At 42.1% G+C, this 144179-nt stretch overlaps 1 protein-coding gene across 5 annotated transcripts; it reads right to left on the minus strand.

The window, feature by feature from the left end:
* Window positions 1–19841: 19841 nt before the first annotated feature.
* On the minus strand, window positions 19842–81974 carry lrrc3b (leucine rich repeat containing 3B). 5 transcript variants are annotated; one of them, XM_060825388.1, is made up of 4 exons: window positions 45699–45929; window positions 45232–45303; window positions 30959–31059; window positions 19842–23314 (listed from the first exon to the last, which is right to left on the minus strand). In XM_060825388.1, the coding sequence occupies exon 4, from the start codon at window positions 23146–23148 to the stop codon at window positions 22369–22371; it is 780 nt and encodes a 259-aa protein (XP_060681371.1). In that variant the 5' UTR covers window positions 23149–23314; window positions 30959–31059; window positions 45232–45303; window positions 45699–45929; the 3' UTR covers window positions 19842–22368. The 5 variants fall into 5 exon arrangements, with proteins under 5 accessions (XP_060681371.1, XP_060681375.1, XP_060681373.1 ...); XM_060825392.1 differs by lacking the exons at window positions 45232–45303; window positions 45699–45929 and adding an exon at window positions 81924–81974; XM_060825390.1 differs by lacking the exons at window positions 45232–45303; window positions 45699–45929 and adding an exon at window positions 71715–71750.
* Window positions 81975–144179: the final 62205 nt, after the last annotated feature.

The following is a 144179-nucleotide window of genomic DNA, read 5'->3' on the forward strand; positions in this document are numbered from 1 at the left end:
ACAAGCACTGTCAGATCTATTAGTTGAAGATAGCGTTTATTTCCACTCCCTCAATGCTTGGGATTAATTTGCTGGAAGCTTACCATTCATTTTAAACTGATTGACTTTCCAATTTTTATTACCTCTGACTGAGAAGGCAGGTGAATCTTTACAAAAGGAAGTTGTACAATTATGTAGTACCTTCTAGGGAAGCTGTCTACATCCAATTAAATATTATTTTCTGAACTGTTGCAATATAAGAATTGTGCACAGAAACCTTTCACAAGACACAGTGGGGTATGACCAAATCTATTTTTATGATGTTCATTGATTGATAAATCGTGTCAGACACTAAAGATATCTCTCCTACTCTTACTAAAAATAGTACAGTTGTTTTTTTTGTCTCTGTCTAAGTTAGTAGAAAAGACCTCAGTTTAATAGGTCACTCAGTATGCTGCACTCCCAGCAGGGTCCTGGAATTAATGTCAGCTAGCAACATTTGGACTTGGAAGGCAAAATTGCTATTATCTGAGCCACAGCTGACACCTCAGTCCCAGTAGGGAGTATGAGCACAACATAGAAACTGCTGGCTAATATTTCCTTTATCCCTGTCATGAAACTCACACGGTCTACACGTAAAACTCTCCAGCATGGCTTGGTTGGGAAGAATAACTTCCATGCAGAAAATCACAGCAGAAATTCAAATCTCAAATGTGTATCATGGTCCTGCTCCTCCATCTGCAAATGTGTTGCTGGTCAAAGCACAGCAGGTTAGGCAGCATCTCAGGAATAGAGAATTCGACGTTTCGAGCATAAGCCCTTCATACTCCTCCATCGCCATTTTTAAACACCAAAGTGCTCCAATTACATTCAGGAAAAATACAAAGACGTTAATTTCAATTGTGATGATAGAATTTACAATGTCATTCCCAAATTATGGGTTGCAATTCCCAAATCCTAAATATTAATGCATAGGATTACTCATTGAATTCTTCTGACTTAATTAGACAAACTGTTAAATCTTCTCCGTATTTTGTCTTCTATTGTCAATGCAGGGGGTCTGGCTATCAACTCACCAAGGGTGGCAATGACTGTTTCACCAGTAGGTTGGGGTCCAGTCAGAGGCCAGCACTTTAGAGGGATGACAGTAGATCATTTGGGTATGGTTGGGGACCTTGCTGATTACAGGCACAAGTGAGGTGTGCAGGGTGTGCAAGGCTTGAGTTTTGAGAGAGGAGAGCAATTCCAGGCATGGAAATAATCTTGAATAGGACCCAGAGAATCCAGTGTGGTGAGAGGAGGGAGTGGACCCCAAACCACTGAACGTCCCTGCAAGGAATCCTGCTGGGCTGCTCACTCGGTGTGGGCCTCTCCAGCAACTCAACAAATACCAGCCGTGACTTTGAGAGGCCCGAATATCTGCACTCATTTCCCAGATGGAAAAGAAACCCAGAAGGGAAGCCAGTGAAGCAGCAGTATTTCTGGGGGTATTTCAGTATATGAGAAATTCATCCTGAGGAAGAAGAAACATGCTAAGGGGAAGATGAAACAATCATGGCTGACAAGGGAAGTCGGGGCAGCATGAAAGCAAAAGGAAAAGCATACAGTGTGGTGAAAATTAGTGGGAGGCCAGAGGATTAGGAAGCCTTTAAAACCAGCAGAGGACAATTTAAAAAGCTGTTAAATGGGTAGCAAGATGAAATATGAGGGGAAGCTAGCTCATAATATGAAAGAATTTACATTATGGTCTTAACATTTACTTTGAACACAAAAAAATGCCCACATTTATGAGCAAGACAATGTTCTTTTTCTTTATTTCTGACCAAACGTTTTTTTCTGAAGTATGGTGTTATATTGAAAGGTGTTGTGTTCATAATACTTTTTGTTTAAGATATTGAAAAGGTAAGAGAAAGGCAAGAGTGGATATTGGGACTTCTAATAAACGAGTCTGGAGAAGTAGTCATGGGGAACAAATGGTAGAGGAACTGAATAAATACTTTACATCAATTTTCATAGTGGAAAACGCCAGTAACATAGCAGAACCTCAACAAGGTCAAGCAGCAGGGGTGAGTGTAGTCACTGTCACTGAGGGGAAGGAGCTGGGGAAGCTGAAAGGTCTGATAGTGGATAAATAACCCAGACCAGATGGAGTACACTCCAGGGTCTGGGGGATATGGCTGAGTAGATTGTGGAGTCGTTGCTGTGACATTTCGAGAATTACTGGAGTCAGAGAGGGCCCCAGAAGACTGGGAAATGGTTAATGTAACAGCCCCGTTTAACAAGGAAGGAAGGCAGAAGACAGGAACCTACAGGCAGTTAAACATGACCTTGATTGTTGGTAAGATATTAGCGTCCATTATTAAGGATGAGGTTACAGAGTACATGGTAAAATAGGGCAGAGTCAGGACAGTTTCATCAAGGGGAGGTCATGCCTGACAACTCTGTTTGAGTTCGTTGAAGAGGTAATGAGCAAGTTAGACAGAGGAGAGCCAGTGGATGTGATCTATTTGGATTTCCAGAAATTTATACAGGAGGTTGCTAAATAGGATAAGAGCCCATGGTATTAGGGACATGGTACAAGCAAGAATAGAGGGCTGGCTGCATGGTGAAGGCAGAGAATGGGGACAAAGGGATCTTTTTCAGAATGGTAACTGTTGACTAGTGGAGTTCTGCAGGGGTTAGTATTAGAGTCCAACTGTTAATGTTATCCATTAGTGATATGAACCAAGGAAATGAGGGCATAGTTTTTATGTTTGCAGATGATGCAAAGATAGATGAAGTGACAGGTAGCTTTGAGGAATCGGGGAGGTTGCAGAAGGATGTGGACAGGTAGGAGAGTGGGTAAAGAAGTGGAGGATGGAATATAGTGTGAGGTTATGTATTTTGGAAGGAGGAATAGAGGTACAGAATATTTTGAAAATGAAGAAAGGCTTTGGAAATGTGAAGAAGAAAGGGACTTAGAGAACTCTGTGAGTCTCTTAAGGTTAACAGGCAGGTGAGGAATTCAATAACAGCATTCATTTTCAAGATAGCTACAATGCAAGAGCAGAGATGTACTGCTGAGGTAGAAAAATACTCTGGTCAGGCTGCATTTGGAATATTGTGAGCAGTTTAGGTTCCAGTATCTAAGGAAGGGTGGGCTGGCCTTGGAGGGGTCCGAAAGAGGTTCACAAAAATGATCTCAGGGATGAAGGGCTCGTCACATGAGGAGCTGTTGAAGACTCTGGGTCTGCTGTCAATAGAGTTTTGAAGGGTGAGGGGGAAGAATCTCATTGAAACTGAAACGATTGGATAGAGGAGATCTGGAAAAGGTGTTTCCACAAGTAGGGGACACTTCATGCTGAGGGCACTGTCTCAGAGTGAAGGGGTGACCCTTTCCGACTGGCATGAGGACAAATTTCTTCAGCCAGAGGGTAGGGAATCTGTGGAACTCTGCTGCAGAAGGCCAAGTCATCGAGTATATTTAAGCCAAAAATAGATAGATTCTTGATTACTAAGGGGAGGTGTGACAGGGAGCAGGCAGGAGAATGGGGTTGCAAAACATATCAGCCATGATCAAATGGTGGGATGGGCAGAATGGTCTAACTGTGCTCCTACATCTTATGTTCTTATGGTGTCTTGGCTGCCCAGTGCCCTGAAGGTGGTGGGAAGGTGAGTGTGTATGCTGCGGGCAAGCTGTCCAATGGATTTACCAAGTCCCCTGTATTAAAGATACAGCATAAGGAAGACAAATTTATTAATATAAATGTAGAAGTCCAACTAATGGACATTTAAATTTCTTAAAACATGTCGGGCAACAATACAAATCTGGCTTATTAACTTTTCAAGGAAAAAAGAATGCTCATTTTGCATGATCATTTGCCTATCCTGTTACAATCTCAGAATATTCCAAAGTGTTGTAAAGCCAAAAGTGTTTCTTGGAGAGGTTGCAACATGCCTGCTTAAAAAGACGCAGTGTTTTTCAAATGTTCTGTCACTTAGGATATTTAAATTTACATTATGGTTTTAACATTTACTTTGAACACAAAAAAATGCCCACATTTATGAGCAAGACAATGTTCTTTTTCTTTATTTCTGACCAAACATTTTTTCTGAAGTATGGTGTTATATTGCAAGGTGTTGTGTTCACAATACTAATGTGCAAAACCCTTTCTCTGTGCTGTTCATACATAATCTTCACAGAGAGAACTTAGAACAATATAGCACAGGAACAGGCCCTTCAGCCCACCATGTCTGTGCCAACCATAATGACATTTTATTTAATCACATCTGCTTGTAAATGGTCCATAGCCCTTTATACAATTACAAGGAATATTTTTTTGTTATACTGGAGACTACAATAGGATAAGGGAAGACTTGCCTAAAATAGACTGGAAACAAAGACTTTATGGTGGGACAGTTGATGAGCAGTGGAGGACTTCCAAAGCAAGTTTTCAAAGTGCCCAGCAAACACATATCCAGTGAAAAGGAAGGACAGTAAGAAAAAGGGTAATCTGCCATGGGCCTCTCAGAAAATAAGGGAGGCTATCAAATGCATTTAAAAGGTGCTGTATAAGAAACCTTAGTAAATTGTTGCAGTGCATTTTGTAAATGATACACATTGCTGTCATTGTGCTTCATTGGTGGAGGGAGTGAAAGTGCTAACGATGGTGGGTGTAGAGCATTTTAAAAACACATTAAAAAAACATGAAGACAATGCTGGTGCACCAATGCAATCTTCTATGTAGCCTGTAGCCTTTACCCATCATTATAGAGTTGCCTAACTCATCGTCCACAGAACCCAAATTAAAATCTGAAATTCTAAGTCACTTGTCCAGAGTTTAGTTGGTGAATCAGGGAAATGTTCCAACTCTGCACTCCCAACTTGGAAGCAAAAATCAAGGCCTAATTTTAAACTGCGTTTATTGAGACTGACAGGAAAAATGGTCCTGTTACTTTGGTAACATTGTTTAAGCAGCTTTGTGTAGGAACTCAAATTACATTACTGAGTTCTAAGATAACATTATGAATAACAACCCACTGTCCTCACCAAGTAATGAATGTGGAAAATTAGTTGAAGCTTTCCTGTGTGATAGAGAAGTATATAAATGTAGGTGTTCATGTTATTATTCACACTTTGAAATTATATTAGAAAGATGATTTTTTTCTATCTCAAGTTGTATATTAAATATTATTGCACATAAACAAAGTATTTGTGAGAAAAACATTGTTTAAATTTTTATGTTAAACATGCTATATAAATGCAATTCATCATTGTAATGGAACCTTACATCCGCTGAGTCACAGCATAATTACTATTATCAGGGTATAAATATATTACTATTATCAGGTATAAATATGCCAGTTGTAAGCAAAATATCGAAACCCAAAACTTATACCCAGGATGTTAACTTGTTTATTTGGTATTTTTATCAATTCTGAGAAGGTGGTAATCCATTTAAATTCATCTGCTCAAAGGCAGACAGCAACATTTCAGATATGTCATGTGATCACTTCAGGACCTGAGTTTCATTATTCAAGAATGCGCAAACAAATAAGCTGTGATCTGTTTAATTTTTTCCACTTGCTCTCAAGCTGCAACTCTCAGATATTTGATATCTCTGAATAAATGGTCAGAATTACAAGGCACAGATAATATCGGAGTTTGCAAGTTTGATTTACGGTTACTACTGGATGAAGATATGTGGCGATGAGCCAAGACTGTGTAAGAATACAAATGACAGCAAAATAATTTCCTCCCCCCACCCCCACTCCTCCAAAAAGCTTTCCAAAACAACCGTTTGGTGTTATCCTCACTGTGTGATTATGTCAAAGTCTGCAGATGGTTCATTTATTTCTTCTTGCATTTTCCTCAAATTCATTAGGCACAAATGAATGGTTCTCCAGTCTCAATTTAGAGGAAGCAGGGCTTGCTATGCTGGCAAATATTTCACGTATGCTGTTGTTTATTTTATACAGCTACTTGCAGCAGACAGTAGAGGCAATCACAGAGCAGAGAACATACCATTTGTCTTCATATTTCACTAAAATCCAACTGCCATCGCGTATGTCAAATGTTTGAAAGAAAGCTCCATCTGCTTGTCGCTGCTTGACAAATGGTCTGATATCATGAATCAATACCCCAGAGGCAACTCCTTCTCTTGCTCTGTGTCTGTCAGGTAATTCCTGCATTAAATTAGCACAGAATAAACAATCTAATCCCCATACACAGTACTTCCAACTGATATTTTTGTCATTGCAATCTTATATTTTAAGAACGGTGATTTTAAGAACACTTGAGCAAGAGGTTGCACCAAAACAAAATCCTGAGGTGCGTAAAGTTGCTTTTTTTTAGCAATAAAATAGCATGAACACAACTTCATAATAATCACCTCTTTAAATGATAAACCTCAAAATTTCACCAAGATTCTCCTGCTCTTCTTTGACAAATTTTGCCAGAACTAACAGAATTCCCAGGAAATTAAGTGAATGATTGAAAATAATCATTTACACGGTTTCCCTGGTGTATACACCAAAACTGCAGCAGTAAATCCCATATGAAATTTCCAGACTGATTAATGTTCATTTTCTCAGCCCAGAATCTATCTCGATTGCTCTGTCTTCTACTGCATACATTTTATTTCATGTCCTTCTCCCCTCACTTCTTCATCGTATTTCCACTGTTCGTTGCTCATTTTGCTGTAAAGGAAGGATTACATTGACCCATGATTCTAACATTTGTCCACTTCATTCATCTTGTTTGAAGTTCTTACAGTTCAGCAAGGAGAAAAAGAAAATGTATCTGCGAAGAAAAATCTATCAATATTATGGGAAATCAAACTTGATCAAAGGAAGTTATATTAGTACAATGAATATTTTTGTGTCCGCTTGCTGAGGGGAAACCTTATAGAAGTTTATAAAATCATGAGGGCCATGGATAGGATAAGTCTCTTCCCTGGGGTGGGGGAGCCATAACTATAGGGTATAGGCATAGGGTGAGAGGGAAAAGACATAAAAGAGATCTAAGGGTAAACTTTTTCGCATAAAGGGTGGTGTGTGTATGGAATGAGCTGCTAGAGGAAGTGGTGGAGGCTGGTACAATTGCAACATTTAAAAGGCATCTGGATGGGTATATGAATAGGATGAGTTTAGAGGGATATGGGCTGGCTGTTGGCAAGTGGGACTAGATTGGGATTGGAATATCTGGTCAGCATGGACAAGTTGGACCAAATGGTCGGTTTCCATGCTTCACCTCTCGGTGACTCTATGACAAATATTTGAAAGATATGCTGAATTCCACAGCTTCATCATTGTCAAGTAAATAGCTCAATGGATTGTTATTGTGTTAAAAGGGGATGTGTCCTGCACCCAGGAGTTGGTGTGTCCTGCAGACAATAAACAGCAAACTGGAGCTAAAGTTTTAAAATATAGATGCCATGGTGACCCATTGAACATCAGTGGGATATTTCTTCAAACTTACTGAGGAGGCCCTGATGACAGAGCTATGGCAGTCGAACTCTGAAAAGAAAATATATCAGAAAGTGAACCCAGTTTAAATTTGAAGTCACACTCAGACAGAATGGAGCAACAGGTAAGTAGGCAACTCTTCTGTGTTGTTATAGATGCTGAGCATTATCAAAATTCCCAGCCAGTCACAGGTTAGCCATATATCCTCTATCTTCTTTAAATTTCACGTAATCTAAATCTCAGCTGCCTGCGTGATATTCTGTTTACTGCTCACACATTATTACTGACCTCAATTGGTTCCTGGTCCCCCAATATGTCAAGTTGAAAGTTGCACATATTTAAAGATTTCTACCGCTGTCTCTTCAGTTAAGAACTATGTCTTAATCTTTAGTCCTCTCAGTGTCTACGTCTTTGGCTCACTGTTGACTTTCCACTGTGTCATCGTTGGATTTCCCTTCTCTGCAAAACAATAAATTCAAATGGTACCTTTTGGAGTGGTATGGTGGCTCAGTGGTTAGCACGGCTGCCACACAGCAACAGGGACCCGTGTTCAATTCCACCCTTCGGCGACTGTGTGAAGTTTGCATGTTCTCCTTGTGTCTGCATAGATTTCCTCTGGATGCTCTGATTTCCACCCACAGTCCAAAGATGTGCAGGTTAGGCGAATTGACCTTGTTAAATTGCCCATAGTATCCATGGATGTGTAGGTTAGGTGAATTAGCCATGGGAAATGCAGGACTGTAGTGATAGGATTAGGGGAGATGGGTCTGAGTGGGATGCTCTTTGGTATGGGCTGAATGGCCTGCTTCCACATGGTAGGCATTCTGTGATTCAAATACAGGTTGCTCTTTATAGTCTTCTATGGGCTAAATCTTAATGCTTTTTTGGCTAAGTGGGAGTTGCATTGAGTTCTCTAGAGTGATTCTCACCACAAGACTGAGTGCATTTTCTTACTGTAGCAGACCAAACTCACCTCATTCATTGCCATTTGAGGCACTGCAACAAGAATCATGTCTGAGTTCTACCCCACCTTACCAGATACATTCCCGGAGCAATTCATCGCTCAGCGGAGATCTTCCTGAAGACCAGCATCCCTTGCGGCTGTTCCATCTTCCAAAGGCTGCTGCGCCCCTGGCTGAATGTTGACATGTGGAAACTGTGTTGCTTGACTGTGGAAGGAGCCAGGAAAAATGGTGGAGAAGGAGAAGCTGGCACCACGCTTCTCTAAGGGGGACCTGAGGCTCCTTGCAGACAGAATGGTGTTGAGGAGAGGAACTCTCTTCCCAGAGGACCAGAAGAGGTGACCATGCCACTATATCATGCCAGACTATCTGAGATCACCACCTGGCTCAGTGGCATCTCCAGAGTGAGGAAGACTGGGCTGCAGTGCCAGAGGAAAGTCAATGAGCTCCTCAGCTCTGCCAAGGGACGGCACGGTCGCTCAGTGGTTAGCACTGCTGCCTCACAGCATGAAGGCCCTAGGTTCAAATCCAGGCTAAGGCCACTGTCTGTGTAGAGTCTGCACATTCTCCCCGTCTCTGTGAGGGTTTCCTCCAGGTGCTCCGGTTTCCTCCCACAGTCCAAAATGTACAGGTCAGGGTGGATTGGCCATTCTAAATTGCTCATAGTGTTATAGAGCTGAAAACATGTTGCTGGAAAAGTGCAGCAGGTCAGGCAGCATCCAAGGAGCAGGAGAATCGATGTTTCGGGCATGAGTCCTTCTTCAGGAATGAGGAAAGTGTGCCAAGCAGGCTAAGATAAAAGGTAGGGAGGAAGGACTTGGGGAGGGGTGTTGGAAATGCGATAGGTGGAAGGAGGTTAAGGTGAGGGTGATAGGCAGGAGTGGGGGTGGGGGCGGAGAGGTCAGGAAGAAGATTGCAGGTTAGGAAGGTGGTGCTGAGTTCGAGGGTTGTGACTGAGACAAGGTGGGGGGAGGGGGAATGAGGAAACTGGAGAAATCTGAGTTCATCCCTTGTGGTTGGAGGGTTCCTAGGCAGAAGATGAGGTGCTCTTCCTCCAGCCGTCGTGTTGCTATGGTCTGGTGATGGAGGAGTCCAAGGACCTGCATGTCCTTGGTGGAGTGGGAGGGAGAGTTGAAGTGTTGAGCCACGGGGTGGTTGGGTTGGTTGGTCCGGGTGTCCCAGAGGTGGTCTCTGAAACGTTCCGCAAGTAGGCGGCGTGTCTCCCCAGTATAGAGGAGGCCACATCGGGTGCAGCGGATGCAGTAAATGATGTGTGTGGAGGTGCAGGTGAATTTGTGGCGAATATGGAAGGATCCCTTGGGGCCTTCGAGGGAAGTATGGGGGTGGTGTGGGCGCAAGTTTTGCATTTCTTGCGGTTGCCGGGAGTGGAGGTTGTGTTGGTGGGGGGTGTGGACCTGACAAGGGAGTCACGGAGGGAGTGGTCTTTTTGGAACGCTGATAGGGGAGGGGAGAGAAATATATCCCTGGTGGTGGGGTCCTTTTGGAGGTGGCGGAAATGACGAAGGATGATACGATGTATATGGAGGTTGGTGGGGTGGTAGGTGAGGACCAGTGGGTTTCTGTCCTGGTGGTGATTGGAGGGGCATGGCTCAAGGGCGGAGGAGCGGGAAGTGGAGGAGATGTGGTGGACAACATCATCAATCATGCCTGGGGGGTAATTGCGGTCTTTGAAGAAGGAGGCCATCTGGGTTGTTCGGTATTGTAACCGGTCCTCCTGGGAGCAGATGCGGCGGACACGAAGGATTTGGGAATATGGGATGGCGTTTTTACAGGGGGCAGGGTGGGAGGAGGTGTAGTCTAGGTATCTGTGGGAGTCGGTCAGTTTATAGTAAATGTCCGTGTTGATTCGGTCGCCCGAGATAAAAATGGAGAGGTCTAGGAAGGGGAGGGAGGAGTCTGAGACGGTCCAGGTAAATTTGAGGTCGGGTGAAAGATGTTGGTAAAGTGAATGAGCTGTTCAACCCCCTTGTGGGAGCACGAGGCAGCGCCGATACAGTCATCGATGTAGCAGAGGAAAAGTTGGGGTGTGGTGCCAGTGTAGCTGCAGAAGATGGACTGTTCCCCATATCCGACGAAGAGGCAGGCATAGCTGGGGCCCATGCGGGTGCCCATGGCTACTCCTTTGGTTTGGAGGAAGTGGGAGGATTGGAAAGAGAAGTTGTTCAGAGTGAGGACCAGTTCAGTCAGTCGAAGGAGGATGTCAGTGGAAGGGTACTAGTTGGTATGGCAGAAAAGGAAGAAGCAGAGAGCTTTGAGTCCATTGTGATGGGGGATGGAGGTGTACAGGGACTGGATGTCCATGGTGAAGATAAGGCGTTGGGGACCAGGGAATTGAAAATCATGGAAGAGGTGGAGGGCGTGGGTGGTGTCCCGAACGTAGGTGGGGAGTTCTTGGAATAAGGGGGACAGGACTGTGTCAAGGTATGCAGAGATGAGTTTGGTGGGGCAGGAGCAGGCTGAGACCATGGGTCGGCCGGGGCAGTCAGGTTTGTGGATTTTGGGCAGGAGGAAGAAATGGGCAGTGCGGGGTTGTGGGACAATGAGGTTGGAGGCGGTGAATGGGAGATCCCCTGAGGTGATGAGGTTATGGATGGTCTAGGAGATGATGGTTTGGTGGTGGGAGGTGGGGTCATGGTCAAGGGGGCAGTAGGAGGAGGTGTCCGCGAGCTGGCATTTAGCCTCAGCGGTGTCAAGGTCGGTGCGCCAAACTACTACCGTGCCTCCCTTGTCTGCCGGTTTGATGGTGAGGTTGGGGTTGGAACGTAGGGAGTGGAGGGCTGCACGTTCCGAGGGTGAGAGGTTAGAGTGGGTGAGAGGGATGGAGAGGTTGAGGCGGTTAATGTCGCGGCGGCAGTTGGCTATGAAGAGATCAAGGGCAGGTAAGAGACCAGCACGGGGCGTCCAGGTGGATGGGGTGTGTTGGAGGTGGGGAGAAAGGATTGTCAGAGGGTAGGGAGGAGTCCTGGTTGAAGAAGTAGGCGCAGAGGTGAAGGCGGCAGAAGAATTGTTCGATGTCTCGCCGCGTGTTGAAGTCATTAATCCGAGAGCGTAGGGGAACGAAGATGAGGCCTCTGCCGAGGACTGATCTTTCATCTTCAGAGCGGGGTAGCTCTGGAGGGATGGTGAAAACACAGCAGGGCTGGGAGCTAGCACATGGTGTGGGGCTGGAGCTGGGAGTGGGGGCGGAGTTAGGTATGGGTTGGGAATCGAGGTGGGGATGGAGTTCGGGGCGGGGGTGGGGTTCAGTGTGGGGACGGGGTTAGGATTGCGAACGGAGATTGGCGTGGGGGCGGGGTTAGGGTGTGGACGGAGATCGGCGTGGGGGCGGAGACGCGTGCAGGTGAGTGATGTCACTGGGGGCGGAAGTGGCTGCGGTGATGGCAACCCAGCAGGCGGAAGTGGTTGTGGCGACGGCAGAAACAGTGTTATTCCCATAGCCGTGGACCCCGCGGAGGCCGCAAATCTGTCGGCGATGGTCTTCCTGGCAATTGTGGAGGGAGTTTTCTAGGCAGTGATCGCGGAGGCTGAAAGTTTGGGGAGAGGGCGGAACCCTCCAACCACAAGGGATGAACTCAGATTTCTCCAGTTTCCTCATTTCCCCTCCCCCCACCTTGTCTCAGTCCCAACTCTCGAACTCAGCACCACCTTCCCTAACCTGCAATCTTCTTCCTGACCTCTCCGTCCCCACCCCCACCCCATCACCCTCACCTTAACCTCCTTCCACCTATCACATTTCCATACCCCTCCCCCACATCCGTCCTCCCTACCTTTTATCTTAGCCTGCTTGGCACACTTTCCTCATTCCTGAAGAAGGACTCATGCCTGAAACGTCGATTCTCCTGCTCCTTGGATGCTGCCTGACCTGCTGCACTTTTCCAGCAACATATTTTCAGCTCGGATCTCCAGCATCTGCAGTCCTCACTTTCTCATAGTGTTATAGAATCATAGAGAGTCATAGAGATGTACAGCACGGAAACAGACACTTCAGTCCAACCCGTCCATGCCGACCAGATATCCCAACTCAACCTAGTCCCACCTGCCAACACTCGGCCCATATCCCTCCAAACCCTTCCTATTCATGTACCCATCCAAGCGCGTCTTAAATGTTGCAATTGTACCAGCCTTCACCAAATCCTCTGGCAGCCCATTCCATACACGTACCACCCTCTGCATGAAAAAGTTGCCCCTTAGATCTGTTTTATATCTTTCCCCTCTCACCCTAAATCTATGCCCTCTAGTTCTGGACTCCCCGACGCCAGGGAAAAGACTTTGTCTATTTATCCTATCTATGCCCCTCATAATTTTGTAAACCTCTATGAGGTCACCCCTCAGCCTCCGATGCTCCAGGGAAAACAGCCCCAGCCTGTTCAGCCTCTCCCTGTAGCTCAGATCCTCCAATCCTGGCAACATCCTTGTAAATCTTTTCTGAACCCTCTCAAGTTTCACAACATCTTTCTGATAGGAAGGAGACCAGAATTGCATGCAATATTCCAACAGTGGCCTAACCAATGTCCTGTACAGCTGCAACACGACTTCCGAACTTCTGTACTCAATACTCTGACCAATAAAGGAAAGCATACCACAGGCCTTCTTCACTATCCTATCTACCTGCGATTCCACTTTCAAGGAGCTATGAACCTGCACTCCAAGGTCTCTTTGTTCAGCAACACTCCCTAGGACTTTCCCATTCAGTGTATAAATCCTGCTAAGATTTGCTTTCCCAAAATGCAGCACCTCGCATTTATCTAAATTAAACTCCATCTGCTACTTCTCAGCCCATTGACCCATCTGGTCCAGATCCCTTTGTAATCTGAGGTATCCCTCTTCACTGTCCACCACACCTCCAATTATAGGTGCATCAGTCAGAGGGAAATGGGTCTGGGTGGGTAATTCTTCAGAGGGTCACTGTGGACTGATTGGATTGAAAGGCCTGTTTCCACACTGTAGGGAATCTAATCTAATCTAAAAATAAAACTCTGTCCTCTGCTGCGTTATGTTCCCTCTATCCCTGCAACCGTACCCAATGCCTGCAAATGTTCATGCACTGGCAACCCCTCTGTTGCGTGCAACACTTTACCTCACTCGTTCTCCTTACCTGTCCGATCTTCCCACACCACTAATCTCCCATGCCCTCTGCACTCCCTCCTCACTCCTTCAGAACACCTCAACACCTTTCCCCTCATGCACCAGTCCCACCACCTATTCCTCCTGTCATTAAAGAGATCCCACAACAAAGTGGTGTAATATAGGGCAGGTGGTCGGGTGCTAGATATCTGTGCCACCCAAACACAAGGAGACAAGGGACTGAGGGGATGTGGAGACATTCATGTCTTTGACATCCGAGTAACATTTGTTATCCTTTCTGCAATGGTCACGTTAACCAGATGTCGGACACCACACTAACCTGTGGCCCCTGTGCCTTCTGCCTCTTGTGTCTTACAGATGGACTCATCCTCCAAAGGTCTAGCCCATCCCCTGCAGAGGCAAAGTCCTCAATTACTTCTGATGATGCAGAAATGTTACAGGGGATGCTGTAAGCATTGCCCCTGGATCGCACCCTCCCCAACTGCAGCAGCATCTCAGAGAGCACTGTTAGGGCACACAGTGAGTTTCACCTAGCATTAACTGCATAGTTGGGGGAGGGGGAAATGTCCCAGGTCAGGGGCAGGCAGACGACTGTTGAAGATCAGGCAGCGCCTCAGTGTTTGGCAGGAGAAGACCCACTACTCTCATTTTCATTCTTAGTGAACTCTAGTTGATGGGAGATATATATAATAAAAAAATTGAATTTCAGGCCATATTCAGTTTTAATTAAAAGTTTGATTTAATTTTCTGAAATCAACATTTCTGCCAATAAACTGTTTTACGTGACACAATGAATTCAAAGGAAGTAGAATTACATTGTTTAAAGGTTGTCTTTTCAATGTTGTTTGATGATGTTGGACGATTATAGTTATTATGCTCCAGTTCATTAATGTGTTTGCAGATTTAATTGCAGCAAGAATTCTGCTGAATAGAAAACATTCAAATTCCAAATTGTTACCCTCAAACTAATAAGAATTAAAACCTTGATTTGCTTAAGGAATGAGAAAAACAATTTGGTTGAAATTCAGTTTGTAATTCTTATTCTTTTCTACTCCATTGTTATTCCCATGAGGCAGAGGAGTTACCTGCCTACAAGACTCAGTCAGTGTAGCTTTTAAACCATTGCGTCACAGCAGGTCATATTGCAATACTATTTCATTTTCCTTTTGATTTCTAAATCACATGGCTGCATTAGCGCTGAGTTGAGATCACATCACAAGTTAGAATAAAAGATTATCTTCATCCGTCCAAAAATACCCTACATTTCTCCTGCTACAATTTTAAAACAAAATGTAATTGTGACTGATTCCAACATGTACCATGCAGACTAGTCAATTTCTTCCTGTGCCTGATCCCCATAGAGATCATTGCTGCCAAATAAATGGTCAATTGGACTTACTTTACTCATTTAATTCACCAGATTAAATAATGCACCCCTTCCCCAAACACCCATTCCCTCTTGTATCCCACTCCCACTCATAATCCTTGGCCAGAGAGCTGCATACTGCTTGTTCCTCTCTGGCACCAGTATGCATCTTCTGTGTCCCTGACTGATAATCACTGCTCATTAGTAGTAAGAAGATGATGTGGGTGAAAGTAACTGACATGGTTACGCCACCAGCCTCAATGTTTATGATCAAATTTCTAGATTTGTGGCTAGCAGTTTCTACCCAGCAAGGAGACTTGGTGGCCAGTGTCGACTGGTCAGAAATAGACATTCAATATTTTAGTGTCTCAATGAAGAGATAAGAAACGTACAAGTCATCAAATATTTAAAGTACACTTTGATCACAGCTATTTTTGTATTCCATTATTTTGGCTAAATAGTGCAACATGCTATTGATTCTGTTGAGAATCACTTTTTACTGTTGATGTATGTTGAGTACTGGAGCCTGGAGGCATTGTAATGGCTGCCTGGCCCCAGGTTTCCTGCAAACCTATCAGACCTAATCAGTGAGGTGTCCCCTCATTGGAATGTCAATCTTGACCAACCCCAGAGATGCTCCTCTGGGACATGCCACTATCCTTACTGACGTTGGACCGGTGGCTACTGGTAACATGCCAAGTCTCGTCATTGGCTGAAGCAGGATTGATTCCCACTTTCAATCTCAACAGCAGGATTTTACCACTGCCCACAAAATTCAGCCTCAGGCCATTGATGTGAATTTGAAAAAAATAATGATTCTGGTACTTGGGGGTAGTCAAATCAATGCTTCAGTCTTCTCTGATGTAACTCCTCGAAATGGATCCTTTATTCATTTTAAAGATTTACCTTATATTCTCTGTTTAAACTTTTGTGTAAAACATTGCTAAATACCTTTTGTAAATCTAACTGTAATACTTCCCTCCTGATTTATTCAGTTTATTGGTTGGATTGATTGTAATTGTTATCAGAACACTATAATAATTGAAATGCAACAACATTTTGGAAATACATCAATTAATGGCTTACCACCAATCAAACTGACATATTCAACAAATCCAATCAATTTTCAAACTTTTTTCTTTTTAGGATGGAAGGTGTGGCTGACATTGTTTGCCTTTATTGCTTCTTAATAAAAGGTCTAATTGACTTACACTTAGTCTGGGACAGGAATATTTACCAGACAATTTAAAGACGACAGCTTTCCTTCCACCTTTTCTATTTCAAGATTTCTTTTAAAGCTGGGTTTAAATTCCCAAAGTGCAATTATGGGATTTCGAGTCACATGTTCTAGACTACTAATCAGTGATTCTATAATTCTTTAGGAACTGCACTGTTGAAACTCCCACATACTATCATCAATTGGAAATCATTGAACTGCTATAAATACTGTTAAAGAGCCTCTTGTTAATGGAGGTGATTCTGGATTTTTAAGCACAACTACTGCTGAACAACTTCACTATCTCTGTACAATTTTATATTTTTATTTTGTATTTTAGATTCAAAATTTGATAGGTTTTAGAATTAAGAATTGCCAATGATATTTCAGTTTTAACATCATTTATTTCACTCTCTGTAAAATGTAATAAAAATAGCAGGACAATCAGCGTACTTTCCTTCTAGCTCAGTGGCTTGAGAAATTATACACTTAATGGTAAGGTCCTAGGAAGTGTTGCTGAACAAAAAGACCTTGGAGTGCAGGTTCATAGCTCCTTGAAAATAGAGTCGCAGGTAGATAGGATAGTGAAGAAGGCATTTGGTATGCTTTCCTTTATTGATCAGAGTATTGAGTACAGGAGTTGGGAGGTCATGTTGCTGCTGTACAGGACATTGGTTAGGCCACTGTTTGAACATTGCATGCAATTCTGGTCTCCTTCCTATCAGAAAGATTTTGTGAAATTTGGAAGGGTTCAGAAAAGATTTACAAGGATGTTGTCGGGGTTGGAGGGTTTGAGCTATAGGGAAAGGCTGAACAGGCTGGGGCTGTTTTCCCTGGAGTGTCAGAGGTTTACAAAATTATGAGGGGCATGGATAGGGTAAATAGGAAAAGTCCTTTCCCTGGGGTGGGGGGAGTCCAGAACTAGAGGGCATAGGTTTAGGGTGAGAGGGGAAAGATATAAAAGAGACCTAAGGGGCAACTTTTTCACGCAGAGGGTGGTACGTGTGTGGAATGAGCTGTCAGAGGAAATGGTGGAGGCCGGTACAATTGCAACATTTACCCATCCAAATTTGGATGGGTATATGAATAGGAAGGGTTTGGAGGGATAGGGGCCGGGTGCTGGCAGGTGGGACTAGATTGGGTTGGGATATCTAGTCGGCATGGGTGGGTTAGACTGAAGCGTCTGTTTCTATGCTGTACATCTCTATGATTCTATGAGAATGACTTCTTGACCTGGTAGGTGTTATGATCGGTGTTACTGGACCCTTGGAGGTTACTTTCACTTGGTGCTAATTCAAACTGACATCAGGAATGGGGAAGTCGGTTGATTTTCATTGAGATCCTTTCTCCAAGGTTAGGTACAAGGGCTGTTATAAAGTCATGGAATCATACAACAGGGAAAAAGACCCTTCAGCCCAACTCGTCCTTGCCGATCAGTTTTCCCAAACTAAATTATTCCCACTTGCCTGTGAATATCCCTTTAAACCTTTTCTATTTTTGTCCAAATGTCATTTCAATGTTGTAATTATACCTGCATCTACCACTTCCTCTGACATTACATTCCACATATTACGAATCACCTTCTGTGTGAAATATTTGTCCCTTAGATCACTTTAAATCTTATTTCTTTGACCTTAAAATTATGCCTTCTAGATTTTAAATCCCCCTCCCTTAGGGAGAAAGACTTTTGCTGTTCACCTTATCTATGCCCCTCATGATTTTATAGACCTCGGTAAGGTCACCCTTTAACCTCCTACATCCCAGTGAAAAAAAAAGTCCCAGCCTATCTAGCTTGTCTTTACAACTCAAACCCTCCCTTCCCAGTAACAGCCTTGTAAATCTTTTCTGCAACCTCACCAATTTAATAATATCCTTCCTTTGGCAGGGTGACCAGAACTGCACACAGTATCCCAAAGGTGGCCTCACCAATGTCCTATACAACCTCAACCTGATATCCCAACTCTTAGACTCAACGTTCCAACCAATGAAAGCAAGCATGCCAAACACCTTCTTTACCACCCTGTCTACCTGTGACACAACTTTCAAAAGAACTAATTACCTGAACCCTAGGTCTCTCCCTGTTCAACGACACTCCCCAGGGCCCTACCATTTACTGTGTAAACCCTGCCCTTGTTTGCTTTACCAAAATGTAACACCTCATATTTATCCAAATTAAAGCCCATCTGCTATTCCTCGGCCAGTTGATCAAGATTCCTTTGTAATCTTAAACAATCTTCTTCGCTGTCCACTATATCACCAATTTTGGTATCATCCACAAATTTACTATCCATGCTTCCTAAATTCTCATCCAAATCATTTATATAAAATGACAAACAATAGCAGACTCAGCACCAATAGGCTTCCAGTCTGAAAAACACCTCTCCACCATCACTCTTGTTTCTTACAATCAGGCCAGTGCATCAACACTGACTACAAAATCAGAGCCATTATTTCTTTTAAGAATATGATGTTTTTTTAAAATCACTCGCGGGATGTGGGCTTTGCTGGCTTGCCAACATTCATTGCCCATCCCTAGTTGTCCTTGAGAATGTGGTGAGCTGCCTTCTTGAACCACAACAGTCCACAAGGTGTAAGTTGACCCACAACGTGGATAGATGCATCTGCAGAAGGCAGATTGTTAAGGATGAGGTCAAGTCTGTTTTTCTCTCTTGTTGGTTCCCTCACCACTTACCACAGACCCAGTCATGCAGCTATATCCTTTAGGAGAAACCAGCTTAGTTAGTAGTACTGCTGCCAAGTCACTCTTAGTAATGGACACTCAAATTCTCCCACCCAGTATCCGTTTTGTGCCCTTGTCATCCTCAGTGCTTGCTCCAAGTGTTGTTCTACATGAAGGAATACTGATAGTACTGACTCATTGGCCAAGAGAGGACAGTATGTCAGCATGAGCAGGTTTATTCGCCAATGTTTAACTTCATATCATGAAACTTCAAGGGGCACAGAGTCAATGTTGAGGACTCCTAGGGCAACTTCCCCGATTGTATACCACTGCGCCACCACCTCTGCTGGGTCAATGCAGGACATATTTAGGGGTGGTGATGGTAGTGTCTGCAGCATTGTAAGGCATAATTTTGGGTGGCTCAGTGCTTAAGTACTGTTGTTTCACAGTGCCAGGGTCCCGGGTCCAATTCCAGCCTTGGGCGATTGTCTGTGTGGAGTTTGCACATTCTCCCCATGTCTACATGGGTTTTCTTCAGGTGCTCCGGTTTCCTCCCACAGCCCAAAAGATGTGAATTGGCCGTGCTAAATTTCCCATAGTGTTAGGTATATTAATCAACGATAAATGTAGGGAAATGGGTCTTGATGAATTACTCTTCAGAGGGTCGGTGTGGACTTGTTGGGCAGAAGGGCCTATTTCCACACTGTAGGGAAGCTAATCTGAATCTATAACTCCACAAAAGATCACTTCTTCCTTAATTCCTTCAAGGTTGGTCGTCTTGAGGAAAGTCACCCGAAATAACAATGTCGGCAACTGTGTTTTAAAAAAATGCTAATGTTGGATTGATTTTACCACTCCAACTGATCACAGAGAATCTGCAGGTTCTTGTTTTGTGCAAGGAGGATTAAATAATTAATTAATCCAAAACATGAAAATGGGAAGAAAGAAACAACAAAGATCAATTGTCTGGCATTTATTTTCTTCTGAAACTGAAATGTGCATATGACAAATATAGTTATGTTAGCTAGGTAACATTCATAGTAGTTGTATTTGGAAATACACTGTTAATGTTAGTTAGATGGATAAGAAAAGGTATTTTCTCGCAGAAATCATGTAAGACTTAATGCATAAACAAGCAACACAGATTTCAGGCACTTATTAGGAGATCAGAAGCATTCTGTGCTAGATTGTGCTTATTCTTAAAGTTAATCACTTCGATTTTGAGAGCCACGATGGCCAGAATGCCCAATCTGTGGAGATCCGTCAACTATTTCTCTCCTAATCAGCTCAATAACTCCTTTCACTATTAATTATCTATTTGAGAGGCCAAGGTATCACTTTTTTACACTTGCACTTTACAATGGGTCCGACTTAGGCGAGATTTCTATTAGTTTTCTCACCAATTTCTGTTAGCAACTTTACCTTCTGAATGTGCTGACATCTGCTGTGTGTTCTGTGGTACCTTGTTAAAGTTTAACTTCCTGTGTGTTAACTATGACAAGGAGTTTCAACAGGTTAATGTTGCATCAGACACATCCCAGAAGCCAGAACAAGGGAATCACCTGAAAATTAAAACCAGGCCATTTAGGACTGAAATCTAGTCGCAGCTTTTCGTGTAAAGAATAGTTACAACCTGGAACTCTTTTCCCAAACATTTAGATAGATCAATTGAAATTTTACAGAATGGGATCAATGGATATGCGTTAAGGGTATCAAATGATTTAGAGGATATATTAGTAAATGGAATGTAGTTACACATTAGCCATGATCAAATGTAATGTTGAATCAGGCCAAAGGGCTGAGTGACCTATATGTTATTCCTACATCTCTGTATTCAGTTGTGGACACTTTGCCAGACACATCAGTAAAGAGTGGACCATACTTGACATTGTTACCTAAGTAAAACATGGACTACCTTATCTAATCCTGGCTTCACTGCTATCAACATTCCCTCATCTTAAACTTGTACAAACAGGTATTACTGGAGAATTGAAATTGTCTACTTGCACAAATGACTGGCAAGCATAGGTATGAGGGATTCTGACACTGAAAATACCAAGCCCAGACCAACTAAGAGATTCATATTTTCACAATGTATGGCAGGCTGTTGATTTTATCATCAATCAGTTAGGTTCAGAATCTCTTTTGATAGATACTTAACATTCCCTTCCAATTCTGCCTAAATAGTCAACCAACGTTTATTATAGGTTACAGAACTGGCAGTTTTCTAGATTACCAGAACTTTACCTCTTGCATGAGGTGTGGTGACCCTCATGTTAAACCACCACCAGCTGCATCTCTCTTAATAAGAGAGTAGCCCTATCTGGGTACATCCCCTAGGACGATGGCCATTACTTTGTATTAATTAATACGGGTGATGGTACTGAGACCAATTGGAAATCTTGTTGTTGTGACTATGTACAGTTACCAGAAGGAGAACTACAATCAGACCCATAATTAATCGCTGTCTGCGTAAAAGTGAGGAATTGGGATCGAGCACCTTTCTCAGCTGCAGTACCTGACCCCAACAGTTTTCAATTTGTTATAGTTATTCAGTACGTGAAGAAAGAAAAATTTCCAATGAATAGTTTCCTCGACTTCTCCTTCTCATCGATCTTTCTTTCCCTTCGGTCTTTATTCCCATTCCAAGTGATCCTCATCTGGCCATATTGGTTGACTGAACTACTGGAGGCACCAATCTCCAGCCCACGGTCTGATCAGCTGCCACACTGAGTTCTACACCCTATCCTAATTAACAAAACGGTCGGAAGCTACCGACAATCAGACATACCTTCAACAAGTAGAGGATGACTTCCGCAAAGTACATCAGCTTGTTCTGTCATTTTCAGATTTTATTTTTGTCCTATTGCCTGTGTGGATCTAACATAATATGACCTCCATGTCATCCTGCAGAATACGTACTGTGCTTTGGACATACTCCTGTGAGTACTCAGGTTGAGGGTAATTTACCAGTTACATTAGAGAATTACTTGAACAGTTTTTTTTAATATTTAAATTATTTTCCTAATTAATCTGTTCAGAGATATTATTACACACCCCTGCAGCAGGTGGGACTTGAACCTAAACCTCCTGGTCCAGGATAAGGGGCACTACCACTATGCCACAAGAGGGCCCTTTTACTTGAATAGTTTTCAATTTAATTGTTTATTTTCAGGTCTGCAGCACAATCTCAAAACATATGGGACGATGATTAACCAAAGTCTGTAAAAAGAAAACTCTCACTTTATTCGATTATGAACTGTTCATACATTTTAAATGACTATCAATGATATTGACAGCTCTTCATTATCATTTGTGCATCGTTCCTTTACTAGGCACAGGAATGCTATAAAGCATTCTGAAGCTGAAAACATCCTCAATTGTTTTATACCAGACTCCTGATATTCCTCTTAGCAATATCTCCTACTAATAACATTGTAGAAATGCTAGAAGTTTTCATACATTTTTCACATACACCATGGATTTCTGTCCACCTTGTAGCAGTCGAATTTCACTGCCTTCAGTTTCATTGCAGTTAAATGCTGCAAAGTAGATCCAGTGAAATAAACACACAAGAAACTCTATTTCAAAACCTTTTCTTCAATAGAACAAATTACAGCACAGTACTAATATCATCAGATTCCTCTGGCTTCCTTTGCTTGCTAGGAAGCGATTTTAAATATTCAAGATGCCTTCTTGCATCTTCCTGGTTCTGACGTACATAATATACCACATATGAGATCACCATGGTGAACCAGCCAAACATCGTGACCAGCATAGCCACATCAGTTGTTTTTTTGGACAGATTACAGAGGTCAGCTTCATTTGCAGCACTGATCAAAGATTTCCCAGTATGTTCCTTCAAAGCTGCAGTCTCACAGATGATATTGTTGGCTATTTCATGGTTCGAGGGCATACCATGCAGTGCCTGTTGGAGGGTGCAGTCACAGTGCCATGGGTTGTCAGAAAACTGGGCCCTGCCTTTGAGTTTGCTGAATGTGTCTTTATGTACACTTTTAATCTTGTTGTTTGAAAGATCAAGAGTCTGCAAGGTATCAGCCACACCTTTGAATGCTTGTTCTTCTATGGACTCGATAACATTTTTGGACAAATTAAGCACTTTAAGTTGGTGCAAGTCTTTAAAGATCTCATTGGGAACGGACCTTATTTGATTTGAGTCTAAGTAAAGCAAAGCAGTTTCTGGAGGAAGGTCTTTGGGAATCTCTTTGAGATTTGCATTGCTGCAGCTTACATTTAAGCTACTGACATGAGAACACATACAGCCTTTGGGACACATGCTGGCTGAGTGAAAGCACAGAACCAGGATCAGTAAACTCTGCAGCAGAAAATGCATGGAGGATGGGCGGGCAAGGAATAGGTCCATCAGCTTCATGCTGGGATGTCTGCATAATCACACGGCCTCGTGCTTCATCCAACAACGTACATACGGCATTTGGCAATAATTCTTTTCCTCTTCAGTAAGCAACTTAAACAACGTAGTGAAGTTGTGCATCTTGTCTACATTTATACGTTGCTAATGATGTTCAAAAGTATTATACCTGAAAGAGAAATAAATATGCACATTTTATGTACAAATTACTTGAGGAGAAATTTAAAGGAGCAAACTCATGCATACATAAGACTGTAACTTTGAATAAATATAAATCACAACTGGTCTGTTTCCGTGCTCTTTGACTCTTATGTTCCAATCGTCTGCTGAGATGTGCTGTGTCATTGGGAAAACAACATAATAGTGTGATGCCTAGAAAACATAATTGCTTCTCTTGTATTCAGTGCATTCTGCCAAATTATTTTATGATTGTAATTTTAAGATATTATTTTTCATTGAAATGTAAATTTGAAAGACTACATAGCTGTATATTAAAAACGTGACTACTTAATTTTCATAAACTTTTGTTACTTCAGAAATCTTATTGGTTTTGTTATCCATTTTAAAGTGGATTTTCTCAAATACTACATTTTAATCTTTCTCTTGTTGATTTGAATCTTCATTGATTTTATGTTTACAAGGTTTTTATCATAAGTGCAAGGTATATTTCAATTTTTTTGCTCGTCTTGCATTTTTGTAAGGAGGCTGGATTAGGAAGATTGGATTTCAATCCCATTTATCTTTAATACTGACCCACTTTAAGAAAAGATTACTGGAAAACAGATACAATAAAAAGATGTAATTAAATCCCAGAAAAATGGTGAAAACTAAATTTCAAAGAATGAAGATGAATTTCAAATGGGTTCTTTACTGTAAATTTCACTAGCCAGTAATGACAGAGGGTTCCAAAACTATTTCCAGAATGAGCAATGCTCCGGTTTGCTACGTTTGCTACAGTTGAACCACCACTTCCAGCACACTGCTTTCAACATTCAAACTTACAAATATTTCCAAGGCCCAGCTTTATTTATCCCCACAACCTTTTGGAGTTCCCTCTCCCAGCTGCAGAGTCAGCTCCTCTGGCGTGTGTCACTGCCCATCTCACCCTCCCTCCTCTTTACATTCATGGCACATCCTGCAGGCAGCATGCCTCTGTTCTCTCAGGGATTTTCTTTCTAAACTCAGAGTCATAGAGATGTAGAGCATAGAAACCCTTCGGTCCAACCCAACCATGCCGACCAGATATCCTGATGAAGGGCTTGTGCCCAAAACGTCGAATTTCCTGTTCCTTGGATGCTGCCTGACCTGCTGCGCTTTAACCATTTACACATTTTCAGCTCAGATATCCCAACCCAATCTAGTCCCACCTGCCAGCACCCGGCCCATATCCCTCTATTCATATACCCATCAAAATGCCTTTTCAATGTTGCAATTGTACCAGCCTCCACCACTTCTTCTGGCAGCTCATTCCATACACGTACCACCCTCTGAAAAAGTTGCCCCTTAGGTCTCTTATGTGTTTCCCCTCTCACCTTAAACCTATGCCCTCTAGTTCTGGACTCCCCGACCCCAGGGAAAAGACGGTGTCTATTTATCCTATCCATGCCCCTCATAATTTTGTAAAGCTCTATAAAGTCATCCCTCAGCCTCAGATGCTCCAGGGAAAACAGCCCCAGCCTGTTCAGCCTCTCCCTATAGCTCAAATCCTCCAATCCTGGCAACATCCCTGTAAATCTTTTCTGAACCCTTTCAAGGTTCACATCTTTCTGATAGGAAGGAGACCAAAATTGCACCCAATATTCCAACAGTGGTCTAACCAATACCCTGTACAGCCGCAACATGACCTCCCAACCCCTGTACTCAATACTCTGGCCAATAAAGGAAAGCATACCAAACGTCTTCTTCACTATCCTATCTACCTGCGACTCCACTTTCAAGGAGCTATGAACCTGCACGCCAGTACTATCAACTTTAAAAGCTTCCTCAAACCTTACCCTTCAGCCACACACCTCTGATTGCCTCCCCTTGATCTTTTAAATCTTACCCTGGTAGTGATTTCCTGCAGTGAAGCATGTTGAGAGACTTAGCTGTGTTAAATGTGTGACACAATGCACTTTACATTAGGAGAAAGGATTTTCAGTCCCCCGAACTTCTGATGAAGATCTCTCTTTTGATAAATACTATGGAGCAACTGGAGTTGGACTAACCTAGCCCGAGTGAAACAATCCCAGTTATCCAAAATTAACTGTGTAGTGACCATTCACTTCTGGAGGATGATCTCCTCTGGAAAGTTTAGGTCTATCTTTATGGAGAAATGAGAAGGTAGTGGAGAAAGGGAAAGCCAGGGAAACAAGAAATACAGAAAGACCATATATTAGTCACTACTACTCCCTTCCAGCCTGTACACTATTTAAAACCCATGTCATATATGTGACATATCAAAGAGGGATTAGGTTATCAAGCAAGGACAGACTTACGTTAACTACATGGGTAAAAATACCAAGTATTCTGGACAAAGCTGGTGATTGAGAAGCACGTTTCATATGATAACAGAATTAACACGGATGCAGCTAAGGCCAAGATGGGTTGAGAGCTGAACATTTCTGGCTACAAAATTTTCAGGAGGAATAGAATAAAAAAGGAAGTAGATGGATTGTGAAGAATGATTGGCAGTATTTATCAGACCTTTTACAACAGCTTTTAAACATAAAGATGATATAAGACAACATGGAACGTTGAGATATATGCACTTAAAGTTAAGGAACAATTATCTAACTTTCTTTAGATTTATGAGTAATGGAAAGGAAACAGAGGAAGACAGTGGAAGATAAATGTAAAAAGGATTACCTGAAAATAAAAAAAGGGACAAATAACGGTTTGAGTTCAATCATTAAAATAAAGTTAAAGCAATGTAGTTTCTAAGGAAAAGGGAGGATTTTACAACGTGTCCAAAGTCACCATTCTGTCCACATTGACTCTTTGCTAGGTTAATGCAAAGCCATTATCAACTTCCTTGTTCTTTCTCAAAAGTCCCACATCTTCTCCGGTTTCAAATTCCCTTTGTCTCTGTCTCAACACTCATTTTGGCAAAGAACATCATGCTACAATCAGGAGTGAAATAGAACTTTCTGGACAATAATAATCCGGTAAATAGCAGTCAATACAACAATAATTCTGCTATTCTGTCAAACTTACAACTTTCCCATACTTCAAAAAAAAGTCACTTTTTTCTTAGAAAACAGAATGCAACACACTACATGCTGCAACAACCCTCAGTGTAAAGAAATTATGTTCACTTCCACTTTCAAATTGTTAATGATTACTTTACAAATACACTTATTTCCCAACCAGAGGGGCTCTGCTAGAGACAGAAATGTTGGCCTGGGAACACAGTGATGTTTTGAAGTGGCAGGCAACTGGAAATTCAGAATCATTTTCACAGACAGAGTATAGATGCTCTGCAAAGCAGTCACCAGGTCAGAGTTTTGTCAACCCCTCAACGTAAAACAGACTACATTGTGAACAGTGAATACAGTCAATTAAGTTGAGTCAAGTACAGGTAAATTTTTAAACTTCGAACAACTGAGTCCCACAATTACCTGGACTATCATCCTCACACCATGCTTCCTGAAAGGACTCTAGCCCATTTTCCCGTTTTCTCTGTGTCTGTTATAATTGTTCTGACGATGCCACCTTCCACTGGGCGGACTCCGAAATGTCCATCTTTTTCCTCAACTGAGGATTCCCCACCACAGTGCTGACAGGGCCCTTAGCTGTGTCTGACCTATCTCCCGCACTTCTACCCTCTCTTCCTTCCCACATCAATGATATGGTCCCTCTGGTCCTCACTTCCTACCCCATCACCTCCCCATATCCAAAGGATCATTAGCTGCTATTTCCATCACCTTCAATGGGATGCCACCAACAAACACATATTCCCTCCCTCATTTCTTAACATTCTGCAGGGACCATTCCCTCCAGGTCACTCAGGCCTACACCTCCTCCATTCCCAACATCTCCACGCATCCTCACAGCACCTTTCCATGAGATTGCAGAAGGTGGAACACTTGGCTGTTTACTTCCTCCCTCTTCACTACCGAGTCCCCAGACATGCCTTCCAGGTGAAGCAGTGATCTACCTGTAATTCAGTCAATCTATTCTCCTGTTATTGCTGCTCACAATGTGGTCTCCTCTACAACGGGGAGACAAAACGCAGATTGGATGACCACTTGCAGGACACCAATACTCTGCCCACAAAAATGACCCAGAGCTCCCAGCTGCCTGTCACTTCAACATACCACCCTGTTCCCACTCTAACATTCCTGTCTCAGGCCAGCTCCAGTATTCATGAGCCTCAGCACAAGGTGGAAGAACAACATCTAATTTCCACTTGGGGACCAGGTAGCCTCTAGGACTCAACATCAAGTTCAATATCTTTAGATCCTGATTCCATCCTTCCATGTTTTTATCTGCCCCCACATTCAGGCCTGTTATGACATGGGTTGCATTAAGAACAGTCATCCATTTTTCTCACTCTTAGCTCTTATTATCACTTAGTCAGCATTCTTTTGCGCTGGGAGAAAGTGAGGACTGCAGATGCTGGAAAAGCACAGGTCAGGCAGCATCCAAGGAGCAGGAGAATCGACGTTTCAGGCATGAGCCCTTCTTCTTTCATTCCTGAAGAAGGGCTCATGCCTGAAACGTCGATTCTCCTCCAAATTCTTTTGCGCTTGCCTGCTATCCACAATCTACTGTTTACCTAACCTTTTCAGGATTCTTTCTGGGTTCTGTCTCCATCTTTTCACTCACCTCTCTTCACCCTCATCCCCTGCCACTTTGGTTTCAGCATAAGTACCAATTTTTCCTAATTACTAACAGTTCTGATGAATCACTGGACTCTAAACATTAATGCTGCTTTCTTCTACAGATGCTGCCAGACCTGCTGAGTTTCTCCAGCAATTTGTTTTCATTTAATATCTGTGGAACTTGCTGACTGAGAGCTCAGTAGAGGCAGATATAGTCATGGCTTTAACAAGGGAATTTAATGTTTGTCAAAAGAGAAAACGGTTCACAGGACTACAGGGAAAAGGAGCAAATTACTGCAGATGCTGGAATCTGTACTGAAAACAGAAGTGCTGGAGATCACAACGGGTCAGGCAGCATCCATGGAGAGACAGCAAGCTAACATTTAGAGTCTAGATAACTCTCATTGGGGCAGACATGAAGTGTGGAGGGGACAGCATTAATGTAACAGTGGGGGCTGGGGCTAGAGGTAGGGGTGTACCAGTGGAGAAAGGGTGTTGATAGTTCAGATTAAGTGATAATAATGTGAGAATGGCAGAACAATGGTGTGTCTAATTGCCAAACTGGAAAGAACAGACAGTCCCACTGGAGATGGGGCAGGGGAGAGAGGACACGGTGACAGAGTATATAACAAGTATAGTAAAGCTAAAAGAAAGGGAAGGAATGAGTGGGTTCGCAATCTGAAGGCGGTAAACTCAATATTAAGTCCAGAAGATTGTAAAGTGCCTAGTCTGAAGATGACATATTGTCCCTCCAGTTTGTGCTGTGAATCGCTAGAAAACTTCAGCATGCCAAGGACAGACATGTGGGCATGTGAGCAGGATGCTGTGTTAAAATGAGCAGCTACAGGAAGGTCGGGGGTCCTGCTTGCTCACAGACTGGAGGTGTTCCGCAAAGTGATCACCCAGTCTGCGTTTGGTTTCTCCAATGTAGAATAGACCACATTGGGTGCAGCAAATACAATACACAAGATTGGAGGAGTTATAGATAAAGTTCTGCTTCACCTGGAAAGACTGTTTCGGCCCTTAGATGGTGAGCAGGGAGGTGGTGAAGGGACAGGTGTTATACCTTCTGCAGATACATGGGAAGGTGCCACGGGGAGGGAGTTGGTATTGGTGGTCGAGGAATGGACTAGGATGTCCTGAAGGAAACGGTCCCTGCAAAATGCAGACAAAGAGTGTGAAGGGAAGATGTGTTTGGTGGTGGCATTCTGCTTGAGTTGTCTGAAATGGAGGAGAATGATCTTCAAATGCAGAGGCTGGTGGGATGAAAAGTGAGGACAAGGGGAACCTGATCACACTGTTGTGAGTGATGGGAAGAGACAAGGGCGGAAGCATGGATGATAGATCGGATGCGGTTGAGGGCCCTATCAATCACAGTGGGAAGCAAAGCATGTCAGTAGCGCTGTTTTACAAGGTGGCAGCACCCAAATAGATAAGAAGGTGAAGGCACTGAGAGAATGAGATGGGGTCCCTGCAGGACATGGGGTGTGACTAGTTGTATGAAAGTAGAAATGGGAGTCAGTGGCTTTGTAGTGGATGGCAGTGGACAGTTTATACCCCGAAATGGAGACGGAGAGGTCAAGGAAAGGAAGGGGCATGTCAGAAATGGATGATATGTAAGTTATAGAGGAACGGAAATGGGAGGCAAAATGAACACATTTTTCAAGGTCCAGACAGGGTTGTGAAGTGGCATCGAAACAGTCATTGATGTACTGAAGGAAGAGTTGTGGGAGAGGGCCAGTGCAGGACGGGAACAAGGATTGTTCCACAAAGAGACAAGCATAACTGGGACCCATACGGGTGCCCAAAGCCACTCCTTTGACTTGGCAGAAGTGAAATGTTTTAAAGTACAAATTGCTGAGAGAGAGAGAAGTTCAGCCAAGCAGAGGAAAGTAGTGGTGGATGGGGATTATTCAGGTCTCTGGTCAAGAAAGAAGCCGAGAGCTCTCAGGTTGAGCGTTGGGCGTTGCTGGCTGACCAGCATTGATAGACCATCCCTATTTGCCCTTAAGAAGATGGTGGTGAGCTGCCTTCTTGAATTGCTGCAGTTCACTTGCATGTGGGTTGACCCACAATGTCGGCAGGGACGGAATTCCAGGATTTTGACCCAAGAGCTCTCAACCTGAGCAGGTAGAGGGTTCTCTCCAGTCTGACAGTTAGACACAGCATAGTTCTGACATTCCGATCACTTAATCTGAACCATCAACACCCTTTCTCCCCGTACGCCACCCTCCCCAATCCCCTAACTATTGAAGATGCTGCCCCCTCCACATGTCACATCACCTCTGATGAAGAGCCAGCTAGCCTCAAAACGTTACCTTGCTCTCTCTCCATGGATGCTGCCTGACTCACTGTCATCTCCAGGATTTTTGTTTTCACTACAGGGAAAAGCCATGGGAATGGAACGGAGTTGATCTTACAGAGAGTCAAGTCAGCACAACAGGTCAAATAACATTCTTCACTTCCATAACTATCAGATAAGTCTATCTATTCTGTAGTTCCATGAAACAATTTGTATATTTAAACAATGCAACCCACATGCAAGTGAACTGCAGCAATTCAAGAAGGCAGCTCACCACCATCTTCTTAAGGGCAAATAGGGATGGTCTATCAATGCTGGTCAGCCAGCAACGCCCAACGCTCAACCTGAGAGCCCTCGGCTTCTTTCGTGACCAGAGACCTGAATAATCCCCATCCACCACTACTTTCCTCTGCTTGGCTGAACTTCTCTCTCTCTCAGCAATTTGTACTTTAAAACATTTCACTTCTGCCAAGTCAAAGGAGTGGCTTTGGGCACCCGTATGGGTCCCGGTTATGCACGTCTCTTTGTGGAACAATCCTTGTTCCCGTCCTGCACTGGCCCTCTCCCACAACTCTTCCTTCAGTACATCAATGACTGTTTCGATGCCACTTCACAACCCTGTCTGGACCTTGAAAAATGTGTTCATTTTGCCTCCCATTTCCATTCCTCTATAACTTAGGAAGAATACAACCAGAATTTTACTAACCTTCTACCTGAATTCATTCACCTTCCAAGGCTGCATACCATTAGGCTCTGATGACTTTTCATTCAAAATTCTTCTGCTTCTTATCAGAAGCATTGCAACACCTGTTCAAAAAGGAAAGATACAAGCTATGTAACTACAAATCAGTCAGTCTAAAATTAGTGGTAAGCCAGTTTTTAGATGTCTTAGTACAGATTAAATTGAATATTCCCTTAGAAAGACAGGTTTTATTAAGGATAACAACATGGACTTGTAAAAGGAAGATCATGCCTCTCAAACTTAAGAATCCTTTGAAGGAATGAGACAATAAATAAAGTGCAGTGGATGTTGGATTTCTTTCAAAACGTATTTATAAAGTGGCATACAAGGGTTTACTGATTAAATTGAGGTACATATTAAAGGGAGAATAGGATTATAGCTGAAGGACACAAAATGGGCAGTAGTGATTACTGAATCTTTTTACGAACTGGAAGGATTTTAAGGCTAGTATTCCCTTCGGGTTAGGATCATTATTATAATTTGATAACTACACATCAGTGCAGAACATGGATTTCTTTATGTAGCTTCGGGAGAATAAAGACAGGGAGCAGATGGGATAGATGGACATCAGCTGAATGTTTTGAGGTGATATGTTATGAGAGGAAATATAAAGGTGAAGAAATGAAGATAAATCCTGAAAAAATGGTGAACAGAGAAGTCAAATTCTCCCCCATGCTAATCGCTTTGTCCTTGGCCTCTTGGAATGTTCCAGTGCAACCACCATCTTGACTTTCAGTTAGGGACTTAATAGCATTTCAGATGCAACACTGAATTGACAATTTCAAATAGTACTTTCTACCACTTTGTTTCCTTTCACTTTCCTGTTTATTTTTCTTTCAATGGCAAGGATACACATCCTCTTGAGACTCATCTTCTACTTCTCTACCTGCCTCATCACTACTCTCTTTTGCCTTCTGGCATCAACCTTGATGGCATTCATTTGCATCGAGTTGCAACTAAGGTCTGGAAGAATTGGAGGACTAAGGTTTAGAGAGAGTCTTAATCTAAACAGTAGGAAGAAGGGCCTATGTTAGGGGAAGGGGAATACAGCGATCATACAGAGAAGGATTATGGGGAATGGTAACTACAGAATATTAGCAAATAGGGTCAGAAAAGAAATAATACAGATTTAAAGAATGAAAGACTCCATATTGAAATCAATGACAAATGGAAATATATGATTATGATATGAAAGCCATTACAGAAATATATTTGCAAAGTGAAGCAGAGTTGGGACTTGGAGATGCAAGGTATTTGACATTTTGAAAAGGAAATGAAGGAAGGAAAAGGAGAAAGAATAGTTTTCTTGTTTAAAAGAATAAGATCGGTACAGGAACAAGAAATGCTATCGTCTTGGAAGATCAAGATGTAGGGCTAAATATTATCATTTCATTTTTATTGAATTTCATGGAGGATTTCTCTTCACAAGGCCATAGTTAACAGGCCTTTGTGGACTGAAATAAGTCATTGCGGTGCTGCCTTGCAAGGTTCATAACATTAGTCCTGGATATTGCTGATAAAAGGGAGATGAAGGTCCTGGTGAATGGAATGGATGGTGCCGAGGAGAGATGGCCCCTATTCCCAGGACTGGCATAAAAGACCATGACTTCAGATCCCGCCAGCCTGGTCCAAAGTTGCCACCTGAGTCAACAGAGTGTCAAACGTCTGGAAGAAGAAGGTCAATGACTATCTCTGCTTTGCCAAAATAATTCACTGTTTCTTGGCCTCTCCAGCCAACTCCCACTAAGGCTCATGCTTTATCACTCTTAGTCTGTCATCCACCCCAATTCCTAAAATTTACCAACCCTGCATGCCTTCGGTGTTGCCTATTCATTCATTCGGGGGACCTCCCCACTTTTCCCTGACTTGCACCAGCTCTCAGAACCGTGCCACCCACTTTCATTTCCTTCAATCCCTCTCCTTCTCTTACAGCAGGAGAAGTTGACCCAGAATAGGGCCAAGATTAGAGTGGCGCTGGAAAAACACAGCAGGTCAGACAGCATCCAAGGAGTAGGAAAATCGATGTTTCGGGCAAAAGCCCATCAGGAAGGGCTTTCTGTTGAAGGGCTTTTGCCTGAAACATCGATTTTCCTGTTCCTCGGATGCTGCCTGACCTGCTATGCCTTTCCAGCACCACTCTAATCTTGACTCTGATTTCCAGCATCTGCAGTCCTCACTTTCACCATAATAGGGCCAGACAGACCAGGACTGATGGCAGAGTACCTGACATTCAGCTCCTCACCCTTGGTGATGAGGGGATCTCGACCCTCACTGATGAGGTCTGGAACTGGTCCTGTGAAGACACAGGAACATCCATACTCAGCGACCAAGTGAGAAGCAATGTCCATTGCTGTGTTCCTTTCTGAGTATCCTGTGGCTATATTTAACATAGTAGAACAACTACCCCTTGTCCATGACGCATTCACTCTTTTGTCTCTTGCATTAGTAGGGTCACTACAGTCAACAGGGTGGCCCCACAAGATATACCCTTCACCACATCGGAGGACAGCACAGATTATTCAGAGGAAGCACTAACAAGGCTGTGTCCTGCACCCTCTACCTGCTCATATCCTGATACCTCGGTGGGTATTTTGGCTAAATCAGAGGCGGAACTACGTGCAGCTGTCCTAGGCCACTGGCACTGGGAGCACTGGCAGAGAACAGGACCAGGCTTTGAGGTATGGTTGAAGCACGTGCAGTGTGTTTGTCACATATGCTGCTGGCACAATGTGTAGCTGTGAGATTGATGTTATCAATCATGCTGCTAAGCTGCAACATGTAACCCTTTGACTGATGACTGCTGACAACTGTGACAAGCTGCGTGCCTGCCTTTGTGTCTGCATGTAACAGCAAGGCAAGACAGAACTACTGTGAGCCTTAAGCTCTGGTTGAGGGAGAAAAGCTGAAGCAGGCAGAGATGCCGTGAGCAATTAAATAGGCATCTACTGAGTGTGACCTAAGGGAATAAGTAAGGATCTGCGGGAGAAAGTGAGGACTGCAGATGCTGGAGATCAGAGCTTAAAAATGTGTTGCTGGAAAAGCGCAGCAGGCCAGACAGCAAAGAAACAGGAGAATCGACGTATCGGGCATCCCTTGTGGTTGGGATGAATGCAGATTTCTCCAGCTTTCTCATTTGCCCTCCCCCCACCTTTTCTCAGTCCCAACCCTCAGACTCAGCACCGCCTTCTTGACCTGAAATCTTCTTCCCAACCTCTCCGCCCCCACCCCCTGTCCGGCCTATCACCCTCACCTTAACCTCCTTCCACCTATCGTATTCCCAACGCCCCTCCCCCAAGTCCCTCCTCCCTACCTTTTATGTTAGCCTGCTTGGCACACCCTCCTCATTCCTGAAGAAGGGCTTATGCCCGAAATGTTGATTCTCCTGCTCCTTTGATGCTGCCTGACCAGCTGCGCTTTTCCAGCAACGCATTTTTAAGTTAAGGATCTGTGGGATCTAAACTGGTCCAAACTTTGAGCTAGGTCCCTGTGCCTGAGTGCAATGTGTCCTTGCAGCAGTAATCTGAGCCTTTATTCAATATACTGCTGGGTAAGTGTGTGTGTTTGGTGGAGAAGTACCCGATGCTTAATGCAGATTCATGGAGAGCACGTGGACACCAGAATGACACTGTTGTTGACAAATCAATATTACACACTGAATGAGGGCATGATGTGCCTCTTCTAAATACCCATCCAACAGATTTTAGCGGCATCCCTTCAGCAAAGGTGGTGTGAGAGTGTGCACGTGCGCGCACAAAGACACTGACACCATTAGGTCCCACATATAACTACTTTAACTGCGTCATAGCACACGTTGTTTTTCTGCACTGCTTCTTCTGCCACCTTCTCCTCTAACCACAGCATAAATTGAATCTTTCAAGATATGGCTGTACAGTTAGACCTTCCACTTTTAGATGATTCACAATCTTCCTGTTAATAATTACATATTTATGCAATCTTCAGAACTGACATAACCACAGAGAAACGAATAGATACAGATATACACATATACTGTGCACAGACACACATGCATACATACAAACACACAGATACCTGTACCCACACAGACAAATGCATTAATATAACAGTAGATAAACTCCATTCACATCGTACATATGCACTGAAATATATACAACCTACACAAGGTTGGTACTTCCAATACTTTCTCTCATAATGATCCTTAACAGTCGATTGCTCCGATATTTTGTAATTAGGCCTTTTTTTGACATGTTTCCTGGTTGCATAGAAAAAGTTCTACTTTTTTTAAAACATAGGGTATATGTTATTTCAAAGAAAGCAATTTTAATTTTTTTAACTAATGCAGCAAATCAAATACCAAACATACTTGTGTGTCGAGTTTCTGCAACAAAACCTTTAGCCAAAAAACAGTGTTGATATATCCATGAGTAACATTTGAGGGGTGAAATCCACCTTATCCCATCATGTTGCTATCTCACTACTTCTCTGATACATCAGCAGAGTTGCATGTCAGAAATTACTTCTACTGTGTCCCAAAACCAGGACAAAAAGGAGTCAATAAGTGTTTTAATTATTGTTCATTTTTAAAAATAATCCCTTTCTGGTACAGATAGCGTACACCACCTTCATCCAATGGTTGAAAATGGCTGGTTGGATCACAGGGAAGCATTGTATTATTACATTTTGCAATCTACCTCAAGCAACATCATCAACGAAATAGGATTTGGACAGATTAGATTAGATTAGATTAGATTACTTACAGTGTGGAAACAGGCCCTTCGGCCAACAAGTCCACACCGACCCGCCGAAGCGACAACCCACCCATACCCCTACATATACCCTTTACCTGACACTACGGACAATTTAGCATGGCCAATTCACCTGACCCGCACATCTTTGGACTGTGGGAGGAAACCGGAGCACCCGGAGGAAACCCACGCAGACACGGGGAGAACGTGCAAACTCCACACAGTCAGTCGCCTGAGTCGGGAATTGAACCCAGGTCCCTGGCGCTGTGAGGCAGCAGTGCTAACCACTATGCCACCAGGAAAACGTTACATAATTCCCCTAATTGGAAACTCCAAACTTTACTTGGCTATTACTTGTCTCAGTCGGTTCCCTCAACTCAGCACCGCCCTCCTAACCTGCAATCTCCTTACTGACCTCTCCGCCCCCACCCCACTCCAGCCTATCACCCTCACCTTGACCTCCTTCCACCTATCCCACCTCCATCGCCCCTCCCCCAAGTCCCTCCTCCCTACCTTTTATCTTAGCCTGCTTGGCTACTCTCTCTCATTCCTGATGAAGGGCTTATGCTCGAAACGTCGAATTCCCTATTCTTGAGATGCTGCCTGACCTGCTGTGCTTTAACCAGCAACACATTTGCAGCTGTGATCTCCAGCATCTGCAGACCTCATTTTTTACTATTACTTTAAAATCACCTTCATCCAACCGTTCCTTTTGGGAATTACTTTTGTCAGAGAATATCACCACTGGCTCAGACTTTGTTCTGCCAGACAAACAAAACTCTATTTCCATGGCCAGTTTTCTTCATAAACGTTGTCTTCTCTCCAGCCTTGCTCATTGACTGGCTGGCATGGCAAAGTTTATAGGGGTCTCATCCATATTCCCAACACAAGTCAATCTGTGTCAATTCTTCTTTCAGTTTTATAAAGGACTTCTGAAATATCGTCAAGTTCTGCCTGGACTGTGTGAAATCTTGGAGAACTCACGGTGCTGACATCACTGGGGCAGTCAGAAGTTTTCAAACCAACAAAGAATCGACTGCTCTTCAATCAGCTGCTCATCAAGCTCCCTTCGGAACTTTTAACAGACCAGAGAGTCAGCACTACAAATCTTAAAATAGCAACTTCTGTAAAACAGAGAAATCTGGCGAGAGCTATTGTCCCCACTAGAGGCATTTGGCGCTATTCTGTGCTCAAACATTTGTCTGTACTTATTCGCATATGATCTGCATTCCAAAGTGTTCATTCGACTGAAGTGATCTAACGGTGATCAATTGAAGTGAATTACCCTGAAACGAAACCAAACAGTGCACGCACCATAATAACTGCAAACATTTATTTACCTTGAAGTGCTCTGCAGCATTCAAGTGAAATCATCTGAAATCAGCTGTCAAGGAATGAAGCTGAAAACAAAAGCACTATAAGGGATTCCTCAGTCTAGAAGTGATTAAGTAGTCCCTTAAGTCAGAGATCACAAAGTTCCAGAGTGTTGCTAAGTCCCAGCTGCACTGGCATAAAGAGTGTGATTGTTTCCCATAAACAAACTACAACTGTGATCATGATGGTGTTATTAGTATTACTTATTGTAATGACTGTAAGGAACAATTGTTTTTTAGCTAAGTCGCAGCTTTGACGGTTTTTATGGGGGGGGGGGGGGGGCGCGCTTCTCTCTCCAAGGCCTAGCAAGATTTCTGCCTACCTATCATACCCCACAGAGCCTCTCTCGTCCAGTTCCAGACCATCTAACTACCCTAGAACAACTCACATTTATTTGCCTTTTTAATTAAATAGCATATATTCTGATAAAATTGAACTACAGGAGCTACACGTGTTAAAGTGAGGGTAGAGGAGAGGGCTGGAATCTCGAGGAAACGATAAATGAAGATGAGAGCATGAAACATTAGCACAGCTAACAGCTCCTAAGGCTTCATTCCCAAAAGCAGGAAGGAAAAGAAATGGATACATGAGAAGGGGTTAACCTGTGAAAGTAGAGTGTTAATCTAATCTTTATTGGTTCCTTTGGTTGTCATGCAGTGTTTAATTACATTGGCAGTTTTTGCTTCAATGAGACTTTACATTCTGTGGACACATATTTGTCATTTCACAGATTGTTAGCAGGAGTTTTGAATTGTTTTCCAGGTAGTACATATACAAAGAATATTCAAAAAGACTGACGTTCTAGTCAAAATATGGAGTCCACAAATTTTAGCCAAATGACACTCATGAACTTGGTATTGCAGGTTTTATTTCAAATTCAGAATAACATCTGTACCACACATGGAGTGGACTGCACTGGATGTGGTTTTTGCTAAGTCAACGGCATGCGTAGGGTCAGTCATCGCACAGTGATGTTAATCAGCACCTAACCTTTGGGCACTCGCAGAGCCATTTCTATTTTAATATTCTGGCTATTGCCCTCTCAACCTCTCACAGCTGAACAAGCATTTATCTGCAGGAAATAACCCTACCTGCGCCGTTTAAAGGGATCACCAACTACTCATAGTTTAGTTGTTGAATGATCCCTCCTGACTGTTCCTTCGTTTGTAGGAGTTTTTGGTGGCTTGTACTGCTACTTAAAACTGGCGAGGTCTACAGGGAGTGGCGTTGCACAGAGAATCATAACATGGTTTCAGCATAACTGGAGAGTACTCTGCCCACTGTTTCTGCCAGAGCACTCAGCTAGCCTCACTTCCCTGCCCCTTCCCTGCAAATTCTCTCTGTGGATAATTCAAATTTTCCTTTAAAATCAAATCCCAAACTGAACCTGCTTCCACCGCAGTCTCATCCCAGATCTGAATTACTTGCCGCATTAAAAAAAATTCTCCTTATGTCTCTTTTGCTTCTTCTGCCAATCGCTTCAAATCAGTATTGACTGCTTCTTGATGCTTCTGTTAGTGGAAACAATTTTTCCTTCCTTACCTCTGTCCAGAAACTTTTGAATTTTGGATGTGTCCATCAAATTTACTCTCTCCAAGGATAACTGCCATTGCTTCTCCAATCTACTGGAATAAGTCCCTCATCCTTGCAGTTGTTTCTGGATCGTCTCTAACCTGTTTACAATCCTCCTAAACTCTGGTGTCCAGGGTTCAAAACAGTACTCCAGTTGAAATTCAACCAGTGTTTTAATAAATACCATAACTTCATGTCTCAACCTGCCCTGACACCTTCAACTTATGCAAATTGTAAAAAGTGCATCTCCTTTCTTCATTCTTGATTGTAGACTAAAACGGAAGAATGACCCACTTAAAACCAAGAACTGTGGAAGGAATTGTCACCCTTCTAAAAGCAACTTACTGATTGTGAGTTGTGTTTACACTGCTGCTTTGCAAGCAATGCAGGAAGAGAAATAAGGCACCAGGGCACGTGGTCACTGGAAGGTTCATCCACCAACAGAGTGTTGACTGGCTTGTGCAACTGTAACTAATTGTGGATGTCAGAAGTTACCAACTTGATGACAAGTCTCCAATTAGCTCCTGAACAGGTGAACACTTGGATATTTTCAATAAAGGGGGGGAAGCCTCCTGAAAGAGCAGGTTCTATGTTGCAAAAGGCCAGTTATTTCTCCCCAACAATTTCTGTAAGCTGGTTCCTACACCAGTAACTAACATGAACCCAGCCAATGTTTTATGTTAACACAATTTCATCAGACTGGTAAACTGGGGTCTTTGAGTAGTTTGATTGTCATTGACTTTTGTGACAACCCGAGGAATAGTTGGACTTGTGTATCAGATACTTTCCAAAGTGGGCTGGATACTATGCTACTTTCTCCCCACCCCCACTCTCCTCTAGCTTATCTCTCCACGCTTCAGGCTCACTGCCTTTATTCCTGATGAAGGGCTTTTGCTCGAAACGTCGATTTCGCTGCACTTTGGATGCTGCCTGAACTGCTGTGCTCTTCTAGCACCACTGATCCAGAACCTGGTTTCCAGCATCTGCAGTCATGGTTTTTATCTGGATAATATTAACCTCGAGGTCAAGACAGCAGCCCAGCTAGCTCAGCATTCCTTATGAATTTGGCAGCATCATCCTCTTTGGTACGATCAATTCAAATATTCATTTGCCAGCACAGCCATGCTCTCTGCCTCCATATATAAATCCATTTTTGATCCAAAATTGGCTTCACTTTTCCCTTTACCACCTTTCAACAGTAACATGCTTGTATAAGGATTCTTTCTTATGTTAGATTCAAGTCTCTTATTATACTCTCTTTTTGCTCTCATTGGATCTCTCTCTGAATATTTGATTCACACTTGTATTATTAACCTATACCTGTCATGCCATTTTTCAGCCTCTTCTTATTCGGTCTCTTTCATCATCTATGGAGATCTGGATTTGTTATTCGCACCTTTCAACCTCATGGAAGCGAGGCTTATGCTTCCATGATAGTTTTACCTGCAAATTGTTACCTCTCCCAATTAATTACTTGAACTCTAGACTACTTGTCCTTTTCCATACTTAGTATAAACATTATGATAGCATGATCACGGTCTCTGAAATATTTCCTCTTGGAGACTTGATCTATTTTATCTACTTCATTCATCACAACCCGATTAAAAAAAACCCTCCAACCTTGTTGGACTGGAATCTAGAAAATTCTTCTGAACATAGTTAAGAAACTCTTCCTTTCTCTGTCCTTTACAATATTACCATTCCAGTCTATAATTATAAACTACTGAATCATTTTCCCTCTTAATTTATTTGCAAATTTGTCCCTCTATACATTTCCAACTCGGTGTCCTATAGAATATATTCAGCACTGTGTTGGCACATTAATTATTTTTCAGCTCTAACCAAAGTGGTTTTGTCCTTGACCACTCCAGCATATCTTTTCTCTCCACTGATATTTTCTTTAATGAATACTGCTGATGGTCTTAGTTCGGACCTCAAGGGTTCAGGGCTTACTCACAGACCTGGTGTTGTCATTTCTACGACAGAATGAGAGATACACAAAGGAGGATGAGTTGGTCAAAAAGATAAAAGGTCAAAGGAGAGAAGAGGTCTTAGGCCACATTGAGTGTTCTAACTTCAGTACATGCAACATTTCTATTTCGTGAAAGAAATGTTCACCAAAATCGATCATACTCTAAAAGGTAGACCTGCAGCCTCACTGCGGTCTGGGATCACAGTGGTTGTGAACGTGACTGCAGCCTTGAACTTCTTCGCAATGAGCTGTTAGCAGGCAGAAGCAGGCTGCACCTTGCAATTCACTGTCTTTAGTTTTGTATTGGGGAGGTCATTGCACTTGGATTGCAAAGGCACATTGCATTTGTCTTGCTAGAGAGCCGACATAGGGTCATTACCTGGTCTTGCTTGCAGTAGTCAAGATGCCTACATTCTGCTTCAGTCTGCTGTACCATTAACAGTTGAGACACCACAATAGACAAAAGAATGGCCACACAGCGACAAGGGCTATCGTCTGATCATTTGGCTCATGGCTCTCAGACTCAGAATGAATTCAGAAAATACAGATGCTCAGTAACCTCTAAGAGAATTCCATATCAGATCAGGAAGTTGGCTGACACCACTGCAGAAACTGTCTCTGTAATAGAGGCTTTGTGTGGCGATGTACATTAATTCCTGAAAATCTGCATAAACAGATTATAACCATATGAAAAGAGACATTAGAAAACTAGTGGTGGTGCACCAGGTCAGCCTCATGAATTGTGTAACTTGTCTCGTTATATTGTGTTAATAAATAATTGTTGAGAAAGATCAAGGGTCTAGCTACATCTTTGCCTAAAAGTAAAACCTCACAATATTGCCTAGATTATGCAGATTTGCAATAAATACATAACCCGTTTTAGGAAAGGTCCATTTGTCCAAGTTAGTGCTTTCCAGTAAACGCTAAAGCTCACTGCTTTCTTCAGGCCAGGATCAGAATGATGGCCCTTTCTAAAATGTCCATAGTGTCTTTCTGCAACACACAAGGATTAGGCACAATGCAACCTTGAACTTGTTTGTACTCCTCGATTTCATTGATGCACTGAGAACACAATAATTTGCCTATACACTTTAATAATAATGTGTTCAACTCTATCCCATTATAAGACTGCTGAAGCTCTTCACAAAAATCTTCTAATTAACATTTATTGCGTCTTTAGTAGAATAGGAGAGCAATACTTGCGGCAACACAGGGGTCAAAACATATTTATTTTCAAGCACTTGAGATTTTCTCAAAGGCTACTTTCTGATCTTTCAGGGCTATTTCGTGGTTTTCAAGGGGTACTTTTTCATTCTCAGTAACTCTTCTACTAGATGGTGCTCACAAGTGACAGCATTTAGATTTGCACCTATCTGTATTTGCATTGAGATAGTGGGTCTTTGCACATCCACAGAAACAGAATTGAAGAATTCATAAATATCCCAATTCTCAATCTTCCATGAAACAAAGCCAGAACACACAAAAAAGACAGTAATAGCCTAAACACCACAGTTTGTTTTTAGAATAATTGATCAACACTTCTACATACTAAAATCACCTTCAACACATCTCACACAGAATGGTAAGGTCTCAGCTAATTGCATACATACTAAGTTAGAATATTTTAATCATGCAGTTAATACCCTTGCTTTAAACAGCATCTTCGATCTCAATCGCGGATTTAAATTCAAATCTTGACAGTACCCATTAGCATAAACATTTTGCCATATATGCAGCCTTAGAGACTTCATATTCGTTCTCAAAGAATTCAATCACTCCATGATTTCAAATTTTCCTGGTTTTCAGTTATCAGAATTTTTCTTTGCCATTAGGTTTAAGACGGTTTTCTCTCAATGCAGCCTCCATCTATTATTTCAGCCTCCATCTCCCATAATCCTTCTTGCAGCCACCTTCATCTCTAATTCCCCAATGAGTTTCTTTCGCCCCCTAAATGCTTTACAGCCTCCTCCTCTCCAGCCTTGCTGCAGCCTGCTCTTTATCCACTCCTTCAGGAGCCTGCCTCCCCCCCCCCCCAGGTGATATCCATCCTCTCCCAATGGCCACAGCAAACGTCCTGGCACTGCGCTAGGTTAAAAAAGACGCATCCCAAGCCCTGGCGAACGGAACCCCTGGCATTCTGCTCACCACAACCACTCAAAACTGTTTCTCAGCTGCTCACTGCTCCAAATACAAGAAGGTGCTCTCCTCTAAGCGCATCAGTGACAAATGCAACAGAGAACCACCCTCTGATTGGAGGAAATGCTCCGCAGATTCTGCCATTTCTATTATTTGACTTGTCTCACATTGATCATTCCCATGATTGAATGTTCAGTGTATCTTGAAGGCCTTCAGGGTGAATTTGCTCTGTCCCCATGTATGTTGAGCCCCGGTAAAACTACCAGGTTGTTGTAAAAGCCCATCTGGTTCACAAAAGTATCTTGGGAGGAAATATATTATTGTTATCAAGTCTGGCCTAACACATTAATGCGGTTCACTTTTTAACCACTATCTGAAACGGCCCAGCAAGCCATCCAATTGTGTCAAGCCACTTCTTTTTTGCAGTGACGTGGGTGTACCACGATGGTTCAATTAGTTTAGCTTCACCACCACCTTCTCAAGGCAAACATTGGCCTCACTGGCAACATATTCCAAAAATGTGTTTGAACCAAGAAAACAGATGACTTCAGGAAGCTGTATCCCTTATGTTTGAGTTGCTCCTTGAAACTTGCCTCTTCATGAAATGGCCTGCAGATGCTGTTTTGCTTTAAAATTCAGTTTCAATGCTGCTGTTTTCTTAAAATGCTTTTTTTTAAAAAAGTCATCTATATCAACTTCTTTAGCATCAAGGATATTTTTAACATCTTCCACAATGTGAGGGTGTCCTAAACCATTTCACAGCCAGTGTCTTTAATTTCTTCAAAGAAAGTCATTGTCGTACAAAAACAGAGGCGTTGATTTGCAGACATCCAGATTCCACAAACAGGAATGCAATGTGTGACCAGATATTCTGTTTTTAGTGATGTCATTCGAGGGATGAATGCTTTTTGAGACACCAGGGAAACTCCCTCCTCTGTTTTAAAATAGCAATATAGGATATTTGACACCCTTCTGATGGCAGAACACACTGCTCTTAACCCTCATCCCTCCAGGCTGCATCATTCTGTTAGACTAGATTCTGTGCCCAGGCCTCTATAGGTGGGATCACTGTGAAACCCATTGCTGTTGACTAAAAAATTTTGGAGGTAGAAGAATCACCTTTGTGGATTGAAAAAATGATTTTACTTAGTTAATGTTAGTCTCTGCTAAAACTGAAGGTGGTGCTATAATGAGATTTTTAATTAGTTTGATCATCAAATGTCACTGTTGGCCTTATGAATAAGGGAACGTATTGAAGCTTTTATAAACTTCAAAAGGTCTTGCATATATTTTGCAATGCATCTTGTAAAAAACATAGTAACACTGACAGCATTACAGATGAATGTAGTTTAATAGAATAATTAATACTCAGCAGAAGCAGTGGTTACAGAAATTTAATTCCCGTTTCCAAATTCTGGCATTGGGTTTGCTTTTTTTTCTGCTGCCTAATTAACATGCAATAACTTTAAGTTTTGGTAATGATTTGTTTATCCCTATGAGAAACTCCTTCATCCTGAAGGATTTGTAGGGACCTTTTTCCCTTTGTAACTTGTTACCTCATTTTATATCAGACTCATTTTGCATGACCTTGCTGATTTTAGTTCTTTATTTGCTCAACATGGCTAGCACTATTGTTAAAGGAAGTTTAAATAGTTTCTGCACTGAAATATTGACATCAATCTCCAAACTGTTTCTCTCGTTTCTTCTAAATTCTGATGGAATTCAGCTGTTAGAAACCTGAATCTTGATCTTTGGTGAAGTAGTGGGCGGCACGGTGGCACAGTGGTTAGCACTGCTGCCTCACAGCGCCTGAGACCCGGGTTCAATTCCCGACTCAGGCGACTGACTGCGTGGAGTTTGCACATTCTCTCCATGTCTGCGTGGGTTTCCTCCGGGTGCTCCGGTTTTCTCCCACAGTCCAAAGATGTGCGGGTAAGGTGAATTGGCCATGCTAAATTGCCCGTAGTGTTAGGTAAGGGGTATATGTAGGGGTATGGGTGGGTTGCGCTTCGGCGTGGACTTGTTGGGCCGAAGGGCCTGTTTCCACAGTGTAAGTAATCTAGTGTTCCAGATCATGGACAACTTAATTCTGGAGTCACTGTTCCCCAAGGATGCTCTGATGTTTGTACATAACCTGGGTCTTTACCAGGTCAAGTTGCACACTGCTTTTAATGACTAGCCTGATGCACTGAATCATGAAACAGTCATGCATTACTTTAACAACATGTATTAACTCTGCATCTGAAACACTCCAGTTTCTGAGGGAGTACTACATTCTTCACTGATATTTTTAACAACTAGCACAAAAATTTAACCTGCAATTGACCTTTCTATACCCTTTCCAACATTACAACACTGGCACACTCCAAATGTACTAATTAGTTATACATTGGAGACATTTCTGAATTGCGCTGGGTCAGTGACATAAATCCAAGTTTTTTTTTATATCTGATACATACTTTTTATATTTGTGATCCTCCAACAAATTTCTGCCTTCAAAAGTTTCTTCCAGAAATCATCAATTAGGAGTTCTGAAACAAGATATTCTGATATTCACATTTTTGGATACATTATTCACTACATAATTCATGAATAAAACCTTCTAAAGGACTTGTTTTTTAGGAAATCAAATACGGTGATCTTCTTGTTTTCCAGCTAGTTACAAGTGAATTATGGCTGATTTACTCTAATCCAGAACTGAGGGGGAGAAGTGTCTACAAATTATACAACAAAACCACAAAGTCAATTAATCAGGTCATTCTAAACTTTAGCTGCTAATTGAGCATCAACAACCTCAACCAAATTTAAGCAAGTATTCAAATATAAATAGACAAACAGATACAGATAAAAAAATTAGAATTAGATTTATTTATAACATGATCACAAAAACAAATATTTAAAAACTTATCCAGAAAATGAACCAAACCTGGTTAGAAATCTCTCAAATCCGTACTGCCAGCGGAGTTAAGCCTTTATTTTTACAGGACGTGACATTCAGCCTAAATGTTGATATTTTTCAGAGCCCCATTCACGCAACCTCATTGCCCTGTACAGTTGCTCATTCTCAATGCTTCTCTTCTACATAAAAATAAGTAGCATTCTACTCTTCAAGACAACTGTCACTTCTATATTTGCTCCTTGTGTAGCTACGGTCACTATTTGTTCTCCTGCTGTGGTTACAGCCACTGTATGTGCTCCAGCTGTTTCTGCAGCTGCTGTCTATATCAATACTCAGTGTTGCTGTAATCTGTTTTCCCTCAAGGGCTAGATCGTATGCAGCTCCTGTTGGAATTGTAGCTATTTAGTATACTCTGCCTTCTGAAACCTCAAGTGCTATTGAATGCGAGACGCTTTGAAATCACCAAGCATTTAAAACAGAGAGAAAGCGAGGACTGCAGATGCTGGAGATCAAAGTTGAAAAGGTGTGGCGCTGGAAAAGCACAGCAGGTCAGGCAGTATCCGAGGAGCAGGAGAATCGATGTTTCGGGCATAAGCCCATCTTCAGGGAGCATTTAAAAAATCCAGTGCTCTAAAAGTGTCTGTCTCTAGTTGGTAGAGCCACTCTCATTTGCAGACAATGCAGGCACCCCATAAACACTCCAAAACTACAAACGCAACATCTCAAGTGAGCCCACATTTTGGATTAGCAATGGTCCAAAATGGCAGGAACTTCCAGCACGGACAGATCCAGCTCACCGTGTGTATGGTCAAAGATTCCCACCCATACTGAATTCCTCCAAGAGTAAGCCCCAGATCCTCGATCCATTAGTACCCCAAATCCCTCGACCTACCTCAATCTCTCCAACCATATCAAAACACTATTCCCCAATGCTGTTTGGATTCAACTTGACAACCAGATCACCAGCAGAATTGAAAATTCAAGGGGTGGTAGGCAAATCTACCCAAAATTTACTCATGGGGCAATTAATCAGAGAAAAATCACCACCTACAAACATGGTGAGGAGCTGTTCCTTCGATCACAGACTGGTTCTCCCCTGTTCTGGTTGGTGATAGTTGAAGGGACACTATTGAATCTACAAACATGAGAGAAGAGCAAAATGTGTTGGCAGGCATAGTGAGCAGTTACGTGTCTAAGTGCTACAGTGAGGGAGTCACAAGGGGAAATGTTTGCTGGGGAACCAGCGGCCACAATGGGGAGCTGGGTGAGGGGCGGGGGGGGCTGAGTGTTGGGGGTAACTGCTGGGAGAGAGGCCCACCAGCTGGAAGTGGGAGTTGAGAGAGTTAGAACTGGGCCTGAGAACCAGGAACATAGCTGGCTGGCAGCCTCAGTTGAGGCTAAGTTTTTGCCAATGCTTACATGATGGGTGCTGGGATCAGGAGCAGGAGTTGAAGCCACCCATTTGCTGAGGTCAGCCAGATCCAGAGGTGAGCTTCAGGGGGAACAAGGAGGTTGCAAGGGAAATTGAAGAAACAGGGAGCTGGAGAGATAGGGAGATTGGAAAGGAGGACAGGAAGGCGGCTGCATGGGGATTAGGGGAGACATAAAGGCTGCAAAGATGATGGAAGACAAGGAATTCTCAGGTTGGGTGGGGGCGGGAGACAGAGGCTGCAAGGGAAGGGAGGACAGCGTGACTGCAGATGACAGAAAGAGAGTCTGCAAAGGGAGAGGAAGAGAGAAAGAGAGCACTGCAAGGGAAAGTAAAGAAAAAAGGAGCTTAACATTGGGGGGAGAGGGATGCAGTAAAGAACATGATTTTGATCCTGTCAACAGCAGAACAGCCAGCCAACTGGAAGTCAGGAAAACCTGAAATCACTGAGATGGGAATTTACTTGTAAATGAATGTAGAATCACTGACTTAAGGATACAAATGCTCAGGAGCTACTGTATGGGGAAACTGCAGTGAATGCTACTGCAATGAACACTGTCAACGTCTGAAATTGAGAAGGGGAATGGAGTAAAATAAAAGGTAGTAAGTGTTTGGCTAAAATATTACAATTTTGTGAATATACAACGGGAACACATTAGTTGTGACCTCACTGATTTGGAATGTGTGTTTATAGTGTTGTTTTGTATATTGAAATCTGCATCAATTATTTTGAAAAAAATCCTTTAATGCTAACTTATGTCTTCTGCCAATTTAAAATTCTGTATATCTAAGAAAACAGTTGTTTGTTCTGGCTTGAAATGAAACAGAGTGTTGATAATCATTGAAGATATTGATGAACTCTTCTAATTTGCTTCTGTCTGAATCCAAATACCTCATAAGTCAGCACAAATACAGTTACTACGTGACTGAATCACCTAATGGATGAGCTTGGGAGCATGAAAAGAAAAATCCTTGAAAATCGAGTATCACAAGAATCAAACTGTTTCAACTTTCTCCTGCTCAAACTGCAGGGTGTTTTCTATCATATTACGGTCACTGTCCCCTGGGGGTCTGTCACTTTAAGCTCCCGAATCAAGTCTGCCTCATTACACATCACCAAATCCAGAACTGCCTATTCCCTAGTGGGGTCCACCACAAACTGCTCCAAAGAACCATCTCATAGACATTCCACAAACTCCATATCTTAAGGTCGGCTACTAACCCGATTTTCGCAGTCCACCTGCATATTGAAAGCCCCATGATTATTGTACTAGTGCCTTTTTTACATGCCTTTTCTCTCTCCTGATCTATTTTCTTCCCCATATCCTGACTACTGTTAGGAGACCTGTACACAAATCCCATCAGGGTCTTTTTCCCTATGCGGTTCTTCAAATCTACCCACAGAGATCATACACCTTCTGACTGTATATCACCTCTCTGCCCATCTGTCTGTCCTTTCGCTAGGGCACGTATCCTTGGATATTTAGTTCACAGCGCTGATTCCCTTGTAACCACATCTCTGAGATAACCAACACATCATACCTGCTAATTTCAAACCGTGACACAAACTCATTTATCTTGTTTCATATACAATGCGTATTTAAGTATAACTTCCTCAGTCCTGTGTTGATTGACCCTCTTCTCATAGTTGTCCCCTCCATCTACTGTGCCTAAAGTTAGATTCCTGATCCTTTCCATACTATCAGTCCTGTTATTTGTTCTGGAATCTTTAATAACTCTGCAGAGCCCTCCCCCCACTCAACATTTTCTTTGCAACTGAATTCCCCTCCCCCACCTCAGACTGTTACGTTTAAAGCCCTGGTTATGCAATTGGCCAGGCCAGCATGATTCATGTGGAGCCTCTTATCGGACCAGCTTCCCTCCTTCCTCAGTACTGATGCCAATGCCCCATGAATTCAAACCCATTTCTCCCACATCAGTCTTTGATCTATGTGCTTACCTCTTTAAACTTGGTGACCCTGTGCCAATTTGCTCATGGCTCAGATAGTAATTTGGAGATTACTACCTTTTTGGTTCTGTGTTTTAATTTAACCCATGGCTGTTCATATTCCCTCAGGAGAGCCTCTTTTCTCCTCCTTCCTATATTATTGTTACCTATGTGCACCACAACCACTAGATCTTTCCTATCCCACTCCAAGTTCCTCTGTAACAAGATGAAATATCCTGAACCCAGGCACCCAGCAAGCAACATAGCTTTCAGAATCTCGATCCTAACCCTACAGAACAGTTTATTCCCCTTGCTCTACTTTCCCGGATCACAACTACATTCCTTTTTTATCCCTCTTCTTCATGGGCTCCCTGTAACATGATCCTATGGTCAGTTTGCTCATCCACACGGGGAGCAAGAATCTCAAACCTGTTAGAGAAACTCAAGGGCTGAGGCTCCTTTCAGCACAACCTCCTGGATGCCTCTCTCATCGTCACATCCTCCTGTACCTGAATACTGACTGGTGAGGTAATTGATCTAAGGGGAGCAACTGCCTCTTGGAACACAGCATCCAGGTAGCTCTCCCTCTCCCTGATGTGTCACAGTGTTCTAAGCTCAGACTCCATCTCATCAACTCTGAGCTGGAGCTCCTCATGCAACCAACACTTGCCCCAGATGTGGTCATTATGAATCACAGTGGGGTCCACCAGCTCCCTCATGATGCAGCTGCAACTCATTGCCTGGCCCGACATCTCCCATTTTAACTATTTAGTTCTTAATTTGATTTTTAAACATTTTGAACAGGTCCTTTAGTTTGTAGCCTGTAAATATTTCCCCTCTGTACCTTCAGTCTCATCAAAGCCTTTAACAGTCAAATTAGTAGCTAACACCAACGAAGTTACATTTTACCTGTGATCCTGTGATGTCACTACTTTATGCTGGGCTCCCTCACCCTGCACTTCAATTGATCAAATTTAAAATAAACCTCTGAATCTATGAGCCATACAAAAATACCTCTTACCTTTTATACAGAATTCCTGCATTGCCTCCAGATTCTCCAAACTATATCCTCACTCGTGCTTCGATTCACCCTGGATGTGATCTCTCTTTCCTGTATGTGCAAAGCTTCCTGATCTAAGTTACCAGCCTACCAATCTTACTGACTAACTGCAAAGACATGAGAGAGAAACTGGCCAGAGTTGATTGGAAGGGGAGGCTAGCAGGGAAACGGATGCAGCAGCAATATTTCTGGGAGGTAATTCAGCATAGTGGCATTTTTGTTAAGGGATAACATTACGGCTGTACTTAGTGAAGATACTCCTGGGAAGTTACTTGGGTGGAACTGAGAAATAAGAAAGGGATAATCACCTTATTGAGATTGTATTATAGACTCCTCCAATAGTCAACTGGAAATTGAGAAACCCATTTGTAAAGGGAGCTCAATTATCTGTAAGAATAATAGGGTAGTTATGGTAGGGGATTTTCATTCCCCAAACATAGACTGGGATTGCCATAGTGTTAAGGGTTTAGACGGAGAGGAATTCGTTAGGTGTACAAGAAAATTTTCTGATTCAGTGTGTGGATGTACCTACTAGAGAAGGTGCGAAACTTGGCCTACTTTTGGGAAATAAGGCAGGGCAGGTGACTACGGTGTCGGTGGTGGAGCAGTTTAGGGTCAACAACTATAATTCTACAATGATGGAAAAGAATAGATCAGATCTAAAAGTTAAAGTTCTAAATTAAAGGAAGGCCACCTTTAACGGTTTTAGGCAAGAACTTTCAAAAGTTGATTGAGGGCAGGTGTTCGCAGGTAAGGGACGGCTGGAAAATGGGAAGCCTTCAGAAATGAGATAACAAGAGTCCAAGACAGTATATTCCTGTTAGTGTGAAAGGAAAGGCTAGTAGGTATAAGGAATGCTGGATGACTAAAGAAATTGAGGGTTTAGTCAAGAAAAAGGAAGCATATGTAAGGTATAGACAGGATAGATCAAGTGAATCCTTAGAAGAATATAAAGGCAGTAGAAGTATACTTAAGGTGGAAATCAGGAGGGCAAAAAGGGGACATGCCATAGCTTTGGCAAATAAGATTAATAAGAATCCAAAGGGATTCTGTAAGTACATTAAAGACAAATGGGTAACTAGGAACAGAATAGGGCCCCTCAAAAGATCAGCAAGGCAGCCTATGTGTGGAACCACAGGAGGCAGGGAGATACTGAATGAGTATTTGCATCAGTGTTTACTGTGGAGAAAGACATGGAAAATACAGAATGTGGAGAAATAGATGGCGACATCTTGAAAAATTCCATATTACAAAAGAGGAGATGCTGGATGTTGTAAAATGCATAAAAGGTGGATAAATCCCCAGGACCTGATCAGGTGTACCCTAGAACTCCGAGAAGCTAGGGAAGTGATTACTAGAACCCCTTGCAGAGATATTTGTATCATCGATAGTCACAGGCAGCGGACAGGTTGTTGGAGGGAATCTTGAAGGACAGGATGTACAATATCCCTTTAGTCCAAGAACTCCCCACCTACGTTCGGGACACCACCCATGCCCTCCACCTCCTCCAGGATTTTCACTTCCCCGGTCCCCAACGCCTTATTTTCACGATGGACATCCAGTCCCTGTACACCTCCATCCCCCATCACGAAGGACTCAAAGCCCTCCGCTTCTTCCTTTCCCGCCGCACCAACCAGTACCCTTCCACTGACACCCTCCTTCGACTGACTGAACTGGTCCTCACCCTGAATAACTTCTCTTTTCAATCCTCCCACTTCCTCCAAACTAAAGGAGTTGCCATGGGCACCCGCATGGGCCCCAGCTATGCCTGTCTCTTCGTAGGATATGTGGAACAGTCCATCTTCCGCAACTACACTGACACCACCCCCCACCTTTTCCTCCGCTACATCGATGACTGTATCGGCACTGCCTCGTGCTCAGAGGAGGTTGAACAGTTCATCAACTTTACTAACACCTTCCATCCCAACCTCAAATTCACCTGGACTGTCTCAGACTCCTCCCTCCCCTTCCTAGACCTTTCCATTTCTATCTCAGGCAACCGACTCAACACAGACATCTACTATAAACCGACTGATTCCCACAGCTATCTGGACTACACCTCCTCTCACCCTGCCCCCTGTAAAAACTCCATCCCATATTCCCAATTCCTTCGTCTCCGCCGCATCTGCTCCCAGGAGGACCAGTTCCAACACCGCACAGCCCAGATGGCCTCCTTCTTCAAGGACCGCAGATTCCCCCCAAACATGGTCGACGATGCCCTCCACCATATCTCTTCCACTTCCCGCTCCTCCGCCCTTGAGCCCCACCCCTCCAACCACCACCAAGACAGAACCCCACTGGTTCTCACCTACCACCCCACCAACCTCCGTATACAGCGTATCATCCGCCGTCATTTCCGCCACCTCCAAACGGACCCCACCACCAGGGATATATTTCCCTCCCCTCCCCTATCAGCGTTCCGCAAAGACCACTCCCTTCGTGACTCCCTCGTCAGGTACACACCCCCCACCAACCCAACCTCCACTCCCGGCACCTTCCCCTGCAACCGCAGGAAATGTAAAACTTGCGCCCACACCTCCTCCCTCACTTCCCTCCAAGGTCCCAAGGGATCCTTCCATATCCGCCACAAGTTCACCTGTACCTCCACACACATCATCTATTGCATCCGCTGCACCCGATGTGGCCTCCTCTACATTGGGGAGACGGGCCGCTTACTTGCGGAACGCTTCAGAGAACACCTCAGGGACGCCCGGACCAACCAACCCAACCACCCCGTGGCTCAACACTTTAACTCTCTCTCCCATTCCACCGAGGACATGCAGGTCCTTGGACTCCTCCACCGGCAAAACATAACAACATGACGGTTGGGGGAGGAACGCCTCATCTTCCGCCTGGGAACCCTCCAACCACAAGGGATGAACTCGGATTTCTCCAGTTTCCTCATTTCCCCTCCCCCCACCTTGTCTCAGTCGGTTCCCTCAACTCAGCACCGCCCTCCTAACCTGCAATCTTCTTCCTAACCTCTCCGCCCCCACCCCACTCCAGCCTATCACCCTCACCTTGACCTCCTTCCACCTATCACATCTCCATCGCCCCTCCCCCAAGTCCCTCCTCCCTACCTTTTATCTTAACCTGCCTGGCACCCTCTCCTCATTCCTGATGAAGGGCTTATTCCCGAAACGTCGAATTTCCTATTCATTGGATGCTGCCTGACCTGCTGTGCTTTAACCAGCAACACATTTTCAACTGTGATCTCCAGCATCTGCAGACCTCATTTATTACCCATTCTAGATATTAGTCAACTTTCTCTGAATTGCTTCTAATGCATTTAGATGACTCCTTAAATATGGACACCAATACTGTACACATTTTTCCAGATGTGGTATCATCAGTGCTTTGTAAATTTGAAGCAAAATCTCCCTACTTTTGGATTCAATTCCCTTCAACAATAAATTATGGCTTTGAATTAGTTTTCCTAACTACTTGGTGTACCAGCATAGCAACCTTTTGCAATTCATGTATAAGAAAATCCAGATCGCTCTGTATCTCAGAGCTCTGCAATCTCTCACCATTTAGATAACACGCTTCTTTTTCACTCTTCCTTCCCAAATGGACAACTTCACATTTTACCACATTGTACTCCATTTACCAATTATTTGCCCATTTGCCTGGCCTATCTATATTCTTTATACATTCCTTGTCTCCTCTTCACAACCCATTTTCCTACTTATCTTTGCATCATCATAAATTTAGCACCCATACCTCCCATCCCTTTATTCAAGAAATTGTATAGCGTTAAGGGGCCAGCCCTAATCCCTGCAGGACAGCACTTGTTACATCATGCCAAACTGAAAATGGCCCATAAGATACCAGACATTGGAGTGGTAGTAGGCTATTAAGCCTCTCAAGACTCCTCCAACGTTCAAGAAGATCTGAATAATCTTCAATTCCACTTTCCTGCCTTATCACCATATGCCCTTTATATCATTTTTGTCTCCTGTAAGCCAGCCAATCTCCTATTCGTTCTATGAATGAGACAAAAGGACTGCGGATGCTGGATCTGAAACAAATAAAAACAGAGATTGCTAGAGAAACTCAACAAGTCGGTCTGCATCTATGAAAACACAGTCAACGCTTTGAGTCAAATAATGCTTCTTCAGAACTGATAGCAGCTAAGAAAAGGTGGCCTTTATGCTGATGACGCAGAGATGAGGAATGCAGAGAGTGTGAGCAAGGGTAAGTAGACAAAGGGATTGTTGATTCTAAGGCAGGGAAGAAGAGAAGCTAAACAGACGATAATGAGGACTGTCAGTCATTGAAAATGTATTGACTGTGCTGAAAGCAATGTATTTATGACAGGACCTGGGGTATGGGGTAAGGGAGGGGAGGAGGGGATGGGGAAGGAGTAGACATAGAAGGAAATGACCACACTCTAAAATTTCCAAACACAATGTTGACTCCTGAAGGCTGTAAAGTTCCCAAGTCGAAGAGGAGTTGCTGTTCTTCAAGCTTGTGCTGAACCTCAGTGCAGCACTGCTGCTGGCCTTAGACAGAAATGTCTCTCAGAGAACACAGTCGTGTGTTAAAGTGGCTAGCAACTGGAAGTTCAGAGTCATTTTTTTGGACAGAATGCAGGTGTTCTGCAAAGAGGTTGCCATGTCTGCATTGCATCTTCCCGGTGAAGAGGAGACTGCATTGTGAACAGTGAATACAATAAGCTAGATGGAGTGAAGTGGTGGCAAAGCGCTGCTTTATGTAGAAGATACGTCTGGAACCTTGGATAGTGAGGAGGAAGGTACTAAGTAGGCAAGAGTTACACCTTCTGCGTTTACATGAAAACAGTGTTTGTGTGAGTTTTTTCCAGATGCTCCGGTTTCATCTCACAATCCAAAGATGTGCAGGTCAGATGAATTGGCCATGCTAAATTGCCTGCAGATGCATTAGTCAGAGGTAAACGTAAGGTAGGGAAATGGGGCTGGCTGGGTTGCTCTTTAGAGGGTCGGTGTGGACTTGTTGGGCCAAATAGCTTATTTCCACACTATAGGGAATCTAATCTAAGGTCAGTTTGGATGGTATTAGACTGACATTTCTTGATCTCAAATTGAGTTTCTGCTGTTGCAACTATACATTGGTTGGCTTCTCACTGAGGAAACTGAGACATTGACTAACAGACACTTCACGATGCTTGGATGTTCTCATGGAATCAGCCACCATTTCCATATTGCATGGCATGGACTCCGGGTTCAGTGATCTATCCCGCACCAATTTGGGAGTGGACTCCTTGATAGACACGAGGCCACCAATCCACAAAGTATTTCTGACAGCATACTCATCAGGTTTTTGTTTTGCATCAGCCTATTAGCATTCTCCAGAAGAACAAAAACTCAGCAGGTCTGGCAGCATCTGTGAAGAGAAAGCATAGTTAACAGTTTGGGTCCGGTGACTCTTCTTCGGAACTTTTGTTTTTTTTCTCTCAGGAACATCTTATCAGGGTCCTCTGCAGAAGAAATCATGTGTAATGCTGACCTTTTGAAAACGATCAGCCACACAATCCCTTCTCCTGCCAGGATCTTAGCAATTATAAAGTCAGAGTCATAGAGATGTACAGCATGGAACCAGACCCTTCGGTCCAACCTGTCCATGCCGATCAGATATCCCAACCCAATCTAGTCCCACCTGCCAGCACCCGGCCCATATCCCTCCAAACCCTTCCAATTCATATACCCATCCAAATGCCTTTTCACTGTTGCAATTGTAGCAGCCTCCTCCACTTCCTCTGGCAGCTTATTTCATACATGTACCACCCTGTGTGTGAAAAGGTTGCCCCGTAGGTCTCTTTTATATCTTTCCCCTCTCACCCTAAACCTATGTCCTCTAGTTCTGGACTCACAAACCCCAGGGAAAAGACTTTGTTTATTTACTCTATCCATGCCCCTCATGATTTTATAAACCTCTATAAGGTCACCCCTCAGCCTCCGACGCTCCAGGGAAAACAGCCGCAGTCTGTTCAGTCTTTTCCTATAGCTCAAATCCTCCAACCCTGGCAACATCCTTGTAAATCTTTTCTGAACCCTTTCAAGTTTCACAACATCTTTCCAATAGGATTCACTCTCATTTGGAGCTGCCTGCATATAATCCTCCAAACCTGACAGTACCAATTTCTTAAATGGTGGTTGAGGATGCCAGGTTTAGCAATGCTTTTTCTTCGTCCCCATCTCCCACACCATTACCCGGCCAGCTGGCAGTTCTTGAGGTTATGAAAGCACCAATTATAACAGATTGTAAGATGAGGCTGAAATGAGATTTGAGGAGGTGTGTCAGGCAGAAACTTGCAACTATCTTTAATGCTTTCATCCATGTCATTGCCGCAAGTGACAGGTACTCCACTGATGGATAGGACTCTCTTCCGCATGCCCACCCCCTGTCAGTTTCTTACGAGGTCTTGCACTTTGGCAAAAAGAATAAAAGCATAGACTACTTTCTAAATGGTGAGAAAATTTGTAAAGCCAAAGTACAAAGGGATCTGGGAGTGCTAGTCGAGGATTCTCTAAAGGTAAACATGCAGGTTGAGTCCGTGATTAAGAAAGCGAATGCAATGTTGTCTCTTATCTCAAGAGGGTTGGAATATAAAAGCAGAAATGTGCTACTGAGACTCTATAAAGCTCTGGTTAGGCCCCATTTGGAGTACTGTGTCCAGTTTTGGTCCCCACACCTCAGGAAGGACATACTGGCAGTGGAACGTGTCCAGCGGAGATTCACACGGATGATCCCTGGAATGGCAGGTCTAAGATATGAGGAACGCCTGAGGATCCTGGGATTATATTCATTGGAGTTTAGAAGATTAAGGGGAGACTTAATAGAGAGTACAAGATAATACATGGCTTGGAAAGGGTGGACGCTAGGAAATTGTTTCCATTAGGCGAGAAGACTAGGACCCGTGGACACAGCCTTAGAATTAGAGGGGGGCAATTCAGAACAGAAATGCGGAGACATTTCTTCAGCCAGAGGGTGGTGGGCCTGTGGAATTCATTGCCACGGAGTGCAGTGGAGGCGAGACGCTAAATGTCTTCAAGGCCGAGATTGATAAGAGTGGACTCGATGGGCCGAATGGCCTTACTTCCACTCCTGTGTCTTATGGTCTTACCGCTGCCACCTGTAATGGTCCAGCTTGTCCTGCAAAAGATAGGAAATTGTATCAGTGAGTGCGATGTGATATGCTTAGCAGATCTGTGTGAATGTGAGCCTGGGAGTAGTGCTATGTACGTACGGATGAAGTGAAGCTTTGACTGGATAGCTTGACTTGTGTTTGATGAAGATTGGCGACAGATAGGAAGTGCAACTGGGGTGAAAGCAGCAAGTCTGTGGCTGATGATGCATAGGGAGGATGATCCTGAACGCATGTAGAAGGTCATTAAACTTTGAGAGGTACTACACGGAGGTCCTCGAGGCTAGACATCTGGCATCAACAGCAAAGACTTTCTGCTTCCCCAATCTTCTGAGTATACATTTGGAAGGACTCTCAGCTTCCTGAGGGACGAGAATTCCTGTATTCAATCCAGGGCAACACTCAGCACATTGATACATGCTTTCTGGCCTGTTGCACCCTCATTTTCTGATCTTCCAAGCTTCATTAAGCAGTTTCAGACCTGCACCTTGCAGAGGTTCTATGCAAGGTCAAATTCCTTTACTATGAATACTCAGTGTAATGAAACAAGCTTATCAAAATCCCTTGAAGGCTCAATGGGTATAATGTGATAATGACTCATACAAACAGGATGTTCTCGACTACATTGAATTAAATTAACCCAGTGGCAGGCTACTAAAATTGGCCTCAGCAGCAGTACGTTAGGAAGGTGAAAAATGAAAACCGCTAAGTCACAGTTTTAATTCCCCACAGGAGAGTTTGTGAATGGGTACACCCAATGAGGACATCATCACGTTTGATTATGATACTTCACATTCCACCCAAAGTTAAATGGCAGCTAGTCCCATGAACAAGGATATTTTGGACTGGGACGTAGGAGTTTGTTTATTTAGGAATTGTGACCAACAAAAAGTACCGAGAGAGGAGGAGAGGACTGAAAATAAAGAAAGCTTCTATATTAAACTAATATTTAGATTTCACAGAAATAACTCATTGAGATGCAATTTAAATTCATAAGACATTTTCATAACATCGGCAGTTTCTGACATTAACAACCATTAACTGTTCGCAACATTAATGTTCTTGTTAGGGACCGTTCATGATTAAACAAGTTAGAGGACCAGCAATTAACCAACAGAATGACCCACAAGTTTTCACATGTTAAAACTAAAATGTTATTGGATGTCTAAAAGAATGAAACAAATTAAGTTAACACTATGGTTTTTTAAATTCATTCGTTGGACATGGGCATCACTGATTAGGTCATTATTTATTTATTTCCCATCCTGAACTGCCTTTGAGACGATGGTGCTGAGCTGCCAACTTGAACCTATACAATTCATTTGATGTAGGTACATACAAAGAGCTGTGAGGGGGCAGGTCCAGGATTTTGTTTCTTTATTTTCAGTAGATCAATGACACTTTTCCAAGTCAGGATTGAGGGTGGCTTGGAGGGGAACTTGCAGTTGGTGGTGTACCCATTTGTTGCCTTAGCTCTTCCAGGTGGTTAAGGTCATGGATTGGAAGGTGCTATGGAAGATGCCTTGGTGCATTGTTGTTGTGCACCTTGTAGATGGTACACCCTGATGCCACTGTGGAACAACGGTTGATGTGGTGCCAATCAAATGGGCTGCTTAGACCTGAATGACATTGCGCTTCTTGGTTGTTATTGTTAGAGCTGCATTTATCCAGGCGGCTTGTGCCTTGTAGATCACAGGCAGGGGAGACAGGAGATGAGTTCTCTCACTCAAATTCCTAACCTCTGAGCTGGGCTGGGTATAGTTACATTACCACTTTTAGAGAATCACCTTTACTAAGGACCTAACCAAACCCCATGCTTCTTTTCATTATTTACATGTTCTCAAGGGATTATAATTTTTCACTTTTGCAGATCTTGCCTTGAAAGTCCATCTCAAGAACAATTCTGTCAAAGACTGCTCAATGAATGCTCCTGGTCTATTCCATCATCTTTGTATCCTCAATCAACATTCACCCAAGACCTGCACTCCATTTATTCACAACTCCAGCTCACCAATAGAAAGCTTCACCAAGCCAGATCCAACCAGCATTTTCCCTCAACTCTAACCTTACTTAGTCTTGACAAATAGATAACGTTAATGATACCTTCAACCTCTGCTTTTAGCTGTACTGATCTATTAGTGGCATAAATCTTCTTGTGGTTTACCACAACTCCCAGGAGTTTTCTCAAGCCCTGACGACATCATCGAGCTGTGTAATAAATTGGCCTGGGTTCGAGCAGATATATCAGTCATCCTTGATTTCATCATCACAAGACCATAAAACACAGGAACAGAAACAGACCGATCAGCCCTGCCAGTCTGCTCCATCATTCAATGAGATCATAATTCCTGAATTCCACTTTCCTGCCTTTTCCACATGACCTTTGAATCCCTTGCTGATTGAAATCTGTGTCTCTCAGTCTGAAATATACTTAATTACCCATCCTCTACAGCTCTCTGTTGTAAAGAATTTCACGCCGAGAGAAAAAAAAATCCTCCTTGTCTTTATCTTAAATGGATTACCCCCTATTAATATTATACCGGCTGTTCCTTTTTACGTTGTCAAGTCCAGTCAGGATTGTATATGTTTCAATAAGTTCTCCTTTCGTTCTTCTAAATTCCAATTAGTAGAAGCTCAATGTATACAATTCCCTCTACTGTTCTATCAGCTGCAAACTAGGTGATGGGACATTCCGTGCTCCAAGTCATTAATATTTTTTGTATCTTAATAAAATAGATTCATTCAGAAATAAGTGAAGATTTATGTCTATATCTCAGACAGCATTGTAATATTCTTGTGAAAATTGTGAAATTAACCTTCTGTTGTAAAATGCTCCTCTGATGAATAACAACTGCTCAGGTCTCACTCAGTGTTAAACTTATTCCTTTTTGGAATAAATCTGGTTTTGTTTTACAGATTAAAAGTCTTATCTATATTGTAAACAATTGTAGCCATGCAGTGATTCCTGTGGCACTCCACTCATTACAGCTTCTATTCTGAAAATACCCTCTTTCTCGTGCTCTGTCTTCTATTAGTCAGCCAATCCCTATCCATGTTGATATGCTACCACCAACATAATAAGGTAAGAACTGATCAGCAGTTATAAGCAGTAGAATCATAGAATCCATTTGGCCTAGAGTCTGCACCAACCCTCTGAAGACACCCAGCCCCCTACCCCATCCGCGTAATCCTACATTTACCATGGCTAATCCACCTAGGCTACACACCCTTGGACATTACAAATAATTCTGCATGGCCAATACATCTAACCTGCAAATGTTTGGACTGTGGGAGGAAATCTGAGCACCCGGCAGAAATCCACGCAGACACGTGCAAACTCCACACAGACTGTCACCTATGGCTGGATTTAAACCCAGGTTCCTGACACGGAGGTAGTAGTGCTAACCACTGAGCCACCGCGCCATCCATGCCACAGTACCTTACTGAGCACTTTTGAAAATCCAAATATGATACATCTCCTGAATCCCCTTTATCAATCTTGCTTGTTAACTCCTGAAAGAACTGGGATAAATTTGCCAGGCATGATTTCTCCTTTACAAAACCATGCAGACTCTGCTTGAACATATTATGCATTTCTGCATTGTCCTGCTATGACATCTTTTATAATAGACACTAGCAATTTCCCAATAACAGATGTGAAGCTAACTGGCTCCATCACATTCTGAATAAGGGGGTTACATTGGAAAACTGCCTATTTGGGACTTCTCTCAAATCTAAGGATTCTTGGAATTATTACCTGTGTGTCCACTACCTCTGTAGATATTTCTTGTAAAATCTTAAGACGCACCCATCAAGTCTAGGGACCTTATCAGTCTTTAGCCTCATTAGTTTCCTCCAATCGTAGTTACTGTGTTTATTTCCTCCTCCTCTTGGCCCCTTGACTGTTTGGTATTTTTGGAGTTTTATTAATGCCTGCTATTGTGAAGACTGAAACAAAGTATTCACTCTGCCTTTTTTTGGTTCCCAATTTTTATTTCTCCAGTTTCGTTCTCTATGAGGTTAATGTCCACTTTGACATCTCTTTTACTATTTATATATTTATAGAAGCTCTTCCTCTCCTTATTTATATCACTTGCTAGTTTGCCCTCAGTTTATTTTCTCTCTCCTATTATTTTTAGCTTTGTTTTTATTTTTATTATTTTCTCACTTAGTCTCCTGAACAGAACCCATTTAGTTCAGATGCCTTCCCTGCTCTGCAGCTAAAAAACAAAAAAATAGTAGACTATTTCTAACATCTACTGTCTCTCTCAAACTTATTTACCTTCAGTCACCGTCTATAATCGTTTCAAGTGCTCTTCAGTGATTCCCACAATGTCGTGAGCAACCAAATGAAAAACACAGCAATAGGTTCCTCTTTTATTGCTGGGAGAATTAAACGTTGCCACACAACAACTCTTGGAACTGAGTGTTCCTTTAATGTTGCCAGTCATAAATTGCTGAATGGGATTTAGCTAGAGGATTTCATTGCATATCACAATGTTTTAATGGCTTAGAAAGACTTCCTGGATTTTGTACTCATTTCTCTACTTACAATGCCCATTTGAAAGCTCGGGTTAAAGAATAATATACTTTACAGCAAAGACAAGTACCACAATACAGTCATTCATATTACACACAGCTTCATTCTTTGACTTGGCACTATGCAATATCTAGACAGCAACACCCAGGTGATTTGAGCCTCAAAAGGATCGAAAACATATGTACAAACGAGGACATCTTTTGTTGGCATGTCTCACTTGATTTCATTTACAAATTTAAAAAGTAGCAGCACCTTTCAGTAAATTCACAACAATCAATTCACCTGCCATAATGCACTATTTCTATTCATACAATTGGGGTTTAGTTAGCAAATTACTGCTAAAAGAAAAGTCAGCAGAGCATAGAAGATCTGCCAAGAAAGAGTCAATGCTTCAGGTCCATGACTTGTATAGGGTCTGCGTGAGCTTCAATGAACTCTGGTTCACTCTGCACAGATGCCACCAGAAGTGCAATTCGCATTTTGATTGGAGCAAACACAATCCCTTTTATCTTCACCCCAAAAGGAAATCAGACTTCTTGTGATTCGCCCATTCCTCATCAGCAAGACACCAGACAGCAGTTGCCCGAGATCTGGTGAGGACGTTAAAATATCACAGAGGGGTCAGTTCCCTGCTTTGCTTCTCTTTCAGGACACACTGGGACTCAAAGGTTAAACATTCCACTGCCAAAGGACTTATTGTAACATCAACTGAAAGCCAGTACTCTTACAATGCTGTCAGGACATCTCAGTGCGGAGCAGGGGAGGGGGGGTTGCTGACATGTAGATTCCTCCTGGAGCCCAGAAAGAGGTATTTGTCCTTTCCAGACAAGGCTGATTGCCTTGGCCACAATCCTGTTAAACTGCCTCCCGCTCCCATTGTCTTATTTCCCCGTCGTATTAGCATTGGTATGTGAATCCCCCATTTACTTCCCCACCAGATTAGCATAGGTATGGGAGTCCCCCATTTACAGCAGGCAAAACACTTCTGCCTTAATCTTTTCCCATCAACACATAATACTATAATCAGTTTTTGTAATCCATTCACACGTTAATCGCAGGACACCCACATTCATCGGGCTTCGCAAGTTCATAATTACCTACTTTAAACTATGTGATGACAATCTCTGATTAACCTTTTTGCTTAATTCTTATAAAGTATACTGTCTCTGTGTGGAGAGCAGAGATTTGTGAAGTGTCACAACAAGTAGAACACGGATGTCCAGTAATGAAGCTACTGCTGTTGCATAGAAAACTTGTGTTGTCTGGAGTTGTGGAACAAAGCAGACACCAGCACTAGCCTGGCACAATAAGAATTGGGAACTTCAAAAAGAAAGGCTACAAATGAGATGTTCAGCAAGATAAATCAATATCAAAACATTAATATAGTAACATTTTAAAAGCAATAAAATTATCTTTAAAAATTGAGGAGAAAGTGAGGACTGCAGATGCTGAGATCAGAGCTGAAAATGTGTTGCTGGAAAAGCGCAGCAGGTCAGGCAACATCCAAGGGACAGGAGAATCGATGTTTCGGGTTTAAGCCGTTCTTCAGGAATGAGGAAAGTGTGTCCAGCAGGCTAAGATAAAAGGTAGGGAGGAAGGACTTGGGGGAGGGGTGTTGGAGATGCGATTAAAAATTGCCAGCAATAGTGTCAACTAATAGACTCTTTTAGAGTCATAGAGATGTACAGCATGGAAACAGATCCTTCGGTCCAACCCGTCCATGCCGACCAGTTATCCCAACCCAATCTAGTCCCACCTGCCAGCACCCGGCCCATATCCCTCCAAACCCTTCCTATTCATATAACCATCCAAATGCCTCTTAAATGCTGCAATTGTATCAGCCTCCACCACATCCTCTGGCAGCTCATTTCATACACATACCACCCTCTGCGTGAAAATTTGCCCCTTAGGTCTCTTTTATATCTTGCCTCTCTCACCCTAAACCTATGCCCTTAATTCTGGACTCCCCGAACCCAGGGAAAAGACTTTGTCTATTTATCCTATCCATGCCCCTCATAATTTTGTAAACCTCTAGGAGGTCACTCCTCAGCCTCCAAGGCTCCAGGGAAACAGCCCCAGCCTGTTCAGCCTCTCCCTATAGCTCAAATCGTCCAACCCTGGCAACATCCCTGTAAATCTTTTCTGAACCCTTTCAAGTTTCACAACATCTTTCCGATAGGAAGGAGACCAGAACTACACGCAATGTTCCAACAGTGGCCTAACCAATGTCCTGTACAGCCACAACATGACCTCCCAACCCCTGTACTCAATACTCTGACCAATAAAAGGAAAGCATACCAAACGCCTTCTTCATTATCCTATCTACCTGCAACTCCACTTTCGAGGAGCTATGAACCTGCACTCCGAGGTCTCTTTGTTCAGGAAAATTCCTTAGGACCTTACCATTAAGTGTATAAGTCCTGCTAAGATTTGCTTTCCCAAAATGCAGCACCTCACATTTATCTGAATTAAACTCCATCTGCCATTCCTCAGCCCATTGGCCCATTTGTTCAAGATCTCTTTGCAATCTCTTCGCTGTCCACTACACCTCCAATTTTGATGTCATCTGCAAACTTACTAACTGTACCTCTTATGCTCGCATCCAAATCATTTATGTAAATGACAAAAAGGAGAGGGCCCTCTTTTTATTTAAGAATCAGAGCTAGATAAACAGACTAAAACTAATAAACTCCATTCCTGATGAAGGGCCCGAAACATCGATTTTCCTTCTCATCGGATGCTGCCTGACCTGCTGTACTTTTCCAGCACCACTCCGATTTCCAACATCTGCAGTCCTCACTTTTGCCTCGACCAAGTCCACGGAAGGGAAAAGGAATCATGGCTGAGCTAAGAATTGGATTTTAATAAACACAAACTTTGCCTTTTCCTCTGACAAAGCTAGGCTGGGCAGAGTTCATACAGAAATGGGGCTGGGAATCGGTGTCTTTCAGCCTGGGTTTTCCTCAACTCCTGCCCTGTGTATACATAGTTTCTTTGGGGAGGGCGAGGGGGTAGGGTCACAACAGGAGGGTTGCAGTTACCAAAATGGGCAAAATCCATCCGTTGTCTTCTTTTCCTTCCAGTGATTCTTCTCCTTCTCGTTAAATAGCATCTGGAGTGACAATGATATAATTCCAATGTCACCTATACTTCACAAAGTACAGGGCATCTTTCATAACAACCAGTAGGTTTCTACTCCCCTCTCAAGCGACCTCATTTCTGTTCTTTGACACAGCCCTGAATCTCACAAGTCTAGAATCTGTGTAGCAATGCTGTCGTTTGTAAAGATTGCCGAGAAGGATATAAGATTCGATGAGGTGCTGCCATGTCCTGTCTAACAAGCAGGCTGCAACGTCTAAAGTTTCTACTTGATGCCCATTCCTGATTAGCCTGACTCCATTAAAAGTCATCACATAGTGCTTGCTGGATGGATGTATCTTTTATTTTATGGTTTGATGTCACATTATAAGTTTACACGCAAGACAGATTAGTCAATGAGAAAGCAAATTCAAGAACTGTATTGGTTAAGGCTTTAACGTAATACTATTTATTTCACCTTAACATCAAATACTGCTCTACACAGTCAAGGATTTCTGATTTATAGTGATATTAGGTAAGGTCTAATCTGTCTTCTTTGTGCATTCATATCGGTGTGCTCATGTGAGTTTTCCAGAGCGTAGTGTGGTCTAATCAAGTTTGACCTAGCGTCTCATCTAACTCTGCCCAAGTGCTGCTGTTTATGCTCAATGATATGCAGCTCCATGACATCATCATAAAGGTTGCTCCAGGGTCACGCAGCATCCCTACCCCAGCTTTCTCTCCCCACGTCAGAAACATTGATTAACAGTTATATACATAACTCAAATGAGTTACAGAGATTGCTTTATTCTATAACACTTACAGTGCTGTTTCTTTTCCTAATCTGTCTTGCCCTTCCATCCGTTTTAGTAGGTAGGTCAGGAAAGTCTGTAACCAGTTGCAGAAACTCAAGATAAAGCTGGTGATTTTTCATTTTTCTCCACTGGTTTCTGTGAGGTCAGAAATTCAATTGATCTGGCTGAAGGAACTTTGAATGATGTAACTGTAGGAGTGGGATTTACAAGGTGGTTATAATGTCTTAAAATGTTCCATTTGTAATGATGGATACAATTATTAGGTTCTCTAGGAACAAATGAAGTGCCCGTCCTTGCGCTCCTCTGGTAAAGAAACTTGTTCCCTCGCAGCAGTGAAGTTTTCTTCAAGGCTCTTTTCCAAAGCATGAAGGTATATGTTGGATTAGGAATAATCTGGTTTGTCGCCTGGTATGTTCCAAAGACTGAAGCACATCTTCAACAAGTAAGTTCTATTGCTACAACAGTTGGTCGAAGGCTGAACAGTTTTGTCTTTACTGGTTATGGAGGACTGGAACCACCAGTAAGATTGCAGTGGAGTAGGACCCTCCAGCCAGAGCTTGTCCACTCAATCTGTTCTTTTTCTTTGTCTTCTCCCTCTTGTTCCCCCAACCCCTTCAGCGGTTTTCTTCTCCTCCTCTGTCTTCTCAGATAGCCACCCCCAGCCTCCAACTTCTGGCCTCCGAAGTGGGGATGGTGAAGCAAAGCAGGGACATCAGTGACCCGATGCTGAGTTGGGGGGGGTGGGATAGTGGCCCGGTATGGATGTTGTCAGATGCAATATACTGTTCAGAAGAGGTTTGACTCCCTTGGTCACCCAGTTTATGATGCTTTAAACAGTCAACACACTCTGCAGCATGTTTTGTATTAAATTGAACTTTTGTAGATTCTGTATCCACCGTTATTTGGGCTATTTGTTGTAGATTTAGATCCTCTTTGATTGAAAAAGCTCCATGATTGATCTATTCAAGAGCCCAACGATAATTCTGCCATAAATAAGTTCCTGTTGTAAGTTTCTGCAGCTACATGATTCAGATCTTACATACATGTGATGAATGAAACTATCGGGAGTTGATTTCTGCTAGTGAAGCATGATCTAACTAATGTCCCCTTTATCCTTTAAGTGAAATATTGCTCAAAAGCTGTTAGGAAATTGTAATTTGCTTCTCATTGATCTTTATAACATATATAAGGGCAGCACGATGCCTCAGTGGTTAGCACTGCTGCCTCACAGCACCAGGGTCCCAGGTTCCTTTCCAGCCTTGGGCAGCTATCTATATGGAGTTTGCACATTCTCCCAGTGTCTGCATGGGTTTCCTCCCACAATCCAAAGATGTGCAGATCAGGTGAATTGCCATGCTAAATTGCCCATAGTGTTAGGTGCATTAGTCGGGTGGAGGGGGGGGTTGGTTACTCTTCGGAGGGTCGGTGTGGACTTGTTGGGCCGAAGGGCTTGTTTCCACACTGTAGGGAATCTAGTCTAATATGATGTTCTTCTGATAGAGCAGAAAAAAGTGTGCTAATATGTTTCTCATTTAATTTGGTGTCTATTCAGAAACAGTTCAAAATCTTAAGATTTGTGCTTTCCACATGTGCCAATTCACAATATACCAAATTGATCTGAAAGCGGATTTCTTTTTTGGTGGAAATAGTGGTATGGACAATTTTTTTTTATTGATAGGCTTTTGAAGTTATTGGTTATTTTCTCAAATTTGTAAGAACTTAGTTAGGATTTTTATCTCCTTATCCTACATTCATTTTGTTCCCTCATGATAGCATCAGTTGATTAAAACTGTTGTCCAATCTTCACTGAAATCTGAAAGCTGTTTTGCTGTTCCACATGCTGCTTCCATTGTAAAGTTTTGTTTTCTTTTGCTAATATGGTATCCTAAAATAAATGAACAAAAATGCTCCTTTTCAAAGTTTGCTGAAAGAGTTCCAAAAGTCTCTGCGTAGAACTTTCTCAAAGTGGTTTCACTCAATAAGATTGAGTAGATACACCCACAGTGCTACTAGCAAGGGGCCAGAAGTTTTACCCAGCGACAATGAAGAATGGTGATATATTTCCAAGCAGGTGGTGGTGCTTTCACGCAGCTGCTGCCTTTGTCCTCCTCGGGGTAGAGGTTACAAGTTGCAGAATGTTGTCGGAGGAGTTACTGCAGTGCATAAACGAATACAGTACTGAAGATGGGGTGGATGTGGTGTCAGGAGAGAGTGAGGACTGCAGATGCTGGAGATCAGAGCTGAAAATGTGTTGCTGGAAAAGTGCAGCAGGTCAGGCAGCATCCAAGAAGCAGGAGAGTCAACGTTTCGGGCATGAGCCCTTCTGAAGATGGTGGATGTGGTGTCAGTCAAGCAGGTTGCTTTGTTCTGGAAGGTGCTGAGCTTCTTGAGTGATGTGGAGTATTTATTTTTACTACCGTTCTGTTCCCCACAGCCCTGTATATTTCCATGTACACAGCCAATACCAACTTACTGAATAAGTTTACATCCATCCTTCGAAGGAATACATTCCAGATAATAATAACCCACTTCGTAAAATAAAAAAAAGTCCTCACCTTTCATTCTTCGCATGTCATTCTAAACCTAAGCTTTTGATTATTGATGTTTCTATTTGATTCCATTGGAATTTGCTTCCCTCGATATATTTAAACCTTTCTTGATCTTGAACAATTCCATCCAATCTTCTCTAAACCACCTCCACTCTAAGAAGAACAATCACAGTTTGTCTACTCTCTGCACATAACTGAAGTATTACCATCTGATTGGAAATTTCTGGATTTTGTCATTTCAAATGAATATTATTTACAATTTTTCATTTGTTTGTCTGTGATATTCAATATACCATCGTTAACTGCCGTACAGAAGACTGTTTTGAATTGAGCATTGTGTAAAATTAATAAGCCTGAATCCATACCCCAATCTATAGCTTTCCCAAGTTTTATTTTTATTGCTACTCACTCCAGCAAAACTTGACAGACTTGTGAAAAAACGGCTGACTCATTATCATTCTTTTCACTGAAGTGCCCAGAGTTATAATATACCTCAGAGAATCCAAATCATTATCATTTTTAAAAGGTGGACTATCAAACAAGTAATTGTCAAAGCTAATCTACTCAGTCAATATTTGTAACTAACAAATCCACATGTTAGAATTATTTCTTTATCTTAGCATTTATCAATTAGCGTTTCAGTAACAATTTTGATATATTTATGTTTTTTGAGACAATGTATTATTCTAATTTTGGTGTGTTTTAAAAAATATTTCCTCTGATAAAGTGTGTTGTTTGGTGCTGAAACATATTTGAAAAGTCATTGCTTTGAAACAGTGAAAAGTTGGTATTTATCATCAACAATGATGTCTAAATAATACAATCTTTACCCATCTGTTAATGGATTTGCAGAATGTTTTAAAAGCATACAAATGTAATGAATAATAAAAGGATTCATAGACCAATGAAACCCACTGCATAACAATGGCAATTAAATTGGCCACAATATTCATCTATCCCACAACCTGAAATCCCCTTGACATATGCAAAAATAAAATGGTGAAATTCAGAAAAAAGATTGGGCAATCTTCTGCCTTTTAAGGCAGTTAAGCAAGTTTTAGAATATGACGGCATGTCATAACTCCTCCTTGTCACAATTAATATTCTGTAACTAAAAATGTTCTCTTTGCTCAGCAGCTGGTCAAATTCACATTTAAAGAAACAATCGTCGATACATTCTTTATAAATTATTTCACATAATATTTCAATGTATTTATTACAGATAGCTGTTTTTCTGACATCTTTAAAAATGTCTCAAAATTCTATGCAGAGGTGCAATGTTGAGGGTTATATTGCAAGACTGCATAAACTGAAAATTTCCATATTCATTTTAGAAAGCACATTGTTAAAAAGACTTCCAAAGATAAAAGCATGACTGTATGGTTAAATTAATTGCTCTGTGTGCATTTTGTAATTTTTAATATCATTGTTATGGAATTTCACTCTCTTTAACTGACTGGGCAATGGTGAGAACAGTGGGAAAACACAACAAAAATGGGGAAAAAAACCCATCAATTTACAATATCTAGAAAATGATTCTGAATTTCTCATGAGGATTTATAGGGCCAGTGCTAAATCTTAAGTGGGGGGTGGGATTATCTTATTTCAATGCAGTTCATCTCATTATTACTTAATCTCAATTCAATTCTGTACAATTCAGAGATCCCTATCCTCCTCAGAGAAACTAGACAATGCCAAATCCTAACAAGGAAGTCAAAGCAGATATCTAATGGCAGCTACTCACTACTTTGCTCTCTGGTGTTTCAGACAACTATCTTTATCACAATGCCTCCAAATGGAAACTGTCCTTTTACACCTTTTGTCTATGCAGGTCCATACGGCAAACCACCAGCTTCACCACATTATTATGGCTGCTCTCCGGCCAAGTCACACTCAACTGCATCCCCTCAGGACTTCACTTTGGAGCACAGGGATACGTATGACCTTTCTGTTTCTTCCAAGTCTCTTTGCCTGGAAGTGAGCCTCATGTATAGATGTATGTGATACATGATGCATCTTATAACTGTCAGCTTACTTTCTTAGCACTCACTAACTTTGCGCTTAATAAGAGGTTGTCATCCTCTGTTGCTTGCAGTGCTTTTCAGCTCAGAGGGACAGGCAGGCAGCTTGATACAGTTTGGAACACTGAACAATCAAGGGGGTGGATGTGTTACTATATGGCATTGTGTTCTGTCAATGCCATGCTAACAGCGTATGCCAGCAGCATACACAGCAAATGCACTCTATGTGCTTCAACTAAACAGCAATGTCTAAAAGTCAAAAGGGACCAGCCCTAAGTGGAGTCAAGGATTCCTGTTAGTCAGTGGGTGGCTTCACACTCAGTCAGATACTTGGTCCTACCAAAGTGTAGGGATCTATGTTTCTGCGGTCTGGTCTCTCTGCAAGCATATTGGACCGAGGTCAGTTCTACAGGCAAAGTTCAAACAGTGCAGTGATTGTAGGTACATTAGTCGGGGTTCAGTGGAGACATCAGACCAGGGGCAGGTCCAGTAGCAGTTAGGGATTTCTTGCCAAACAGATATAGAGGGAGTGAACCACACTGAATGATGGAGAACTCGGCAATTAATGGTCAGAGGGCTTACCATGGGGCAATCCTTGGAGTTCCAGGTTCTGGAGTGGGAAGCTCAAGTCTGGGATTGGTATTCATTGAATTAGATCACTGAGAAGAAGGATTATCCTGAACATGCTTTAGCATGGGGTGAGTATATGGCCAATAAGGGCATGGCCAGTTGCAAAGCCATGGGCTTAGGGGGCACACTGGGTATACTAGCAGTTATCTAAAGGGGATGGCATGAATGGGGTAGGGGTGTGGGACGGATGTGCCAAAAGGTCATTGAAGACTCAGGAAAAGCAACTCAAACACATGAAGGGACCACAATGCATTTAAGACAGAGTCTGCAAATCACTCACGAGGACACAAAGTTTAAATGTTGCAATTTTCAATCCAAAAAAACCACATGATTATTAGAGAAAATGGCAGCCACAACATGCAGAATGGGTAAAATAAGTTACTGTTTTCTTCTTTGGGAGTGGGATTATAATTCTTTTAAATGTGACTTCCGCAATTGCATTAATCCTACATCCATTGATTCTACAATGCCACCCCATCTGGCAACAAATTGCAATTTCTTGACAGGTCATTCTTTTTGCAAGGATGATAGTTAAAATTATGACCTCCGCTGATCATAATCATTACACAGTTTGCACCAATAACCTCCTTGTCATGTTAGGTATGCAAATCTATTCAGACCCTAACTGAAAAGTCCGATCTGGGTTTGCCCTTTCTGAATCGTATTTCATACCTGACATTGGGAGATAATGTTTCAGAGCTGCTACATTTGCCCACTAAACTGCAAGTATGCAAGGGCATGAACTGTGATGTTTAAGGATTACTTTTTTGGGGAGGAAGTACTATTACACTAAGATAATGCATTCGCACTTTGCTTCTGTAACAGACATCTAAATAAGGTTACATACCTCGGTGTTCCTTACAGGGGCAGGACATTGGCCTCCTTGTCACACTACGTCAGGGCACAATTGAACACTTCGTTATAATTGATGTGGAGTGCTCAGGAATACCATCAGTGAATGACGGTCTTTGTCCAACATGCGCACAAATTAATGGCTCACACATCTGGCACAGATATTGCAGTTGGTGCAAACCTTGTTGCCTCAGGGCACTGGCAAAGGCTGTATTGGAGGAAAGAGTAATCACAAGGTTGTCTGCAAGCTCAGCAAGAACAGCAAATTTCAGCAGCTGCCTCAGTCTTCAGAGGTAAGGGCCCTGCCTGCCAATGTAGTTGACCAGCCACTTTAGGGGCATTTAAACAGTCCTTGGATAAGCATATAGATGATGATGGGATAGTGTAGGGTGATGGGCTTAGATTAGTTCACAGGTCTGCACAACATCGAGGGCCAAAGGCAAGTTCTGTGCTGTATTGTTCTAAGGGGAAGCCACAGGTGAAGAGCCATAATAGAAATGGAGTAGGATGACCAGAACCTACCTATACTGACCTCACTGTCATTTTCTACAGTTCTCACAACCACAATGCATGCACAGGCTAAGGATGACCTGGGTCACTATCAGCACAGAACTGCATAATTTCTTGGAATAGGACTTAGGTCAGAAGGACTGGGTAACCAGCCCAACCCAGTGATTATCAATGCTATAACAGTGTTGAATTTTGTCAGCAGCTCGTCTGATGAAGCAATTGGAGACTGTGTGAAATCTCCCAATCCTAGACGCAAAATGTCATAGATGCCATTACCGTCAGAATCCAGGCTTCTCCAGAATTCACAATTCTGTTCTGAAGGAAAGGTCACTGAACCTGAAACACTAACTCTGATTTCTCTCCACAGATGCTGCCAGAGTTGCTGAGGTTTTCCAACAATTTCCAGCTATTTTTGTTTCTCAAAAATTCATCAGTTTAGATCCTTACCCCATGATGAGGAGAGTCAGGCATTTCAGGCAGTGGGACTCTCCATATTGATAGACTTCCCCCAGCCACAGGGCACTATAGACCACATATGTTGAGGCTCCTTTCACTAACCAGTGGAGACTGTCAACAGAAAAAGCTTCCACACCTTTCGAGTTTGACTTATCTGTGACCACCAATGCCAAATTTTGGCCGTCTGCATCAGATATTCTGGGGGCTGCCATTTAGAAAATCCACAAGTTCCTGTGTCCTTCCAAGGCCCTTCGGCCAATCAAGGATGACTGACAGGATACAAAGGCTGCCCCCACCAAATAGAGCTGCTGATACCTTTAAGAAACCCTCCGACTAATCCAGAACAAAGATACAATGCTGCTCATACTTGCTTCAGGGCCAGAGTGAAATACATCAAAGGCCTCCTTTCGATGAGGTTTCAATGCCCTGACTGCGCCAGAGGGGCCCCTACAGTGTAGCCCAGAAAAGGGGAGCAGCATCATTGTGACATGCTATACTCGTCACAACTGGAGCCAATAGGGAGGGGGATATACCAGGCGCAGATAAAATGGGGATCAACAGTAATTTCTAAGGATGAAGATGAGAATAAGGATCAAGACACTGATCAAAAGGGACATCCAAGAGACCATGATAGAGGTATGCATATGCATCAAGCATGATAAGCCAGAGAGAACTTCATTAAAATCCACCTCCAGGTGGAATGAGCAGGATTTGGACTTCCTTTCATTGTGTTATTTGCTGTAGGTTATATGGCAAGCAGTCCCTGGTCAGTTCATCTGGTTGTACCTGCCCTCCTCGAATGTTTCTGTCATGAATAAGTGTCTACTTATCCATATGACCGTACGCATGATGTCTTTAGCTGAGTCCATCTTAAATGTTTCTGCACTTTACAGGTCCTCCTCACCATTCAACAGTCACTGAGACAGGGCAGGAACATCAACATGAGGCTGGGTGGCCTTTAAGGCTTCAGTCAGTGTATGATGTCCAAGTGTTACATCGTGCACTCCCTTATGATCAGAGGCAGGTTGAGAGCAAGCCATAGGCACCTCCTTTTTACCCTTCCATCATCAGTTAGCCTTCCACATGTCAGGTTGCGTTTAGATTGCTGAATTACTCTGAATTACTGGGGCATTTAACCTGAGAGAGGCAGCACATTGTGCACGTTCCCTTAGCTGGCCATTGAGCTAGCAACGGAGATGTCAGCTGCTCTTTGTACACCTCCCAGCCTTAAATGGTGCCTTCAAGAGATGGAATGAATGAACCCTCGTCTCCAAGGACTGTGGAATCATCACTGAATCTGTCCTCTCACTCACAAGGTGAGTATAAATGTGGAAAATCTATCCAGGGCTGGCCCTACCATAATCCCTGCATCTTGTTTTTAGCTTCAGTATTGTCCATGTTAAAATCCAATGCCTTGGCTGCACTGACAACGTTAGGGTTCAAGGATCGCTGACTTCGGATGCTATTTGCTGTCTCAAAGTCAATTGCTTGGGAGAGATGAGCAATGCATGCCCATTACATTTCATCCTCGGGATGTCCGAAAAGGCTGCTCCTGAGCATCTCCGTGCACGTTGACAATATCATTAATGGCTAAGACCTTGGGGCCATCTTCTGTCTGGAGCTCAGCTGGGGCTGTCTTTTGAGCACCAGAGACCTGAAGTGCTTCTTCCTCGATTAACTGCAGAGACATTTCAGTAACGTGTTCACCAGATTGAGCTCCCGAGGCTAATCTAGAAAGAGACCCCCCACCCCGAGCTGGTGGAAGTCTGGCCAATGTGCACACTGAAGGTTCAGAGCTTCCTCCTCAGAGATGGAGGTGGAGCTGAGGGTCTCAGTGCTGGCAGAGGTTTGCTGGGTACCACTAGAGTCTGCATAAGAGAAGAAAGGGAGTTACTTGTTCAAGACAGATAAAAGCTTGCACATGTTAAAAACGAGTCAGCACTGGTGGCATGTGCATTGAAAGTCACCGGGTTGGCTGCCCATAAATTCTCGACATCTTGAAAGTGGTTACACTCTTCTCCAGCCCCATCAACCACCTTCTCCTAATGGTGGGTAAGGAGCTTTGTGAACTTCACCCTCTCCAATCGGTCGACACCCTCTCAACCAGGTTGACAGAAAATGTTTTTTCCTGTAATGAGACAAAAGCTGTGTTGGAAGTGTTGGAGTTGAAGGGAGAGCCATGAGTGGTGATGTAGGAGCAGTAAAGACTGTGTCCTCAGTGAGCGAGCAGAGGCCAGGGAGGGTTAGTGGGCGAGAACATTTGAGTGGACATGATTTATGCGCTAGTGAAATTTGTAGTCCATGAGCTTTGGCGAGTAGTAAAGTTTGAGTGACTGGTGGCCTTGCAAATGGGAGATGTCAGAAAAAATGGTAGCACTCATCCTTGAGGAGTGTAGCAGATTATTTACTTTCTTCCTGCACTGCTGAACACTTAGAACATAGAATATAGAACAATACAGTGCAGAACAGGCCCTTCGGCCCTCGATGTTGCGCCGACCTGTGAACTATTCCAAGCCCATCCTCCTACACCATTCCATCATCATCCATATGCTTATCCCAGAATAGTTTAAATCTCACTAATGTGGCGGAGTTACCTACATTAGCAGGCAGGGCATTCCGCGGCCTTACAACTTCCGAGTACAGAACCTGCCTCTGACATCTGTCTTAAATCTATCACCCGTCAAATGTAGCTATGCCCTCTTGTACAAGCTGACGCCGTCGTCTTAAGAAAAAGACTTTCACTCTCCACCTTATCTAATTCTCTGATCATCTTATATGTCGCTATCAAATCCTCCCTTAGCCTTCTTCTTTCCAAGGAGAACAGACCCAGTCTCTCAATCTTTCCTCAGAAGGCCTTCCTTCCAGACCAGGCAACATTCTAGTAAATCTCCTCTGCAGCTTTTCCAATGCTTCCACATCCTTCCTGTAATGGGGCGACCAGAACTGTACACAATATTCCAAGTTTCCTTGAACCAGGGTCACTGCAGTGACCTTGGCGGCTTTCCAGACTTGAAAGCCACCCAGCTTATGACCCACCCCACTGCCAGACCACCCCCTCTCCCCCCAACACACACACACACACACACACTCATTCACAATTATTTTGCCACAGTTTAGGATATTTCCCAGAATCTTTTCTTCATATAGCAACCTTGATCTCCCTAGTGACCTGTATCTGCTTTTTATTATCATTTAATTATCTCAGTACCAATAATACTGGTGGGCGGCACGGTGGCACAGTAGTGGGCGGCACGGTGGCACAGTGGTTAGCACTGCTGCCTCACAGCGCCTGAAGACCCGGGTTCAATTCCCGACTCAGGCGACTGACTGTGTGGAGTTTGCACGTTCTCCCCGTGTCTGCGTGGGTTTCCTCCGGGGGCTCCGGTTTCCTCCCACAGTCCAAAGATGTGCGGGTCAGGTGAATTGGCCATGCTAAATTGCCCGTAGTGTTAGGTAAGGGGTAATGTAGGGGTATGGGTGAGTTGCGCTTCGGCGGGTCGGTGTGGACTTGTTGGGCCGAAGGGCCTGTTTCCACACTGTAAGTCTAATCTAATCTAAAAAAAATACCAGTTTTATAATCTCACAACATTGATTCCAATTCTTATCTATTTTAGCAAGATTAGCACATGTACAGTGAGATTAAGAAATCTCTGCACTCACATCTGTACATTATTTTAGATTAACCTATAATAATTCTAATTTGTCATGTTAAAGGTACAAAATTAGTCAAGCCTCCATTATGTCTTTTTGCAGATTCTGTCCAGTATTTCATACCTATTTCCAGTTATCCCTCTCCTGCAGACACTTCTTTCTGTGTCATTGTCTCCTATGCTCTCCATGTAACCATATCTTCCCTCCCAATGTAAAAGTTCCAACAGGGTGTGCTGGAGGCTATTTTGTACAAACTGCGCTATTTTTTTCCTCTACAAACAATATATCTTACTGAAATTAATAAACTGAAGAAATTCTTAAAAATGTTCTTAAACTGAAAATTTAAATTTGAAATCACATCTAAGTAAGTTAGATTTGTTAGGTGAGAATAGTCTTTGTTGAATTCGTAGTCTTGTTTTCTTCAGCACAAAATGGTTTCCTCTGCATCAAGTTTCCTCAGCATCAAGTAGCCTCTCCCAGTCTACATGATGTCATCATCCAACTTAAGATGGCAGTGCTTAAAGTTAATTTGGAGTCAGGTTATAAATAGAATTCAACAGTACAGCTAACAAACTGTTATTGTTAAGCCTTGTTTATTTTGTTACAAAACCAGGGCAAATCTTACATCTTCTAAATCACAGTCAGACTATATCACAGTATATCTCACTCTGCATATCTATGTTCTTCAATCCTACTCATACCACCTCCTTCATTGTATGCCTGCATCGCTTTCTTTGATCCTCAAATCTCTTGTCTCTGTCCCTCATCTATTTCCCCCCAATGTCTTTTACTTTGCTACATAATTATTCCTTTGGTGATCAAATTTGGCAGTAACCTTGTAATCACTCTCTAATAAAGGGTATTTATGTTGGCAATCAATGGGCAAGAGATAAACCATATATTAGTGCCCATTTGAGCAGATCTATCCTGCCATAAAAACGAATGAGACATTGTTTCATTGGCCTGTGCTCCAAGTGACAATTCCCACCTTTTGGATGCTCTCACTTACTTATCTCTCCTATAGCTTTCAGTGAAGGACTCCACGGAATTTTAGCCAGAAAAAAAAATCATTGAATAATATTTAATGAAGTAATGTGAAGTTACTAAATCTAGGCAAGAAGAAAACGGATTCCAAACATGGTTGACTCAAATTCCTCAGACAGATCTGACTGAAAGGGCAACTCTAATTTTAAGCCAGGGATCTGTGTTAGCCATAGTTCAGGTCCATCTCCAAGTCAGCAAGTTACAATTTCAAGCCCACTTCAGACATGTCAGTACATGATACAGGCTGATACCATGGTGCACAACTATGTTGCATGAGAGATGTCTACTGTCAAATAAGATATTATACCGAAGCTTATCTGTCTTAGGTGTACATAAAAGATTCAATTCCATTTCAAATAATATAGGGAAGTTGGCTCCATTATCCAGGTCAATACTTACCCCTAAACAAACTTCAATAAATATTCTGGATATTTATCTCCTGGTTGTTTGTGGGGCATTGTAGCATCCAACTGCCTGTCACTTTCTTACAATTCTACATTTCAGAGTTATTTCAGGTGATGTCAAGAACTTTAGGATGCGCTAAGGTCATGAAAAATGTGCATAAATACAAAATCTTCTTTCTCCATGCCTGATCACTCTCAATGAATCACATAAATCCAACAAATTGATGAGGAAATGTTTTGCTTTGTGAAACAATGGATTAGTTGTCATATTGTATATGTGTAACAAAAATATAAAGTTAATGTACAAATATTATTCTAAAAGTTATTTTATTTTAAGTGCAACCTAATGTATTTTAAGCTTAGTTATCAAATTGCTCAGTATTTAATCAATAAACCATTGTTATTATGGTGATGAGACCTCAATGCTGTCTGTGCAATGAACAGAGGCATAAACTCTGAAGTCTACAATACTATGTTACTGTTTCAAACTAAGTGTGTGACAATCAAGCACTGACAATCTTGTTCCTTTTAATTCATTGTGGAAAATTAAGCATCTCCAGCAAGGCTGCTATTTACTCTCTGTGATCAATTTCCCATGAGGCAATTTCTTGAGCCTTTTTCTCAAACAATTGCAGTGATTTTATGCAACTACAGGGTGACTTGCTCAGTTCAAGGGCTGTTAAGTGCCAAATGTGTGGTCTTAGATTGAAATCACAAAGACCAGACTGAATAAGGATGGTTGGCCGCCTTCCCTGAAGCATATAGCTACACCACCTAGAATTTTAAAGCAGTCAATTTACTGATGCCAGTTATGTTATTTTTAGAAGAACCCACCCAGCAAAATATGGTCTACTGTGCTGTATCTCAATTGCATCAGGACTGGTGCTGACTATACAGAGCCCTTATACAGACGTTAAGTACAGCCAAACAAACTCTCGAATGTAGCTCTGGATAGGCATCCCAAAAGATGAAGCATCTCCTACAATGATGCAAAACACAGAAATGTACAGTGCAGGAACAGGCCCTTCGGCCTATCATGTTGTGCTGAATATTATGCAAATTAAACTAATCCCTTCTGCCTGCCCTTGGTCCATATACCTCCATTTCTTGCATTTTCATGTGCTTATCTAAAAAGTCCCATAAACATCCCTATCATATCTGCCTTCACCACTTACTCTGATTGCGCATTCCAGACTCCTACTACTCTGTGTACATAAACATGCCCCTCAGGTCTCCTTTGAATTTTCCCCCTCTCACCTTAAATGCACACCCCTCATATTAGACATTTCAATTCTGAGAAACGTATTTTGATCGTCAACCATATCTATGCATCAACCATTCAAGTCTCCCCTCAGCCTCCAACACTCCAGCGAAAACAACCAGAGTTTTTCTAACCTCTCCTTATAGCTCATACCCTCTAATCCAGGCAGCATCCTGGTAAACTTCACCTGCACCTTCTCCGAAACCTCCGCATTCTTCCTGTAATGTGGTGACCAGAATTGAACGCAATAACCTCTTCTAACTAAGGTATGTAAAGTTTAGTCAGAGCCTGCATGGAAGTGTGATGAGGGAAGATTAGGTGGCACAGATGGAGATGATTCCAAATTATTTTTGCAGAAACGTAATTCTAATCTGGAACTGAGATGGTGAGATTTAAACTCTTGTTCTCATGATCATTTATTCTCTTCTTTATACTATTAATCCAGTAACAAATGCAATGCTACCATATTCAATAATTCCTATGGTCACACACGTGTATATCAAAAAGGGTGCCAGCCAGTATGAAGAAAGGGAAAGATAAGAATTATTGAATGATCCATTTTCTACTCTTTATTACAATTTTTCATGCAATGTTACATTCACAACAGTAACTCCCTCTGAACTAACCTCCTTTCAGGGTATTTGAGGATGAATAACAGGTGCTGGCCTTGTAGCTGCACCTACATCCATGAAAGAACAAAAAGCATCTCAATCTTAACCTGCTCTGTTAAGTACTTCTCATCCTCCTGTCCTAAAGAAGACTCCCTCATATGAATGGTATTCCCCAATATCTGTATCTTGGCTTTACCATCTTTGTGAATCTTTTGTTTTAGCTCTTATCCTTTTTTTTTCTTAAATCTTTTTTGCAACATGAATATCAGAATCCTTCACCATATTGGGGCAGCACGGTGGCACAGTGGTTAGCACTGCTGCCTCACAGCGCCAGAGACCCGGGTTCAATTCCCACCTCTGTGTGGAGTTTGCACATTCTCCCGTGTCTGTGTGGGTTTCCACCTGGTGCTCCGGTTTCCTCCCACAATCCAAAAATGTGCAGGTCAGGTAAATTGGCCATGCTAAATTGCCCGTAGTGTTAGGGCAGGGGAATGGGTCTGGGTGGGTTACGCTTTGGAGGGTCGGTTTGGACTCGTTGGGCCGAAGGGCCTGTTTCCACACTAAGTAATCTTAAAAAAAACTCCTAGAATTTGGATTTCCCACAGCCTTACTCATGTTGCCCTGAAGAATACTTTATTACACAAGTAGGCTGTGCCTTCACTTCCAATGCTCAAAGCTCTGAAATACCTATATATTTCTATAGCTTCCCTATAGTTCTTTGATAGCTATAGCCTATAGATTGCCTTTCACAGTGGGCGGACTGCTCACAGATGGAAGCTGACTCGGGCAGGAAGGTTGTACTTCACTGTGGGTGAACTGAATGGTTCGACAGTGAGATTTCCGCTCTTCTGATAAATTCACACTTTCAAAAGCTACCTGTAAATCAATTACGCATCAGATCCATCAGTGCAAGCAGCACCAGGCCTGCAAGAAGAATGCAAGAAGAAGCCTGAAGAGGATGATGGCTGCCCTAGAAGGATAGGTTTCTGGCTTTTAGGTTACTAGAGAGGGATACTAGAGCCCATGGAAATGGGATCGCAGGGTTAGTTTTCTGTTAGTTAGGCAGCATGGAAGTGGGCTGACACATTTGAGAATGCCCTCCACTCTTTTCTACTCGGTTTTTCTCATACGAGCCACTAAAATAAGCACACCCACTCCCGTCTGATCAATCAGCTTGTCAACATACTTAAGTGACAGTAAATTGTTTATTTAATTACGGCAGGTGGGCCAGTGAATTTGGTGCCTGCCTATCCAACAAATTTTGTTGTTTGTGGAAACCTGGTGGGCTAGCCACCTTATGTATTTTATATGTCCCTATCAACAACTAGCCCCACCCCAAAACCATGCCCAGTGGGAACACACAAAACTCCAGCCGTATAGCTTTGAACAAGGCCATGCTAATTTGAATTGGCCATGCAAGATTGCCCATTGCGTTAGGTGTATTAGTCAGAGGTAAAATATAGGGTAGGGGAATGGGTCTGGGCGGCTTATTCTTCAGTGTGTCGGTGTGGACTTGTTGGGCCGAAGGGCCTGTTTCCATACTGTAGGGAATCTAATCTAAAGTGGTCATGTGGTCTACCTCGAGTATCAAGGGGATCAAGGGTGATGGGTAGAAAGCAGAACAATGGGGTTGAGAAACGTATCAGACATGATTGAATGGCAGAGCAGACTCGATGGGCTGAATGGACTAATTTCTGTTCCTGTGTCTTATGGTCTTATACCTCCTCATGGAACGCAGTGTCAAATTTTGTATGATAATGCTTATAAAGCACCTTGGGAATGTTTTATTATATTAAAGGTGCTTGATTAATGCAAATTATTGTTATCAATAATGGCTAGTAGGTGGAACTTTATGGGGAATTTAGGAATTAGGTAGGATTGTCACAAAATGTATTTGTTATGTAAAGCTTTAAATGTTAAAGATAATTGAATTAAATAATAAAAAGCAATTTTCTTCAGTATTAGAGACAGCAGCTACAGCACTAAGTATCACTGACTGGGAAGGATCCAGCAGAGGTTAAGCCACATGAGCTGATGTGACCCAATGTTGTGATAGCTGCAATTCACCCCGTGTCCTTTGGTTAAGAAAAGGAAATCAATCCTCCTCTGGTTAGCTATTCAGGAACTCTGACTGTAAAAGGTATTTTGGCAATGAGAGGATTACGTGAAACTGTAAAACTCCCCATTGTAGAATAACTGACTGTCACTGTCTCATTACCCACATGATTACATTCATGTATGTACCATGTTTGAGGATTGCTACTCACAGTTGAGTATCCAAGCTTAAGTCACGATCTTCCAGAAAAGGGAGCTTGCCAATGCTCAGATTTTATGCCATGATGTAGGTGAGTCAGAAAGGCTGGGAAAGTCCCTGAATTTTCTGATTCTGATAGACAATTGACTTCAGTACCCTGAGTGAAAAAGAGAAAAATCAGTCAGGATTCCTGCCTGCTGCACATTATCCCACCTGCAAATACATGTGCATTCACAGGGCTGGACATCATTTAGTCTCAGTTGTAGTTAATAACCTACAGCTTTCCTCCAGGTGCTCCGGTTTCCCTCCCAGTCCAAAGATGTGCAGGTTAAGCGAATTGACCACTCTAAATTGCCCATAGCGTTAGGCACATTAGTTGGAGGAAAATGGGTCTGGGTGGGTTACTCTTCGGAGTGTCGGTATGGACTTGGTTGGCTGAAGGGCCTGTTTCCACACTGTAGAGAATCTAATCTAAAAAATTACCTTCCAAAGAGGAAGAAGGGTGTGTAAATTGGCAGAGAGGAACAGAAAATAATAAGGGAGGTGGGTGTGATGAAGTTGTACTGCTTTATTTTCACTAATTGGGCAGCTGTGCAGAAGATAAGTCAGTGAAATATTGTGCATTTTATAATACTCTAGCTGAAATGTGGATAAAGATTATTTTTTTCCCCAGCATCAGACACAAGCTTGTCCGAGGCAAAAGTACTATAACGAATTCTTCAACTACTGTGCACCTCACATCTCATGTCCACGTTATAATATTTGCATACACAATAATAGAGGCTTCACAAATGAAACAAACTTAATATAACTGTTTTTGAATACATATATCTTTACTTCTGCCCATGTATGGCCCACTACTGTTAGGGTAGTAGGATTGCAAATATGTCTACATGCCACTCTGATTGATTTCACTGGATTCTCTTCATCTCCAGTTGAAGATTACAGTGTTCATTTTAACTCCCAACTGATATGTGCTGCTAAACTCATCCAGAGGATCTGAATGAGATGAACCATGAACAGGGTGTTTGACTTAATCTGTTCAGAGATTTGTCAGTTCCCATCAGAATCAGTGTGCGTATAGCCAAGGTCTTTTCTCAAGGATGGGCAAGTCCCAAACTAGAGGGCACAAGTTTAAGATGGGGAGGGGGAAGAGGGACCCGGACCTGAGGGGCAACGTTTTCACACAGAGGGTGGAATGAACCGCCAGAGGAAGTGGTGGAGGCTGGTACAAATACAACATTTAAAAAGCATCTGGATGGATACGTGAATAGGAAGGGTTTAGAGGGAAATGGGCCAAGTACTGGCAAAGAGACTAGGTCAATTTAGGATATCTGGTCAGCATGGATGAACTGTACCGAACTCTCTGCTTCTGTGCAATATATAACTAGAGACGAGAGATTTAAGAAAGACATTATGCAATTTTTTTTTACACAGAGGGTGGTTAGCATGTGGAATAAACTTTCTGAGGAAGTGGTGGACACAACTACAACTTCTAAAAGCCATTTGGATAGATACACGTTTGGGAAAGGTTTGGAGGCAGGTGGGGCTAGTTTAGTCTGGGGTTATGTTGGACCGAAGGGTCTGTTCCCGTGCTGTCTGACTGATTCTAATCGCGGTGAGATACTTAGTCCGATCGGAGTTAGTGAGAGATTTCCCCACACCATCTCTCTTTGCCCTCGATGTAGCACGGCATTTTGGAGATAAAACAGGGGCGCAGGGGAGATTGTTATACATTCAATTTACAAATCTGTGGATTGAAGTCCGAAAGGTTTTTTTGGGGGGGGGGGTGGTTATTCAACCTGAACAACTCGCTGCAGAAACGGGACTTTTCGACCTTCAAGGATTTAAAATTCGCATAAGCTCAACACAATAGCCCTTGAAAAGCGAGGTCAAGGAAGGAGAGAGAGAGGGGGGAGAGCAAAAAGAAACAGGAAACTTTCACTGCGGTGTTCAACAATTCCACCAATGCAACTTTTAACCGACACATATCCAAATAGCTGCTCCATCGGACTCACTCCGAACGGTGCTGTGTTTGTTCCGTCAAGAGACAAAAAACAAAAAAAAAACCACATACATCCCCAACACGGGTTTGAGCTACGGCAGCAATTAACCAGATTTGATACAAGGGTAGACAATGAAGAAAGACAGTCTTTTTAAAAAAAAAGCTTTCCACGAGGGTAAATCATTTCGGGGAGGAGATAAAACTGCCATCCAAGCACCGTGCGATATGCATACAGTGAATGCACTATTTAAACAAAAAACAAAATATATACCGTTGCATGTTTAAATCATTGATGCGCCTAATACATATGATTTTGGAGCTGCATGTGTCACTTCCCTGGCAAATGCACAGTTTTATCTAATCCCAATCCTGCGGGTGCCAGAGCTAATTCTTCAACCGCGCAGTTTGTGTGTGTGTGTGGTGGGGGCTCGGTCCCTACTGCAGCCACAGAGCGCTTCACAGTGCACACATCGGGAAAGCAAAACAATTCACCCCCCTCACCCAGAGCCAGGAAGGAAAGGTCAGGCTGCAGCAGCAGCAGCAGCAGCAAGGGCGCGAGGGGACGCTTCAGCTCGCGCCGCCCGCGAGGCAGCAAGGTGCACGAGTTTGCAGAGCAACAGGCAGCAGCGCACTCCTTACCGGCTGCAACACGCTGTTCCGCACCAGCACCAGGGGCCCCGGGTGGCACGGGGGAAAGCTCGCGCAGCCCGTCTCCTGGCAACGGCTCGGCCGCGCGCCGATGAAGCCCCAGCTCTTGTCCTCCACGCGCGCAGCTCGTGATGACCGCCCCGCCGGAGCAGAGCGCACCCAGGGAGAGTTCGCCGCAGCCACAGCCGCTAGCATGCATCATCCCCCGCGAAGCTCCCGCCTCGACTGGCTTCAGGCTTCCTCCATCCTTGCACCGGGGAGGGGCTTCACCCTCAACAACATGCAGCGACCAGCCTCAAAAAGACCATTTTGCAATTGTTTTTTTTTAAAAAAAATACCTCTGGCCAGCACCCATACTAATTACCAAATGCATCAAACTAAAAGCATTGCTTAATAGCCAAACTTACCTGTGTGTGTTATCGAATTATTTGATTGCATTATGTGTCCATCGCAAGGTAAAAGAACACAAAGTCTCCTCTATCATCCACAACCTCTCGTCCCCAGCACCTTTCCATGCAATCATAGGAGCTGGTACACTTTTTACCTCCTGCTTATTCCCGTTCAAGAGCTTCCAGTGTGAAGCAGCAATTTACTTATACATGTTTAAATCCAATCAACATTCTCTGGTCAAGAGTGAAATCTCCTCGAAAGAGTGCAAAGGCAGACTAGGGGGACTGCCCAACACATCGGCTCAGTCCCCAAACGTACCATCTTGTTATCATGCTCACATTTCTGTACTAGGTCCTCAGCAGCGTTCGGCTCCATGCAAACTGAAGGAACAGTCCCTTGTTTTCCATTTAGTTAAAAATCACAGCGCACCAGATTATAATCCAACAGGCTTATTTGGAAGCACTAGCTTTCGAGACTCTGCCTGTAAGGATATCTCAGTTATCTGTAAGAATAATAAAGTGGTTATGGTAGGGGATTTTAACTTTCCAAACATAGTCTGGGGTTGTCATAGTGTTAAGGGTTTAGATGGAGAGGAATTTGTTAAGGGTGTACAAGACAATTTTCTGATTCAGGCTGTGGATGTTTCTGTAATTGGGAAGGTGCAAAACTTGACCTACTCTTGGGAAATAAGGCAGGACAGGTGACTGAGGTATCAGCCGGGGAGCACTTTGGGGCCAGCGACCATAATTCTATTCGTTTTAAAATAATGATGAGAAAGAATAGACCAGATCTAAAAGTTGAAGTCCTAAATTGGAGAAAGGTCAATTTTGATGGTATTAGGCAAGAACTTTCAAAAGCTGATTGGGGGCAGATGTTCACAGGTAAAGATACGGCTGGAAAATGGGAAGCCTTCAGAAATGAGATAACGAGAGTCCAGAGAAGGTATATTCCTGTCAGAGTGAAAGGAAAGGCTGGTAGGTATAGGGAATGCTGAATGACTAAAGAAATTGAGGGTTTGATTAAGAAAAAGAAGCAAGCATATGTCAGGTATAGACAATAAATATCAAATGTATCCTTAGAAGAATATAAAGGCAATAGGAGTATACTAAAGAGCGAAATCAGGAGGGCAAAAAGGGGGCATGCGATAGCTTTAGCAAATAGAGTTAAGGAAAATCCAAAGAGTTTTCACAAATACATTAAAGTCAAAAGGGTAACTAGGGACAGAGTGGGTCCCCTCACAGATCAGCAAGGTGGCCTTTGTGTGGAGCCACAGGAGGTAGGGGACATACTAAATGAGTATTTTGTATCAGTGTTTACTGTGGAAAAGGACATGGAAAATACAGACTGTAGGGAAATAGATGGTTATTCTTGAAAAATGTCCACATTACAGAGGAGGAAGTGCTGGATGTCTTGAAACACATAAAAGTGGATAAATCCCCAGGACCTGATCAGGTATACCCAGAACTCTGTAGGAAGCTAGGGAAGTGATTGGTGGGCCCCTTGCTGAGATATTTGTATCATCGATAGTCACAGGTGAGGTGCCGGAAGACTGATGTGTGGCTAACATGGTGCCACTGTTTAAGAAGAGTGGTAAGGACAAGCCAGGGAACTATAGACCAGTGAGCCTGACATCGGTGGTGGGCAAGTTGTTGGAGGGAATCCTGAGGGGCAGGATGTACATGTATTTGGAAAGGCAAGGACTGATTTGGGATAGTCAACATGGCTTTGTGCCTTGGAAATCATGTCACACAAACTTGATTATGTTTTCTGAAGAAGTAACAAAGAGGATTGATGAGGACAGAGTGGTAGATGTGATCTATATGGACTTCAGTAAGGCATTCGACAAAGTTCCCCATGGGAGACTGGTTAGCAAAGTTAGATCTCATGGAATACAAGGTGAACTAGCCATTTAGATACAGAACTGGCTCAAAGGTAGAAGACAGGGGGTGGTGGTCGAGGGTTGTTTTTCAGACTGGAGGCCTGTGACCATTGGAGTGCCACAAGGATCGGTGCTGGGTCCACTACTTTTCATCATTTATATAAATAATTTTGATGTGAGCATAAGAAGTCTAGTTAGTAAGTTTGCTGATGACACCAAAGTTGAAGGTGTAGCGAACAGCGAAGAAGGTTACCTTAGGTTACAATGGGATCTTGATCCAATGTGCAAATGGGCTGTGGAGTGGCAAATGGAGTTTAATTTAGATAAATGTGAGATGCGGCATTTTAGGAAAGCAAATCTTAGGTCCTAGGGAATATTCCTGAACAAAGAGACCATGGAGTGCAGGTTCATAGCTCCTTGCATGTTGTAGATAGATAGGATAGTGAAGAAGGTGTTTGGTATGCTTTCTTTTATTGGTCAGAGTATTGAGTACAGGAGTTGGGAGGTCATGCTGCAGCTGTACAGCTCATTGGTTAGGCCACTTTTGGAATGTTGCATGCAGTTCTGGTCTCCCTCCTATCAGAAGGATGTTGTGAAACTTGAAAGGGTTCAGAAAAGATTTACAAGGATGGTGCCAGTGTTGAAGGATTTGAGCTATAGGGAGAGGCTGAACAGGGGCTGTTTTCCCTGGAGCGTTGGAGGCTGAGGGGTGACCTTATAGAGGTTTATAAAATCATGAAGTGCATGGATAACGTAAATAGACAAAGTCTTTTCCCTGAGGTGGAGGAGTCCAGAACTAGAGGGCATAGGTTTAGGGGAAAGATGTAAAAGAGACCTAAGGGGCAACCTTTCATGCAGGGTGTAGTACATGTATGGGATGAGCTGCCAGAGGAAGTGGTGGAGGCTGGTACAATTGCAACATTTAAAAGGTGTCTGGATGGGTATATGAATAGGAAGGGTTTGGATGGATATGAGCCGGGTGCTGGCAAGTGGAACTAGATTGGGTTTGGATATCTGGTTGGCATGGACAAGTTGGACCAAAGGGCTCTAATTGTGGGTAAATCTTCAGCATACAAATATCAGGTATCACTTTGTGCTTAATTATTGCCTGTTCCTAATTTTGCATAGAATAGCTATGTACATCATGATGGAATGATTCATTATTCAGGTAGACAATGCCATATTACCAGTCTCCCCTGAAAATGATTATACAAAATATCTGCTTTGACCTCGAGGTAGTGGTTGGTATGTAACATCAACAGGGCCCTGCGGAAAACAGAATGCTGGATCCTGCTGGATTGTTCTGTGAACCAACTGTTAAATTAATTTGACAGGATGCCTCATCACCAGAACTTTCATACAAGAACCAGAAGATAGCTTAGCTGGAGTGAGTAAGGGACTTCACATCGGGCCCTTTCTGAATGCCCTGAATCTCACCTCCCCCCCCCCCCCCACAACCACACACACACACACACACACACACACACGCAAGGTGGTTGCAGTATCCTAACTATCACCTTTGCAAGCCAGGTCAGAAAGAGATGCAGTGATTTTTGTCAAGGTTTATCCAAAGCAGACTTCATAACATAAGATTCTCAATTCCACAGGCTGTTTCCAGAAGAACACACTCAGACAGGTGAACAACTCAGTGAAAGGTGCTCTTTGACCTAACCAAAACTCTTGGATTTCCAGTGCAAAGCATGGTCAATATCTCAGTGTTACAGACTGACACTTTTCAAGATGCAGAGACACACTAAAGCTTGGAGCTTCAAGGCTTGGTGGGAAAGACCACAAACTGGGACCTGCCTGTCCTAATGCAACAAAGGGTTGGCAACTGGGTAAAGCTCGATGCACTAAAGAATATTTCACACATAATGCAAATTACAGTGCAAATACAATTTGTATTGGCAACTGTGGTAAAAAAGCTTATGTACTATGTGGAAAGAAATTGATGTATGTGTCACTTTACATCATGATAAATTTGGACTGCTATAGAGTTTCTTTTACAAAGTTTATAAATAAAGTATATTTGGGGAAAATAGTTTTTGGGATCCAGCAACTTATGTCACTAGTCAATAACAAAACTACAAGACATACTGAATGGATGGTGAAAGTTGGAGTGGTGTTTCACTTCGGACAAAATCGAGTATATTGTTCAAACCTTCTTGATTAAAATGACAGGTATGCTCTGTGTTACTTGGTTTATTGTGTCTTTTCTCAATTTAGAAGCAGAATTTGTCAGTATTTGACATTTATTTATAAGATATAAAATTTATGTGATTGAGTATATATTTTTAGCAAGGAATTTGTTACGTTCATTTTGTTATCCAAAAAATGCACTGTTTAGCAATCATTTCTAGATAAATCTTCATGTGTTTTATAGTGATGCTTGACATTATTACTCTGAAGAAGGTATAAACAGAAATCATGAAGTAACATGTGAGTGGAGTGGGGATTTCAAGCAGTCTGAGTTCAATGAGAAGTGAGTTAGATAAACAGGGATGGGTTGCTTTCTTTTTCTTTTCTTTAACTTTCTTTCATGTATTTTCTCCATTGTCCATTTTTTTTCACACTTCTGTGCAGTGGAAGGAGCTAGTCGATGAGTGATGGGAAAGCTACTCTACTGGTAATAAATAGTCATATAGTTAATATATGACAGGACAGCTCAACTGAGTGGAATGTAAAACTTGTGAAATGTGAATGGACATGGATGCATGATATTCTGAGATGAACACATCTGTAGGGAGTGTCACTGGGTGGCCAACCTTAAACTCTAGCGGTCATTTTCATGCACATACATGGCAGAGGTTTATGTGACTGGAATGTTTAGGGAAATTGTCACACCGCAGCTTAAAAGTTTGCAGACAGACAAGGAGTAGATGTCCAAGCTGTCAAAGAGAGCCAGGCTCATAGTGCTGGAGTTCCCTGAGGTGATCACACTTAGAAATCGGTTTTCCACTTTGATACTGGCAAGGGCAGTGTGTTCTCAGAGGAGTGCAATCAGAGATAAGTCAGTCGCATCATGAGCAGCTCAGCTATATATGAGGTGAGGAAGAAGAATGGTAGAGCAGTACTGATTAGTCAGGTGAACAGACAGACATTTCTCTGGCCACAGATGTGACCCCAGGCTTAAATGTTGCCTCTCTGGTTCCAAGATCAAGGATGTCAGAGTACCGCCAGGACTTTCTTCTGGGAAGGTGAACAGCGAGAGGTCGTGGTGCATGTCAATACCCAATCACCTGGTTAGGAAGGGGATTGAGGTCCTTAAAGCACATTGAAGAAGAAGGAGATTGAAAAGCAGGATTCCAGTGCAGTAACCTGAGGATTACTCCCAGTTCAACTTTTTTGTTGTGTCGCTATAGTCTTACCAGACCATAGGGGCTGCTCTCTCATTAGAGATAAGACACTGGTGGTGATTTAACCCAAGGGCTACCAGACCACAGGCGAGGGAAGAGATTGAGAAGGAGAGTCCTTCATGGTAACTTCAAACAGGTGATGGGAATTGAACCCACATTGTTGGCATCACACAGCTCTGTAAATCATCGATCCAACCAACTGAGCTAAAATTGAGCATAGATATAGAAGAATTGAGTGATTGAACTCATGGTTAGAAAACTGATGCAAAAGAATAGGTATTGGATTTCTGAGGTATCGGACCTGTTCTGGGGCAGGTAGAACCTATACAGGATGAACAAGTTGTATTTTAGCAGAATCAGGTGAGCACACTCAAAGGGAGATTTGCGGATCCTCTTGTACAGGGTTTAAATGAGATTGGCAAACAGGAGATGGGAACCTGGGATGGAGCTCATATTCAAGGGAAGCAAAACCAGTAAAAGGTAGTGAGCAAAGACTGAAGCCAGATGAAGCAATGGCAAGCATCAAATAGAATTAAAATGGAGAATAATGTTAAACAAGTGAATTAAAGCGATTCTATCTAACTGTGTTCGGCATTCAGAAACAGATGGATGATTTTAATGCACAAGTTTTTTTTATTCATTCATGGGACGTGGGCACTGCTTGCTGGCCAGCACTTACTGCCTATCCATAGTTGCACTTGAGGAGATGGTGGTGAACTGTCTTCTTGAACTGCCATAGTCTATGTGCTGTAGGTAGACCCACAATGCCAGTAGGAATGGAATTCCATTATTTTGACCCAGCAACACTGAAGGAACATTGATATATTTCCAAGTCAAGATATTGAGGGACTTGGAGGGTAAATTGCAAATGATGGTGTTCCCATGTATCTGCTGCCCTTATCCTTCCTGATAGAGGTGCGCATGAGTTTGGGAGGTGCTGTCTAAGGATCTCTGATGATTTTCTGCTGTGCACCTTATAGTACATACTGCTGCTACTGAACATTGGTGGTGGAAGGAGTGGATGTTTGCGGATGTGATGCCAATCAAGCATGTTGCTGTGACCAGGATGGTGTCAAGCTTCTTGAGTTTTACTGGAGCTGCATCCATCCAGATAAGTGGGGAGTATTTAATCACTTTCCTGACTTGTGCTTTATAGAGTCATAGAGCCAAGAATCATACAGTATGGATACAGACCATTCAGTCCAACTCGTCCATGCTGACTAAGTTTCCCAAACTAAACTAGTCCCTTTGCCTGCATTTAGCCCATATTCCTCAAAACCTTTCCTATTCATGTACCTGTCAAATGTCTTTTAAATGTTGTAATGTTACCTGCATCTAACACTTGCTCTGGCAGTTCATTCCAAATATACACCACCCTCTGTGTGAAAAAAATTGAAAAAAATTATAATGCTGCTCTTGTGGAAATCCAGCAACGCAGGTGCTGATTTTAAAAAAAATCTTTGCTTTTGTTTTGGGCTGCTGGTCGAGCTTCTTTTTAATAAATCAAGTACTCATTATTCACAGTGGTATTTTTATGAGGCTCCCAAGTACATGTAATTTCTGTCCTGCTTTGTTCCTATCCGAGGCTTTTTCCTGTCATTTTCAAGCCTGCATCACTGTTTTACTTTTAAGAATAATCTTCAGACTGATTGCCATGTCATATTTTGTTGTACTATCAGTAAGTAACACAAATTATCGAGTGAATCCAGTTTATTTGAAAATCTGACTTTGATTAGATTAGATTACCTACAATGTGGAAACAGGCCAAACAGTCCATACCAACCCTCTGAACAGTAACCCACCCAGACCCATTTCCCTCTGACCTAATACTATGACAATTTAGCATGGCCAATTCACCTGACCTGCACATCTTTGGACTGTGGGAGGAAACCCATACAGACACGGGGAAAATGTGCAAACTCCATGCAGACAGTCGTCCGAGGCAGGAATCAAATCTGCTAACCACTGAGTCACCATGCCGCCCTATGACATATGTTTTTTAAGCAGCTCAAATTCCAAATGCAATTACAGATAACTATAAATGCACTCTCCTGCTAGCATGATCTGCTGGACCGATCATATGTTTTCATCCTGGTTCTTGCCCTATTAGCATATCTAGTTCTTAAGGCAATACAGCTCTTAAAGAAATAATACTGCTCTGACACTCAATAATATTGTATCTGCTCTGATTATAGCCTTAACTCCACTTTCCTGCTTGCCTCAGGTAGCCCTCAATTCCCTTGTGAATTAAAAACCTATCTAACCTGCCTTTATCTGTCCTACTTTCAATTCTCCAACCTTCCTTATTCTCAATGGAAGAGAATTCCAAATGCTAACAACCTTCTAAGGGAAGGGATTTTTCCTCAATTTTCAAATGGGAGACTCCTTATATGTTAACTATGCTCCTTAGTTATAGATACCCAGTCAAGGGGAACTTCAGGCAGAATTCAATGGAGCTGAGAGGGATTTCACCAACCAGTGAGTACTCTGCATTGTCTCTTTTAGGGAAGGCATGTTGAGATAATTAAAACTCAAGGTTGGATGTTCTATCTAACTGCTGTACAGTGGCATCAATGAGGAGGCATTATTGAATATTGTTGCTAGATCCTAAGCCAAGGGCATGTGATATAGGGAGTGATGGCCATGGGGCAGGATAGCTGTGTCAACAGAACATTTTTGTCCCAATGCCCAGTTCCCCGATCACTTACTGAGCATCTTTGAATGTTTTATCCTGCCCACAGAAGCTCACAAGCAAACCTGGCATGGGTTTACTTGTTCTAGTTCCCTCTGATGAGGTCCTAAGTTCATAACTGGGTAAACATTAATAGTGGCAGAGTGGGCCACTTAGTAGGCATTAATGGCCCACTTAAGAGCCTTAATTGGTGGGAGACCATTCAGGGGACCTCTCACTATGGACAGAATCAAGATGAAGGAGGAAAATTTCAAAATGCCCCACCTCCCATGAACTAACATGCCCCTTACAATTAAACATGTTGCAGAGGATGGTATTAATTTCCATTCTTCCTCTCAATACCTACTGCTTCAGAATCTTATACAATTCAATAAGATCATCTTTGATTCTTCTAAACTCCAAAGAAAATAGGCCAAATCTGTTCAGTTTATTCCTTATGACAACGCAGCTACAGAGAATAAATGTAATTTCAAGTGTAAATTAAATGGTTAGCTGGCATTCCGTACAATACCGATGTGATGTAACCTCTAAAGGCATCAAAAAACCTTCAGATAAAGCTAGAGTAACTTGAGATAATGAGGGGTTGACAAACCCCTGATCAACTGCAAACCTGTTGATTATGTCCCAACCCGTGGGTGGCACGGTGGCACAGTGGTTAGCACTGCAGCCTCACAAGCGCCAGAGACCCAGATTCAATTCCCGACTCAGGCACTGACTGTGTGGAGTTTGCACATTCTCCCTGTGTCTGCGTGGGTTTCCTCCGGGTGCTCTGGTTTCCTCCCACAGTCCAAATATGTGCAGGTCAGGTGAATTGACCATGCTAAATTGCCCGTAGTGTTAGGTAAAGGGGTAAATGTATGGGTGGGTTGTGCTTCGGCGGATTGGTGTGGACTTGTTGGGCCGAAGGGCCTGTTTCCACACTGTAAGTAATCTAATCTGAAGATACATGTTAGTTTTTCTTTTTTACGAATACACAAGGCCAAGGATTAAAAAGCCAATCTCAACTCTACTGGAGGATGTTAGTGGTACTGAATGTTATCATGTGTACCAGTCTGTGTTTGAGCACCACTGTGCTCAAAGAATTATCCCCTAGTTACCCTTGCATTGCAGGTAAAAGACTTCTTTCTGATTGAGTGCTAGAAACTTGACACAAGGAAATAGGAAAATGAAAGGACTCTTTTTCACCCTGAATGCTGGAATCAAATTACAATTGAATGAAATCAGAATCACAACCAATTTGCAAAATTAAGGATCATGAAATAGATTATTCAACTTGCAATATCAATGCTACTGGTACAAGATAAAACTGGCTGCAATGTTATCTAATCTGTTCATCATGAACAATTCAGCAAATGACCTTTGTAATTTTTACATTTTTGCTTTCTGGACTCGCTTTTTATTTTGAATCCGTAAATATACGTGTTCTGTTAATAATTATTTTCATATTTAGAAATTAATAAACTCACCTCTGTTAACTCAAGAAAGCCTGATTAAATTGGCTCTTTCTAAAATTCAGTTGGCTCTAGGACGAAGCTATCCGCAAGGGAAGGATCCTTACTAAATTAACCTTGTTGCAACCAATCAAATGTGAAGGTGAATAATGACTGGGAGCTAGTTCATGAAGAAGTTCAGCAATTTCGAAATATCGCATCTGGAATCATAGCCAATTGAGAAACTATGTAAGGTTTGGTTGTAACAGAACGTAGCAAGACCTCCCTTCTTTTATACTCTATATAAGTTCTGACCCAGAATTTCAACAGTAGGCACACCTAGTTGTGCTGGCTTTATATTGCTTCTGGAATTATCCACCCTGTTTCACAAGGCAACTGTCCATAGAGTGAATTATGCACAAAAGCGCCCTTTGTTGGACTCATTTTAGAGCTGGATTAGTGCTGAGCGTCAGTACTCAAATTGAGAAAAGAAGAGGTCCTATCCATCATGCCAGTTTAGGGGTTCCTACCCACTAGGCAATTGGACACTGCATTGTGCAGCTGAGTGTGTCAGGCGGGCACTGGTGGTGCACCCATAACAGAGTTTGTGCCCTCCTACATCATGTAATTTCTTCCACTGGCATCACAAACTCTGACAAGGTTAACATTGCAGGGTACTAATGAACAAAACCCTAATGAGACCTTGTGCACTGTTGGTCCTAATGTTCTCAAAAATATTGACTTCAAAACATATACAAATATATAAAACATCTCTGAAAAAATGGGAATGAGCGTGAGCTTTCTGTTTGTCACAGCTTTATGGTGCACATCTACTGCACTACTTTAAAAGCTAATCAAGATTAATCCCTTTAAATTTAAGGATTAATTACAATTCACAGTCATCCATCACCAACCCTTAGATAAAATAGGCTGTTGTGGACCTAGTATGTTTAAACAGAATAGGTTCTGCATCAGATTGCTAATACCATTATGCTTACATTATAAATTGGACTTCAACGTAAGATGAAATAGTGTGAGAAAAATATTTATGTTCATAACATAATCAGCAATTATCCCAGATCCAACTTTTTCCACCTGGATTTTAAATAAAGTTACTGTTTTCATGGTTCATAATATCTCTGTGATAATCAGAGTTCTTTAATCAATTGCTTTCATAGGATTACACAGAATATACATTACAGAAACAGGCAATTTAGCCAAAGCAGTCTGCGCTGATGTTCATGCTTCTCTCAAGTCAACTTACATCTTTCTTTCATCTAAGTCTATTATTCTAACCATCTATTCCCTTCTCCCTCATATACTTGTCGAGTTTCCCTTTAACTGCTGTTATAATATTCACTTCTTACACTCTTGTGATTTCAAGTTCCATATTCTTAAAATTCTTTGAATGAAGCAGTTTCTTCTGAATTCTTTTTTGGATTTCTCAGGGGCTATCTTACATTGAAGACTTCTAGTTAAGACCTTCCCTTGTCCACTCCTCTATTACCTACAATTCATCCTTTCTATCCTGAAGCACACTTCCATGCAAGCATCACAAATACTATATTGCTCTTTAGCCTTCATTCTCCCACCACCCAAGATCCCTATCTGTCTTTTCAGTGAAACAGCATTTTGCTCACACTCATTCTCTTTAGTAAACTGTATACATTACTCATGATACCTCTACATTGGAGAGGTTACCATGAAGATCCGTCACCTCTGCATTGGAGACGTTACCATGAAGGTCCCTCCTTCTCAAGCTCTCTCCTTAGGTTAAAGCATCACCAGCCGTCACTGTCCATTAAAGAGCAGCCGCCAGTCCTCTGAGACTATGGCAAGATTGCTTCTATATTGGAGAGACCAAACGGTGATTGGCTGACTGCTTTCCAGTTAACTCTCTTCAATTTGCAATATGACCCTTTGCTTTCAGTCAGTGTCATTTTCATTCTAGAACCCACTCATATTTTGATGAATCTGTCCACCTGCAATGTTTCAATGAAGCTCAAAGTGCAGCACCTTACCTTTGTATTAGATACTTTACAACTTTTTTTGACACAGCACTCAGTTCAATATTTTCAGTTCATAACCTCTGCTCCCCTTTTAATGGCTTCTGGACAGGAGAGATAGATAGATTTTTGAACAGTAAAGGTTATGGGGAGTGGACAGGTAAGTGAAGCTGAGTCCACAAAGAGATCAGCCATGATCTTATTAGATGACAGACTAGGCTTAACAGCCCAGATGGCTTATTCCTGCACCTATTCCTTATGTTCTTATTGTTGTGTCACCATAGTCTTGCCAGACCAGAGGGGCTGCTCTCATTAAAGAGAAGCAACTGGTGGTGATTTTAACCTGAGGGCCACCAGACTTTAGGCAAGGGAAGAGATTGAGAAGGAGTCCTTCATGGTAACCTTAAACCAGTGATGGGAATTGAACCCACACTGTTGGCATCCCACTGCTCTGTAAAACCAATGATCCAGCCAATTGAGCTAAATCAATTCTCATCCTCTGGAGGACTGTAATATCTTCAAACTTTCCCAATTCTAATTAAAACTAATTGACCGGAAATACTAACTGTTTCTCTCTCCACAAATGCAATCAAATCTGCTAAATATTTCCAGCAATATCTGTTTTTATTTCAGATTTCCAGCATTCATAGATTTTTGCTTTTAACATACATATTGGTTGGAAAGTAGTAAATGGGTCCTAATATTAGTCTAATGTAAGTCACAATAAGGTATTCATGCCTTGCAATGCAAGGACAACTTTAGACAAATTTTCAAATCTGATCTTTGTTAGAAAATAATTGTTATTGTATCGAACTGAAGATCGATCGGTAAATATTCATGTATCAAAAACCAATGAAAGCAGGTGAAGCTATTTCAATTTTAGGTTCCATACCCATGCGTTTCTGATTTCATTGTCTTGTTATCAACCCAAAATACAAACACCTTTTTTTTGAGTTACTATCCTCTCTATAGACTTCAATAAGGCGTTCGACAAGGTTCCCCATGGGAGAATGGTTAGCAAGGTTAGATCTCATGGAATACAGGGAGGACTAGCCATTTGGATACAGAACTGATTCTAAGGTAGAAGATAACGGGTGGTGGTGCAAGGTTGGTTTTCAGACTGGAGGTCTGTGACCAGTGGAGTGCCACAAGGATCTGGATGTTGGGTGCTGGGTCCACTTCTTTTTGACATTTATATAAATGATTTGGATATGAACATAGGAGGCATAGTTAATAAGTTTGCAGATGACACCAACTTTGGAGGTGTAGTGGACAGCGAAGAAGGTTACCTCAGATCACAACGGGATCTTGATCAGATGGGCCAATGAGCTGAGGAGAGTGAGATGGAGCTTAATTTAGATAAATGAAAGGTGCTGCATTTTGGAAAAGCAAATCGTAGCAGAACTTACACACGTAATGGTAAGGGAGTGTTGTTGAACAAAGAAACCTTGGAGTGCATGTTCATAGCTCCTTGAAAGTGGAGTCACAGGTAGCTAAGATAATGAAGAAGGCGTTTGGTATGCTTTCCTTCATTGGTCAGAGCATTGAGTATAGCAGTTGGGAGGTCATGTTGCGGCTGTACAGGACATTGGTTCGACCAGTTTTGGAATATTGTGTGCAATTCTGGTCTCCTTCCTGTGGGAAGGCTGTTGTGAAACTTGAAAGGGTTCAGAAAAGATTTACAAGGATGTTGACAGGGTTGGAAGATTTGAGCTATAGGGAGAGGTTGAATAGGCTGAGGCTGTTTTCCCTGGAGGTTTGGAGGCTGAGGGGGGTGACCTTATAGAGGTTTATAAAATCATTGGGGGGGGGGGGGGCATGGATAGGATAAATAGTCAAAGTCTTTTCCATGGGATGGTGGACTCCAGAAATAGAGGACATAGGTTTAGGGTGAGAGGGGAAAGATTTAAAAGGGCCCTAAGGGGCTACCTTTTCACTCAGAGGGTGGTGCATTTATGGAATGAGCTGCCAGAGGAACTGGTGGAAGTTGGTAAAATTGCAGCATAAAAAGGCATCTGGATGGGTATATGAATAGGAAGGGGAATATGGGCCAAATGCTGGAAAATGGGACTAGATTAGGTTGGGATATCTGGTCGGCATGGACAAGTTGTACCGATGGGTCTGTTTCCATGATGTACATCTCTATGACTCAATGGCTCTTTAACACAGTGAATATTAACAAAAACAAATGATTGGACCCATTCTCTGTGACTATTGTGACATCTGCTCATTTAAAGAAATACTGAAAACTTGTACCAATGTATTAATATATTTTTAAAAATCCAATATTTTCATCAAGTGAGAAGGCATTAGAAATTGACAAATTAATTAGGTTCACATTTTGGAGTACCCATAGTGATTCACTTGGTCCATAATTTTTTTTAGAAGTGATTAAAACTGTTCACCTTTGAAAAGATGCATGGCACATACACTTAAGAAGTGTGTACACACAAAAGGAATGAAATAACCTTTTCACAGACAATTCTCACCTACAATGTTATTATCACAGTTGATTATCAATTCAGAAATCATAAAAGCTTGTGTTCAGAATGACTAAAAAGCTGACATCAGTTTTTCTATTCATCGTGCTCAACACAGCTAGATGTTACAGTGTGACCAGCAGTTTCCAGTTTGTGGAAAATAAAGGCTAATATTCCTACAGCAGACAGTGGAGTTCAAATTGAGAGTAGGCGGACTAATCCTGACAGACATCTCCCTGTAATTTCACACCAGAAAATTTAACTTGAATCCATTCCAAATGGATCTAATAAAAGAGTTTCATTTATTGAGGTGATCTTTACTCAAAACAATGTTGGATTGTTGAACCCGGAGAATCAAATTGAATGGGATTGTTTACAATCCTGGTGGGTTTTTTTCCCACCCTAAACTGAGTTTACAAGCCCATAACCTAAAGATACCTACTTTCACCTCCATAATATTGCCCATCGCTGTCCAGCCTCAGCTCATGTGTTGCTGCATCCTTGCTTTGTGACCTCATGACTTGACTATTTTGAAATATTAACAGAAAATGGTCTAAATTATGGCAAGTGTCACAGAGTTGAACTTTCATGCCAGGAACCTTTCCTTGAAAGTAGAAAATGTGATGAATATAATGGGTTTTGAGTAAGAACAGCAACAAGATAAGAGCACAATGTAACATCTGCAATGCAGTGGAAAGGAGATGTGCTTAAATGCACAGCGCAAACAGCAGAAGGAAACAGGGAGACTTGGAGGTGGTTTTTGCCCTGAAATAGTTGAACCGTATGCTGAGTTTTAATCTTTTTAAAAGTTTTTAATGTGCCAAAAAGAAAGATAAGTTTTCATTAAAATTTGTTGGCGTTATGGAGGAAGTTGAAGATTGAAAAGCCAGAGTTGGACAGTTAAAATACCGGGGATTCCAGGACACTGAATGACAGAAAATGCCTGTAACAGCAGAGCAGCCGTAAATTGATGATATCAAAAGTCCTCCGATGATGTTTCACTCGGAAAGAGTTCCTTCACAAAGGAATTTCAAAAGATTAAAGGTTCTCCAGATGATGTAATGGACCAATGCCTGATTCAGCAGGAATTATGTCCTCTCTGAGGAACAGAAAACGTTCCCTGGTTTAAAGGGATTATGGACCTCATATGGTCAAAAAACTCTCAAGTTAACTCACAAGCTAAATATCTACCAATCTTCCAAATCCAAGCATGTTCTGTTAGAATATGGACCAAAGCCCCTGAATTTGTGAAGTCAGAAACTTGGATGGAGATCAGAGTAGTGGTCAATGTACTTATATAGATGAACTTATGAATGTTACTAATGGGAAAAAGACTTGGGCGAGATGTTCTAAAAGGTATTTGGTTCTGCAAGTATTCTTGCTGAGAAGTGCATCTGTACCACCCAATAAGGTGTCACCATAAAGATCTGGGTTCCGAGAACAAATCTGAGACAAGCTTGAAGGAGATAGACCTACCATCTGGATCTCCTCAGTCTGAATAACACCATCTATCGTACCAGTGTAACGTGTATCTGACTGCTATCGTGAAATAAACTATATCTTATTGAAGACAAAAATTTATTCTCATTAGACCACCTAAAGTGATTCTTCTCTACTACATTAGACAAAGTGGGCCCTAAAAAGGATTGTGGCAGCAAATCTATCTTATGGAGTTCAAGAGTCCAGTTAGCTCATGCAGTATAATGAGCATCGGTGAACATGCATCATACAATAATAAGTGCTCTTGAAAAGTAATTCGAGGCAAAGAAAATGATGATGATCATACAATATGCATTCCACCAAGTATGTCAGAGAAACCTCATAATGTGGCAGCATGAGGAGTAACCTTGTAGTAGTTTATAAAATTATGAGGGGCATGGATAGGGTAAATAGACATGGTCTTTTGCTTGGGGTGGGGGGAGTTCAGAACTGGAGGGCATAGGTTTACGGTGAGAGAAGAAAGATTTAGAAGGGACCTAAGGGGCAAGTTTTTCACGCAGAGGGTGGTACATGTATGGGATGAGCTGCCAGAGGAAATGGTGGAGGCTGGTACAATTATAGCATTAAAAGGCACCTGGTTGGGTACATGAATAAGAAGGGTTTGGAAGGATATGGGCTAAGTGCTGGCAAATGGGACTGAATTAATTTAGGACAATTGGTCGACATGGAAGAGTTGGACTGAAGGGTCTGTTCCCATGCTGCACATCTCTATGACTCTGTGACTCATTGCAGCAATTGATTTCAAAGTGTACATTTAGTATACTAACTAACAAACAGTGTCATGATCAAATAATGGAAAATGCTTCAATTCCACAAATTAGGAAACATGTCCTCATGGAGATAATGACAGTCCCACTTGAAACTGCCTTGATAGACTCAAAGATCTGAAAAAGAAATGTATCCTCAAGCTCAGTTTCACACTAAAACTGAAGTGCAAGAGTTACTGACAACAGAACTCTGCAGTCACACCAGCACTTGCTCCATCACTGTCAGATCGTATTATAAACATGCCCGAATTACAGCAGTACTCATTCATTCACTGTGCCATAGAGTCATGGATTGACACAGCATGGAAACAGACCCTTTGATCCAACCAGTCCATGCTGAACATAATCCCAAACTGGACTAGTCCCACTGGCATGGTGGCTCAGCGATTAGCACTGCTGTCTCACAGCACCAGGGATCTGGGTTCAATTCCAGCCTTGGGCAACTACCAGTGTGGAGTTTGTACATTCTCCCTGTGTCTGCATGGGTAGCCGCCATTGCTCCAGTTTCTTTCCATAGTTCAAAGATGTGCAGGTTAGGTGGATTGGCCATACTAAATTACCCATAGTGTTCAGGGATTTGTAAGTTGGGTGCATTAGCCATGGGAAATATAGGGTTACATGGATAGAATAGGGGGATGGGTCTAGATTGGTGTGGACATGTTAGGCTGAATGGCCTGTTTCCACACTGTGGGGATTCCATATTAGAAAAAAAGAGGAGAAACCAGGTTTCTGTCATAATAATAATGACTTCATTCAAATAGGTAGATTCTAACAACAGGTGAATGATTATGAACCATCGATGTTAACCCCCCTCCCCCTTATAAAAACTCCTCCAAAACATATACAGACAAACACAATGAGCAAGGGGTGTCACGGGCAGAGAGAACTACTGGGAAGGCAGTTCAATGGTCCCTGTCTTCAGGGTTCACTGAGATGATCCCTTTGGGTTGTCAAGGACTACTCTCTTGGATCTTTCTTCTCCAGGACATTTCACTTGTTTGCATCTGGTTACTGGCTTACACTTAGAAAGCCTCTGACGTGTTGGTTCAGAACCACAGGTTACAGCAGCAGTTGAAGGAAATGAATTGGCTTTATTCAGTCTTGCAGTAAATTTTTTTGCAGAAAAACAGAGCAGCACCTTTTTTAGCGGTCTAATGACTTCAGCCCAAACATTCACCCCACCAGCTGTTCAGCTGTCTGGGAGCCAATCACATAGCTGTTGGCAGGCAGGAGGACTTTCACATCAATTACTGGTCAATATTCCACAGACCAATCAGCTATTTGCTGTTGGCTGACTGTCCTTTCAGAAACATTCCTTGGATCCAGCTTTTCTGTAGTAACCACTCATACTACTCACTATCAATAGTGTTAACTGTACTTACAAAGAATAAGTTGTTTTTAAAAATTGCAGCAATCCATTCCACAATCCTTTGTTTTTAGAACAGCCCTTTTCACATTCCAATCCACAATCAAAAATTCACATAAAAGAAAAGTATCTTTTCAATATAATTTGTTAATGTGGTTCTGTTCGCCGAGCTGGGAGTTTTTTGTTGTAAACGTTTCGTCCCCTTTCTAGGTGACATCTTCAGTGCTTGGGAGCCTCCTGTGAAGCGCTTCTGTGCTGATTCCTCCGGCATTTATACTGGTTTGAATCTGCCGCTTCCGGTTGTCAGTTGCTGTCTGCTGCAGTGGTCGGTATATAGGGTCTAGTTCAATGTGTCTGTTGATAGAATTTGTGGATGAGTGCCATGCCTCTACATAGGACAAACAGGAAGACAGCTAACAACCCGCATCCATGAACACCAACTAGCCACGAAACGACACGACCAGCTATCCCTAGTAGCCATACACTCAGATGACAAACAACACGAATTCGATTGGGACAACACCACTATTATAGGGCAGGCCAAACAGAGAACAGTCAGGGAATTCCTAGACGCATGGCACTCATCCACAAATTCTATCAACAGACACATTGAACTAGACTTTATATACCGACCACTGCAGCGGACAGCAACTGACAACCGGAAGTGGCAGATTCAAACCAGTATAAATGCCGGAGGAGTCAGCACAGAAGCGCTTCACAGGAGACTCCCAAGATGTCACCTAGAAAGGGGACGAAACGTTTGCAACAAAAACTCCCCGCTCGGCGAACAGAACCACAACAACGAGCACCTGAGCTACAAATCTTCTCGCAAACTTTGAATAATTCGTTAAGCTTGCACTTGGTGACTTCAAGAAAGAGGCTGAGTTGAGCCTAGCTGTTGTAAACCCCCTCAACAATCCCAGTCACCGCTCCACCACCACCTCCTCAATCTTCCAACAAATACAGTAACCCAATGTATGAGCTAAGATTGAAGCTGAAAATGAGTTGATTAAGTTGAGTTGATTATTAAGTTGATTCTTAAGTTGATTCTTCTCCAATCCATGTAAATTTGTTCCTAAGAATCTTCTCCAATGATTTCCCTACCACTCAGGTAATGCTCACTATTCTATAAGTAAAAAGTGAGATCTGCAGATGCTGGAGATCAGAGCTGAAAATGTGTTGCTGGTTAAAGTGCAGCAGGTCAGGCAGCATCCAAGGAACAGGAAATTCGACGTTTCGGGCATAAGCCCTTTATCAGGAATTTTACTATGAGCTAAGATTGTCTAACACTGGACCAATTGAGGATCATACTTGGAAGCGTTACTAATATTTAAGACTCAGTACTATATCATGAAGTGTATTATACTAGAATAGAAGATAACAGAAAGAATGGAATTTGTTACAGTGTAACAAACTATCTAACAAGCAATAGCAGAGTGATCAAGATCATCTCAGTATGTAATGTTTGCTTTGTTTATGGACTCAGATCATTAGTTGTACAATTATTCCAAGCTCTAAACACTTGACTTGTTTCTTCTCTACAAATTCAGTAGAGAGACCTATTCCTAAAATGTAAATCCTTTAGGAGTACGTACAATCATATAATTTGTATTAGTACAGTTTGAATGCTGTCACCGATGATTATTTCAAAGCCCATGAGTTTATTTGATTACTGACTTAACGTTTCAATGTAGCAGCATTTTTAAATGGGTTCTTGACCGGGCACATTTTGTTTGGAAAGAGTGTCCATAATTATCAGATATTCCCAAAGTTTGCTCCGATATCTCAGGAGAAGATGTTTATCCATTCCAGCAGAAGATTAGCACAGTTGTGTTCTCTGATGTGTTCCTAGTTACCAGATAACCCAACTTTATGTGCAATTAGTTGCTTTTCAAAATAAAAAATGTACACCAAAGCTCAAAAGAACGATTAATGTTTCCCTTAAGTAAATCCTGGTTGATTGAGAAATGGATTCATGCCAAGATTTTTCCATAATGCTACTATTCCACACTTAGTCAATCGTACATATAAAAATGACGTAAATCAAAAATAAGGGCAGCTTATGGGTCTGCAATTTCTCTATAATTCTCCTGAAAAATCTATTACTAGATTGTTTTTCCCATCTACTTCTCCTATCTATGCAATAAAAAGTTTATTGACAAGATACAAGCTACTACACTTAGGGAAAATATCTAATGTGGGGTTAGATGTGATACACATAAACTGAAGGACATTAAGAAGGGTAGACCAAAGCAGTACAAGTGAGCTAAATTCCTAAGGGTGGGGTTTGCCACACAAAACCAGATGATATCTATGTTGAGGTGAATGAGTTTGTGAAATTTGAGTCAAGAACTAAATCTGTTTTCTGTTCCATTTCGGCCATGTCCCAGAACCTACTGGAAGTGAGGGCAAATGTAAGAAGTGTCTGCCAAAGCATTCAAAATATGCAAATGACAGGGTTAGAACAGGGTGTGATTACCTATCCTAAATTCTGTCATTTTTCCCATGACTCTGTCCTGCTACGAACCACTTACATAAGGCAGAGGTATTATTAAGAGCAACTGAAGAATGCAGAAGTGAACTTGTAAAAATATATACTTCAAGATTTTTTGCAGAAAAACTGTTTTGCCAATAACTTTGCTTCTGGCAAAGTTTTGCCACATAGTCCATCCAAATTTTTTTATCTTTAAATCCATGCCCTTAAAAGAGGATTGCTGACCTGGAATATTTAGAACTCAAAAGGGAAAAAAAAATTCCTTGTGCATGTATGGATAACAAATGGAAACAAGAAAGAGGATGGATCAGCAATAAATTGCCAGGGATGAAGATTCATTGGAACAGGCTTTATTACTGGTGGTAAGAATCGCTCCAAAAACCAAGAAAAATTCCAAGCGATTGACATTCAAGTTAGTACTCAACAATATGGGAACATAGAAACTCAGTGTAAACTGGACGAACAGTGATTCCATAGAGAATGTGCTTGTCTTTACTTATAAAAGGAGAATACTCTTTTTATTTTGTAGCTTAAGTATAGGTTGTCCATAAGAAGAATAATGTTTTTATTATTTTGTTATAGTAGAAGTTTAAAATGTGAAGTCTTGCTGCATCATATTTTCAGCTAGTTGCTGGAAATTCATGTTTCTTCTTCGAAGTGATGGCCTCTGCAGATGTTATAGCACTTCTCATCTTTCCCCACTGTCTACCCACTGGTGCTGATCTCTCCCATTGTTTATGAAGTTGGAAGTCACGCGACACCAGGTTATAGTCGAACTTTGTCCACCCCAGTCCAACACCGGCACTTTCTTAAGCTGCCTACGAAACTAGCAAACCTTGGTTGAAAACAAACCAAAACAACTGTGGAGGCTGGAAATCAGACACGAAACAGAAATTGTTGGAAAAACTCAACAGTCTGACAGCATTTCTGGAGAGAAATCAGAGTTAATGTTTCAGGTCCAGTTAATGTTTCATGCTTCTTCTGAACTCCTTCAAATTCTTCAGACCCTTCTTCAAACCTTGGTTAAAAACCCAGCTCCACTTCCTTCAAAGCATGTGTTTTATTCATGGTTTTTGACAACATGCCAAGGAGTGTAACTGGGCAAAGTCTCATCAAACTACAGTTTAATTGACACATGGTGTAGCCTAGAATCATTGCCAGCTACTCCTGTATTCACATTTAACTGTGCATTGTGGACTTTGGAAGTTACTGTCATTTTCAAAGGGAAAATGATGGTCAATATTGACAGCTTCGCCAATGATACCAGTGTAAAATTTGGGCCAATTACACCATGTAGATTATAATAATGTGCCTGATTGCCACAATACTGCTACAGGCTGAAACCTGCAGGATTTTGATTCCAGTGTAATTTGTAGACACTGCCCACTGCAGACGGCCAGCATTGAGCACCTTATATTATTAATCTATGAGGAGCTGGCCTAATTGAAAAAGCCCAACTAGTTGACCATAGTCATGTAGCTGCACCAGAGGAACTGCTTCCCCTGAGAAGGCAAGAGTGCTGATGGAATGTGGCGAGTCGGGCGGCACGGTGGCTCAGTGATTAAAACTGCTTCCTCACATCACAGGGACCTGGGTTCGATTACCCTTGGACCAACTGTCTGTGTGGAGTTTGCACATTCTCACTGACTCTGCGTGGGTTTCCTCCTACTGTCAAAAGATGTGCAGGTTTGCTGGATTGACCATACTAAATTGTCCATAGTATCCAGGGATGTGCAGGCAGGGTGGATTAGCCATGGGAAATGCAGGGTAATAGGGATGGGTGAGGTGGGGATGCGCCTGGGTGATATGCTCTTTGAGAGACAGTGTAGACTCAATGGGCTGAATGGCCTGCTTCCATACTGTAGGGATTCTATGATTCTATGAAATCTAGGAGCCTAATACCAGAGAATCCCTCACAAGAAAAATAAACTATTTAGGCCTCTTTATATGGGGATTATTCCTTACCTGGGGCATGGGTGGGTTGGGACATTTCCCAGAAAAACATTGTGTCTCTGGATGAGGTATACTGAACTTGAATAGTGTACGGCGATAAATCCATGGTCTGGCATCCAAAGGTGGTCAAAGGTTTATTTTGAGAACATTATTGTATCAACTGTCTTACTTGTGGGACAAAAGGGATCAAATGGGATGTTGAGAGAAAAAGAAGTTTCCGTGACATCCATCCATGTATAGTTTTTGAGTTGTGTGGTTCTGTCAGCAAACAGTAGATGAGTGCCAAAGTTAGAGCATCGGCACCACGAAAATCATGTGCCAAAACTCTAAGCTCACATGAGGGATGGCGCTGGCAAATAATGGTTCATTTATGGATTAAAAATCTATGGATCAAGGTTTTGTTCAGAGCTCACTTATTGGGGTCTGTAGCAGGGAAGCAAATCATTGCAGCTGCAAAACTCAGATTCTGGCAGCAGCTTAAGGGACCAGACCTTATCAACCAGACAGATATTAAGATTTAGATTTATTAATCAAAAGCATTTGGTAGAGATGTTTACTACACAGGATTACTGACTGTCGACATAGTTTCTTTTAAAGTCTTTAAACGTCTTTCTCTGTTAGTCCAATTTGGGTGGAATGGTACAATTGTGAATCTCAGCTATAGCAATCTTTATTGACAGGCTTCCTCTGGGACCTGTTTCTGTCCATTAGGAGAAAGTAAAGACTGCAGATGCTGGAGATCAGATTTGAAAAGTGTGGTGCTGGAAAAGCACAGCTGGTCAGGCAGCATCCGAGGAGCAAGAGAATCAATTTGTGAGAAGATTTGTAGTTCAGGTTGAGGTTCGGGATGTAGATTTGCTCGGTGAGCTGGAAGGTTCATTTCCAGATGTTTTGTCACCATACTGGGTTACATCTTCAGTGGGCCTCCGGGCAAAGCACTGCTGCTGATTCCTGCTTTCTATATATATGTTTGGGTTTCTTTGTGTTGGTGATGTCATTTCCAGTGGTGATGTCGCTTCCTGTTCTTTTTCTCAGGGGGTGGCAGATGGCGTCTAAATCGATGTGTTTGTTGATGGAGTTCCAGTTGGAATGCCATGCTTCTAATACGTGATTTTCCTCTGCTCTACGTAGTTCCTCTGTGCTGCAGTGTGTGTTGGCTCGTCAAAATAATGTTCTGATGCAGCTTCATTTGTGGATGTTGGGATGATTGCGTCAACCATCCAACCCGAACTTTGGGTCCACCTTTGTCATCACTAAATGAAATAAATTAGGGATAACCTTCAAGACCGTCAATAATACCCTTACTGGCATAAAATTCACTAAAGAGGAGGAAAACAACAACAAGCTGCCATTCCTACATGTCACAGTAGAGCGAACAGCCAATGGGGAACTTCAAACCAGCGTCTACAGGAAAACAATACAAACGGACCAAATATTGAACTACCGAAGCAATCATCTCAACATCCACAAATGAAGCTGCAGCAGAACATTATTTTAATGAGCCAACACACATTGCAGCACAGAGGAACTATGCCGAGCAGAGGAAAATCACCTATACAGTGTATTCAAAAAGAATGGGTACAGTTCGCCGATTTCTCAGCAACAAACCCAAACAAGCAGACAAAATACATCCAGAAATCCTAGCCACTTTCCCCTACATCAAAGACATCTCGGAAATGGCTGCCAGACTACTCAGACCTCTTGGCATCATGGTAGCCCACAGACCCACCAACACAGTAAAACAGCAGCTAATGAATTTGAAAGACCCTATACAGACAAGAAGCAAAACTAATGTCATTTACAAAATATCGTGCAAGGACTGTAACAAACACTACATTGGACAAACAGGCAGAAAACTAGCCACCAGGATACATGAACATCAGCTAGCCACAAAACAACATGACCCTCTCTCAATAGTATCCTGACGTATAGCTAAGGAAGGACACCACTTTGACTGGGACAACACATCCATCCTAGAACAGGCCAAACAGAGATACGCACAAGAATTCCTAGAAGCATGGCATTCCAACCGGAACCCCATCAACAAACACATCGAGTTATACCCCATCTGCCACCCCTGAGAAAAAGAACCGGAAGTGACATCACCACAGGAAATGACATCATCAACCCAAAGAAACCCAAACATATATATATATAGAAAGCATGAATCAACAGCAGTGCTTTGTCCGGAGGCCCAATGAAGATATTACCTATTGAAGTGACAAAACTTCTGGAAATGAACCTTCCAGCTCACCAAGCAAACCTACATCCAGAAGGAGAATCGATGTTTCGGGCATGAGCATGCTGAAGAGCTCACGCTCGAAACATCAACTCTCCTTCTCCTCAGATGCTGCCTGACCAGCTGTGCTTTTCCAGCACCACACTTTTCAACTCTGCTTCTGTCCATTGTAAAGATGACCACCTCCTCTTTCATTTTGCTTCAAGTTCAACTTCCACAGCCCTACCAGAAAAATATGCCTATTCCTTGGCAACTTGAATTTTTTCAATACATAATGTTGCTTCATTATTGCTTAAAAGAAATGCGGTGATGCCTTGCCCCTTAAGCTGCTGCAGCAGGCTGAAGCTTGGAGCTGCAATGATTGTCTGCACCTCTGCAAACACCCACCAAACCCAATGGATTAGCTCTAATGCTGACATTTCTAACCTCTAGAGTTTACCCACAAACTTACTATGAGGCTGGCCCCAGATATTACAGTAGAACCAGTGCCAAGCAATTGAACAAGAATGAATTACACATAATTGTACATTAATGTGGCCTATTCCCACCATAAAATCTAGCCTGTTTTGTCAAATTAGGCAGAGTAAAACTGCAGATATAGAATTGTGGTGTACAAAAGCAGCATAATTAATGTTCAATTAAACCTTTATTTGTTCAAAGAGTAATACCTAGGGGTAAAGTTATTCATGGCTTTAATAGAAATTTTATATCCAAATTTTAAAAGCTTTGTCTTTGCATTTGTTTCACTTACAGAATTCACAATTATCAATCTCCAACTACTTATCATTTGCTTGCAAATATTACTAAAATATTCAGATATTTTTAAAGGGTGTTTTGCTGGCTGATTGAATTCTATTTCTGTCTTAAGTCCCTCAGAGAATCTACATTCATGTAAAATGGGCATCACTGCTATCAGCAAGAAAGAAACTAGCATTTCAAGCTAATACTCTGCAATTTAAGATTTTCTTAAATAAATCAAATATTCTAGCTGGAAAAACCTTGCCAGCATCTGAGGTCTGGAAATTGCCTACATCTATAACCTTGTGACACCTTGAACATCAGTCTAGCACAGAAAAATCAATTTTTAGTCAGGGTGACAACTGACAGAATTGCCTGCATCCATTAAGGAACAATCAAAGAGCAATCACGGTCTACTTCAGACAAAGGACGACAGTTGTTGGAAGAGACAGTAAAATGGGTGAAAACATGATATGAATGCTCTGGGCAGTCAAATGCTCTGTGACAGGATTCAAACTACTCATCAGAATCCAGGCCACAGAAATATAGGTTTTTAACACATCATTTGCTTGTCTCATTTTAGAATAATTTCTTGCCTTAGCCTCTTATGTTAGTTTGAGCTGGAATGTGAAGTATTGAATATAGAATAAGATACATGGAATTTAACATGATAAAGTATACAATTGACAGATCCATTGCTATTGTACTTAACATGCTAAAAGGAAGTGAATACTTTTTGTTTTTCTAACAAGCATTCTGTTGTTGTCTCATTTGCATTCAGTCTGCAGTTTCTAAATCCATACAAGTATTAAACGTGACAGAAAATAGTCTGAAAGGTAAGTATTTAAAGAACATTTGAACAACTTAGTGACTTAAGTTTTGTATGTCTTTTATTATAATGCTGGTATACGGTGAAGGTAAGTGTTATTTTTAGTTTGTGTGCATAGTTAAAGGTGAAATGAAGCAAAGTGCCATGCTCCTCTATTTTTTTTGTAATCCATCACCATTTGTCAGCTTTAACAGCGAATTCTTGTGGAGAATTGAATAATACAGTCTGATTGAATAAGGTATTCTCACCGCTGAGACCTTGGTTAAATTACCTTCCAAACAGTAGGAATTGATTGATTCACTAATAACTGTTAAACAGTGATTGAAAATAACTTTTACTGTACGTTTTTAGTCCTGTTAACAGATGCGTAGCAGGCACAGTTCTCAAATTGTTATTGTTATGAAGTTTACAGCTGCCTCAAGGATTAAAAAACATTGGGAATAGAACTATTGCTGCATTAGAAGTATTGAAAGTGCACTTCTGAGTTGGGAATTCATATATTGGGGCATAACTTCAACAGGTTTAAACCAGCTTTACAGGTAGAACAATAATAAATATTCTCAAGTACAAGGTGTTCAGAAAAGATAGAAAAGGAAGGAAAGAAGAAGGGGTGGCAGTATTGGTTAAGGAGGATAATGCAGTGCTTAAGAAAGAGAGTAGTTCAGAGGGTTCAAAGCCAGAATCTATTTGACCAGAGTCAAGGAACAAAAAGGGTCCAATACATTGCCAGAACACCAATTGGTGAGAAAGATGGAGAGGAACAAATCTACAGAGAAATTACAAAGATATGCCAAAATAATAGAGTATTTATAATGGGTAACTTCAATTACTTGAATATAAACTGGGATACGTATGGTGTAAGTAGGGCCAAATGTTTTGAGATTACATTCAGGAGAATTTCTTACAGTTGTATGTGTCCAGCCTAACAAGAAAGGATGCACTGTTGGACCAGACTCTTGGAACTAATGTGAGCAAGTGAATCAAGTTTTTGGATTAGTGGTGCTGGAAGAGCACAGCAGTTTAGGCAGCATCCGGGGAGCAGCAAAATCGATGTTTCGGGCAAAAGCCCTTCATCAGGAAGAAAGGCAGAGAGCCTGAAGCATGGAGAGATAAACTAGAGTGCCAATTGGGGAACATCTAGAAGACAGTGATCACTGTATCATGAGGTTCAAGATGATGAAGAATGACGTGCCAGAATGAGAAAAATCAATTCGTGGAGAGCGGACTTCAGTGGGACAAGGTCAGAACTGGTCAGGGTTGGCTGGAATGAGAGATTCATGGGAAAAACAGTAACTGACCATTTGGCTACCTTCAAATAAGAGATGGTTCAGGTACAGTTGGGTTGTATTCTGTTAAATGCTCAAGGCATGACAAACAAATCCAGAGCCCCCTGGATGGCAGAGGAGATAGAAATTAAGATAAAGAAGAAAACATGTTTAAGACCGGTAACAAAAGAAAAAGAACTGCAGCTGCTAAAAATCAGAAACAACAACAGAAATTGCTGGGAAAACTCAGCAGGTCTGGCAACATCTGTGGAGACAAAGCAGAGTTAATATTTCGGGTTGAATGATCCTTCAGAATTGATTTTATAGCTAAGAAAAGGTTGGTATATATGCTAAGATGGGATGTGGGATGGGAGAGGAATAAATGATGGATGGAAATGGAGCCCAGAGAGAGAGAAAAGCAGTTGGGCAAGCAATGGAATGGGTAATGGTCAGTCTTAGGGTAATGAAGAGTTACTGATGGGAATTGTTAGTGGCTGACAATGGGTTGTTTATGGTAGCACGTTATGTGAGGACATTGTCTGGACTGTGAGGTTTGGGATAAGTGCATGAAAGAAGGTGCTCAGAGCCTAAAATTATTCAACTCAGTACTGAGACCCAAGTGGAAAATGGGGTGCTGTTCTTCCAGCTTGCACTGAGCTTCACTGGAGAACTACAGCAAGCCCGAGACAGGGATGTTGGTCAGGGAACACATGGTGCATTGAAAAGTCAGGTAACAGGAAACTCAGGGTCATTTTTGCAGATAGAATGTAAATGTTCTGCAAAACAGTCACCCAATGTACAGCAGTCCATAGTGTGAGCAGTGAATACAGTCGACTAGATTGAGGGAAGCAGATAAATCATTGCTTCACTTGAAATTGTAATGTTGTTGCTTATGAACAAGTGTCAGGTAGATAAAACAGTTGAGAGCCAAATGAAATGCAGAGGTTAGAGGGAATGTAGGAAAGCAATTAAGAAAAATAAATAGATATTATTAAAAATGGGCTGGCAAGCCGCATTTAGGTGTGTCCCAAGGTCTTCTGTGATCTTGGGGATAAAAGACGGAATTAAGCTCTTTAGAGGCCAAAAAGGGGATTTACAGACAGATGCAGGGTGCATGGCTAAGGTGAATAATTTTCAGTTTTTCTTCAGGCAAAGTGGGAGATGCTTCCCAAGTCATGGTGAAAAAGGATAAAACTCAGTCACCAAATAGGGTCAAGGGAAACGTTGTTGGATAAACTATTGGTACTTAAAGTTGACAAAGCTTTAAGACCGGATGCAATGTATCCAAGGATATTGAAGGAAGAGAGAGTGAAAAGTCTTGGAGAGTGACCACAAACTTTCAGTATTTTCTAGACTTGGGGGAGAAGACTGGAGAATTGCAAACATTATGACTTTGTTCAGGAAAGGTTGTAAGGATAAGTCCGACAATTACAGACCAGCTAGTTTAATGTCGGGGGGGGGGGGGGGGGCAAGCTTCCAGAAACAATTATTCGGGAGAGAATTAATAGTCACATGAAAAAACATGGGTTGATTAAGAAGTGTCAGATGGATTTCTGAAGGGGAAATCATGCTTGACTAACTTGCTGTATTTTTGAAGCAGTAACAAAAAGGCACAATGAGGACAAAGCTGTGGATGTGGTATACATGGCCAGAAGGCATTTGATAAGGTGTCACACAACAGATCTGTGAGGAATGTTGCGGGTCAAGGAAAAAAGCTAGCAATGTGGAAATGAAATTGGCTGAGAGATGGGAAACATAGAGTAATGGCCAATGGATATTTTTCAAGCTGGATGAAGGCTTACGATGACCATTGTCATGGATAGTATTGGGAACATTTCTTTTCCTGTATATATTAATGTATCTAGCATGCAGGAGATAATTTCAAGTTTGCAGATGACATAAAACTTGGAAAAAATGCAAGTTATGAGGAAACCAGCATTGAACTCGAAAAGGATGTAAACAAGTTGACAGAGTAGGCATTTACGTGACAGATGAGATTCCATGCAGCGGATTGTGAGGTGATGCACTTCATTAGGAAGAGCATTGAAAGGCAATAAAATAAAATGATTTACAAGTCTAAAGGGATTGAAAGAAACAGGGAGACGTTGGAAGTATATGTGTTCAGATTATTGAAGGTGCTAAGGCAAGTGAAGAGAACAGTTAATAAAGCTTACAGTGTTCTTGGCTTTATTGGTAAGGCCATAGAGCGCAAGAGCAAGGACTTGATGCTGAATTAGCGTAAGACACTTGTTAGACCTCAGCTGGAGTATTGTGCATAGTTCAGGGTGACACAATAATGGAAGGATGTGAACACATTGGAGAGAGTACAGACTTGATTTATAATAATAGTTCCAGGAATGAGGGCCCTCAGATATGAGGATAGATTAAAGACATTGGGATCATTCTCTTTGGAGAGAGGAACTAGTAAGAAGAGACCTGAAAGACATCTTCAAAACCATGAAAATTGCTGGTTAGATTGGAAAAGGATGAATTGTTCCACTCTTAAAAGGAACAAGGATACAAATTTAAGGTGATTTGCCAAGGGAGGAAATGTGATTTGAGAGGGAAAAAAAAAACTTTTCTCACACCAAATAGTTAGAGTGTTGAATACATTGCCTAGAAATAGGTTCAACTGAAATATTTAAAGGCATTGGATGATTATTTGGATATAAATAATATACAAGATATGGGAGGAAAATAGGGGATAGGCAACAGGCAATGATACTGATTTGAAGATTGAAAGCAGACATGGTAGGCGAATGGCCCCCTTCTCTGCCACAGTAAGGCTCTAAATCTATGACATATTTAGCTGAATAATGACACTCATGTCGAGTCATACAGCATGTCCAATTGTCCAATTAGTCCGCGCTGATCATATACCCAAACCAAACTAGCCCCACTTAGAGTCATAGCGTCATGCTTTATTGTTTATTCAAGAAGCCATTAACGTAAGTAATTTTTTAAAGTGGCATTGAATCTACCTGAAATCCAAGAAGGAATGATTTAATATTTAAGTGATTTTGCCTGTGTTTGTGCTTCACATTTTCAGGACCTGTTTGCTAACTTCATCTTCCAGTGTCATTTTGTGGTTCTTTATATCTCCCCAAGTGCCTTGGTTCTCCACAGTTCTTGTATTGGTCTAAGCCTTTTCCTTTTAGTTTTATTTGGTTTGTCACTCCTTTGGTTAATCAGGATTGTTTTAATAAAAGTCATGAACTTTCAGGAATAGGTTCAGATTTTGTACTGAACTAAGTACTTCTTTGAACATCCACATTCCACACTTCTACCATTTTCAGTTCTGCCCAAGTCTTTTGCTGCTAATTTCTGTCTCATCCATTCAAATTCAGTTTTATTGAAATTTAAAACCTCAATTTATGACTCATCCTTCTCCATCCCAGTCCTAATATCATTCTTGGATTAACCAGATAGTTGTTGCAGAAATTTGCACCCTCCTGGACCAAAACCTGCAACCTACTTGATCAGGGAAATGCCATCTTCACCCCTTGATTCTTTCGGCCCACTACAGGAGACGTCAGCTACATAACACAGCCAGCAGACCATAGCTGTAATGGTGCTGTGAGGAGCACTACAAGATACTGCAAGGAGAGACAGGATGCAATGGCAATGTGGAAAGTAGCTGGTGTTTTCCTGCTTGATTAGCAGCACCCACACCCTCCACCTCCTCCAAGACTTCCATTTCCACAGCCCCCAAGCCTTATTTTCACCATGGATATCCAATCCCTCTACACCTCCATCCGCCATGACCAGGACCTCCAAGCCCTCCATTTCTTCATCTCCAGACATCCAAAACAGTACCCTTCCACCGACACTCTCATTCGTTTGGCCGAACTGGTCCTCACCCTTAACAATTTCTCCTTTGAATCCTCCCACTTCCTCCAGACCAAAGGGGTAGCCATAGGCACACGTATAGGCCCCAGCTATGCCTGTCTCTTTGTTGGCTATGTAGAACAGTTGATCTTCCGTAATTACACCGGCACCACTCCCCACCTCTTCCTCCGCTACATTGATGACTGCATTGGCGTCACCTCGTGCTCCCGCGAGGTGGTTGAGCAATTCATCAACTTCACCAACACACTCCACCCTGACCTTAAATTTACCCGGACCATCTCTGACACCTCCCTCCCCTTTCTGGACCTCTCCATCTCCATTAATGATGACCGACTTGACACTGATTTTTTTTACAAACCTACCGACTCCCACAGCTACCTGGATTACATCTCTTCCCACCCTACCTCTTGCAAAAATGCCATTCCATATTCGCAATTCCTCCGCCTCTGCCGTACCAGCTCCCAGGAGGACCAGTTCCACCATAGAACACACCAGGTGGCCTCCTTCTTTAGAGACCGCAATTTCCCTTCCCACCTGGTTAAAGATGCCCTCCAATACATCTCGTCCACATCCCCCACCTCCGCCCTCAGACCCCACCCCTCCAACCGTAACAAGGACAGAACGCCCCTGGTGGTCACCTTCCACCCTACAAACCTTCGCATAAACCAAATCATCCACCGACATTTCTGCCACCTCCAAAAAGACCACACCACCAGGGATATATTTCCCTCCCCACCCCTTTCCTCCTTCCGCATAGACCGTTCCCTCCGTGACTACCTGGTCAAGTCAACTCCCCCCTACAACCCACCCGCCCATCCTGGCACTTTCCCCTGCCACCGCAGGAACTGTAAATCCTGTGCCCACACCTCCTCCCTCACCTCTATCCAAGGCCCGAAAGGAGCCTTCCACATCCATCAAAATTTTACCTGCACATCCACTAATATCATTTATTGTATCCGTTGCTCCTTATGTGGTCTCCTCTACATTGGGGAGACTGGGCGTCTCCTAGCAGAGCGCTTTAGGGAACATCTCCGGGACACCCGCACCAATCAACCACACCGCCCCGTGGCTCAACATTTCAATCCCCCCCCCGACTCTGCTGAGGACATGGAGGTCCTGGGCGTCCTTCACCGCCACTCCCTCACCACCAGACACCTGGTGGAAGAACGCCTCATCTTCCGCCTTGGAACACTTCAACCCCAGGACATCAATGTGGACTTCAACAGTTTCCTCATTTCCCCTTTCCCCACCTCACCATAGTTCCAAACTTCCAGCTCAGCACTGTCCCCATGACTTGTCTGGACTTGTCCTACCTGCCTATCTCCTTTTCCACCTATCCAATCCACCCTCTCCTCCCTGACCTATCACCTTCATCCCCTCCCCCACTCACCCAGTGTACTTTATGCTACTTTCTCCCCACCCCCACCCTCCTCTAGCTTATCTCTCCACGCTTCAGGCTCACTGCCTTTATACCTGATGAAGGGCTTTTGCCCAAAACGTCGATTTCGCTGCTCCTTGGATGCTGCCTGAACTGCTGTGCTCTTCCAGCACCACTGATCCAGAATTGGTTTCCAGTGACTGGCACTCCTCCTGTGTGAACCACAGAACGAGCTGTACAGTATTGTCTGACAACACAGCTTTGAAAATTGTTTCAGCTTCAGTTCAAATCACCAGCTGATAGGTTTTGTTTTGATTTGATTCAAAGTTGCAATCATTTGTAGAAAATGTAAGGCATCACTTTCTCATTTCTCATCAAATTGACAAGTTGGCCAGCACACTTTAGACCACAATGGTTCTATTATTACATCTGCAATCTGATTGGTAAGAGAGAAAGATCCCTTGCAGATCATCGACGTTAAGAATTAAGATGCCTCATTGATCAGAACTTCTAGGGCTTCCCCAGTGAACAGCAGGTTGTTCCATTGGCCTAATATTCCCTGCCTCACTCCGGGAGCCAAGAAGTCATTCTAAAATAAGAACAAAACATCCTGGAACTACGCACAGAACTAATGGGTGAAGTTTTCTGCTCCCTCTGGTGATGAGTTTGGAGACAGGACAGGCATTTTAATGAGATGGGATTATGCTATACCTGAACCCTGGCACCTTCCTGCCCCTGCGCATGGTTGACCTTCCCAGTGCCCTGCTAACTGGGGCCAAGAAGTGACTGATGAACAGCCACTTAAAGGCCTCATCCCATCATCACTAGAAATAGCCCAGCTTCGAGTGGGCCTGTCACCATGCAGCATGCAGGGCTACTAAAACCACGTGGGCAGCTTGTTACTTCCTGAGGAGCTGGGCGAATCCCTTGATCAAAGGTGCTCAGTGACTGATTGAGGGACTGGATGTCAGGAAGAAGAAGGTCTGCAGAGAACCACCCCCTCCCCTCGTTGCCAGCATCCCTGCCTCCTCTCCTTGTAATCCTCACCCAAAATCCTCAGCCCTTACCTCACCCCCAACACGCACCAACATTATGTACCTGTGTCTTGGCTGCCTCCACAATGCTGTCACCGTCCTCCTGCAGCCCACAGCCTCCCCAGTGACACTGCTGGCTATAAAACCATGGCTAGGGTAAATAGACAAGGTCTTCTCCCTGGGGTTTATGAGTCCAGAACTAGAGGGCATAGGTTTAGGGTGAGAGGGGAAAGATATAAAAGGGACCTAAGGGGCAACTCTTTCACACAGAGGATGGTGCATGTGTGGAATGAGCTGCCAGAGGAAGTGTTGGAGGCTGGTACATTTACAGCATTTAAAAGGCATCTGAATGGGTATATGAATAGGAAGGGTTTGGAGGGATATGGGCCAGGTGCTGGCAAATGGGATTAGATTAGTTTAGATATCTGATCAGCATGTACAAGTTGTACCAAAGGGTCTGTTTCCATGCTGTACATCTCTATGACTCTAGCCTACAGCTGCCAGTAGGCAAGATATCTGTCCCCAGGCTATTGATTCCAGGGGAGGCTCACTGATAGCCTTGCCACTGTGTATTTGGCATGTGGTTCCATAAGGAGGCAGTGTCTGGTCTCTCACCAGTTCTCCAGCTGGCAGCCACGGTCCCCACACCAAGGTTCCACCCAGTGTTTCAGGTTGGGGTGATATTTCTTCAGAATTGTCAATAGAGGAAAGGCAAGCATCAGAACTCGACCAGGTGAAAATGAGGGTGGGCAGGAAAAATAAACAAAGTAACTCAGTTTTTCCAGTTCATTTACAGGGGTGGATAAGTGTTGGAGGGAAGTCATGTTGACTTGTTGGGCTGAATGGCCTGTTCCTCACCTTATGGATTCTATGATTCTATTCCAAGGTATCCATTTCTGAATCGAGGCAGCATGCTTGTCTCTAGGCCCCTTAGGATCTGGACCCCCTGCATCTCTGGGGAACTCCCATCTTTGGGTAATGTTGAGGCCATGGCAGGAACAAAGTGCAAGATTAGTCCCATCTCCTGATTTTGGCCTTTAATATGACAATCCAGCCTGATGTCTCTATTTATAAGGTCCAGGATCCTGTGTGTCTCCTTTAATCATTTCCTCAAACCTACCTGACATTTTCCATTAGTTATACACATCCACCTCCAGATCTCTCTGTTCCTGTGACCCCTTTGTATTTGCACCCTTCTTCTCGTTGCCTCTCTTCACCCTTTCTCCCATCATGTATTATTTCACTCCTCTGCGTTAATCTTACCTGTCACCATTCCACTAGTCTTTCCATGTCCTCTTGAAACCTCTCACTGTCCTCATCACAATCCACAATACATCCAAACATTATGTCATCTGCAGTTTTCTAACAATAGATGTTGGGCTAAGTGGTCCACAGTTCTTTGGCTTTTCACTGTCACATTAATGAATCAATACTGCTCCCTCTTGAACTTGGAAGAACTGCTGAGGGTAGCAAAGTTAAAAAAAAAACACATTCTCGTTAAATGTCCAGCACCAAGACTAGCTTGGCACCAGTAGTACTGACTGAGTTGGACAAGTATTAAATGGGAATGAAAAAACTAACAGGAGAGACAAACCTAGTTCACCTTATCCTTACTGCAATGACATTAAACAATTCATGAGAAAAGGGACCCTGAACAAACATCACTATCCTCAGTAATCTCAGCCACCAGCACATCTGAGCAAAAGGCAGGGTTGAAGCATTTGCAATAATCTTCAGTCAAAACAGTAAAATGACTTTGATTTGATTCATTTTCATGAGATCACTTAGTTCTGTCTAACTTCTGTTGCATCTGCTATTTAGCGTGCACGTATCCCTGTTTCGTAGCTTCAGCAGGTCTGCACCAGAATTTCAGCCTCATCCTGAGATCCACACCATCATAAAAAACATTTTTCAGCCAATTTAATTCATTCCTCTTGTTGACAGGAATTGGCTGAATGACCTCAAATGGCTGGGGAGCTGAAAACCTATGTTCAGACCTAACTCTACTTCTAGCCAAACCATTTCAGTGCAGTTGCAATGTTGGCATCTATCCAACAAGAAGAAAAATTGCCTAGATACGGACTGTTCACAAAAACAGGACAAATCCATCCCAACCAATTACTGACACTCACCCCTGGTCGACAGCACATCATAAAAAATCCCTTTCATCAGCAGACTGGTGGGAAGCTGTCATTATTAAGTGCTTTCAAGTAGCACTTAGTAACAACCAAAGCTCAGTTTGGGTTCCCTTAATATCATGCAGCTCTATAGCTCAGCACAGCCTCGTCCTAAAAGGGACAAAATATGCTCAATTCCAGAGGTGAGTTAAAAATAACTGCTTCTGACTTCAAGGCAGCCTTTGACCAAGTAGGGCAAAAAGGATTCCCAGTGAAAACTAATTTAATGGGGATAAGGAGAAGGCTCTCCACCCATTGGAGTCACATACCTAGATAAAGGATGTGGTCACGGTTGTGGTTGTTGGAGGTCAATCATCTCGGCTTCAGGACACCGCTTCCAGAGTTTCTTTTGTATTATCCTCAGTCAAGCATCTAAGCTGTTTCATTAAGCTCCATACCATTCACAACTCCTCAGAAAATAATGCCATTCATGTCCACATGCTGTAAGACTTTGTGGGGATGTAAGAAAACAGCTTACCTGATTGAGTTAATATTGTATAACAATTAAATTTGTTTCTGCTGCTAATAGAGTTAGTTGACAAACAAAGTGTTGAACAGCTTATCTAAACACATACACATGTCACCACAAACCAAAGCTAACCAATACCGCAAGGGTTTAAGTCAAGTGACTTACTGGCGGAATGTCATATTGTAATTGGCCTATTGTGTTGCTAAGGATTGAAAATGAAATATAGTTAAGATAAAGCTATCAGCTTCTTAATATTTAAACATGTAAGCCAAACTTAGAATCGACGCTGTTACACGCTTATTCTCGGCCATCAGAATATAACTGTCACTGCTTCTTAATAAAAATTCTTGAATTTGTACCTATTGATGGCTGGTTATTCTAAGAACAAAAAGAAAGAGTATCCCACAGGCCTGGGCAACATCCAACATAAATGGCAATGACATTAATGCTAAAAAGTACCAGGCAATGACCAATTGCATCAAAAGTAAATCTAACCATCTCCCCTTGACAGTCAATAGCTTTACCATTGCTGAATCCACCATTGTTGACATCCTCAGGGTTAGCATTGACCAGAAATTGAACTAAACCCAGTCATATCAATACGGTGGCTCAGGTCAAAAGCTAGATGTTTTCCAGTTAGTGTCTCACCTTCTAACTCACCAAAACCTTTCCATCTTATACAAGGTACAAGTTAGCAGTATGATGGGATATTCTTCACTTGCCTGGATGAATCCAATTCCAAAGACAGTTGCAAGATTTGACACTATCCAGGAGAGATCAGTCTGATTGACAGCACCTCATAAATCCAGAACCTGTACCAGAAAGGCAGGAGACACATGGGAATGCTACGACTTCAATGTCCTCTTCAAGTTGCGTGCCATCCAACTGGATATGATTTTGCTTTACTTTGATCCCTCTCTGGTCAAAATCCTAGAAACCTCACCCTAACAAGTCTATGGAAGTTACTTCATGACAGAATGTAGCAGTTCAGAAACGGAAGGTTGTTATGACCTCCTCAAGGAAAATTTGGGATGGCAACATATGCTGGCCTCATCAATATGAATGAATATGAGGCAAAACATTTTTTAAAGAAAAGGCAAGCAGCACAAATTATACAACTTTTTTTCTGGAATGGAAACAGGATATTAAACCTAGCTGGGCTATGAAATTGTTTAAATCAAGAGTTCCTTCCATTTCCTTCTCTTGCACATATTACCAAGCTTCCCTCTAAAAACACCTATGCTGTTTGCCTCAGATATTTCATGTTATAGTGAGTTCCTGTTACCAGTTCTCTGAGAAAAGAGTGGAATATTGATCTTAAATCTCCAGTACTGTGGACTTATTGTGCATACTGTGCCAGGAAGTTCCAATTATCTCGTGGACTGACTCTGATATTCATGAGGCGATGAGGCTCTCATTGAAGGTGATAATAAAGTTATAGCACAGGGTGCCAAAACGATGACAACTCATCCATGTATTTTAATACAGCTTCCAGCTTTTGCTATATGGTCTATGAGGAGTGTGCAGATTTCCTGCAATAGGAGGTTTTATAAAGTTGCTGATTGCATTTAAAGGAATACTTCCTTTTTGACAGAAACATTGTTATGAGGGCTTGAACAGGCGAAGAGGTATTTGCTGTTATTCTGCAGAAGGTTGTGGGAGGAGAATCAGGGAAGAGGATCAGTTTGGAAGGAAAATGTAAAAATGAGGTAGCCTGAGTGAAAAGTGCATTAATGTGGTCTCAGTTGTAACTTGAACATGGGATCAGGCAAAGAACAGATGTTATGGCCTATACATGACCGTCAATCTAAGTCATCGAGTCATAGAGATGTACATCATGGAATCAAACCCTTCAGTCCAACCCATCCATGCCGATCAGATATCCCAACCCAATCGAGTCCCACCTGCCAGCACCCGGCCCATATCCCTCCAAACCCTTCCTATTCATATACCCATCCAAATGCCTCTTAAATGTTGCCATTGTACCAGCCTCCACCACTTCCTCTGGCAGCTTATTCCATACACGTACCACCCTCTGTGTGAAAACATTGCCCCTTACGTCTCTTTTATATCTTTCCCCTCTCACCCTAAATCTATGCCCTCTAGTTCTGGACTCCCGACTCCAGGGAAAAAACTTTGCCTATTTACCCTATCCATGACCCTCATAATTTTGCAAACCACAAAAAGGTCACCCCTCGACCTCCGACGCTCCAGGGAAAACAGCCCCAGCCTATTCAACCTCTCTCTATAGCTCAAATCCTCCATCCCTGGCAACGTCCTTGTAAATCTTTTCTGAACCTTTTCAAGTTTCATAACGTCTTTCCAATAGGAAGGAGACCAAAATTGCGCACAATATTCTAACAGTGGCCTAACCAATGTCCTGTACAGCCGCAACATGACCTCCCAACCCCTGTACTCAATACTCTGACCAATAAAGGAAAGCATACCAAACGCCTTCTTCACTATCCTATCTACCTGCGACTCCACTTTCAAGTAGCTATGAACCTGCACTCCAAGGTCTCCTTGTTCAGCAACACTCCCTAGGACCTTACTATTAAGTGTATATGTCCTACTAAGATTCGCTTTCCCAAGATGCAGCATCTTGTAATTATCTGAATTAAAATCCATCTGCCACTTCTCAGCCCATTGGCCAATCTGGTCAAGATCCTGTTGTAATCTGAGGTAACCCTCTTCGCTGTCCACTACACCTCCAATTTTGGTGTCATCTGCAAATGTCCTAACCTCTTAAGTTCACATCCAAACCATTTATGTAAATGACAAAAAGTAGAGGACCCAGCACCGATCCTTGTGGCACTTCACTGGTCACAGGCCTCCAGTCTGAAAAACAGCCCTCCACCATCACCTCCTGTCTTCGAGCCAGTTCTGTATCCAAATGGATAGTTCTCCCTGTGTTCCATAAGATCTAACCTTGCTAATCAGTCTCCCATGGGGAACCTTGTCGAATGCCTTATTGAAATCCATATAGATCACATCTATTGCTCTGCCCTCATCAATCCTCTTTGTTACTTGTTCAAAAAACACAACCACAAGTCAATTTCTTAACATATTGTCTTATAAAGTGTCTTTATTGTTCTTCAACGTGAATTTAGGGCATGAACATACAGCACTAATGTGATGTACTGTGACCAACACAAGTCTAACTTTACCAGCTCATCTTCTTACATTGAGCACTGCACAATTGCCCTAACTGATGTCAGTTACAGACATGAAATATTATGCAAGTTCATTTTCGTAAGCTAGCTCTTTGCATTTGGATAGTATCAATACTCTCTAAGAAATGCTGGATGTAAACATTATAGCACATGCGGAGGGATAGAGAAGAGTCATCAAAACTATTAGCCATGATTTCTTATCAGGAAAGGACCATTGTGAATATTGGAAAGCTTTACATATAGCATTCTGCCTGATAAGGTAGATGATTAAAATGAAGCAGGACAGCTATCTGCAGCTGCCCCATCCAGATAGATGTGCCTGAAATTTTAGATGGCAGGTAAAAAGTACACAACATACGTTTATGTATAGAAAGTGTGTTGCCCAAATTCATCTTATCATCGAGGTGCTCTTGCATTCTTAGTTCCCAGGATGAGTGGAAAATCTTTCTGGCTTGTCTGGCAGGTCTAACTTATTGAAAAGTGAATTCAGGGCTGAAAGAACTTGTTACTTCAAGCTCTTGCCTGTTTTTCCCTGGGCCGGGTGGAGCAGAAGCCCTATCCAAACCTTGACACTAACATGGATTTTCCTAGTGCTTCAATCGCTATCCTAAGCAGTAATTTTAATTTCCAGAGCAGAGTTCTGCTGCCCGAATCATGCTTAAGCCCAACAGTCATGGAGCTCTCCCCACACAGTTTATGCAGGTAACTGCTCCTAATTATACAGTCATGGCAAAGGAGCTAAGATATCCCGAGGCAGAGACTGCAACAAGCCAGTCAGCTCTCCCACTCCTCGGTCCCCAGCAGCACCGATTCTTCACATCTTTAAAAATTACCCCTGAGGAATCATTAAATGAAATTACTATATTAACTCAGAGCACTAGAACTAATTTTCATCCCACTGGGAAATCTAAAATTTTCTTTAATTAACCCACACACGTGGTACACTTGTTTCATAAGGACATAATTTATAATTCACCACAAGTATTGCACTCCTGTTCTACTAGAGACAAGACAAATGTTAATTAGAAGATTTTTGTGAAGAGCTTAGCAGTCTTATAATGGGATAGAATTAAACACCTTATTATTAAAGTGTATAGGCAAATTATTGTGTTCTCGGTACATCAATGAAATCAAGGAGTACAAACAAGTTCAAGGTTGCATTGTGCCTAATCCTTGTGTGTTGCAGAAAGACACTATGGACATTTTAGAAAGGGCCATCATTCTGATCCTGGCCTGAAGAAAGCAGTGAGCTTTAGCATTTACTGGATAGCACTAACTTGGACAAATGGACCTTTCCTAAATCGGCCTTATGTATTCATTGCAAATCTGCAGAATCTAGACAATATTGTGAGGTCTTACTTTAAGGTAAAGATATAGCTAGACCCTTGATCTTTCTCAACAATTATTTATTAACACAATATAATGAGACAAATTACACAATTCATGAGGTCTAACCTGGTGCTCCTCCACTAGTTTTCTAATGTCTCTTTTCAGATGGATATCATCTGTTTATGCAGATTTTCAGGAGTTAATGTATTCATCCCATATACCTATATATGTTTCTACATCGCCACACAAAGCCTCTATTACAGGGACAGTTTCTGCAGTGGTGTCAGCCAGCTTCCTGATCTGATATGGAATTCTCTTAGAGGTTACTGAGCATCTGTATTTTCTGAATTCACTCTCTGAGTCTGAGAGAGACAGTTGATTTCATCATTAAGTGTGAGTTCTGTAGATGGGCCCTCTGCCTGAGTAGTAAGTTTGTACTTTTTTTTTCTCTCTTGTTATTTTGTAGCATTGTTTGGAAGTGTTTGTCTTAGGCAAATATAAGCTTCAACTAATTTGATGAATTTTATGCCTTCCTGTCTTGTGTAGACTTAAAATTATCAGAAAACATCTCACAACCCAATGTGTCTGCAAAATCTTCTTTCTCAATGACCATATAACTCTCTCTGTTCAAGTTCAGTCAGAGGCTATGATGCATAATTGACTGGTCTTCTGATGCAGTTTTCTATATCTGGAGCAACACTGTCAAAATCCTGTTGCTGATGTGTCCACTGATACAATGTTTGGAAGCTCAGAATTGCAGCAAGCTAAAATCATGGAGGATATTAACATTCTTTTCATCTTCTCAAAGTCTGGTCCTGTTTGAAGAGTTCCCTCAAAAGTTAATCAATCTGAGTTTAATGTAGTAGGAATTTACTCACTTGGTTGACCACTCCTGTAAATCTGTATAATTCGGTCATATTCTTGGGTGGAAATAATTTTCCAAAGAAATGACTGTCTACCTTAAGATGTGTAACACAAGCTTGAACTTAAATAATATTTTTAACATTTCACAACACTTTACAGCAGAGTTATCAAAATAAATGCTGAAACCAGCCATCTGAGGAAATAGTAGGGAAAATGTCTAAAAACTCTTCTGAAGCGGTAGGTTTTAAGAAGTTTCATGAAGGATGAAAGTGATACAGAGGCAGAGAGGTTTAGGAACAGATGGTACCGGTTCTTGGTCTATTATTTAATTGTTTTGAATTGCGTTACCATCCTGTTTGAAACTGTATTTTCAAAATTTCAAAGCAATGCTTGAACAAAATTGGGCAGATTTTGTTCTCTCTGGGTTTTATCCCTAACACACTTATCAATCTCCAATATTGGACTGAATGGTCAAACTAAGTAAAAAAGAGGCTCAACCTTTCATCTTTCCCGATGGCTTCAGAGAGGTTCAAATCAGTTAGACAACATGCTGATCACAGCAACTCTGTGTCTTGACCAAATTGCCCATCCTGCGTTCCTGTTCTCATATCCACAGTTCTTCAGCCAGGCTACCATTGCCTTTTTGATGTTCCATTCCACCAGCAGTGGACAAACCCAATGAACAGGATACTGCCACAACCAGTCAGCAAGCCTAGGGCCAGCACCAATCTGTATTAGGCTGCAGAATGTCCTCAATAAGGGGAGGTTGCAGCTGAAGTTCCCCTCAGGATGCTGAGGGGATTCAGGAGGCCCAAAATGTATGGTCCTCTGTGTCTCTGTGTCATTCTCTCCAGATAGCAAGGCTCCGTGCAACAACTAAATGAGGATTTCCTAGGACACCATCATGTGTCATCTGCTGGAGTCGTCCCAGAAAGTAGGCAGCTGGCTTCGGTCAGGTGGAGGATGCTATGCAGTATAAATATATACATTTAGGGCATCATGTCCTAATTTATTAATACAAAAGGATTGCAGGAGGTCAATGTCCAAGTCATCTGTGACCATTGGTTTCACATTTTCAAACTCAACATTACATATTCTGGACCTACCTGATGCCTGTTTCCTTGAGAATGCTCATGTTCCTGCTTCAACCTTATCGACACTGAGGTTTGGGAGGAGATAAGGGCCACCCTCTCCAATCAGTGCCAATGACTCCATTATGCATCCCTCTGACTGAGACCGAGCACAGATACAATACTGTCCATTCTTCTTGAAGGACCATTAAGTAGCAAAGGATAAGCTTCCTGAAGAATGGACTTGATCGATCTGGGGTTAGGGCCTTGCAGCACAATCCAGTCGGTGCATGCTGCATAATCCTTGCACGTTGTGCTTTGTGTAACTGGAGCAGGCAAAAAGGAGATGTGATGGACGCTGAAGAATTGGTTGGTTCAATGGTCATTGAATTAGTGCAGAAGCTAATGTTACTGGAGGCGTTTTAAACTTCTATTTTATGCACATATAGTATAGTGACAAAGGGACAATACTTCAGTAATATATTTGTTGTTATAATCAATGGTGCTCCAACAGGAATAGCTTCTGGCTGATCACTGATGTATTGCTTTGATATTGGCTGTTCTTAGATCTCTCCCTTTCTCCACTTGCTGTGTTATTCAACCTCTCTGTCTGAACACTAAGGCAATTCATATTTTACAGACCAGAATAATCTTGGAAACTGTATTGGCTACAAATGTGAAATGCTCTCTGAACTGTTTGTCTAGCTGGAAAGATTCTTCAAGGTATTATATCATGTTTAATAATGGCCTGGCATGTGCATGATACTTGTAATCTCTTATTTAGCTGGTGTTCTTTGCCATTTCAACAGTAGCATTTGTTTCCCAGAAGAGACTGAGCCTCAGAACCTGAGGGCTCTGGCAGCTTTCACTGCCCTTAGCAATGCTGCCTTTCTAGTAATGGTTGTCTGCAGTCTAAATCCAAATAAAACATTAAAACATTGTCTTGTGGATTGAAGTGGTGGTCTTCAGGCTGTTTGCCAATTTATTGCTTTGCTGTTGGTTGTGTTTGTATGTCTTCTTTCTTGCTCCACTTCCTCAATTGCTAAGTATTGTTGATCCCCTCCTGTTCCTGTTACGTACATGGTATGTTTGTACGTTCAAAACCTAGACCTGTTATTCCAGTTGTCTGAATAAGAGCAAATATAGTCGGTTAGCCAACAATATACAATTATAAAATCAGTGGATGCAGCGTAGAAGAAGGCCTTTTGATCAGACATATCTGTGCTGAGCAATTCCCTAACAACCTCTTCTCAACCCTCTCCCTCTCGTCCCGCACGCTTTTTCTTTTCACATAATATTCCATTTTCCTCATGAAGATATTAACTAAACCTGCCTTCATCAGACTCTCAAGCAGTAAGTCCTAAGTCCTAACCGGTCCTTGTCTGAAAATGTTTACCTCATGTTGCAATTGCTTCTTTTGCAAATTATATTTGTGAACCCCAGTTCTCTATCCTGAACAGCTTTTTTTCTATCTGCTCTGCTCAGACCCCTCATGATTTTGATTGTGCCTATCAAATCTCCTCTCAACCTGCTCTCCAAAGTTCCTCATCCCTGGAACTATCCCTGTGAATTGTTTTTACACTCTCACTTTAATGCTTTTATATCATTCCTAAAGTCTGGTGCCCTGTTGCAAGTAATTCACTTTGCAATGTTCCTCTTCCTTCAAATTGCAGGAAAAAAGATGAACACCTAATGAAATTCTCATTTTCAGAATTTGGATTATGCTGCAAAAATTAGAGACACAAGTGATCAAAAATGGAATTTTTGAAGCAGATCCATCAGCTTGAACAGACAAGTGGGCAGCTACGACTGTGTGTGTATTTACACCCAACGCATTTCTGAGGAATAGGGACCTCAGCTAAATAGCAGTTTTGTATCGCAATAATCACAGCAGCTTGCTCAAGGTATTCTAAGTGTTGATTTGACAATATTCAATAAGGATTCACACCCAGCTAGGTCTTTAAAAATTATGGTTTTCTGTCTGCTTAGAGAAAAAAAATTACTCATCAAGATTTCACGGGATTGCCTTGGTCCTCCCAAACCCCACTCCTGATTGTAAATTTGCCATTCCCCCCAATCCCTGCATATTGCCCTAACCAAGGCTGCTGGTGAGGCTATTGAAATTAAAATCACCATTCACCGTGATTTCCAGTTTCTGCCCTAAATTAGCTCGTAATTGTTAAATGGGCCATAAAAACTTTCAGCAGTCATAAATCCAAAAGTTGAAGTTCACAAGCATGTTTTTAATAAATCAGCTTGTTCAGTTTATGTTGTTTCTCCAAGGTTTCCACAGATTCTCCATTGAAATCATGGCAACAAATCTGGAAAACTTCATGGAAACTTAACCTCATTCATGTCAGTCAAAACATCCCAAACAAGGGTCCTCTCTATTCTTTTTACTTGTGTGTCCTAATAATTAAGTTCCTTTATTTCATTTTATGTGCAGCTCAACACATATCAGTTAGAGGAAAACTTGTGTTTATATTAGAGTGGTGCTGGAAAAGCACAGCAGGTCAGGCAGCATCCGAGGAGCAGGAAAATCGACGTTTCAGCCAATTCCTGATGAAGGGCTTTTGCCCGAAATGTCGATTCTTCCGCACCTCGGATGCTGCCTGAACTGCTGTGCTTTTTCAGCACCAGTCTAATCTAAACTCTGGTTTCCAGCATCTGCAGTCCTCAGTTTTGCCAAGAGGAAAAGTTATGTCTGGCCTTCGCAGTAACCTCTGCATTGTTGTGCAGTTGTGCAGCATCTGAGTAATGTCTGCAAAAGCTGACATTTCCTCCATCATCACCGTTGCAAACTGTTGCAGACCAATGTGAACGCCACTCCTTTCCACAGCATGCCCACAAAATAAAGACATAAATGAAGAGAGTAGGCAGGAATTTAAAAAGGAGGTCCTCGAGAGTAGAAATATCTGGACTATTCCTGGTGCTACGACTAGTGAGGGCAGGAATAGGAGGATAGAGCAGATGAATGCATGGCTGAGGAGCTGGTGTACGGGAGAAGGATTCACATTTTTGGATCATTGGAATCTCTTTTGGGGTAAAAGTGACCTGTACAAGAAGGACGGATTGCACCTAAATTGGAACAGGACTAATGTACTGGCAGGGAGATTTGCTAAAGCTGCTCGGGAGGATTTAAGCGAGTAAGGTGGGTGGGGGTTTGGGGGGGCCGGGGGGGTGGTGGTGACCAAGAGATATAGTGAGGAAAGATTTCAATCTGAGAATGATATAGTTGAGAACAGAACTGAGTCAAATAGTCAGGGCAGGCAGGGCAAAGCAGAGAACAAGGTAGGACTGATAAATTAAACTGCATTTATTTCAATGCAGTTTAATGGGTGGCACGATGGCTCAGTGGTTAGCACTGCTGCCTCACAGCGCCAGTGTCCCAAGTTCAATTCCAGCCTCAGGCAACTGTCTGTGTGGAGTTTGCACATTCTCCCCGTGTCTGTATGGGTTTCCTCCCACATTCCAAAGATGTGCAGGCCAGGTGAATTGGCCATGCTAAATTGTCCATAGTTGTTAGGTGCATTAGTCAGAGGGGGGTGGGTTACTTGTTGGGCTGAAGGGCCTGTTTCCAAAGTGTAGGGAATCTAATCAATGCAAGAGGCCTAACAGGCAAATGAACTCAGGGCATGGTTAGGAACATGTGACTGAGATATAATAGCAATTGCAGAAACATGGCTCAGGGATGGACAGGACTGGCAGCTTAATGTTCCAGGATACAAATGCTACAGAAAGGGAGGCAAGAGAGGAGGGGGAGTGGCATTTTGGATAAGGGATAGCATTACAGCTGTGCTGAGGGAGGATATTCCCGGAAATACATCCAGTTATTTGGGTGGAACTGAGAAATAAGAAAGGGACGATCACCTTATTGGGATTGTATTATGGACCCACTGATAATCAGAAGGAAATTGAGAAACAAGTTTGTAAGGAGATCTCAGTTATCTGTAAGAATAATAGGTGGTTATGGTAGGGGATTTTAACTTTCCATACATAGACTGGGACTGCCATAGTGTTAAAGTTTTAGATGGAGAGGAATTTGTTAAGTATGTATAAAATATTTTTCTGATTCAGTATGTCAATGTACCTACTTGAGAAGGTGCAAAACATGACCTACTCTTGGGAAATAAGACAGGGCAGGTGACTGAGGTGTCAGTGGGGGAGCACTTTGGGGCCAGCGACCATAATTCTATTAGTTTTAAAATAGTGATGGAAAAGGATAGACCAGATCTAAAAGTTGAAGTCCTAATTTGGAGAAAGGCCAATTTTGACAGAATTAGGCAAGAACTTTCGAAAGCTGATTGGGCGCAGATGTTCTCAGGTAAAGGGACGGCTGGAAAATGGGAAGCCTTCAGAAATGAGATAACGAGAGTCCAGAGAAAGTATGAAAGGGTGAAAGGGAAGGCTGGTGGGTGTAGGGAATGCTGGATGACTAAAGAAATTGAGGGTTTGGTTAAGAAAAAGAAGGAAGCATATGTCAGGTATAGACAGGATAGATCGAGTGAATCCTTAGAAGAGTATAAAGGCAGTAGGAATATACTTGAGGGAAATCAGGAGGGCAAAAAGGGGACATGAGATAGCTTTAGCAAAAAGAGTAAAGGAGAATCCAAAGGGTTTTAACAAAAACATTAAGGACAAAAGGGTAACTAGGGAGAGAATAAGGCCCCTCAAATTTCAGCAAGGCGGCCTTTGTGTGGAGCTGCAGAAAATGGGGGAGATACTAAACGAGTATTTTGCATCAGTAAATACTGCGGAAAAGGAGGTGGAAGATATAGAATGTAGGGAAATAGATGATGACATCTTGCAAAATGTCCATATTGCAGAGGAGGAAGGGCTGGATGTCTTGAAATGCATAAAGGTGGATAAATCCTCAGGATCTGATCAGGTGTACCCTAGAACTCTGTGGGAAGCCAGGGAAGTGATCGCTGGGCCTCTTGCTGAGATATTTGTATTATCGATTGTCACAGGTGAGGTGCCGGAAGACTGGAGGTTGGCTAACATGGTGCCACTGTTTAAGAAAGGTGGTAAGGACAAGCCAGGGAACTATAGACCACTGAGCCTGACGTCGGTGGTGGGCAAGTTGTTGGAGGGAATCCTGAGGGACAGGATGTACATGTATTTGGAAAGGCAAGGACTGATTAGGGATAGTCAACGTGGCTTTGTGAGTGGGAAATCATGTCTCACAAACTTGATTGAGTTTTTTGAAGAAGTAACAAAGAAGATTGTTGAGGGCAGAGCCGTACATGTGATCTATATGGACTTCAGTAAGGCATTCGACAAGGTTCCCCATGGGAGACTGATTAGCAAGGTTAGATCTCATAGAATACAGGGAGAACTAGCCATTTGAATACAGAACTGGCTCAAAGGTAAAGACAGAGGGTGGTGGTGGAAGGTTGTTTTTCAGACTGGAGGCCTGTGACCAGTGGAGTGCTATGTCCTCTACTTTTTGTCATTTACATAAATGATTTGGATGCGAGCATAAGAGGTACAGTTAGTAAGTTTGCAGATGACACCAAAATTGGAGGTGTAGTGGACAGCAAAGAGGGTTACCTCAGATTACAACAGGATCTTGACCAGACTGGCAAATGGGCTGAGAAGTGGCAGATGGAGTTTAATTTAGATAAATGCGAAGTGCTGCATTTTGGGAAAACAAACCTTAGCAGGACTTATGCACTTAACGGTAAGGTCCTAGGGAGTGTTGTTGAACAAAGTGACATTGGAATGCAGGTTCATAGCTCCTTGAAAGTGGAGTCGCAGGTAGATAGGATAGTGAAGCAGGCATTTGGTATGCTTTCCTTTATTGGCTAGAGTATTGAGTACAGGGGTTGGGAGGTCATGCTGTGGCTGTACAGGACATTGGTTAGGCCACTGTTGGAATACTGCATCAATTCTGGTCTCCTTCCTATCAGAAAGATGTTGTGAAACTTGAAAGGGTTCAGAAAATATTTGCAAATATGTTGACAGGGTTAGAGGATTTGAAAATTGAATAGGCTGGGGCTGTTTTCCCTGGAGCGTCGGAGGCTGAGGGCTGACCTTATAGAGGTTTATAAAGTCATGAGGGGCATGGATAGGATAAATAGACAAAGTATTTTCCTGGGTTTGGAGAGTCCAGAACTAGAGGGCATAGGTTTAGGGTGAGAGGGGAAAGATACAAAAGAGACCTAAGGGGCAATCTTTTCATTCAGAGGGTTGTACGTGTATGGAATAAGCTGCCAGGGGAAATGGTGGAGGCTGGTGCAATTGTAGTGTTTAGAAGGCATTTGGATGAGCATATGAATAGGAAGGGTTTGGAGGGATATGGGCCGGGTGCTGGCAAGTGGGACTAGATTGAGTTGGAATATCTGGTCGGAATGGATGAGTTGGACCGAATGGTCTGTTTCCATGCTGTACATCTCTATGACTCTATGAATGAAATCGCTAATTTCTACACGTTCATTCTCAATGTGTGGCCATCACAAGTAAAGCCCATTATTTGTCTATCCCCAGTAATCCTGCAATAATAGTGGTAAACATCCTTCTTGGACTGGAGTCTTCGTTACAGAACTCATAATGATTTGATAATATTGAGTGGGCTGGCACACCACTTCAGATATGAGACTGAATTCACAATACTACATAAGAGAGGCAGAAACCTCTCCACAAAAGACATTTGTGATCAGTCTGTCATTTTCACAAATGTCAGCTTTTTATACCTAGAACTTGGAATTCTAAAATTTCCATGGTGAAATATGAACTCACATTCTGCAGATGAATTTGTTCAGTTTTCTTGGATTAGATATAGCAATTGAACCACCCCAACCCGATATATTTGTGTAGCCAAATCAAGGCATGACATGGTATGTGCAATGTGTGTGTGTGTGTGTGTGTGTGTTGGAATACCATTCCAGACTCTGGGGAAGGCTACGTAGAACAGAGATCAGGAAGAATATTTTCTTTCAGAGATTGCTGAACCATTATAATTCTCTACCTCAGAGTGCTCTGGAACATGTCGTTGAGGTTAAAGGTCAACCATGATGTTGTTCAATGGCAGAATAGCTATACGTGCTCTTCTATGTTTCCACATTCCAGTTTATATTACCTCTATTCCCAGTACACACTACTGAAGCCAAGTATACACTACTGCACCCAGCTATGCTTTGCACAGTTATACACTATTTTATCCAGTTTTGTACAAGTTATCTCAGCAATCCCAAAGTCATGTCACTCTTTTACAACTTCACTCATCCTTACCTCACTTCCTGAGGCCAAATTAAAAAAAAAGATCTTTAAATAGCTTTTGAACAAAATAGGTGACTGCTATTCTCTGGTTCATTTCTCAGGGCAATGACTTGACCAATCAAAGTCAACTTTTCTGCTTTAAAATATAAACAAAATCTGGGTATTTAACTGCAGTCATTTTTAACCTTTGCAGTCTCCATGGCAACACTTCTACCAATCAAAGTCCACTTGCCAACTAATCAGCACTCTGTTGCCATTGGTTTAAATGTTGTTTTCCATTTGCTTTATTATTTCTCGCAAATTGTGTTGATGATTAGCCGTGGGAAACGCAGAGTGACAGGGGTAGATTTGGTTCTGGGTGGGATACTTTTCAGAGGGTCAGTGTGGACCCGATGGGCCAAATGGCCTCTTTTCATACTGTAGGGATCCTTTGATTCTATGAGTACAAGATGAAAAGCTTTGACAAGATATTTCTTTTCAGTAATACTTATATTTCATCTCTTTTAGTGCAGGGCCTACTCTCCAAGTTGATATTATGATATCTTTCACGCGAGCATTTTGATAATTAGTGAACAAGTGGATGAAGGCAGCTTTCAGGGTAATGTACTAGCTACACTTTCACAGACTGAACATCCTACTTGGGGGGAAAAGTGAAAGCACAATCAGGCAAAGCATATAATGTCACACTGGTACTGTCATTAAAACATTCAACTTGGTAGAACCTCATGCTCAATAACATACTTAATGCTCATTGCCTTTGCTCTGACATGTTCATAGAGGTGGATTTGAGGCTCAGTGGAATAGGACATCCTGTTTCAGACACTTGTTGTTGTATCTTCATGCTCTTGCTTTAGAGAACAGTGTGAAGTAATGAAAGAAATAGGAGGCTGTTTCTAGTGTATGACAATAATGTTTTTTCCATTAGGGTTTTCAAACTGATAGGTTCCACAAAAACCCAGTCGCTGTATTTAAAAAACAAAATTTCTATCCCTCTTGTAAAAGGTGGTGTTAAATTGAGCCTGGACTGAAAGCAATGAACCTAATTCCTCCACAACAGTGCAGCACCAGGTTCTGAAGCTGCATGGGGCAGGTAGCTGCAGACAGTCTCCTACTGGCCCTGCAAACTCTATCGGCATCAACAGACAAAATCATGACTGACACCAAAATCATGGCCTGTGGATTTTGGGGTCAATATATTTAACCTCCTCAGCTCCTCTTCATAACTCAGTGCTCTGGACTTGGAATCCTTTCCCTAATTTCCACTGTTGCCGTGCCTGTGAAATTCCTCAAACTTATTCTCACTTCCCTGGTGTTACTTTGTCAGACATGCAGTGGAATCTCAGCTTGCACAAAATAGTGCCAAAGCAGCAGAAGCAACTAGAAACAATACAATTTATTATTATTATTATTGCGACTATCATGGATGGGGTAATAGCTCTGAACAGAGGAATGACACGGCAAGACTTTAAATGTGACTCTGCTATTATCGGCAACAAAACCTTGGCAAATAAAAAATGGGAAATGTCTTTCCCATTTAAAACATTACTGAACAGGATTGGGTTCACTTTTAGCTTTGATTAAAAAAGAACCAATTTGTCTTTTTATTCCAGAGCCAGCTTCAGGATGTTGAGTAACATAATGTTTATATGTTAAATAATTCCACAAATAAAACAGAAATAGAGTTTAATTAATTTTTTCCTGCAGAAGTAGAAATGGATTTTCTGCAGTGTTTCTATGGTCATGGTCTCTACAGCTATTCTTCTGACAATCTGTCAACATTAGTGAATAGGAGCCTTTCTATTTAGAATATTAGCTAACTCTACGAGTGATGTAGAATATGGTCCTATATTGATCAGAAAATTAAGACTTTGCAAATGAGCATTGTGTCCTCATAACTATTCCATTTAACGTACAAACATAACAAAGTAACCATAGATGAAGAGGAACATCTAGTACATTTTAATTCAGTTATCCTGGGAAAAGATCCAAAATCCCTCATTAGCAGCATGCGATTGTTTCTTAAATGATTCCAGCACTTTTCTTCCACTAACAGTTCTGGAAGCCCATTTCAAACATGAATCAGACTTTCTGGGTATTTTTGACATTAGCTATTACGTAAAATGGTTAAGTGTAGCTCATCTACACTTTTACCTCCAGTTAAGTGTTTTACCTGATGCAAGAATGTTTTTGTTATCTCCTGCAAAATAAGAAACTGTGTATTAATAATACGGTGTTGAAGAATCCAATTCACATTTAATTCACCTAGCTGTGATATACAATCATTACATTCCTTAGATGTATAAGTGTGGAGGCTCATATTAATCTATTGGGTTATAACTGAAGAACATGCTTTCAGTAGAGGGTTATGCTTCAAATGATCTAAGATAAGATGGACTATGGCATCGTTGATCATATCACATGATGTGTTACAGCAATGATGCCAGAGCACAGCACTGAATGCCCGACTAACCACAGACCCTCCAACTACTCAAGGTAACACCCAACCACATCACTACCTCCCCCCAAAGCTGACCATCAGCTCACCCACCTTACCCGCAATTCACCCATCTACCACCCAACCATGCAGCTATTCACCATTCACTGAAATGAAGCCTTTAAGTGTACCATTCAAGCAACTAGTGCTGTAAGAAGAGGAAATGTCCTGCTTTCACCCCATGTCCACTTTCTGGAGGTCTCTGAAGAATGTCTCATTCCATGCAGAAATCTCAGCAAGAAATGCAGAGGAGATGTTGAGTCAGGGGAAGATTTGAGGACAACACCAATCTAATGGTAAGACCATAAAATGTAGGAGTGGAAGTAGGCCATTTGACCCATCGAGTCTGTTATGCCATTCAAAGATATCATGTTTGATCTGATAGTCCACAATGCCCATTTTCTTGACTTTTTCCTATAATCCTTGATTTCCTTCAGGATTAAAAAAATCTATCTCAGTCTTGAAATTACCTTACAACTCAGCCTCTATAGCCATCTTCAGTAAAGCATTCCACAGATTTACTACCCTCCTCTTCTCTGTCTTAAATGGATGATTCCTTATTCTGAGATGAAGACCTCTGCTCCTAGACTTCCCTGCAAGGTGAATCACTCTTTACATTTCTATCCTTTTGTACCCTAAGACGTATGTATGTTTCAATAAGGCCACCTGTCATTCTTTCAAATGCCAATGAGTACAGGCCCAACCTACTCAACATTTCCTCACAAGATAACCCCTCTATACCCAGAATCAATCTAATAAACCATCCCTGGACTGCCTCAGTATATTTTACCTTCGATAAGAGGGCCAAAACTGTTCACAGTATTCCATCTCTGGTCTAACTACTGTACTGGACAGTTTTAGCAAGACCTCCTTATTTTTTATATTCCATTCTCTTTGAAATAAAGGCCAATATTTAATTTGCCTTCCCTATTAAATGCTGAACTTGGATGCTAGTTTATTGTCAGTCATGTACAAGGACTCCCAAACCCTTCTGTTCTGTAGCTTTCTGCAGTCCTTCTACACTTAAATAATATTCAGCTTCTGTATTCTTCCTACCAAAGTGCATAACCTCACATTTTCCTACTTTATATTCCATTTGCCATGATTTTGCCCACTTGCTTAATCTCCCTACTTCTCACTGAAGACTCTGTGAGGCATTCTTAGCACTTCTTTTCTGGTCTATTTTTGCACTGTCTGCAAACCTGTCTGTCATACATTCTCTTCCCTTATCTAAGACATTTATAAATATTGTAAATAATTATTGCCTCTCGTCAGAAGATCTCAGCCAACATGAAAACTGAAGATTTGTCACGACTTAAAACACGAACTCAGCTTTCTCTCCACAGATGCTGCCAGACCTACTGACCTTCTCCAGCAATTTCTGTTTGTGTTTATGAAAATTGCAACAGCTGTTTCACAAGTGGTCCAGCTAATCCCACATATTATACACATTTGCCAAAGTCAAAATTAAACACCCTGGGGTGCAGACAAATTTCCAGATGCTACATCTAAAATAAACTTTTAGTACTGGCTGTAGCTCCCTATTCTGCTGTTCTGTAATCAATAACGTCTGTGGTTCATCATCCACAGTACTTCCAGTTTTCCTGATGGTGGCATCTAGTGGCCCTGCACCAATCTTTATTCACCTCACATTTTTCTGCACTTTGCCCAATTTGAATACACTAAATCTTTTTCTCACTGCCAACTGGAAAATCATTCATCAAACAGACACATCAGCTCCTGCCCAAAACGTCGATTTTCCTGCTCTTCGGATGCTGCCTGACCTGCTGTGCTTTTCCAGCAACACTCTAATCTTGTCTCTAATCCCCAGCATCTGCAGTCCTCACTTTCGTCTATGTGATTGGTACAAGTCAAGGGAGGTTTTTCTTTTTGAAGTGTTTAATTTTGAGTAGACCTCTCATTTATTGGAGCTTTTATCTCTCTGCACCTTCTCTGTAGCTGTAACACTATATTCTGGCATTCTGTTCAATTACAGAATTTCAATTTCAATTTACTTACACAAAGTATGAGTCGAAAAGTTTGACGCTGGAAAAGCACAGCAGATCAGGCAGCATCTGAGGAGCAGGAGATTCAATATTTCAGGCAAAAGGCATCAGGAATGTTGGGGGTGGGGGGAAAGGGGGCTGAGAGCCAAATAGCGCATAAAATAATACTTTTCACTGTATCTCAGTACATGTGATGATAATAAATCACATTTTAAAAATGAACATATTTGAACTCCCGTGATCAAGTAAACTCACAGGTCCAGCTAAGGCCCATTCCCAATGCTGCTGGATTATGAAGGTACAGCATGTATTATGAACTTACATGTCCATGTTCAGCCCTTACAGCTCCAGTATTAGCACATTGATTTGCTTGGCTATCTCAACCACCTTTATTACATAATCTTATGCTTTCCCGGCAGAAACATTAAAATGCTCCACTCTTTTATAATAATGCACAATCATAAAGATGAGTCTTGTGACTCTTCTCTGTATCGAGTCAGGCATTTTCACCTCTCTACCTTCCTTCATGGTGACCAGAAATAAGATAATAGTGAAGGTGATATTTCTGATGTATGTAAATATCTCTCCTGTGTTCAGTGTTATATCCTGTATGCTCAACATTTTGGCATGACATTTGTAGAGGGCAGAGTGAGCTCCTTAAGTCAGCTTAACTAAATTACAGAGACCAAAGGGGAGTGGAATATTGAAGTTTCCAGATCCTAGGATGTGGAAGTTGTATAACCAAGTAAATCACTTATGATTGAAAATTCCAAAGTACTTCAGTCTCGTGTCCTTTTTAAAAGATATTAATCAACAGAACATTCCTTAATAGGTTAGCTGAGAGCGCAATACTTTAAGAAACCATTCAATAATTTCAATCTTGAATGAAACATTTTTTTGTTTTTATAAAGGTGGAGATAAAATATCAAGGTTCAAGATCCACTTGGACTGGAAATGTGTCACAACATGGTCAAACAGGTGGAGATACTTTTTATTACTCTTTAATGGGATGAGGGTGTTTTTGATAAGGTTTTCTGCACTTCGCTAATTACACTTGAGAAAGTGGTAGTGAGGAGCGTTCAGAACAGCAACACTGAAGGAACAGCGATATACTTCCAAGTCAGGATGGTGAGTGGCTTGGAGGGGACCTTGCAGATGGTGGTGTTCCCAATATATCTGCTGCCCTTGTCATTCTAAATGGAAGAGGTCATGGGTTTGGAAGATGCTGTCTAAGGATTATTGGTGAATTTCTGCAGTGCGTCTTGTGCATAGTACACATTGCTGCTCCTGAGCATCAGTGATGGAGGGAGTGGATATTTGTAGATGTGGTGCCAATCAAGTGACCTGGATGGTGTCAAGTGTCTTGAGTGATTAGATTAGATTACTTACAGTGTGGAAACAGGCCATTCGGCCCAACAAGTCCACACCGACCCGCCGAAGCACAACCCACCCATACCTCTACATTATCCCCTTACCTAACACTACGGGCAATTTAGCATGGTCAATTCACTTCTTTGGACTGTGGGAGGAAATGCAGACACGGGGAGAATGTGCAAACTCCACACAGTCAGTCGCCTGAGGCAGGAATTGAACCCGGGTCTCTGGCACTGTGAGGCAGCAATGCTAACCACTGTGCCACCGTGCCGCCCGAGCTGCACCCATCCAGGCAGGTGGGGAGTGTTCCATCACATTACTGACTTGTAGATGATGGACAGGCTTTGGGGAATCAGGAGGTGAGTTACTCGTCGCAGTATTCCGAGCCTGTGACCTGCTCTTGAAGCCACTGTGCTTATGTGACGTGTCCAGTTAAGTTTCTAATCAAGAATGTTGATAGTGGGGGATTTAGTGACAGTAACACCATTTGAATGTCAGGGGGCGGTGATTAAATTGCCTCTTACTGCAGATAGTCTGGAGATAGGTGTGAATCTTACTTGCCACTTGTCATCCCAAGCCTGGATATTAACCAGGCCTTGTTGCATTTGAACACGGACTACTTCAGGAGTGGGGAATGGTGTTGAACTTTATGTAATCATCAGCAAACCTCCATATTTCTGATCTTATGATAAAATTTCATTCACTGACCTAACCAGCTACGTGAATACATTGAACTTGTTGCAACTTTGATGCTTGCTCCCTTGGGCTCAATTGCAGGCATCTGCCTCCCTGGCTGTTTTCTCAATTTCCTTCAGAAGATCACTCTCGAGGCCTCCAATCCCATGTAGAAACACAACCTTTTTCCTCCTTCCATTACTCAAGCCTCCAGTTCCACAACCACAAATGTAGCATCCTCCTCTCTTTCCTGATGATCCATTGATGCAGTTCCTACCCAGTGTCAGTGTTGTCAGTCAGCAGCAGCTCCCTTCCAGAATGCGGTGTCCTTTAAGAGGAGCAGGCTACACTCCAAGATACCAACAAACATTGTTGGGTTTCTGATGGAGTATTCAGACAGCTAGCAACGTGGGCCGTGACTGTTCCAATGCTCCAATCATTTAAATGAGGAGGTTTGAAAATATTAACTATTTGAATCAACTTGTTTGACCATGTTGTGACACATTTCCAGTCCCAGTGGGTCTTGAACCTTGACCTTCTGGCCCCAGTCAAACTTTGCGTGATATCTTGGTCAGATTGTACAGGCAGATTGCAAACCGTGATATCTGAGATCAAAATGAACCTTTATGGATTTTTAGGTCATTGTGTCTTGGCACTTTAACTGGGAGTAAGACATTTAATTGCATGTAACTATTTTACGTGAAAGGTAATAGATATGTGAAATAAGTTAACAGATAAGGTACCTGAAACAGATGATGAATGGATCCAAAGACAATTAAATGTATTTTTGGAGGGAAAGGTTTTCAGGAATTAAGTGGGGTTCAATGATGGGAAAAAAACGACTGTTATTTCTTGCAGTTCTCTATGAATTATGAGATTGTGCTGGCTCAATACTTTACTGTTGGGCACAACCATTAAGTTTAAAAAAAAGCTCATGGATTTTGTGTAAAATTAACCTGATTAGAAGAATTATTGATTATTCCAATATGTATTGAATAAGTCAGTAATTCCTCAAAAAAAACTTACAGCGTTTATATTCATCAGAGTATTTCAAATGTGAAAGTTCACCTTTCAGATTAGTATCTGAAAATGAAAATATAATAGCTATTGATTGACTGGGAATTAAATGCTAGTTTAAAATAATGTGATAAATATTATGGTTAATTGACAATCCTATTGATTAAAAAGACCAATTTTACTGTTTAATCTGTGCAGCTCGCAACAACATAAATTATTTAAAATTAAAAATCATTAAGTGCTGGAACAGAAGGAATATTAAGCTGAAGTGATACTGACTCTTCACCAAAATATGTTTGGGAGTTAGAGAGAAAAAAAAATACCTTTCAAAATTAAATTATTGATTTGATACATTCGTCCTTAATGGATCTGATTTTCCTCATTATTTCCTCTATCTTAAAGCATGCAGCTGTGAGCTCAATCCCTCAGAGGTTTGACTAGGTATCATTTTCGTAAACATGTAAATCTTTGTATTCATTGCAGGTAAATATTAAAAGTCATTTTGAAAGACTGCAGCCAACGTCTGTATTGGCTACTATCTGTACAGAATGTTTAATGTATTACAGAACCATATTTAATGTATGTTCAACATTTTCTAGTATGGCAGTGACAGCAATTTATTTTGCATTTACAAAAAAACACAGTCATCAAAATCATTTAAAATGACTGAAGTCCTTTGTAATACATGAACAACATAGATTTGATGAAGTTCATGGTTTTTTTCTTATTCCAGGCTTTCTTATATATTCTTAATTGATCAGAACTACAATACCACATAAGTAAAACATATATAAAAAAGGTGTGCAATTATATACTGGCAGACTGTATAAGGAAGAATTGCTGAGCTTTAAATGCCTTTGCACCACATCAACAAAGTGGAAGCCTCTCAAAAAGAGCTCCATTAGCACAATGTGATACTCAGTCCAGCAGTAATAATATTTCAGGAACAATGCAGTGATTTTCCTCATGCTTTCAGTAGTATATAAAGTGTATGGCAGCAGCGTTCTGTGTTCTCTGGTAGTTGAAACATTGTTGAAACCTACAAAATTGAAACATGGTACACAAGTATTGGAATAGAATTTTAATCCATTTATGTACTCTTCAATCTACTTTCTGCAGCTTGCGTTGCACAAACTTAATATTTTCAGCATCACGTCGCAGAACTGGTTGCAGGGCAAAGCTGGACTTCACAGATTCAGGTGGGGTCAGAGAGGCAGAGCAGGAAGTGTGCCCCCGCTTGTTCCGATCTTTGCCCTTTCAGCATGGTGAGCCAAGCATCGGCCAGCCAGTTGGAGGCTTGCTGGCAGGAAGACCAGCCAATCACTTCTGGGAGGGAGGCTCATAAGAACATAAGAACGAGGAGCAGGAATAGTCCATCTGGCCCTTTGAGCCTGCTCCACCATTCAATAAGGTCATGGCTGATGTTTTCATGGACTCAGCTCCACTTACCCATGCTCTCACTGTATCCCTTAATTCCTTTATTGTTCAAAAAAATTGTCTTAGCTTTAAAAACATTGACTGAAGTCACGTCAACTACTTCACTGGTCAGGGAATTCCACAGATTCACAACCCTTTGGGTGAAGAATTTCCTTCTCAATTCAGTCCTAAATCTAATCCCCCTAATTTTGAGGCTATACTGTCCTGTCTTAGTTTCAGCTCCCAGTTATTTTATCGATTCCCTTCATCATTTTATATGTTTTGAATTTCCTCTAAATTCCAATGAGTATAATCCCAATCTACCCAGCCTCTCCTCATAAGCCAACTCCCTCAATCCTGGAATCAACCTAGTGAACCTTCTCTGCTCCCCCTCCTGTGCCAGTACATCCTTTCTCAAGTAAGGAGACCAAAACTGCATGCAGTACTCCAGGTGTGGTCTCACCAGAACCCTGTACAACTACAACGTGACCTCCCTGCTTTTAAACTCAATCCCTTTAGCAATGAAGGACAACATTCTATTTGCATTTCTAATTACCTGTTGTACCTGCTGACCAACCTTCTGGGATTCATGCACAAGGACACCCAGGTCCCTCTGCATAGCAGCATGCTGCAACCTTTTACCATTCAAGTAATAGCTGAAAAATGTGTTGCTGGAAAAGCGCAGC

Source organism: Hemiscyllium ocellatum, chromosome 5 (assembly GCF_020745735.1).
Source record: "Hemiscyllium ocellatum isolate sHemOce1 chromosome 5, sHemOce1.pat.X.cur, whole genome shotgun sequence".
In the NCBI taxonomy this organism is placed as follows: Eukaryota; Metazoa; Chordata; class Chondrichthyes; order Orectolobiformes; family Hemiscylliidae; genus Hemiscyllium; species Hemiscyllium ocellatum.

Excerpts from the sequence above, each read along its gene's own strand:
- lrrc3b (XM_060825392.1), bottom strand. The coding sequence starts at position 23,148 with ATGAAGCTGATGGACCTATTCCTTGCCCGCCCATCCTCCATGCATTTT.